Here is a 144179-nt window from a genome sequence, read left to right on the forward strand (position 1 = left end):
CTCATGTAAAGGAACATTACTGACTTCAAAAAATACTCTAAAAACTCCAGGTACAGAAAAGGCCAGTGGTGAAACTCAGCTAACAGCAGAGAGGTGATATTTTTGACTGGTTTACACCCTTCCTGCTGAGAAAGTAATAGCTGTGGAAGATGTAATTATAATGGAGTGGTGGGATCTGTTCTGTACAGCACAAGCCACAATATTGGAGAGTGCATTGTAGGTGAACCTGCCCACGCGTCCTGATGTTCTCATTCGACAGTGTTGCTTTCCTTACTGTTGATTGCTTCGTCTCAACATAATGCAGCTGTATTTATACTGCCTGAAATTGATGGCTCGGTGGTTAAGGTGTCAAACTTGAAACCTTTTTTCAACCCTGCTAGCTGCACTGCCATCGGATATTTACCTCTAATACTGATTGTCCATGTTGCAGAATATCACAGATAGGCTACAAGCTTGTTTTTTCTCCCAGGTAACAGATATGATCTCTTCATTGTCATGTGATAAACCTTTGTCTTTTCAGACTGCAACAAAAATATAAGATTTGCTCAAGTAAATGTGGTAAGGAAGGTAAACAAAAACAAAACAAAAACGGATCAGAAACAGCAGACATTTTATCGTTATCACTGTTTGTGAACTTTTCGAGGGAACGTCGGACTGACTTTATCTGACGTTGGCATTCAGACAGATGCCACAGCCGTTCTTTCAGCACAGAGAGCAGTCAAATAGGTAAGCACAGGGCAGACTCAGAGGTTTTGATAAGAAAATAGAGATGGGAATGAGATAGGGCGATCCCCCACCCTCCAAATACTGGTTCAGGTAGACTTCTACTGTGCATTGTGGCATAGTTACCAGGGAGATCCTCCTTCAACCGGAGTACCAACCCAAGCCTATAGGTCAACTATCATCCACTCTTTTTAAGTGTCCTTGAGCAAGACACTGAACCCCTACCAGGTCCAGGGTGCTGTTCTGTAGCTGACCCTGATCTCCATGTAGGGGGGGGGTGGACAAGACAGAATGTCACATTACCTAAGCTGCAACAGGCGAAATTTTCCGACCACTAGAGGGTGACAGAAACCGCAACACATTTGTAAATAACACACAGCAAAGCCGAGTACAGGCTGGGAAGTGAGTCTTGAAATCCAGAAATCTCAGCGCCTGGCAAAGTATAAAACTTCTGCAGGTTTATTATGGTGATTTTAGGGCAGTAAAAATCTTACGTATTGCCCCTTTAAGGCCATCTGAAATACTGTAGCCAGAGATACAGATATTATAGAGATCACACTTTTTACATTTACACATTTTTTTGTTTGATTTCCAAGCTGGTGAACACTGTGGCTCTGTCTGTGCCATTTTCCCTTCCTGTTCTGAAACAATAAATGCACCTGAATAATTTAAATATTGTAACTGCTTTGCTTTTGTCCAGGAAATGAACATTAACAAGCACAAACATCAGCAGTTTGTTCAAAATAAATTACTGATTGTGCTTTGCCCCATTACCCGCTATCATTGCAAACATCTGACCAATTCTATTTTTTATTTTTTTATTTTTTTAAATATAAAGGATTCATCATTTCCATTCAGTAGATGTGCCCCCCATCATCAAAATACTTTGGGAAATTATTCATCTTCACATAATGGCTTTGACAAAATAGCTCTGAATAGATAAGCATTAATTGTCTGGAAACATAATGTGCAGCCAGCTCAGGGAAAAAAAAAATCAAGTTCCTTGCTAGATGAATAATTTATAACACCTTAGATTTTTTTTTTTTTCAATTCACCTGCTAAATCCCTTGCCCACGTGTGCACACACAGACACATACACACACACACACAAACAGCTTGTTTAGACTCAACCTTTTGAAGTCGGCAGCGCACATCTGCTAAGAGAAAAACAGGAAAAAACGGATATTTGAACAAATTTCAGAGATTCTGTCATGTAGAAAAAAAACGCCAGCTTGTAATTGATTTCTGGTCTCTGGCGGTCTCTGTCTCTCTCTCCGGTGTCTCTCTCTCTTTCTTTTGCCATGGTAATGTGATTCACTTTGAAGACCGACTTGGACCATTTCAAAGTGCCCTTAAAACTACACATCCCAACAGATTTCCTTTGGTGAAACTGTGCGATGTCCGACAAGTTGAGAAGGGAATTCTTTCATTGTATTGTTCGAGTATGGATTAGCATCCTCTTATGTTTGACATATGGTAATTTATCCTGTCTGTCATCAAAACACAGTTGCATCCGCAAAAGCAGGCAGCTGAGATCAACACCGGAAATTAAACTTGGATAAACTTATGGTGAGAATTTGTTTTCCTCCACACTTCATTTCCCAGTATAATTTGCACGTCAAGACTGATTGGGAAGAAACATCATCACATCTCAAAATACTTGCTTCACTGCTGCTGCTACACTGCTGCTCCTCTAGAGGACTTATTTAGAAAACAGCAGGATCAGGTTCCATACAGGTCACCGCTGTACAAAAGTCCGATGCATGTAAATTCATTAAAGATGCCACATTCAAGTCACAAACTTATTTCCATAACTGCTTCCTTCACCAGACACCTTGTAATCTACAATGTGGCATCATCAATTTATGAGATGGGGACAGAAATATGCTTTCATATCATCTCCTGAAATGTTCCCTGATTAGATTTGACCATTAGCGCCGAATATATGTGTGTAGGTATGTATGCGTGAGTGTGTGTGTGTGTGTGTGTGTGTTGCGGCATTGGTAAGGGTAGATCAAAACCCCAGTGCAATCAGTTTTTAATTTCCCTGAAATCAAATTACATGCAAGGGCAATAACCAGAGCACTGGACTATGGGAAAGTCATCTTGGAGATTATAAATCGACCCCGAAGTGTGCGAGCGCGTGTGTCTGTGTGTGTCAATGTGCGTGTTCACATGCATATATATACCGTATGTGCGCATAATATACATCCTCGAATAAAATCGACCACATTAGAGCGGGCGGTCCTGCCTGTCCGTGACATGCCTGGCAGGTCGGAATGGGAAAACTAATGTCATAGATGGATGCTGAGCAAGAAATCAGCTCTAGCAATCTGCTGACTGCCTCCTGGAAACCCTCGGACTGCACTGTACCAATTTAATTAGGTCATTACAAAAAGAACTATTAGAACGCAGTGCCCCGCTCCATAATTTGTATCGATTTGCTGCGATGAGCTTATGCATGCTCTACTCAAAATTGCTTTTCCCACGGTGGTTCGCTCCAAATTGGAGGGGGGGGGGGGATTAAAATGGAGCGTATAGATATTGGATCCCTTACACTTTTAGTTAAGTTCGCTTCGCTGCTGTTGCTGTTGTTGTTGTTGTTTGCTCCTTCATCTGACATGTGTCCAACTGCTTGGAAATGGGGAAGCATTCATTAAAGAAAAAAAATTGTGTTTGTGAAAATGTAATGAGCAATAACGGGTAACTTTCACAAGATTAGAATGAATAATTTAAACTCAATTGCTCACGAAATGATTCGCTTGTTAGAAGTTGCGGCGCTTCCACCTGCCTGCCCACACACCTCCATGATGTTCCTCCACTTGAGCGTTTCCCCCGCGCGCTCTCCAGCTAACACGCTAAGATGTTGTTTAATGAGACTTCCATAGCCCTAATAGCCTGTTAGCGGTGTAGATCAAAGCCTTTAACCTGCCCACGTACCCTTGTCTCATGTTTGTTTTGATCACACTTTTTACCTGAAGTTGTCTTTTTTTTTGTCTCTCACCTCCGTCTGTCTTTGCTGGTCAAAGAATAAAACTTTAGCTAATGAGCTCCTATTCGAAGAAAAAAAAACAAACAGCTATTAACGCAGGGGTATGCGCTTTGGTTTCAAGTTTCTAAAGTTGATTTTAATGGCGCCTTGTACATCAAATGTAACCTTTACCAAGCATTAGGGAGAAGGATAACAACTGCTGACTACCTGGGCTGGATCACATTGTTAAGATAAATGTACAAGTGTAATGTGTGTCTGTGTGGCAGAGAGGGAGTCATTCCTATGTTCCCAGGGTCCTATGTTCTCAGGGTCCTATGTTCCCAAGGTCCTATGTTCCCAAGGTCCTATGTTACCAGGGTCCTATGTTACCAGGGTCCTGTGTTCCCCAGCTCTATATAGCACATAATAGGAACCTGAAAAAGATGTTCCCCAGCTCTGTATTCACTTAATATGGTTAGTTAGGGTTAGGGTTTAGGGTTTAGGGGTTAGGGTTAGGGTTAGGGTTAGGGTTAGGGTTAGGGTTAGGGTTAGGGTTAGGTTGGTTGTTTGTAGATGTTTACCCAGAGCCCTGACCACAACTGTTTCAACAGCTTTTTATCAGAGCTATCCAGGTTAGGCACAGACCATCCACTGTAATTTGACTGCACTTCTGCTCCTTTTGACTTAGGGTTAGGGTTAGGGTTAATCATAGGACCCTGGGAACATAGATACGCTCCCGCAGAGAGGGAAAGGAAGAAGAAGAAGAACAGGAGGAGGAAGGGATTTTGGTGCGGAGAAGCGGGCGGAGATCGGCTGCGAGAGATTTAAATCAATCAGCCCCCGCGCTCTTCTGGGAAATCAGAAGGGAACAAGTGACTCTGATGGATCGGGATCAAGAAATGTTCTGTCAACTCTCCCGGCCTCCTTTCAACTTCCCTGCTCACTGCAAGCTTCATCCGAGCAGTATGATATACTATCAGCTTAGGTTAACCCCTTGTTTTTAGGAGTCAGTGTGTATGTGCGTGTGTGTGTATATTCTCTCATACATTATGCACTCTCAACTCCGCATGCACATGTATGCACACACACACACATTCACACACGCACCAGAAGGATTTGGCAGAGCATTTGCAACGTTTGAGCTCAGGGAATTTTCATGCCATTGATCCTAAGCTCAGAGAAAAGCTTATGATAAAAAAAAAAGGAGTTTAATTGGCCTATCGGTTTCAGAGTTTAAGAAACCTATGGTGGGTCCAAACTCTTTCTTTTCCCACTACATAATGCTGCATGACGATGTAGAATTCCTCCATGCACACGTTTTCCTGGGAATCAAACCCTTGTCACACAAACTGAATCGTCACAGCATGCATGGAACATTCATCAGCATTCACTCCAAAGACTTCCCGTCTGGCCGTGGCTGATGTAATTCCCATAAATTTTAGGGACGGCGCTTGATAAGCCATTGTGTATCAAAGTCATTTTTCGTACTTTTATGCTTAACTGGGAGAGGCTTTTACCGCAATAAATCGCTGCAGCATGAGACCTGTCACACCTCGTCTTCTGTTTCCTTCCTCCCATCCGCCAAAATTAACATTTCTCAAGTCGCCTCTCTAAAAAAAAAAAAGAGGTACATTGTCATCTAAATGAACGCAATCAATCAGAAGTAGGATTACTGTTTAGTCGGCGCAACAGACATCTACATCATCTACATCTCTGTTTTGCTTTATTAAGTTATCTGTTCTTCCATCAAGGGGTAATTCCGTGAAAATCTGTCATCTAACATGTATTATTATCATCATAACACCTTGATGCCTGGCTGGCAATGATAAATCAATTCTTAATATACAGACCCTAATTAAAACAGATGCCAATTAAGGCCAGAGGCAGCTGGTATTTTCATTATTCCTCACAGAGCATGGAGCGCCGAATTAGAATGAGTTTTAGGCCCTCAGCATTGGAATGAGTGAGACGGTCAAGGGCAGCGATTCTTAAAGGGAGAGTCCAGGGTTTAATAAACCAAGCTTGTTTATTGTGAATTAGGACTCCTTTCGGTCCGTCAAGGAATGAAAACCACGAAAACCACGCGGGGAAATGGGAAACCGCTTGAAATGTGCTGCCTGTGGTATTTCTAGAGAAGGTTTTAGCCGAGTTTGCCGTGCGCCGCCCTTGTGAGCGAGTGCTGGCAACAAATCAAAAACCAAAACATTTCTAATAATTTAAACCAAATGCTTACCAGGAAAGCCCCAGTATGGCTACTGCAAAATGCCAACAGATGTCCCCTTTTCATGCCGGCGAGGTTTAATTACATCCAGATAACCAGGCAGAGAGACTGGTGATGGGCTTTAGAAAGGCTTTAGAAAAGCGTTCGTCGATCAAACAGAAAATAGGTGAGACTGCAAACATCAGTGCCTGGTTTGGGTCTTTTCATCTTCATCAATGTTTTTCTTTGCTAATGACATTTCTGTGCCTTGATACTGCAAGAACCTGCATTGAACAAATCACTCCTGGTTCTCAGCAGGATGGGACAGATACATAGAACGTTTTCTTGTCTTCAAAGTTCAAATCCAGCGTTCACACTGCAAGCAACATGATCAACAAGTCAGCAGGTCCATTTAGTTACTATAGAGCCACCAGGGAAACTTGGCTGATGATGGTAAGCAAATGGTAAGAATGAGAAAAGTTGTCCACAGCAGAACTTTTCAAAGTCATGGGCCATCAACAGCCAATGAGAGGCTTGTTTCCCTACCAGTGTGACAGATTTTATGGGTTACGTTGACATGCGAAAAACATACCTTTGCCCCCTAGTGGTCAAATATGGTAATACTCTCTCTGTCAGAGAGACCAGGTAGAATGGGGCGCTATGGAGAATTAGCATAAAAGTGTGACCTTCAATTGCAGATTGAATTTACTAGTAGTCAGGATATCTGCTCACCTTCAGAGTCTTCTCAGCGGGGGAAAAGAGTAGGACTGAATAGGAAGGAGAGACTCCATGCACACTGCCTTGCAATACACAGCACTTTACCACTGAGCTTTCTGCCTCAGGCCATCATCAGAGCAGACTGAGCAGTACACCAAACACACAGGATAAAAGAACCACTGCACAGGTGGATACAGTGGCTTCATTAGTCCATGCTGTGATTGGGTAATTGTACTAATGAACCCATTGTATCCACCGGTGTAGTGGGTCTTTTGTCCTCTGTGAAAGGCAGTGTGCATGGAGTCTCTGTTTCCTATTTTTGGATTGAAATTACTAACATGTATAATATGACTCCGGTAGTATTTCTTCTAGATGTAAAGCTTGATCATATGTTTTGCTTTTGATAAAAAGTGAGTTTTTGTCCATTACCTCATAAATAATTAATGTGCGTCTGATGACGTCAATCATCGACATGATTTCCAGCAGTAGCAAACATTTTTACAGCAGTAGTTTATTTAATCCTGGTTTGTCTTATTTCAGTACTTAACTGCAGCATGTTAAATAACAGGGGAAGTGGCAGTTGACAAGGTCATAAATGGGTCGTGTGGACATGGGAGCCAGCTACTCATTATTCATGAACCCTGTTAGCCAGTGAGCACTGATTAGCCACAATGCTTGTGTGGACATGTACAAGCATGGTTTCTGTTTTAGAAATCAAGAAGAAATCATCTGGCCATTTATAATTTTATATATATTTACATTAAAATGGTGTTATTACTTCAGACCATTTCCAGGCCAACAACTCTGTAATGATACAATAGCCCATATTAGCTTAGCCTCATTGACTTCCATGTGATACTGGTCTCTCTGCCCAGTGGGGGGCGCTCCAAACACTCCACTGCAGGTGTGCAATTGGAGCAAGTTGCTTAACTATAATGGCTATGATTTCATTTCATGAACAGTGCCACCTGCCAAGTACAAAATAGGCAGTTGATTACAGCTATTCAAACCTCCCCTGTTCTCTACAACCTTTATTTGAAAGACTACAAGAATAAATGTATCAAAACCGATGCTTGGAGAACAGTTGCATCCATCATTTGGAGTCGATGGTAAGCTATGAAGTCCTTTTATTGAGTGATGAAACGTTATAGAAAGACAATAACAATGCAGTGAAAAATACACAATTTGCCTGTTGAAAACTTTGTAGCTGCAGATGCAATCGGAGTCTCTGGCCCCGCCCACAATCGGTCAGAACAAAGTGACACATCAGTTGCTTTCAGTGTGAACACGGCATTAGCGTGCGCTCTTTGTGGAGAGACACAAGGTACTCATGTGGAATCCAATCACAGTAAATCACAGATCTTCTTTTTATCCCTCTGCTTCAGTTTCTGTAGAGACAATGAATTCTTCCTCAAAGTTTGACGAGCATAGCGTGCCGTTGTTTAGTCCTAGAGGCAGTTCTCTCCTCAACATACCAGCAGTAACCTGAGAAGGTGAGACTGGCAACCTGCTGGCAAAAGCAAGACGCACGGGTGAAGTTTCCAATTTGCTTCCCGTCTTCTGTGCCTCTACGTGTGTTTGTGCGTGGGCGTATAATATGTTAATTCTTTCATAGCAATAATACAGTCCCCGATGGAAACAACAAAACAGAAAACACAACAGCAACAACAACAACAGCAACCTGAGCGGATTTATGAAGCAACCTTGGCACGGCTTGAGTCTTGCATTAACATTAACATGGGTCCTGTGCCCAGATTTATTCCAGATACACCTGGCACCTGGCATTAATATGCATCGCCTCTATCCACCATGAAATCAGATGGCCCTTCCTCAATAAAATGCAAATATCCAGAGCCAGCGTGACAGACTTCCCTCACAGTGGATGGAAGATTTTTTATTCTCATCAGTCTTCCGGAAAGATCGTGCAATCAGTGGGGGAGATTGCACTGTAGGCAGCTTTCCTTAAACTTGCCTTCTCCCATTAGTATACAGCAGGTACTAAGCTGGACTCTCACAGCCAGATTTTTGCTTTTTTTTCATTGTAAAGATACTTCTTCAGTTTAACTTTAAACTCACTAATTCTGACCCAGACACTGAGTCTAACCCTGAATACTTAAAATGTACCGACAAACTCTACTCCTCAAAGATTTTCCTCACCTCTCTATCCCTAAACAGTCACTTGATCCTCACAAGGATAGACCTACACACACACACACACACACACACACACACACACTTCCCAGTGAGGCCGCTGGCTACTGTCATGCACGGTTCATTATCTTGAATGATCATCATTCCTCTGCTCTCCCTGTAGTTACTGTACAGGCTGCCACCCGCAATGTAAGTGTGTTTGTGTGTGTGTGTGTGTGTGTGTGTGTGTGCGTGCCCACATGTGAGAACCCAGTTTGTAATGTAAGTATGATTCATGTCGCCTCTCATTCAAACTCGCGCAGCCGGGGGAAAAATAACACGTCGCTCCTGAACGCCTCTTTTTTTCCTGGGAGCTCGGTCTCTTCAGGTGCTTTTGCTCCCACAGCAGCAGATGGACAGGCTCGCTCAGTGGGCTTACAGTGCGTACACAAAGGACATCACCGACTCTAAAGGCCGGCCCCGATCATTCAAGGCATACAATGCATTTCCACCGCATCAGCACTCTGTGATGCTATAAAAAATCACTTTGAATAGGCGGGGAGCGCAGAGGTAGTCATTCATAATGGATAATGTACTCTCCTATTTATCTCCCTTTCACTCTCCCCACTCCACTTTCTTTCTCTCTCTCTCTCTCTCTCTTTCTACCCCATCTCTCTTTTTTTCCCGTAATGGATAGAATACTGTTGGGATGAATATTTGCGGTGTTATCCTTGTTTTATTGAGCAGAAAGGGTGGAGAGGAGGGAGAGAATTCTGCTGCCTCAGCTGCGCGGCGTGCTGCGTAAATCAGAGCTTGCGGCGGGGAGGAGCTCATTAAGGTGGACGGAACAGGACAGATAGGCTACGCGAGGCCTGGGAGAGAGAGAGAGGGAGAGAGAGAGAGAGAGAGAGAGAGTGAGAGAGAGGGAGAGAGAGACTTGTTAGAGACTTCTTGTTAAAGCTGTAACTAGGCATGAAACAACACTTTAGTAAGCTGAAATGAAATAAAACACAATAGAAAGCCTGAATTCTTTTCGATTTTAGTGTTTTGGCCTTTCTGAGTGGACAGAGAATCCTCAAGTAGTGAAGGCTTCAACTATACATGCTACATTAATTATACTGTAGATCATATATGCTGTACTTATCCAAAGCTCATTTTCTCACAGCATATACACAATACAGGTACCTTTACTGAAGTAAAAGTAGTAGTAATATCATAATGGAAAAATACTCCAGTAAAAGTAAAAGTTCTGCATTCAAAAGTTTAATTATGTGAAAGTATAGAAGTATTAGCAGTAAAATGTACTTTAGTATGAAAAGTAAAAGTACTCATTCTTTCAGAGTGTTAAATCATTGAAGCATTAACCTGTAAGAAGTATTTTAATGTTGTCGATCTAACTGCTCCATATACTGTTGGGCAATTTAAACTCTAACAATGCAACATATTTTATGAGCTTGTCGTATGTTTTGCATGTAAAACTTTATTCTGCAGAGTAACTAGTAACTCCAGCCGGCAGATAAATGTAGTGGAGGAAAAAGTACAAGATTTCCCTCTGAAATGTAGTAAAGTAAAAGTATAAAGTCTCACAAAATTGAAATAGTCAAGTAAAGTGCCAGTACCTCAATATTGTACTTAAGTACAGTACTTGAGTAAATGGACTTTGTCACTTTCCACCTCTGCATGATAGTTACAAAATCAAACTGAATTAAAATGAAAGAGAAACTAAATGAAACAACCAAACTAGCAAAAACTGAATGAAAACAAACCACATTTAAACTGAATTGGACAATACATTACAAATAAATATCATAAAACGATACTAGACTTGATTTGTAGTGGCTTTTCTGAATAGCTGCAATGCACAGTATGTCTATAAAATGTGAATATTGTTACAAATAACATGTCAAAATACAGTTTGCAAGGATTTGCTTGATGATAACTATTTGATTAGGCTGTTTAGTGCCATGATCTATGAAATTTGGGGATGTTCTGATTTTCTTAAGGGATTTGAAGGGATTCTGGACATTAAAATGACAGTATGAGTCCTTACCATTATTTACAGAGAATTTTTTTGCAAAACATCTTGTAACTTTCTTAGGTATAACGTGGCAGAATCACAGAATGACCAGTTGCTCTGTTGCATGACTGGTTAAATTGGCTGTCATTAGCGCTGGACAGCAGGTAACTCATGGGTTTGCAACTCTGACTGAGAGTGATGGATGGTGATGGTAACCTGAACTGACCTCGGTTTCACACAGAAGTTTATAATGTCAGGGTCAAATAAACACAGCAGGGAGCTATTAAACCAAATGGAGAGGAGAGGAGAGGAGAGAAAAAAAAGGAATGAAAAGCAAAAGAATCGGAAAAAGAAAAGAAGTCCAGGCTGACACTTTTGCCTCCTTGGCCAGTTGACTTCATGTATTACTGGATGTGGAATTCCAGGCTCATCGCTGACTCCAGTTGCCAAGCGGCTAAATCACATCCCGGATCTACTTTTTTCATGCCTAGTTACTTCTCCCACATATTTTAAAGCCTAATTAGCATATTTCCATGGTCCTAGAGTTTTGACTTGACAGATCCTCTATACCGAGTGACCATCGGATGTCCCTCCAGCCATTTAACTCGCAGCATCTCGGCCCCGTAACCTAGCAACACCTCTCGGCGTGCGTGATTGAACGTCGTTTGGCGAGAATCGTGATGTATAAATTTTTGCCAACTGCCCATTAGAGTTTTTTGCGAGTGCGCACTTGGAGAGCTAAATGGGACAAAAACTGAGCAGTTGGGTGATGACTGACACGATCAGACAGTCAACAGACATTCAATCAAGTATTCGGCGGGGTCGAGTGAGCAAAACACATTTCCCACAAAGTCCTCCTTCGAGTCTTATGAGAACGACTGCAGGAGCCGACGCGGAATCTGATTTCCAAATGCAGGGCGAGGAAATAAATGGCTCTTTTTTTGCAACGAGGCAATAAAACACAGCCTCATCCTAACATAATTACGCTGGATTAACAAGCCCAGCCAAATTGCTTGCAGCTTGTATATTGTGTTTCGGCTGCGCAGTAAGAAGCATCATTAAAGAATGGCAAAAATAACATTGGATGGGAAGCACGTGTGCTGTGTTGGTCGGTCTTATTATTCTACTGAGAGACCACTGATTGGGGATTAGGTTGATGTTAGTTTCCTGACTCTGTGTGTGTGTGTGTGCGTGTGTGTGTGTGTTCATGGCTGTTTGATGAGAAACAAAAATAATTGCAGCTGTAATTGCTTTTTAATTTGGTTTACTTTGATATGAATACGAGGCCATTGTGGGTTAGGTATAAAACAATGACAAACAAGATATTTTATTTTTTCTCAACAATGACACCAAAGGTTTTCTTTTGTTTTTGTTTTTTTTGGCTTTTAATCAGTTATTTGGAATATTATACCAGCAAAGTTTTACAAAGAATTTTTTTTTTGTCTCTTTCACAGGATCAAATGCACTTGTGAAATAACTTTTTTGGTGTGTTTTTTTGTTTTGTTGTAGGTTTGAGTCTGGCTTGCACTCTTTATTGCATGTCACCCTCTTTTTCTCCCTCTCCCATTTATGCTGTCTCCCATTTTTTCTGGTGGAGCCGAAAAACCATGAATATACTTTGGAAATAATTGTAATTAGGATTGTCATGGAATTAATCTTTCAGAGTAAAGTATACGGTCTGAGCTCCAAGGCCGTCTTACAAGTAGACCGTCCTCTAGTGCGCGCGCACACACACACACACACACACACATACACACACACACACTCACACATTTCACCTTCCAATGTCAGGTGCTGAAGTTACAGAAACACCTTGTCACTGCGGAAACTTTTTTCCTCATTTGATACTGAGCTAATTGGAGTGACCCTGTTCGACTTCCACGCAGGTAGCTCGGACCATATGCCATTATTCACTTAGCGGACGACTACTGTACTAATTAAAAACATTCACTGTCAGATCATTGAGAGGAAAGGAAAATGGAAAAGATGACACAATGGGGCTGTATATCATCCTCCTTTTCGCTCTCTCTGCAATCTTGCTTTCTTTCATCTTCTCCTTTACCCTCCTTTCTCTGGCTCTGTCTCTCTCTCTATACAACACACTGAATGGTGGAATCCACTTCGGCGAGCATAGCGAACCTCTTGTCTACACCAGTAGCCCGACCTTCGAGAAAGTTGAAGCGACACAGATACTTTGTCTTTGTAATTATTGGCCTGCCTCTCAGCCTTTCTTTTTTGTCTGAATTTAACAAGGGAGGCTGCCGGCATGCAAAGCCTTGTTTTCCCTTCAGTTCCCTTAAGATCATTTTCCTTACAGCTATAATTAACAAGGCGATATATTTATTAATTTGTGGTAACACAATGTCTCCGCCCCCCACTCCTTCATACACCCACAAAATTTCCCCTGGTGTTATTGCATTTTGCTCCACAGATGTTTACAGACCGGAGACACAGGTATGGTCTCCACTTCATAAGTAGCATCCATCACTTTCACCTAAAAAACTCTGCCTCATGGTTACAGCACGCCTGCCTCAATATCTATCTCTTTCTTCCTTTGTTTCAGTGTTTTTTTTCCACCTGCTGTGTCTCTCTCTCTCTCTCTCTCTCTCTCTCAGGTAGATTTCAAACAGCACGCAGGGTGGAGCGTGGGAGTAAACGAGCTCAGTCAGATGTTAAAAATTTACAATGAGACCCTCTTGAGCTCCGCGGCTCCACTGCCCACTGTATGCTAATCGTCTTTTTCATAAACATGCAACGGTTGCAGAAAGAGTATTTCCCGATCCCGAGTTTCAAAATGTTTTCTATGCATTAACAAATGCAATGGCCGTAGTGATGACGAGGCGGTGCCACAATTCATCCTGCTGACTGTAAAAGACCATAAACGGGCCACAATGTGATTATAATGGAGCTTTTGAGGTTCTTCAACGTCCCTGGTCACATTTGCATACACCCATGCAAAAGTGGATACACATTAAACGCTGAATATGATCTGCCTCCCAGTACATTTTATAATCTCCAATAGGAAGTAGCATACATACGGTGCAGGCTCTGCAAGGTAAAACAATACACTTATGTAGATCTTTTGATCTACAAATTGCAAATCCCTTTCCAACCCCTTCTCTCTTTATCTCTCTTTCTGGGCACATGAGTCCATATGACATGAAATGATGTGATTAAAATAAAGACACAGCAATATTTTGATTTCTTTTCTCAGGGCCCTTTGTGAACTCGTGGGTCAGTGCCATGCATTTGTCACTCTACATGAGTTTGAGTCTATAATTCTTCTTGACCTGCAGTCATGTCTCTTTCTCTTTCCTTTTCTGCTAATCTCTATTGTGTGCTTTCAAAAGGTAGTAGGAAAGTAAAAAAAAAAAAAAAGCATCTAAAGTGTTTGTGTCACATGTTTTTTTATCACAGTTGATATGAGTCTAGGGCAACCAAGTGGGGTTGCTGAAAATTGTCTTCAAGGTTAAAAGGTTGCTGACAATCAAAGCAGAGTGAGTGGGCGAGAGAGTGGAGTATTGATCCTGCTTGAACCAACAGCTGAGAAGAGTGCGGCTCTGCAGGACATTCACAACCTATCAGTGTTGGGCATGTTACTCAAAAAAGTAATACATGACTCATTACTTGTTACTCATTTCCAAAGTAATGCAAGGCAATGGCAATCATGTCCTCCCGCACGAATGATACAGACCCCCTCTGGGCCAATCAGCAACAAATATGTCACCTTGTTTTGACCTGTAATTGTAGAAACATCGCATGTGACACATGGATCAACAAACAAATGATGTGGCGTCCCCCTTGGGCTAATCAATGTAGTTTTGAAAATGTCGCAATGCAGTGGTGAGATGCATCATTTCCCCAAAGTTTCATCAAAATCCGATCAGCAGTGTCTGAGATTTTGTGTGTGAGGGACGAACGAATGAACAAACAAACAGAAGGAGACCAATACATAGTCCTCTATCGCCATTATCAAAATAACACACAACCACTGATACATGAGTGTGTTGAGCATTCTTCTGGAGATCCAGTAGAACACACGAAAGGTTCATCAAGAAACAATAACATAAATTAATCTTTTGTCTAGAGATGGAGGGGAATAAAAGGCATATTAAAGGACATGCCCAGATCCTGTCCCAGCAAATAGTCACTCATCTGCTAAATCTGGGGCTTTTGAATTGGTGTAACAAACAACAGCTGTGCAGCAGGATATGAACCAATGTGTAAAGAAAAGGGCTATTTAAAAGAGATCATGAGGGAAATAACATTCCACTTAATGGTTACTCATAAAGAATCGCTAATCAAGCTGAATTAATTTCCTGCCTCTCTCTCTTTCTTTTTTTTTTTGCCTTTTTCCCTGTTTCCCTCTCTCTGCCTCTTTGTGTTGCATAAGAGTCACTAATTAAAAACAAACCATGTGGCAAGCAACTGATGCACTTAACACCAAAGGCCCCAAACTGTATTCCACACCTCTATAGGTGAAATTGATTGCTCTATAAGCTAAACCTTAATGTACATGTGGCACACTGCACTAATCATTGGGACATATGGCGCAGGGTCTGAGTTTCATTCTCAATGGCACATGAGTATGACTGTGAGTTTGATGCATCTTGTTGTATCCATGTGTGATGATGAGCAAGGCTGAGTCAAGTGTGTCAGTCAAAACGAGTCCAAGTAATCAGAACATGAAACTAAGTACAGAATGAGCCCAGGTGGTAATATGAATATGAGAGTCTTGGTATGAGAGCAGGTGGTAATCAGAACATGAGGTTACACATGAGGCCATGTAGTAATTAGAATGAGAGTCTAGGTGCAAGTACTAATCAGAATGTGTGACTGTAGGTATGAGTCCAGATAGTAATCACAGTGTCAGGCTTGTAATAAGAATATGAGACTACATATGAGCCGAGGTAGTAATCAGAATGAGACTCTCGGTATTAGTCCAGGTAGTAATCAGAATGAGAGTCCACAATAGGTATGAATCCAGGTAGTAATCAGAATATAAGACTACATAAGGGTCCAGGTGGTAAGTCAAGTATGTCAGTCTAGGTATGAGCTAAGGTAGTAATCAGAATGAGCCTTGCTATTATTCCATGGGGTAATCAGAATGAGAGTCTGCAATAGGTATGAGACCAGAACATGAGGCTACATACTGTATGAGTTCAGGTAGTAATCAGAATATGAGACTACATATGAGTTCAGGTAGTAATCAGATTATGAGACTACATATGAGTTCAAGTGGGAATCAGAATATGAAACTAGGTATGATTTGATTGATTGATTTTTATTTTATTTTGTGTCATGCACACAAAGTGCCCAACCCTCATGGGTTTACAAGACACCAAAGTTACCGTTGCAGCGGCCATACATTACCATTACCGCTTATTATACAGCTCGGTCCAGGTGGTAATCATATTATAAGACTACAGATGAGTTCAGGTGGTAATCAGAATATGAGAATAGGTATGAGTCCAAGCAGTAATCAGAATATCAGACTAAGTATAAATTCAGGTGGTAATCAGAATATGAGACTACATATGAGTTCAGGTAGTAATCAGAATATGGTCTACATACAGTATGAGTTCAGGTGGTAATCAGAATACAGGACTACATAAGAGTTAAGGTGATAATCAGAATATGAGGCTACATATGAGTTCAGGTGATAATCAGAATATGAGGCTACATATGAGTTCAGGTGATAATCAGAATATGAGATTAGGTATGAGTCCAAGCAGTAATCAGAATATCAGACAAAGTATAAATTCAGGTGGTAATCAGAATATGAGACTACAAATGAGTTCAAGTGGTAATCAGAATACGAGACTACATATGAGTTCAGGTAGTAATCAGAATATGGTCTATGTACAGTATGAGTTAAGGTGGTAAACAGAATACAAGACTACGAGTCCAAGCAGTAATCAGAATATGAGACTAAGTATAAATTCAAGTGGTAATCAGAATATGAGGCTACATATGAGTTCAGGTGATAATCAGAATATGAGGCTACATATGAGTTCAGGTAGTAATCAGAATATGAGGCTACATATGAGTTCAGGTGGTAATCAGAATATGAGATTAAGTATGAGTCCAAGCACTAATCAGATTATGAGACTACATATGAGTCCAAGCAGTAATCAGAATATCAGACTAAGTATACGTCAAAGTGAAGTGTGAATCCCATTATGAGAACAGTTGTGGTTTTAAGCACAAGAATGAGTCCAGGTGTGAGCAGAGGTAGAGAAATAACAAAGACAGACTGGGAGTGTGGGAGGGGCAGCAGGACAGAGCCAAAAGAAAACCCAGCTATTGAAAAGTGTCACATTATGCCTCACTTGGTGCGTGCACAGTAGTATATACAGTATGTATGTGTGAAATGACAAAGCCAAATATTTTTTCAAAGAGATAACAAAGGCGGAGGAAAACGGAGTTCGCTCCAGTAAAGTGTCACCAAAACTTTTTGCTTCAATGAATGATAGGATGACAATGTGCTTAGCCAGCATTATGCAGAATCTGCCTCTCACAATGTCAGGTGTCAGTCACACTGGAGATTATGCACACACACACACACACACACACACACACACACACACACACACACACACAAACACACAGTTACACAAACAGCCACACATTGCCTTGGGCTGTTAGCATGGACAAAGCCTGTTGTTGCAAATGCTGACTTGAGGAACGGGGCGCGTCTCTAAAAATGTCAGAATGGTGCGGAAGGAGAAACTTGTCTTGAAAGAGAGTCTGTTGGGACAGTAAGGTTCATTCAGAGCCCCTGGACTTTAAACTCCCCTGCTGCCTGGGGTATGTTTTGCTGAGGCAGCGATTCATTAACATACATATGAGAAAGTCTGCACACCAGAGAATTTAGAATGGTCGGGTTTAAAACTCTATAAGTAAGGCTGTAGTAAGTCTGTGTGTGTGTGCGTGCGTGTGTTTATGTGTGTGTGTGTGTGTGTGGATGTGCGTGTGTTCTTGGGGCCATACCGAATGTGTTAACGGAAATGAGACGAGGGGGTCCCTGTTTGTCCTTGATGCTTAATTTCCACAGAAAGTGGTCAATTAGCTCCAAAATTGTATCAGGCGGATTTAGAAGTATGATAATACATGCAGCAAAACGGATGAGTTTGCTTAGGGACGACACCAGGCAATTTAGGGCTGCATTGCTATTGTAACTGCTGTAAGCCTGTAAAGCCTTGGGCCCTTGGCAGAGATAATAAGGGACAGCCCTTACTGGGTACTCCTAGAATGATTTCAGCTACCTCACACACACACACGCACACACACACATACAGAAACACACACAGGTACCTGTCAGGATTTGAATAGGATCTTCAAGGACTTTAAGGCCTACCACATAACTCCCTAACAATGTTAGTATCTGATTGGACGGATACCTTGGGGTCTGGGAAATCATATCATAAATGGAGTTTTTTTTTTTTTATCTGGGACATTCCCGGGGTTTGCGGTAAGCTGGTGAATGGTGTAGCAAAAAAAACAAAAAACTGATAAGGGAACTGGGGGGAGGTGTTCTCTCAAGAGCTGCGCTAACACCTGACAAGTGTTGACAAGCATTGGGAAGCAAAATGAAAGATGAAGCTCAACGGGCAGATGATATCACATACATTCTTAAAGCGGAACTTCAGCCATTTTTGACCACCCATCTATCATCTATCCATCCATCCATCCATCCATCCATCCATCAGGGTCAGGGTCATGGTGGCAACAGGGCAAGCAGAGCAACCGATATGTCCTTTTCCCTCAGCTCTTCCTATGGATTCCCAAGGTGCTTCCAGGCATTCTGGGAGATGTAGTCCCTCCAGCGTGTCCTGGGTCTGTCTCCTCCCACTCTGACTTACCAGGTGCCTGAACCCCCTCAACTGGCTTCTCTCAATGTGGAGGAGCAGTGGCTTGAAACCAAGGTCTACAGAGTGAGACCAGCCACCCTGCAGAGGAACCTAATCTAGGCCGCTTGTATGCGCAATCTCATTCTGTCTTTACACAGAGCATTTCTACCAGGCTAATGGTGCAGCTATTTGATATGGTGGAGCAGGTGTGATTTCTGTTGTGACCCAGGAGAGGAGCGGGAGCAAAGCCAATGCATGCTAACCATCTGGTGCCACTGCAAGCGCTACATCACTTGAGGGCAAGTTCGGACTGTCAGTGGGAGTATGGCAAGCAATCAGTTGTCGTCTAATCAAGGTGAAGGACCGCTATAAAAAAACTGGAGCCAGCGGGGACAGTATAATAATATATATTGCCCACAATACTATGTGTGTAATAATATAATAATTAATAGCCTATTGAGACCGCAGTGGCCAGCAGCGAGAGGGGCAAGGACTGATGTGACAGCGAGACAAGGGAGTGATTAGAAACGAAAGAGAGAGAGAAAAAAAACAACAAGTTGATGGGACTCCGTGACAAACTCCCATCGCCATTACTGACCGGCCTTCAAAGGAATAAAAACAAGGTGATGACGAAATGTAATGCTTTAAAGAAAACCTATTTAAAAGACTGGCCAATACTGATAAGAAACACAGTCATTTCTCTATATAATCAGACAATAAGGAAACACAATATACTCCTCTTTAATCTATAGGGTTGTTAATTAAACATGTTGCTGAGTCAGTAGCCTTTCCTGCTCTTACTCGCTCTGTTTACATTTCATTCTGTCATGCTTTCCATTTGGTGATGCACACACACACACACACACACATGCATGCACACACAGCCCCCTACTTCAAAAATGGACATTGTATTAGTGTTTTAATTAATCAAGAAAATGCAATTTAATCATAATTGCGTGTTCCTTTGTTTTGCAAAATCTATATTGCCAGCTAGACAAAAAGGAGGGTTACAAAATTACATAGTGGAATGTAATAATAATAAAAAATAACAAGGAAAATGTAATCCCTAGGTAAAATGCCTGATTTTAATCTACTGGCAGTCAAATCCGGATCTGTTGGTAACTTCACCTTGAAACATCCGAGTGGAGTTAATGTCTCCCCAGTGGGACTGGCAGGGGCATTATACTACTTTTTCTGCTCTTGGCATGCCTCCTTACATAGTCATTAGGGTTTAATCAATATGGATTTTTGAAGGCAACAAGACAAGCAAGGATTTTTCAGAATTTAATCCTTGTCAGGGTGGAAACGCCTCTGAAACAGTATTTAGACCATCATGGGACACAAAACTCTCCACAGAGTTTGATGACTAGATATTGTTCTTTATGTCTCTCACAAAAGTTATGGGGCATGCAACATGCTACCACAACTTCACACAGAAGCCCAGTGCCAGTGTTGTGTTGAAGAAGATGTCTCCACACTCCCTTCAAACAGCCAAAAGCATTTTCCACTTGGCAGAACTCAACCCAGTACTGAACCTCCTCTCCTCGTCTGTCAGGGCTCCACTGTTAAGATACAGCAGCATCCCAGTATTATTCACATAGTGCGAGTGCTGCAAAACGCAAAGTGTTAAATCAAATTCTTAATGCTCTGAATGTGTCATTTTCAAGAACTCAAGTGCAGATGAATGTATGGAAATGACTCTATTTGGAAACTTTTTTGGTGAGAGCCATTAAAAATATATTTTTTTAAGAGATTGGAAAAGCATCAATTTTGATCGCGTTTTGCAAATTTGAAGATGTCCAAATTGGATCATGTGATCTCCCTGACCAGCCCATTAGTGAAAGTTAGAGAAAGATAAAGTACAACTGAAAGGACGGTGCACTCTGATCAAGGCAAGAATGGCAAAGGCTTTATATTCATATGTACCAAAATTTGTGATCTACAAGTTAGTATCAACTCTTACGGTTATGACTGTCTCTCAGATGGAGCGATGGTAGGAATGTGCATCCCAGCATCTGCACTCACACACAGCAGCATTCCTCTCCTTCAAAATCCACAAAGTGTGTCTTCATGTTTGGCCCCCTGAGGCATTCCTCTACATCTCCCATATAGTGATTTTTGAATTGAAAGACAGATTTCTATTATAACTTGACAAAGCACTGACTCCTCAATGCCAAATAACATTGCTATTGTCGTATAAGATGCAAAAGACCTTGAAAGGTGTTCACTCTAAACTTTAAAGCCTGTCACACAAGCATCAGATCTTCGGGTGTATTTTTCACACAACTAATTTACAAAACATGCAAAATGTGGTATAGAATGGTATAGAATGCAAACCGATAAGACGTATACGCATAATATTAAATAGTGTGTCACAATAGTGTGCCTAAATATGGATCTTACTGAATAGGCCTATTTATGTTGTCTGCATCTTAGAATTTAGTCTATTTTGTGGATGGGGAAACTATTGATTCTTTTATCCTACTTCTACTCAGAGTGGCAAGCCACCACAAAGAAGCTGCCTCTTATTGCCTGTTTCCAGTTTGTGTGTGTGTGTGTGTGTGTGTGTGTGGTTTTTTTTTTCACAGGGTGAAGGAGAAGAGCCAACTTCAAGAAAGTTCCCTCTCTCATATTGCTGACCCACTCCTTTTTCAGAGTCATTTTCAAGCATCACCCTCCAGAATCCGTCCCCCTGGGGACCACGCTGCTGCAGGTTTGTGTGTTGTAACACCTCCAAAGAGTTGCTATCATCAGTTTCCCTTTTCTCATACGTTCCCTCAAACTCCTCGCTTTGTTGAATTTCAGTCTCAATATTAAAAAACGAACCGCATCTCCAACAGCTTTCGCTTCGGACTCGAGCAGTTTGGCGAGCGATTCAAGCAATATGAATGGAAACATCTTGAATCGCTCAGACATGCAGCCTCATTCTGGAGATATCGCACAACGGTCCGCCACGAGATAAGCGATGTTTATTGTTCCGTGAGATACAGATACACTGATTCCCATGGATTCCCCTCTGCAGTGTAAATGGGATCATATTGGGTCAAAGGCAGATAAAGAATGCCTGTGGAAATTGATCATGATTAATGCACGGCGGTGTAGAGAGGGCTTTAGAGAGATGACTCTAGTACTTGAAACATCTGTTTACAAACTGTGAGAAATAGAATCACATTTTAATGCCAATTGATTATTGTCCTCCATATGTCATTGTGTACCTCTGAGGATGGATGGCGCCTGTGGTGACGCCTACACTATTTATGATGATGTCTGTTTGACAGTGCAGTGTGAGCCAAAATCAAACCCAGTTTCAGCACAGAATACAGTACAGAGAACCACAGCATATCTGCCATGCGTTTTTAAGACAAACCCCCCAAAAAATGTTTCCTGCTCTGTTTCTGCTTCTGTGTATTATAAACTTTTTTTTTTTTTTTTTTGCAAGGGACGACTTTTCCCTCAGGCTCCATTCATCATGCAACGACCCCAGCCAGGTTGAAGAAATCTTTGCTATTACTGCAACAATGGATCGGGAACCTTTTTTACTGAACTGCGACAAAAATTACCTCAAATCCCATAAACCAATTATATGCTGTTGGCAGCAAAATCTTTACATGCATTCTTGCAGGAAATATAGATTATAAAATCATGACTTGGCAGAAATGTATGCAACTTGGCATTCAATTTTTAGGTGGGAACCAGGACAGAAAAATGTAAATCAGAGTCTAAATGTGTGTGTGTGTGTGACAGTGTGCACCAAATGTGTATGTGTGTAGAGTCCAAATGTGTGTGTCCATATGTCCACTTTTCCGAGTGTGTCTCAGTATTTGCGGGTGTGTGTTGGCTATAGTTCTGCTGATGAAGTATGTGGCAATTTTATGGACTTGGGCAATGGTGTCATGAACTTTTCTATTTTTATATTCGAGTAGATTCCCCCTGCGTGAACTCAGCAGCACTGAAGTCCTTTGCTACATAGACAAACCCCCAGCAGAAAGAACTCCAGAGAAGCTGCCTCACCTGGTGAACATCTTTACATTTTACTCATAACCATTTAAATCGCTTATGCTGCTTTACATTTTTGCTGCAGCATCTCTCAAATTGGCACAAAAATCACCAAAACCCCATCCAACATGCGGCAATAGATTCATTTTAATGTGAACAGTTTTTTTTTTCTGTCTCCTTTTCACCTTTGGACTCAATTAAAGGAATAGTTCAGCCAAAAATTCACCCTCATGTCAACACTGGTGAAATTTGTACAGTATGTCAATATAACACACAGCGAGTTAGCTAGGCTAGCTCAGTAAGCCTTCTCCAAAACAACTAACAGAGTGATTGGAGACTAGCTTTTTTTAGAGCGAAAGGGAAAAAGCAAAAACTGATTATAAGATTACCAGACGCTAATTACAGTAATGCTAGCCTGTAGCCCAGAGTGATCTGGGGCCCTTGATTGGGCAGAGAAAAAGCTTTAATTTATTTTAAACAGGCATATGGGCCCCCATTGGCCCATAAAAACATTTGATAATTTGTGAGTTGATGATTGGTTAGATACAGAGGTTTCAAAATCTTTATTTATTTTGGTGGATGTTACGTCACTGTGTCACTTTGTGTGTAGGCTAGCATTAAAAATAGAGAATGTGAGAAAGAGAGAAAGAGAAAATATAATAGCAGGGCCCGAAAACAAAAACCACAACTATTAATAGGCGCTGCATCTTTTGTCTTTTGGATTCTGACGATTTTTAGGCTATAGTTTCTGCGATGTGAAACAACTTACCCCGCTTGAGTGGCATAATGTGATGAAGAGTGCAGCTTTAGACCCCATTATGTTCAATACTGGAAAAAAAACACAGGGGCCTCATTTATAAAACATTTTGTGCGCATAAAACCAGCCTGAAGAGTGTTTACGGCACTTTTCATGCAAATTACCTTACCTTGTTTACCTTGATTACCTTACCTTGTTTTTGGAGACAGTGAGAAATAGCGACTTCGATGGCAAAGTAGTGAAATATGTCAAAAATGCCTTTACACTCAGTTCAATTCCAGTCCTACTGAACATCACATTAGAAAGCCCTCTAATAATAACATACTGTGTCATCAAAACGTCTGCAACTAAATAGTGTCTTTGTGGCTTTAGTTTGAAAGCCTATCTGACATTAGGCTCTTATGGTGTGAATTAGTCTCAATTTAGTGCATCACAGTCTTTTAACAGAGACCCAATTTGTCCCACATAATTGTGACAAATGCAAAGTGTTAAAGTCTTACCATTACAGCTCACACAGATCTCTGGACTTGGTTCGTACATTCAAAAGTTTGTTCATTAAAAATTTTGCAAGTGACATTTCAAAAATAAGTTCTTACTTAAATAAGAACCAGATTACTCATCTCACTATTTCTATATCTTTCTATATGGTCAATATGTTGATTCCATTTGAAGTAAATGGGATATGTATTCAGAAGCTCCACTTCCGTTGATACTGTAACAAAAACCTAATAAATTACATCTTTTTCCATATTTTGTGGAACAGTATTACAGTGACTAATAGTTTCATTTTTGACAGTGGGGAAAAAATCTTTATGGTGTTCAGATGCATTGTAAAGGAAACGTTTCTTTATTACATTTTAACTGCGTTCCGTTTTTATTGATGGCACAACAACAGAATACACCTTCATATTTAACACATCTCTGACTTCTAAATGTGTTAAATCTTTACGAACATGTAGTAAAGAAGCGTGTTACTAATAATTCATCTAAACACCATTTTGTCATTGTCTGTGGAGTGGAATTGATAGAGTTTTTTTGCTGTGATAAGCAGTTTAATGTATGTATGTATGTATGTATGTATACATATACTATATATTTGTTATTCACCTCTATCTCAAGATGTTTTGTTTTCTTTTGCAGCAAGGTCTGACACTGCTGATGCTATTTTGCACATTGCTGTTAATGCTGGAATCCATACTTTTTGCACATTTTTATTCACACATTTCTACTTCATATGTTTGAATGTTGATATTGCGTATGTTTATATAGACCCCATTTGCTCTATTGTTCTTTATATCCTATTTTTCTTTGATGTATCCTATTACTTGCTGCAGGTCTAAAACTATTGATCTGTTTAATTTGAACTGAGATCTTGCAAAACTAAAATGTATAGATTAGCGATCATTTGGCTTCTGATCATCAATTTAATTGTCTTTGGCTTAAACATTACACCTCTAAGTAAAGTAGAAGTGAATATACTCTCGTGTGAAAACATATAATATTGACAACAATGCAACTGAATACATTTTTTGAGTGAATGGGTTTATTTTTAAAGGGAGAATTCATCCATTCATTCATTTTCCTTTACATTTATTCCTTTTCAGAGTTAAAGGACTATGCTGGCTTTTTAGGAGTTTGGCCCATGGGTCACCTGAGCCAATATGTGACCAGAGGATTGGCTGTAAAATAATCCTGTAGGCCTTTCCCAGCATTTACATCTATTGGAAATTTAGAGTCTCCAATCAACCTAGTCTACATGTCTTTGGGACTGTGGGAGGAAACCGGAGTACCCGGGGGAAACCCACGCGAACACGGGGAGAACATGCAAACTCCACACAGAAAGGACCGGGGATGGGAATGGAAGTGGTGTCCTTGCTGTGAGGCGACAGTGCTAACCACTGAGCCTCCGTGCTGCCCAGAGATCTACGAAGGTTTTTCTCCGCACGACTCCTGAGAACTTGCATGATGGATTTGACACTCAGAAAATATTCACACTTTTTGTCTCACAAGTATGCTGTCGTGCTTTTTTTCAACTTGGTGATACTTAAGCTATTTTCATCAAATGAGCTAAAGTCTTAAGACCGTCGTCGCCCATGGCAGTTAGCTAATATTAGCTTAAAATTCTACATGTCTTGTAGCGTAGCCAAGCTCAGCAAGTGTCAAACAGAAAGGCATAGCTTCACAGTTGCAAAGCTAAACATCTGTAGCTCTAACGTTAACTTTGTTAAGGACCTAAGCAAAATTACAGTGAGACAAAACAATCACAGCCAAAAACATAAGACATTGCTAAGGTAAGGCAGCAATGTCTTTTATTATGTTTTTGTCTGAGACTGTTTTGTCAAACTATAATTTTGCTTAGGGCCTTACAAAAATAGAGCTTAGGAAATAGTGGTGCATGTTCACAACTGTCCTGGGGCACAGGAATAACGTGTGTGAATTCTTAACATTTGTGCCATATTTCTTTGGCATTTTGTCTACATTCGACAGTCTATAGCGAAGAGAGACACCCTGTGCAGATATTTTCTGAGTGTAAAATCCGTCATGCAAGTTCTCAGGTGCGCAGCTAGAAAAACCTTCATAGAACAGTTCACTCCACATCTTCGACCTTGGAAGCACAGCGGCGGCGAAGGGCCTTCATCATCCTGGAGAAGAAGCCTCGGATTCCCTTCTTCTTCTTCTTCTTCTTCTTGGGCTCGCTGGCCTCTGAAAATCAAAAGAGCAAAGTCAATGCCTCAACCGACCTTGATGTGATTAACTTCACTGTGGAAGGACTGGACAATTCAGACAAGTTGAGGTGAATGTCTCCTACCAGATGTGGTGTAAGTGGAATCGGTGTTGTCCAGGTGGTCCATCTGGTTCAGAGGAACCGATGCGGTGTCCACAGAGTCAGAGTCAGAGTCCACAGCTGGAACAGCTGCATCTCCGGCCTGAGAGGGAGTTGTTAGTATTAATAATAATCCCATTCATTATTGGTTGAGTCCATTGTTCTACTGTACAATTTGCTAATATATAAATCACGCTCAGCAAGCGGTGAATCCTACCTCTGTGGCGTTCAGTGAGGGAGTCGCCTCAGTCATGGCAGTGGCCAAGACAGTTTTACTGAGAGACATGGCAGCAGCCATGTCAGTGTCACTGACAGACTCAAACATGAGACTGTCCATGCTCTCTGGACAGCTGGAGGTCTTGTTCCGAACAGCCTGGGGGCTAAACACACACACACACACACACACACACACACACAGTCACTGTTGGTCCATACAAGCTTTAAGGAGCAGCACTTTACAGAGTAGAGGGAAAATGATCTCATCTTTTAGGAGTAGCTTGTTGTTAGTGGACATGCTTGCTCTGATAGTGGCGAACAAACAATTGCACTGTTAGCATACTATTCCTTCAAATGTTATTTGTCACAACGCCTTATAACAATCATGCAAATTTCCCACACAAGTGCACATACTCCCTGATCTGCTCACATTAGGGCCTAAGTTGACCATTTCCCTCCTCTTCCACTCTTATCTGAGTGATGAGTGGCGTGACCAGAGGAAATAATCGTACCTAATTTGGTGGTTATCGCTCTGCTGTTCAGTAGCCCCATCCTCCAGCATGCTGTTCACGGAGGACATAGGCTGAACCAAGAGGACACGATGCTGTGGTGTCAAATTTCCCCAACTGCTGATCACTGACGACACATCCAGTAGTCCAGGCTGAGACTGGTTTTCATCCACATTCGTCTCACCATCTCTGTGCATGGCGGTGGCATCGGGCAGAGGTTATACTCAGGAAACAGGACTTAGCACTGAATAAATGTCTGATAACCTATAACCAAAGCAGAAATGTAAGGACTCGCAGGCATGCCACACGCATAGAAACACACACTTACTGAGAGCTGTGGCAGGAGCTGTTGATAATGAAGGGATGGGCGAGGACTTCACTGGGGGTAATCCTCTTGCTGGCATCCACTTGAAGCATTGCCTTCAATAAATCGACAAACTCCGTGCTATCATCAGCCTCAGCCCTGTTCTCCTCACCCAGGCTCTCCTATATGTGGAAACAATAAGCAAATTCCAACTGAAAATCAGACAAATCATCTCCCTGAAAAGGGAATCAATGAAAGCCATGAATTCAGCCAATGCTACGTCTTCACTTTTCAGCATCTACCACCTACTTGACCACCTACCTTCTTCAGTTCATCCAGAGAGCAGAGTTTGTTGTACCTGGTGTCTTTGAGTCGTGTCCATGTTTTTCTGAAATACTCCCATGCAGTCTAAATGAACATTTAAAAGTCTATTTGAGATACCTCTTAATCACTTTACTGTTTTATATAAAGAAGAAACTGTTCAAGAGAAAATGAGAGCCAAAGAAAGGGTGTTGTGGTACCAGGAGCCTCCAGTGTTGGTCCTTTTTTTTGAAAAACTTCTCTGTATACAGCCCAGCATCCAGAAGATGGTCTGCAGGCTGACCCAGGGTGTAGACGATGTATCGCATCTGGAAACAAAACACAGCATCATCTTTCTAGACTATCAAGACTCCATATGCTTTTGGTGACTCTTATAATAGCTACAGTGATCAGTAATGAACATCTTCATCCTTTACATAGTGAACTAAGCCTGGCCTTTCAGGAAGAGTATATGTGGATGCAGCAGTACTAGATGTATTAGGAATAGTGTCCAGCTATAGCAAGGTACTGACCACGTCATATTCATGTTTCCCAGGGAAGAGGTGATCACCAAGATACAAGTGGGCCATCACACAGCCCAGAGACCACATGTCGATGGCCTCAGAAAACGGCAGACCCAACAGGACTTCTGGAGACCTGAGTGTGGAAGAACAGCAATGCACAACATGAGAAACATTGTCATGTTCTGAGGAAGGAGAATACAACATGGGACATGGCAGAAATCCCTCACAAACAACAATGCACAGCATCAGTACAAGGTTGTCACAGCAGCTGAGAATTATGGAGCCCCGAATTCATCATTTGTCCTAACAAGTATGGAGAGGAAACACACACTCTGCTACTTATTTACAGTAGAACTGAGAAACTGCAAGCACACCCCAGTAGAGAAGTGATCCATGTTTCTATAGACCTCACCTCCAGAAAAGGGGCTGAACAAGATAGCCAGTCAGAGTATCGATATGATCTGTCTCAAGGGCCAAGCCGAAGTCGATCAGCTTCACTTTCAAGGGTTTTTTCCGATGATCCACCAGCATGATGTTGTCCGGCTTCACATCTGTGTGGATCACCCCGACGCTCTTCAGGGCGTCGAGCGCTGTGGCCAGCTGCAAGTACAATGCCGGTCATAAAATATACAGCATGTGCCACAGCTGAACATTTGAATTTGGCTTTCTATCTGATAGTATCTGTACCTGCTGGGTGATGGAGCTGATGTCATTTAAAGGCAGAGGGACAAATCTTCTGAACTCCATGTAGTCATGCAGGCTGATGTCCAACGCCTCGAACACCAGACTAGTGCCACAGCTTGTATGGAAGGCCTCGTGAAATCTCACAATGTGACACTTGTCTGGGTCCAAACCTCTGAGCCTTTGCAGCATGGCCAACTGGGAACACACGACAAGTTTGACATGCTCATGTAATCAAAAGATAGTTCACGTGTTACATAGCAAACCTTTTAAACGGCTAAGGCAGAATCTGACCAACTAATCAAATGCAACACAAACGTCAAAAGCAATAAATTAGCCCACCTCTATTTTGCCGATGATGCGATGGTCTTTGGATTTTATGGTCTTTACAGCCACAATCTCGCCGGTGCCATGTTTCACACATCGGTCCACTGTTCCAAAGATCCCCTTTCCCAGATGCCTCACTACCAAATACTTGCTGGAGCTGCCACTGGAGTCCAGGAGGGTAGGAGAGGTCAGGGGGTGACCCGGAGCTGAACTGTCTTTCACGTCTTCCATTGATTATTATTATTATTGATTATTTTTGCACAGAAACTGAGAGGAAATGGGGAGAAAAAAGAGAAAAGAGGTACAGTTAATAGTTCAAATACAACAACAGTTTTAAGTTTTTTCCTCCCTATTAGAGCATTTTCATTGTGTTTTAGAAGCATTTTCAGCGACTGGAATAATTTAGTTAGTGTCTTGGATGTCTGGAGTGTAGTTTTAAGTTTAGGAGGCACTTGTCTAAACATAGCCTATTAGGCTACATTTTCATTGTTGTAGGCTACACTGTATTTTCTGCAGTTAATCTCCAAATTGACTTTGGTCACTCCTAAATCTCATTATCTCTGTCTCTGTCTTTCTTTATCTAAACACCCACCTACCTACCTAGCTAGCTATCTATCTACCCACCAAGTTCTCTCTCTTTCCACCTCTGGTTCTGAGTTACAGCATCACTGGACCCTAGATACTTTGCTATTTTAAAGAAGAAAACCATTGACTTACCTCTATTAGCTGCAACAGTAAGAGGAGAAAAATCCACATCTTTCACACTTGACGCATTAGTTCCATAACAGCTTTATGATGCAATAATGTACAAATTCTCAGCTTTTGACTGAGCAATTAAAATTGGTTCCAACCAGTAGGCTAAGACAGTATCTTCACACCAAGATCATGTAATCCAATAATAATGTATTAAATCATGTACTGTCAGATAAATTGAGTACTAAATAACTTTTCATTCTGATAGAATTGAGAAAAATGCACAAAGTGTGTAGGGCTGGGCGTGAATAATTTTTCTTGCCATTATACTTGATGGATGAGATGATGGATGTGTTGCAAAACATCCAACTCCTTAAAGGTCCCATATTTTACACTTTCCAGTGTTATATTGTAGGTTTTGAGGTCCATTAAAAGCTGTGTGTGTGGTGTCATGCACCAAAAACACTTTCAATCCAGTTTTACATTTTCCAGCATCTCTCTGAGCCTTACCAAGAACAGGCTATTTCTGTCGCTGTGTCTTTAAGGCTAATTAATATTAACGTCCCAATATAAACAGCAACCACTTAACGTCAATTGATCAAATGTAATTTGATCTGCAAATACTGGTTGATCAATGGGTCCTGTAAGGTATAAATTGTCATATAACAGTAGGGTGACCACCTCTTAATTGTTCCGTTGCAGGACAGCAGACATGATTTTGCGGGACAATGCGGGACACGTGGGAGAGAGAGAAATGTCTATTATCAGGCTATGTAAATATTGATTAATATTAATAATAGACGGAATGTCTATTAATAATAGATGGAATATTAGACAGAATGCCTATTTGCAGTGGCATTGGATATTAACCTGCTTTAAATCATCGGTAGGCTTTATGAAATTTTTATTTTAACGACACTAGGACCTATTCAATCCAATAAATATAATGAATTAAATATAATAGGCTAATAGTTTGGTTGAAAATCACATGTTATGCAAGAATAGGAGGGATAAACAGACCAGTTTCCTTAAGTAGCGACTAGAAAATGCACGGTTAAATATATAAGTATGTTTGTTTACTAAAAAAAAATAAAAAATAGGCCTAATCATTGAAATGTGGGACACTGCTTATGACTTGTGGGACGTGGGACAAACATTCCAATTTCGGGACTATATAACAGTTAGCTACAGAACATACAGGGGGTGCACAGAATAATTTAAACACTTGGATAAATTATATGGGTTGCCTTGTCCTTGTATTGTTGGGGTAGTCACATCTGCTTATAAGGCATAGGCAGTGCTAACCACTACATAATTATCTTTAATGACTTCTTCCCTGCTGTCCAAGACCCCTGATGCCCCATATTTCCACTGCTATATAAACAGTATTGTCTAAAAGGCATTTTCAGTGTATATTTGGGCATGAGTTAATTAACTCTCATGAGGTGGAATGGTGTTGCATGATCCCTCCTACATACAGTCATGTCAGATGCTGTTAGTATTTATGGAACAGTACATAAGCTGCTTTGGTCATGTGGGGACCCAACATCTTTGCTTTGCAACCTTTTTCATCATGTCAAAAAAGTGACAACGGCAAAAATATGATGTTAATAATTATAAATATGATGTTAATAATTATGATGGCCATAATGAATATGCTGGCCAAAAACAACTACTAATAGAAACTACAACTTCTTCATACTGGACACACTGCACGGTTCAGACAAAGCCAACATGATGCTATAACATGGAGCTTCTGAATATATATCCCTTTTACTTAAAATGGAATCAACATATTGACCATATAGAAATAGTGAGATGAGTAATCTAACCAAAGTAATCTAAACAAAGACTTATTTGGTTATTTGGAATGGTAAGATTCTTGGAGGTGGTATACTTGGAAGTGCTGGGCGTCTCCATCCTCTTCAGCCTCATCTTCACCACCAGTTGCACCCGCTGCCTGATCCCCCCCGAGTCAGAAAATGAGAATAAAACACTTGTTTAGTCTTTTCTTAAAGCTACACTAAGCGATTTTCCGACCACTACAGGAGGGTGACAGAAGCCGCAACACATTTTGTAAACACACACAGCAACAATCGCTTACTGAAATCGCTTATTGCAGGTTTAAGTGTGTCATGCATTTGTTTTAGTCCGATAAATCAAATGAATGTGAAATGTTGAATGCGTGGTGAGGTTCACTCGCTCCAAAAATAAAAGGCACATTTAGGATATCTGGGACTTCCGCAGCAGTCTCATCTTCCTCTGTCATGTTGGTGTCACCCTGTTTTTCTAACACAATGCCACTAAGTAGGGTTTCCAAATCAAAGTGTTATCAAAGTGAGACGTCTGTCCAGAGGAGAGAGCTCCGGTGTCTTCTCGCCCCGCCGGTGGCTCTGACGCTCGGTCGCTGCGCAGCAATGCGCTTCTGCCCACAGTTTTATAAATGAGGCCCCATGTCTTGGCTTTGTTTGTTTTGTTCAAAAAAATGTAGTGATCAGAATCACGCGTGATGAATCTTTTTTTTTAATTTTTTTTTTATGTGTGGTCATTTAGCCCAAATGAAGCAAAATAGATGACTTATTTATATTACATATATCAGTTGTTTTTGTTGTTTTTTGAGTTCCATACCTTCACATACCTTGCTATGATTTCATTTTCACTATGATACTACTGATACCGATAGTACTGTACATAGACCTAAATCATAAAGTTGCAAGTGCATTTTTTTTCAATATATATTTTCAGCAATTCCTGTGACTAAATTAATCACTGGATTAGCCTTATTAAAAACACATTAGAGAGCTTAGAATTGCAGACAACAGTTAAAAAAAAACATAACACCAAACCTAGATACTGTACTCCCATCACTTGTCGGAATTTAGATTCTGCCCCCCACTTTAATCTAAAGTTAGGCGCCAGTGACTGAACCCATGCCCCTCTAACCTAATACATTACCATATAACCATCTTTAATACTCTGTCAAACAGTCAAACTATTGTTTTGTTATTGTGCGCTGCTGCTATTGGCTGCAATGGACAGGGCTCTAATGTCTCCAATGTCTCTAATGTCACTGCTGTTGCTGTTGCATATCAGTCTCAAAGCAAGTGTGTACATGATTTAATCTCAGCTTGCAGATTGGCTGTGAATCTTATTCATTGGTTGTATTGCTGTTTACATTACAGCTATAGTAGGCTAGTGTGTGTCTGTGCTCCCAGTGTAGTGTGTGTGTTCCCTGTGTGTATTCCCTCATATTCCGTTTTGCCTTGGCAGCAACAGGCTCTTGCTCCAAATGTGTCACTTAAGTATTTATTATTTATTTATTTATGATTATATTCATTTTTATTATACAGCCTATTTATTATTATTTTTCTTGTAATGGTAGGTGGGCCTACACAAAGTGTAGCCTATAGGGGCGTCTGATCACCTTAATCAGACTGAAGATTACTCCAAACAGCATAATCCAGGTGTTCTGGAGCCAAACGATTGCACTGCGGATCCAAATGTCCAATATAATATGCAACTTTGCACACTGGCGGCCCCAAGTGGCAGCGGGAGATAACAGATTTTTTAAGGGTTTGAAGGACTTCATTACCCAGAAATCATAAAATGTGATGTCAGTAAACTGCACTCTCCTCATAGCTGAGGTTCTTCTTCGCTTTTATATTTTGCTCTTAAATTTAGATTGATTACCTCCTGTGCACAAGATTTCCCACCAGTGACCGTACCAGACACTTGAAATGAATTTCATTTGGGCAAATTCAGTGAATGTGTGTCTCTCAATTAGAGAGACACACTCTTCTCCAGTTTGTGATTTAGGCTGATAAAACAATTAAAAAATATGGGAAAAGTGTACGTTAGGCCAAGGGAAATTAGCTAACACGGTGAAAAGGTCATTTTTCACTTTTGTCCTTAAAGAAGGGTGAGAAACGGGAGAAAGGAAAGGGCAGGGAAAGATGAGAGGAGGAAAGGGAGGAAGATGAGAAGGAAGAATAAGTGGATAAGGAAGAAAGAGAGGATCAAAGGGAGCCAAAGAACTTTTCCAGGGGCTCGCTGACTGATCCGGCTGACTCTCTGTTATGATGTAAAGCCGCTGAATAAAAGAGTCAATGCGATGTTCCAGACACGGCCGCTGTGTATTCAGAGTTCAGCGGCACTACTTTTCGAGGCCAGGCGATACACAATCCTGAAGAAACCGACGCTGGCGGTGACGGCGTTCGCAGACGGTCGTCAGATGATGCAACTTTTTTGCAGAACGACAGCGCCAGTCAGTCCGGGAAGGCTCACCACCTCCTGGCGTAAGGCGATATCGGCGCTCACGAGGCCTTAGGCATGCAGGTCTTGCCTGTGCCGAAGAGGAGTCATGGTGTAAGGTGTTAATAGGGCGGAATGACTCGTAGAGAAGCTGCCAATACCTGGGGTAACTTCTCCAAAAATGTCATCTCAGCTATCATTATACGCGCTGAGATGAGCTCTACGTGATTTCACATCCGGAACTCGTCTTTTCCCTAAATTGTCCCTACCTGGTGTGCTTTGGGGTCTCTTACTCACTCAATGGGGAAAAAACAAGGGTAAGGAAGAAATGAAAAAAGGTAAAGGAAGACGAGGGAGTGGGAGAATGCGGAACTGAGAAGACAAAAAGGATCAAAGGGAGCCGGAATGCTTTAGATTGGTTCTGGGTGAAAGGTACAGCAGACACAACAGTGAAGCTGTATCGTTGTCAAACTCCTTCTCCAAATGTCAGCTCAATTATTCCATCCGGCGCTGAGCGACACGTGGACCGATGAGTGCCTCTAGCTTTGATGAAGGTCTATCCACATTTCGAGAACTTCTCATTAGGATCGAGAGCTGCACGTTTTTTTTTTTGTTTTTTTTTTCTCCCACCTCCACTTACCACCTCATTCAAACGCTATAAAAAAAAAAAAACAGAGTTCACAATTGTGTTGCGTTTTGCATCTCATCTGCCCCTTGCGTGACGGTCCTTCACCGGTAATGGGAAGCGGGCTAAGAGAGAGAGAGAGAGAGAGACGGACAACACAAAGTGGAACCTTTGGTCCCATCAGCGCTCTTTGGCCATTATATACGGTTCTCCACCTGCATTTACTTTAATTCACTTCTCTGTCACTCCTCCGCTCTCCCCACCTCTGGATCTCTTCACTTCCACTCTTTTCCCTCTCTCTCTCTCTCTCCCTCTCTCTCTCTCTCTCTTCCTGAGGGTTTGCCACTAACAGAGCCCCCTCCTCCTCCTCCTCCTCCTCCACCCTGCCCCACCGCCTTCGCCCCCCCCCCCCCCCATCTCCAGCTTGTTAAATTTGATTGACAGGACTAGATATTTGTGGTGAGTGTCGGGGCAGTGTGGGCTCGGAAATGGAACAGAGATCTCCATCGCATTGGGGACTGCATGAAAGTAATATCAATATACTTGCTTTCGGCTTTTGCGAAGGACTGTTGGACCTTCGCCCGTTTGTCACGAATGATACAATTTAGAGAGATGCGAGTGCGTAGGACTTATGCTTCGTACTCTCGATTTGACTCTTCAGAAACAAATTCAATATTTCAGTGATTTCACGCAACTTAAGATGCACGCATTTGAGTGGTGCTTTGAAACAGATGTTCAGTCCCTGTAATTTATTACCAGGCACGCTGCTGAATGGTGATCAGGCATTTCAAGGTGGTGATTTCCATCCAGCGAGAAGACACCAGCCAACACAACAGAAATTGCCTCTAATGTGGGAGTATGTGCGTTGATGTGTGTGTGAGTGGGTGTCAGTGTGTCTGCACGCATTGCATCCATGTGTGTTCATGTGCGTGTCTTTGGCGTGACATCTCATCTTTTCGGTGGGATGGTGGGACACAACAGTTTGTCATGAGATATCTTCTTCCACGATTCCACAAGAATTTCAGGAATTCCATCTTGTACAGTTTCACAAGCAGCCAGCTCCAAATCATTTCCATCTCATTTTCCTTCCCGTCATATTTATGAAATCTATCACTCAGAACTCCACAGCACAGTTCCTACAGCCCACAGTATGTCGCCGGGTGAAATCCTCATGTCTCCAAAATGTCAACTTTTCAGGGACCAAGAAGCCCTGTTTTCAGCTTTACCACCATGCATTTTCCAGTTTATCTAATTGGTTTGAAAAGGTTTCATAAACCCAAAGGTCATAGAATTTTCTCAACCGATAGAGGAGCATGTAATCCGTCAGTTGAAGTTAAAACATGAAAATCACCAAAACTGGAATTACAAGCACACTTAGTGTACAGTAGGCTATATCAGTACAGTATATGCACAGGCACATGCAGATGATGCATTCACACACATGCATGCACACACACACGCTACATGCGCACACACCAACACACACTGTTGTAATTATGTTAGATGTGCAGGATTGATAGGCACCTGTCTGATGTCCTCTTATCTATGCTGTGATACGATCAGCGATCTTCGCCAATGTGTGTATGTGTGTGTGTGTGGTCGCCTAGTGTGTGTGTGCGTGCGTGTGTGCGTGCGTGCGTGAGCACATCAGTGTGATGTCCTTAACAAAGACATGATGACAGGACTGATGGATATCACCTCGATAGAACAGAGATAACAGAGTTTGCTGTGAGGTCTTGAGGCCAAAGGGGTACAAATTACATTTCAACTAACTTTATACAAGAGAGCCAATATACTTGCACCTTCCTCAACTTTGATTTTTTCCCCCACTTAATTCATCTTTGGCCATGATTTAAGCAATTTGCTTTCAGTATTAGATACAGTAGATTTCATCAAGTGCTTTAATTTGATATATAGATCTCATTTGTCTCTGATGGCCATCTGGCTGCAAGCCCTCCGCTGTTAACTGGATAAGGTGGAAAACCTATATCTTATATTACAGTGGGGAAAGTCATTATGAAACTGAAGTTCAAATAGTTCCCCCCTGCCCACAGTGCTTGAAAAGCTACCTGCTGTGATGAAGACTAAGCAAGAAAGTCATTAATTTATTTGACTACTCTCAATACTGTATCTGGGTATCTACTTTATGTACTTTTCGTTCTATCTGAGCATTTTTTAAGTATTTACTCCTGGTTTTACTTGAGTTGAAAGTTTTATTTTTAGACATAAGAGTCATATAAGCACACAAGATCTGGCCCAGTCACCTTACCCAATATGTGATGAGAGGATTGGCACCGAAACCATCTGTCTCTGGTAGACAGTTCTGTCCGGTGTGCATGCTAACACTTAAGCATACAGTATGTTAAGTAATCGTAGGCGACTCGCATGAAGATTGACCTTTTAGTAATCCAAAGTTGGTATTGGTTTCCATTCTATGTACGGCCTGTAGATTCATAACTTCTGAAAACAAAATCTCAATCTTCATCATTACTGAAGTCCTTTATGAATCAACAGCACAAAAAAAACGTTAGCTGTCTGGCTAACTTTGCTCACTTGCTGTGTAAACAAAACAAATTACGCTCAAAGATTGAGGGAAGAGAGATCCTCTACCATTGAAAGTGCTTTCTTTTTGTCAGATTTTACGTCTGTTTTACCAATCTCCTTATGAACTGTCATTAAAATAACTAACCATCCAACCTTAGAGCTGCGGCAAGTTCTCATTTTCTCACTTTTAGGATAATGCTACTTACAGATGAGTTTTCAGCCACTAGTAGCGCTAGTGAGCAAAGTTTGTTCCCATACAACAACAAAAGCACGTATCATGTGGTTTTCAAGCAGGCACACGAGAATGTACGAGGACGCCACGAGCACGGAGGTGACATAGTACACAGTACTGTGTGGAGAGGGAGCCGATCCAGGTTGTTTTTCCTCTCTGCTCACTCAGTAACCAAGTCGGCCGAAGAAAGAGACACAACTGAGTTTGGGAGAGCAAAGAAACGAAAACCTGATCATAATGTTGAGTAATAGTTGAGAATACTGCAGAAGCTCTTGATTGGTGGAGAAAAGTGAACTTAGAGAAAGCAATATAGGATCGTGTTACAATCCTATATTGGGTTACAATCCTATATTGAGCTGGAAATTCTAGTAAATGATGCGCCAATGGGTGAAGTAGATGGTATGGTTACCTAGCTGAAACGCCTGCAACTTAGGCCGTCAATCAATTGAAGGGGCGGAGCTTCCTTTCCAAGCCGCTGTACTGAGATCCGGATGTAAAAATGGTAGCCTTGTAAACATTAAAAAGACTGAAGGTAATACATTTATTCAGCATAGTCATTGGGGTCTAACAACATACAGTACACATGTCTATACATGTGAAATCAGGAATGTAAACAAATCCACATTGTTTACATGGAAAACTCCATTGTTCATCTTTAACATACTGTATGCTAAAGCTAAAGCTAATGCACTGGCATTACCTACCAGAGACACAGAGATGATTTTGGTGCCAATCCTATTGCCATATACTGGGTAAGATGCCCAATGGGTCAAACTCCCAAAAAGTCAGAGTAGTCCTTTAATGCTTTTTGGATGTAACTGAGCTCTTAAGTATTTTTTAGACAGGCACTCTTACTCTGACTAGCAGTACTCCTCTCTCTGTAGGCCTACTCCTTCTACCTCTATGAGAATACAAGACAAAATGTATACTATGTTCTTTCAACAATGAGCACTTATACAAAGTCCATTCAATCCATCCATATTACTTGAGATGGAAACAAGGACCTAGATGTCTTCTATGATCGGATAAAGCTTTGTACAATGATTAGAAATTGTACTAGACACTTGAGCACAATCTTTGAGGGCTTTTTTAAAACCCTTATAGTCCATTAGAGGAAATGACATCCACACTCTAAGATTAGGGCAATTTTCATATTGAGTACACCCTTTTGGCCTCTGCTCCCTGCATCAGAGCCTTATTACCCTCGTAAAAGCCTTATTTAACCAGGCGAGCTCACTGAAGACGAACAGTCTGGCTAAGGACTTGGGGAAAAAGATGGGGATTTTCTGCAGAGAGAATAGAGATGTAATGTTGTATAATAATAAACTGATATTGGGATCCAGAAGAAAGAGCTATTTCACACTGGGACTCTGCTGATTTCTTGTAACTTAAAAAAATTATTAAAGTAAATATTGCATAAGAAAGAACTAACCTTGGCCAGTAAGCCAACCAAAGAGTAAACTACCTTAGGCCATTTCACAGTGCGTTTCAGAAGGCAGACTAGATTATTTCACATTGAGACTCTGCTGATTTCTTCTAACTCCAAAAAAATGGTGTTTTGATTCAGGAATGTTGCTGGCCGGTGCGTTAACAGGTTGTTTTCATTCTCAAAGGTCAGCGGGTTGTTTTGATTCCACATCTAGGTCAAGGGTACGTTCTAGACGTAAGCAATCCGTCAGACAGTTTATAGTGCCGAGTCACTCCAGATGGGATCCATCACACAGAGACATCAAGGCTGATGCTGTTTAGTTTAACCATCTCCAGCTTTGGGAACTGTTTTCAGTTAGGTAATACGGCCCAGGTTTAAACACACACACACACACACGCATGGAGGCACACGCTCATATGGCGTGCGGTCACGCAGACACGCATGCGAAAGCAAATCAGTTCAAATCGTTTGGATTCGGTTCATCTCCATGAGGGCAAATGATTTTCACACAAAATGTGTTCCACCCACGCACTCACACATACACACACACACACACACACACACACACGCACACACACACACACACACACACACACACACACTCCCTTGGGACTTCAAAAATGGATATTGCTCGCCCGGTTTGTTGTACTGTTTTAATTAAAAGTTTGTCCAACTTATTCATGCTTCCTTGTTATGTGAAATCCGACCGCACAAAAAGGAGGGTTACAAAACGACACAGGGTAAAATAAATGAAAGAAGCTTAACATGAAAAATGCAACAAAAATATCTCCCATCTTCAACTTATTGCTTTACCCCAAACTACACATTCGACTTGGGCCGTAAAGGCTGCATTTCCATAATCCCTTATATTTTTCTGTGCACGGTAAGGATGGAGAGTGGAGGATGGGAGAGTGAAGGGGGGGGTGCCAGTGATGAAGAGAGTGACACATTTACTAAGTGGACCCCCCCTCCCAACCCCACCCCAACCTCTCCACCCCACGTGCTAGGTGCAAAGATACTCTTGCGCCACCTGCTGGCCGAGAGCTATTGTCCCAATCCTGTGTAGGTGCATGTCCAGCTCTTCAGTGTTTTGAGGGAAGCAAGGAGGATGTTTCACTCTCACACACACACTCACACACACACACACACACTGCACCGGCTGTTTATACGCACATGCCGCATCTTCTCATTCCCACCGTGTCCCACTTCACTTGCCCCTATAACTGTTTTTAATCGCTCGAATATGATTTGACAACGGCACGGAGTCATCAATCAGCCTTCTGAAGTTCATTGCAGCCTTTATTAAGAGGGGCAGGCGGCGGCGTCATTAGGCTACACAGCGGCTACCTGGCCAAGCCATCTCATTAATCAACAAGGTGTCCTTCGACGGTGTCTTTATGAAAAGCCCGTAAAAGCGCACCTGCCCGTTGGATTGCTCGATCCCCGTCATTAGAAAGCGTAAAACATTTGCCGGTGGTTGTCGTGAAGAGCTGCAAAGTGATATTAAATGATGTAATGTGTTCGTTTTAAAGGCAAACATCCTCATAACGCCTGTTTTTGTAAAAATAAAGAAATAAAGAAATAAAAAAAAGAAAGAAAGAAATGAGCTCCCATAGCCATAATGGAGCAGAAAATGCGTAAAATGCGCACAGGAGGCGAGGAGCAATAAAAACCATATTGCCATAATATTGACTTATAGTGTGTCTCTGCTGCGCACTAGTAAGTTTATAATGACCTTATCTTACTTTATGGTATGTTTCATCTCCATCATATCATTAAAATATATACGGATTTTTTTGTTCTCATTCCAAAGAGGCAGGATATATAATTGACTTGTGAGATCCACTATCTGTCAGACAGACAGATATCCTCCTGTATGTGTAGGCCTATGTGGGGTGGGGATGGGAGGGGAGGGGAGGGGGGTCTGGGTTTTGTTAAAAGTGCGGAGCTCCAGTTTGGCCCTTCCCTCGCCTCAAGTCAAGGAGACAGCGGCGTGCAACCGCACTCGGTTATTTCCCGGCCCCCCCGCTGGTACCAGGCTCTCTATCAACACACCGCTGACAGATCCGGGGAACAGCTCTCTCTCTCTCTCTCTCGCTCTCTCTCTCTCTCTCTCTCTCTCTCACTCGCTCTCTCTCTCCGTTCATCGCCGCTGTACCGTGGTGCGCCCCAGACGCGCTCCCCAGTTCAGGATGGACTCGTCTCCGTCTCCTTCTCCTCACCTTTCCCACTGAGTGTCAATGACGCTGCGCAGCCTGCTGTAGTTCTGGTCGGGGCTCTCTGAGTTTTAGCTGCGCTGATCCTCTGTCCGCTGTTTCGCCTTTCCAGGTTTTTTTTTTTTTTGGGATTGAATTACCACTGTCGACTCCTCCGAAGGGCGCTTGCTCCGAACATGGGAATGTATATGCATGTGCTGCTTTTGCAGTATTTCGTCTCGAGTTTTGTGTGCAACGCCGTCGCTTTCGTGGAGGAGCCCGCCGCCGGCAGGTCGGACGGGTACTGCGGGCGGATCCTCCGGGCGCAGACCCAGGGGACCCGGAGGGACGGGTACCATGAGTTCAGACTCCGAGTGGAGGGGGACCCGGAGAGCTACCGGCCCGGCAACACCTACAGAGGTAGGCCGGAGAGTTTGTTGTTGTTAAAAGTCGGTTGGCGCATTCGGTGCGTAAACTTGCGCCAAATTAAACAAGTGGGCCGCTTGTCAAGTTGGAAAATGTACAGGGCGCTGCACATGTATCCGTGCTACTGCATTACACTGTTTTCTCCATAAAACTTGAACATGAGACATGTAACATAGGCTTGCACACTATTACGCATTTCATTTTACTTAATACATAGTCATACATATTGTTATACATAGCAAAATGTAGAAATTGCAGCTGGGGACAGTTTCTAAGCCATATATCACCAATTAATCTCTCTCTCTGTGTGTGTGTGTGTGTGTGTGTGTGTGTGTGTATCTCACTGTGTGTGTGTGTGTGTGTGTGTGTGTGTGTGTGTGTGTGTGTGTGTGTGTGTGTGTGTGTGTCTCTATCTCTATCTCTCAGTCTCCTACAGGGAGAGATTGGGCTTGATAGGGCTACTTAGAGTTATAATGTCTGACCTATATTCTCTTTACTTCCTCTCCTCTTCCTGTCAGCAAGTGGACACACACACACACACACACACACACACTGAGAGATCTGGCGCCAATTAAGCTGACCTGTACAATTTATCCCAAATGCATTTGGCCATATAAATCTATGGTCTACTCACATAGATTCTCAATGAGTTAAACCTGAGAACTAAGCTGTTTTCAACTCAACCCGCCGTCACTCAAAAAGCAGCTCGGTTTTACTTTTGCTGTTTTGTCCTTGAGTCAGAAAGCTCAGGCAGTCACTTTGAGAGTGGAAAAAAAATAACCTATTGAATCAATCACTGAAACAAATCCAGTACTGGGGTGCATAGGGTTTTAATAGGAGCTGATATGCTATAACGGTTTCATACTGGGGCATCAAAAACAAGGATGGAAATCAAATGTCACCTTGTCTCCGAGCCTTCCCGCCGAGATCATCCTCCAGATCATGTAAATTTGGCTGTGTGACGGTGCATTTATCAATCTGGAGGCAAATCCTAATCGGCTATCAGGGACCTGTGAAGGACGGCCGGGGCGAGGGAAAAGCAAGAAAAAAAAAAGAGAAGTTATTCCCCAAGAAGCCGCCGCCGCCGCTTTTAAGTAGCAAATAACTCGTTAAATATTTGGATAAGATTGAAAATATTGACATCTTTCATCTCGGTGCCAAGAGCTAGTTTTAAGATAAATGGAAATGCAGGGTGCAGGGTGCAGAAGGGTGAGCCCTAATACTGAATAAAATTCCACCCACATCTCATTACGACTCCCTTTCCTGGCCCTGTTCCCCATACAAAACTCCCCTGCATGAGATTTATAGGCTCTCTCACTCTCTCTCTCTCTCTCTCTCTCTCTCTCTCTCTCTCTCTGTATTTACAACCCTCACTCTTTCACATCCCATTGATGCTCACAAACAGAGTAATGCTCCTTTTGTATGTGCCTCTTAATGCGTTTTCCCCTTGCATCATACGGAGTGACCCATGGCCCTGACCCTAACGTGTCACCGGGAAAACCTCCTTTATGCACGGTGACTTTGTGGAATAACGCAATGCCATGAAACTCACTCTCTCTCTCTCTCTCTCTCTCTCCCTCTCTCTTCTGCATACAGTGATCCTCGTGGCGACCAGCCCCGCTTACTTCCGCGGGTTCACCCTCATCGCGCTAAAGGAGGGCAGGGAGGGCACCACCGACGAACACTACGCCGGCCAGTTCCAGGTAAGAACGGTGAAGAACAAAAAAGAAAAGAGGGGGGGGGGAATCGCTGCATAAACCGGCAAGTTCGCGAGGAAAAAAGATGAGCTCATTTGCATCGCTTTAAATCTCCCCCCATCCCCCCCCCAGTCTTCTGATAAGGAGGTATTGCTGACAGATGCAACACAGCTCTCCCCTTGGATGAAGCTCGACAAGCGAAGGGGAGAAAAAAAAAGGGGGGTGGGGGGGTGGGGGGGGGGGGTCTAGTTGGCTCTTTTGTGGAGTTTCTGCTCCGGGTGAGGCAGACATGGCACGCTTCCCGCCGAGCAGCAGATATCTCCTCCAGCGAAAGGAGAGAGAGAATGTGAGAAGGAGAGAGAAAGACAGAGAGAGAGAGAGAGAGATGTGAGATGTTTTTGTTCAGTAGTAACACAGCTCCCACTGAGCAGGAGAGAGAGCTCCTGAGGAGAGAGACAGACTTCCTCAATTACCTCCCGCTCAGTGTAAACAGGAACACACATCTCTGGCTGTGTTTCCTCACACACAGCTGATCCTAACCACACTCTTACCCAGACAGGCCAGGGGGCTGCTGCTGTTATGTGGCCAACGACTGGAGGAGAGGGACGAGGAGATGCATTCTGCACTCGATTCGACCGGTCCCATCTTTGGACCACATCATCATTCAGCAATGCTCATCTCAATAACATGCAGAGTGATGCAAATTATTACTAACTCCCTTATCTTATAGTGGTAATCCTCAAGATCCTCATTTTTATTGTTTTGTTGTTTTTTTTTTACTTTGTTGCTTAGCGCTCATTGCTGTGGTGTTTCTGCACTGCTCTTCCCACAGATCACCTGTCAATCAAACAGTGTGGGCGGGACTGTCTCGTCTTTCTCCTTGGATTTTCTGTTGATGCGGTTTGAGTTTCTCTTCTCTTTGTCTGTTCAGCCATGGTGGCTATCACTGCTCATGCTAACTACCCAGTTCTTCTTCTTCTGTTTATTCCAAACAAACCGGAAACGCTTTTCCCAGGAAAGAGCTACCAGACACCAGGTGTTTAGAACACACAATGGAAAAGCTTTATGAACTGGATATAGGTTGAATCACTTTTGTGTTGTAGCAATTGGTGATAGAGAGCAGCAAACCAGACATTTATTTATATGAAAATGTAACCGATGACTGCTTTTCTTTCTGCCCTCTGCCTCAGAGTGGCGACTTCTGCTCAAACAGAAACAGAACTTGAACCCGAAACAGGAGCAGACATTTCAACCCTTACTTTCAGGAAAAACAAATGGTGTGGGACTGTACATTTTGCCACTGCAGGCCGTACAGTGACAAAACGGTCCACCTTGAGAGTCCACCTTCACCCATTCTTTTGTTTTTTGTGCATTCGTTCACTTCGTTTAACACTTTGCTCCACTTTCTGTGGTATTTTAGCCTGCGCTGTATTGTAAAGTCTCAATGCTTGACTGTAGTTCAACCTCTGCATGTCAAACTAGCACAGCTGCTTGGTCTACTTTCCAACTGTACCACTGAATTATAATAAACTTTATTTGGATTATACAGCACTTTTTTTTAACCTAGCCTGACCTTAACCCTTACAAATGATAAAAGTCATAAAACAAATAATAAAAACGTGACACATTAATTAAAAACCGGGTTAGAGAAGAATAAACAACAAGAATAAAACAGATAGAGAAACAAATGATGCAAATATCTGTCAGTAAAAATGTGTTTTTATGGTTTAAAATATAAGACTGATTTTGCCAGCCTAAGCTCCTCAGGCTCCTCAGTTAAATAAAGTGGAGGTGTGTATGGACTGCTGGTTTTTACTCTGGTCTTTGGGGCGTAGACTAGACTCCAGCACGGTCAGGGAGGCCTGTCAGGATAGATCAAGCCTTAGATACAAGCTTGATGTATGGAGTTAATACACTACATTCAAAGCTAACACCATGGACCTCAGCTTTGTCTCATGTTTGAAATTTTTTGGAACATCCATCCTGGAAATCAGAGGAAATCACTCGGACCGTTTCAGACTCAAACATCTCAGCTCGCTCCGTTTCGCTCTGTTTCGATTTCCTCTCTCTGCACAAAGCACACTGTTCTCACGGTCCCAGCGGAGGACCCATTGAGACTGAGACCGAGAGTAGGCAGTGAGCAGAAACTGGAACAGTGTGGGTTGCGTTTGAGCAAAATTAAAGTTGTCAATCTGGCTTTGCAATCTATTTAAGACATATTGGCACAATCCATCAGAAACCCAGCCAGGTTTTTGTGCTGTAATTGACAGCTGACACAGTCTCCCACATGCGGGATGTGACTAATGCCTTTAGGAACAAGCCAAGCCACTGCTAAACCATTGTAAAATGTTAAATATATATATTTGGGTGCCTCTTTGGAGATATGAGGTTTTCCTGCGTAACACTTGTTTACTTTATGCCTATGAATGTTTTTGAAGCACTGAGTAATAGATATCAGTTTTAGAATGAAACTCATTTCATCTATTAAATAATGCAGTCCTTTGTATCCCGGTCTTTATTAGCGGGTCGATAAGAGCAGCTGCTGTTACTGTGCGCGCTACAGTATGAAAGTGAGCGCCGGGTTTTTATCTAAATGACCTCAATCCATCAAACCCGACTTCTTTTTTATCAGCGCCGTTTACATAACAATACTTATGTAAAATGAAGTTTATACGGCGATACATTTTCTTGACGGGGTATTTTCCTAAAACTTAATCAAGCAGCCAGTTTTGCTATGTCATGATTGTTATTGTGCGCTGGAAGAGCGGCCAAATGAACACAGTTGTGGTTCCCCGTGCAGCTGTTCCCTCCTCTCTCTCCCTCTCTCTCTCTCTCTCTCTCTCCTCCCTCTCTCTCTCGCTTTCTGGTACAACGTTGTTTCTGGCATCCATCCTGGAATGCGCCCGCCTGCTGTTTCGCTAAAACACCACACACACAAAAAAAACAAAAACTTTTCGCACATCGGTTTTTACAGCCACCGAGAGTTGCTGCCTATTGTTTTTTTTTTTCATCCTTAAGCAGTAATCCGCTCTTTGTCCTCATCACACTGAGCCATTGCAGGATGTCTGTCTTAAAGCTTCAGACCTTGGAGAGCGTGCCTATGTGTGTGTGTGTATGTGTGCATGTATGCCGATGAGCGTGCGTTTAACGTCTGCTTCCGGTTGGCATGTGGGTATGTGCATATGTCTCTGTGTGAGTGTGTGCGTGTTTCCGTGCATGTGTATTCCTGGATGTGTGTGTGTGTGTGAGAGCTTGTGTGTGTGTGTGTGTGTGTGTGTTTGTGTGTGTTTTTCCCAGCCTCCGTCTCCCTCCTTGCGTCGGTGTGGGACGTGGGTCATATTTATCTAGGCCAGCGACGTGTTATTGCTCAGGGAGACAAACGGAGCTTGTTTGGATAAGGGGAGAGATGAGCAGACATGAGATATTATCTTCTTTTTGCACAGATTATCTAGGGTTCTGAGTTTAGCTGGGGATAAACAAACCCAATCAGTTTAAAGTGCCACGGCTAAGTCATAGGTTTCAGATATAGCCCATTACATAAGCCAAAGCAGTGCCAATGCTTAGGGGGCGTTTAAAGAGAAAGACTGTAAACTCTGTGTGTGCAGAGTTGACATGATGGTGACCTGATATGTAGCATAGTCACACTAAAATGTGATTTTAAGGTAATTATCGGCTCTCGAATTCACTAAAGACTTAGCCCCAATCATGTTTTCTGATTGGAGTAGGCTGGCAAGTGCAGCAACTTTGTGCTTGTTTACTTCGAGGAACTTCTGAGGAATTTTCTGGAATGAATGGTTTACTCAATTTTTCTTTATTATGGTTAGTAGGCTGGTTGAGTCAGAGCTGGGTGTTAGGATTTGAGAACATCCGGGGAAACATTTTGAAATTGAAACATCAAAATGCATCAATCTGGTGCAGTTTGACATGAACATGGGTGTGAATGAAGCAGCATAGTAAACACTTTACAGGCCTACAGTGATACAGTATATTGTAGTGTGCTGTCTGTCTCTTCCTCTGTCTCAGGTTGTCTTCAGGTTGTGCAAAAGATAAACAGAGACACAGTTATCGATGAATATATAACACTTAAAATATATAGTATATGATTTTCAGTATGCACTCGTCACGCCTCATCTTCTCTTTACTTTAAAAAATCCAATCCTAGTCCAATGAGTTAATCAAATCAAAGAATCAATCATGTTTCTATATATTTCACTAACTTGAACTGGAAACTTAACTTTAAGGATAACTTATTTTGAGAGGCAAATGATTTTTACCTGTGATTTCCTTCTGTTAGGAAGCTGATATATTTTCAATGTCACATCATCATACTGTAGTAACAAAGATCATCATGAAGAGCCTAATCTATTGTAAATGGATGGAGGAGTCTAGGCTACTATGCATTAGTAAAATATACAGAGGCACAAATTCCTTTTTTTTTTTTAACATTTTCTCATGTTTAAGGGAAACAATGTCTGAAGTAGAAGATAATACATAATCACATTTCATGTGAATAGGCATTTAATGTTTTAGCAGCCTACATAAATAGAGCTGAATGAGAGGATGAACCTGACAAGACAGGACTGCAGTAAGTAACTGACTAACCAGCTGGCAGACTGGAGAGAAATTGTGACATTTTGTTTACAGTGATCCAATATTATATTGACTCTAGCAAAGCTAAAAAAAAACATCTGAAAAGAACATTTTGCGTTTGGAAAAATTAAGTTTTTAGCTGTAGCTTAGTCATCTAACCATGAAGCTATCAGCCAAGTCAAGTGTCAGTCCAAGCTAGCATCAAGAGTCCATCTGGCCGCTACGCTAGTTAGCTCGCCACCACACAGCCTGTCTTTTTCAGATATGGATCATCAATCACTTGTTTAACCAAACCTATCACATACCTTTCTTCCTCTTTTGAAAACGTGAAGAAGATCTATGTATCCTGCCTTGTCTTTTCCTGACAGTGAAGAAAGACCCTGGCAATGCCACTGGTTCAGAGTCTTGAGGTTTGCATAAACAACGTTGTACTCTACACTGATGCAAATGGAGTGATTTGCGGTATTTTGTTTGATTGAATCCAGGCCAGGGTTCATAAGAATAGATCCAAGATTACTGGGCAGGTCAAGAGACCATGGGAGCTTCACTGTTGTAAAACTGTCTGAGATCCAATCCTGTTCCATGATTCTCTACAGATTCGGTTTTGGCTCTTCAAATGCCTGAGAACATTTGTTCTCAGCCTGCAGGTGGGAGCTCACAGGGAGTTGCAAGATGATGTAAGGAACGTGAACATAATAGATTTTCAAAGTCTTTTTTTTTTTCTTAAATAAATGTCTGTTTCGCTGCTCTCTATTGCCGATTGCTATAACACAATAGTGATTCAACCTACATCCAGTTCATGAAAGCTTTTACATTTGCTGTTCTAAACTCTCGGTGTCTGGTATCTCTTTCCTCTGATTCACGTTTCCAGTTTGTTTGGAATCAACAGAAGAAGAACTGGGTAGTTATCATGAGCAGTGAGAGCCACCATGGCTGAACAGATGAAGAAAAGAGAAACTCAAACTGCATCAACAGAAAATCCAAGGAGAAAGACGTCACAGTGCTGGACACACAGTTTGATTGACAGCTGATCTCTGGGAAGAGCAGAGCAGAAACACCACAGCAACGAGCGCTGAGCAACAACGATGGAGACAAATTCGACAAAGAAGAATTTTGAGTATTTCCACCCCTATATACAAACATCACCATGTATATAGTCACTGGGATAAATGTTTTGTTTTATTTTGTGAAATTATGAATATGTGCAATGCAATGCAACAATCAGTCAAGCGAATTGGCTCGAAAAGCGAAACTAAATACCATTGTTTGGTGTCACGGAGAAAGAAAGCGCTTGGTTTTTTAGTGTTTGCAAGCCAAAAAAAGATTGAGACTGACTGCTGTATGCTCAACAGCTCTGTGACTCAGCCTTGGTCTGACCAGGAGCCTGTCCAGTTTATTCATGCTGCCCCTACTGACAATAGCCTAAACAAACTGAGTGGACAAAGGCGGCCTGGAAAACACACACACACACACACACACACACACACATGCAAACGCAAGCAGGCACGCATACACACACACACACACACATATGGAGAGGTACGCACAAATGCAGGCACACACACAATGGCTATGTTTACATGCACAGAATAGTATTGGCCACACTCGGGTTAAGGTATTCACATGAACCTATGATATCCCCTGTTGCCATGAATATAGAAGTTAACAGAACTCCCACCTCCCTATTTGAGTGAGCAATAGTGGGTTACAATGGATTTTGGGGGTCTAAGAGAAGGCCAACATCCATCACTAAAACTATTTCCTTGCATGATTTTGAAAATCTTACAACACTGGTTTGTACAGAAATTCAGTCTAGGAAAAGTAATCGGGTTACATTTTGAAAGCTATAGATATTTCAGTTCTAAAACTCAAAGAGAATATCCATTAATTGACCATGGCTTGGCCTTTCTTGTGTAACAGAGGGGAAAGAAATGATGATCCCAATAAGAAGTTCTGTTGATTTCAAAATGTACCCATAATGCTGTGCAGGTATGAGACGGCAAAAACCAAAAGTGAAAGCAGTAAGATTTTTCAATTTCAATGTTTAATATCAGAGTAAGCCAGGCATCTTAACCAGGTTTCTCATAATCAGAGTATGAGCTTAACCATGTTATTCTAACCCAGTTATGATGTTTACATGCGTCGACCCAAAACTGGGTTAGGCCTACTTGAGTAACCTGAACCGGAACAGAGTTTTTTCAGCGCCGCATACAAAAGCAAAGTGTGTTTCCTCACCGTAATGCCATTTAAGTCTGTTCTCGGAGTGCGCTCTTTAGCCAAGGTGGCAGACGAGCCTCTTCTTGCCGCGGCTTTTCACACCGAGCCCATCATAATGTCAGAGCTTTCTGAGAGAAATCACAGAGACGGGGGAAAAGGGACGTGACAGAATTGAGAGCTGCAGAGTTTTACCATTCTTTACGAACAAGGAAAGAGAGTGGAGCCAGTCCTTTTATCCATTTATCTCTGCGTGAACACACACAGACACAAACAGACACACACACACACACACACACTTCTTGGTTTGAGGACGATGCCAGTAAAACAGCTTGCAGGACTTCTAAAATGTAAACCTAAATGTACATTTCTCTCAAATTCACCTGTACGAAGCTTTAAAACATTCTCTACTCTCGGAAAAGTGGATTTTAAAAATAGCTTGGAAGATTGCATGCAACTCCACCAATTAATAATCCTCTGCCTCTTTTCCCCACACTGCTGTTTTGTTGTAATCGAATGCCAAAAAGCCACAATATTGCCTTATATTTACTAGGATATAGACCTGCACACACACACACAGAGTCAATTTCTTTGGAAATCTGACACTGTTGTCTCGGCTGGGTGGATCAGACACAAAGATGTAATATGATGCAATATTGGTGATAGCCCCAAGATCTCGGCGGTATTCTGCGGTAATAGTACGGCTTTGATTGATAGAAGGCTCAAGGCAAAATGTCGGCGCCTCCGAGGTCTTCATCGAGACAAGAGAAAACTCTGTTACTTTTGTGAAATGAGCTCGTCTTCAAGTGTCGACGTGACATTTCAATCTCTCCGGTCTGTCTGCCACTGTTTTCCCCCCCGAAAAGTTTCATCCGCACACTCCAGTCCCGGAGGTTTTAACTGTATTCACGGCTTTGTAACTGCTTTGCATTTAATTACGAACCTGCAATGCGCACACACACACACACACACACACACACACACACACACACACACACACACACACACACACACACACACACACACGCACGCACCACCGAACTAATATCATTCTCATTGTCAATTTTCTCCAGGGATCCTGGATGTCTGTTCAAGCCTGGGTTTGCCTTGTCTGTCTCCCTCTCGCTCGTCTCTTTGTGTGTGTGTGTGTGTGTGTGTGTGTGTGTGTGTGTGTGTGTGTGTGTGTTTGAACAGGGCTCTGCATTTGCTTGTGCAGGCACTCTGAAGCATCTGTGTTTACCGTCTCGACAGAGAGGGAGAGATTGAGAGAGAGAGCGATTGAGATAGACGAACCCTGGACACACACAGACATGCCAGCCGTTGCAGTGAAAACAAACGCTCCTTTGCCAGCACCCCCCAACCAACCCACCCCCCCCCCACCCACCCACCCACCGCTCCCTCTCTTTCCCTCTCTCTTTCTCTCTCTTTCTCTGTCTCTTTGTCTATCTCCCTTTCTCTGTCTGTCTCTGTCTCTCCCTCTGTCTGTGTGTCTCGCTCTCCTCTCCTGACGGGACAATAGGGCCTGAAACTTTGGCCTGATAATATGCACTGACCCCAGTTACTAGTTTCATTATTTTAATCATTGGGATGGAAGTGTATCCCACGTATCTCACGATACAATTTGATATGCGATACGGGGTTCACGATACGATATGACCGCGATACGATGTAATAAATAAAAATTCAATGACAACAAAGTCTGACTGTGCAGAATTCTGTTTATTTCTCAGACATCTTTCTAGCAATGGCATTGGCTTGCTATGAATATAAAAATGTCATTACAAAGTGAAAATAATATAATTCTGATGGAGAGCTTGTGAAACTGTGATGGTCAAAGTGTCTCATTTGTGATTACTACAGCAGAATAAAATGGAGCTAATATCACGATTCATTTTCCTGCCCCATGATAGGTGCTGTCACATTTTTGTATCGCGATATATTGAATTTCGATATATCGTCCCATCCCTATTTAATAATGATAATAATGCAAATCATAGTAATGTGTTAACTAATAATGCCAACAACAACAACAATAAGAAGAAGAAGTGGAAGAAGAATCACATTATTATATTACACAGTATATATAATACTTTAATTTATAAATATATAGATTTACTCCTACTTCTACTGCTACTGCTGCTACTACTACCACGTCTACTACTACTACTACTACTACAGTAGTACTGCTACTACTACTATTACTACTACTGCTACTACTACTACTATTACTATTGCTACTGCTGCTACCACTTCTACTACTACTACTTCTAGCCTACTACTAGTACTACTACTCAGTGGTGGAAAGTAACTAAGTACATTTACATTTACAAGTACTGTACTTAAGTACAATTTTGAGGTACTTGTACTTTACTTGAGTATTTCCATTTTATGCTACTTTGCACTACATTTTAGAGGGAAATATTGTACTTTTTACTCCATTACATTTATTTCACAGCTATAGTTACTAGTTACTTTTCAGATCAATATTTTATATTTAAAACATTTGATCATCTTTATAAAATAACTATAAAATAGCATTGTTATAGGTTAGACTACCCAAAAGTATAGCTAAATTGTTAAGATTAACTTTAAAATGCTGCTTACATGTACATGTATGTCAATAAATCAGTATTAATATTCCAATAATTTATGAAAAATATAACTCTCTAAATGGGGACAGTTTGCATAAAGAGTATGTTTACTTTGATACTCTAAGTACATTTTGCTGCCAATACTTATGTACTTTTACTTAAGTAAGATTTTGAATGCAGGACTTTTACTTGTAATGGAGTATCTTTACATTGTTGTATTGCTACTTTTACTTAAGTAAAATATCTCAGTACTTCTTCCACCACTGCTACTCCTACTACTTCTACTTCTACTACTAGTACTGCTACTACTTTAATGATAAAATACACCTGTTCTATCTGTCTGTCTATCTGAATGATTATCACATCGGTCCAGACAACTATATGATACTTGTCATTTTGACTCCTGGTTGGAAGGGAAACAGTCTGTCCTGGCCAGATGATAAATCCGGTGTCTGAGTGAAGACAGTGATGGACACTCCTCCTGCTCCCACTCTATCTCTGTTGCGTTCTTGCTGTTGCTGATAAGTGAGTACATATACATCCCTGCCGACAGCGCCGTTACAGAAACACAGCCGTATTTTTTCCCGTGTCTAGACAGCAGCTCTTTATTTAAGTTATATCCTGGTGCACTTTTCCTGTCAATTTGTCATCTGTTTACTCTAATCTATCTCCATCACCCCCCCCCACACACACACACACACACACACCTAACTCTCTCCATCTGTCGCTTATTTAAGTCGAAGTCTTTCTCTCCCTCTCTTTTATCTCTCTTTCTCTCTCTCTCTCTCTCTCTCCCTCTCTCTCTCTCGTTCTCCCCCTTACCCCGTTCTGCCAGTTGTTTGTGTCTGGTTTTGACTCACAGAACTTCAGTCTTGGCGACACAAAGTAAACCACACTGTGAATAATGAAGCATGGGGAAGTCAATACAGAGATACAGGGAAATGTGTGTGTGTGTGTGTCTATGTGTGTATATGCGTGTGCATTTGCAGGTCTGTGTGTGTGTGTGTGTGTGAGCGAGCGTGTGAAGTGAGGGGGGCCTTTTGAGTCACATAAACCGTAAAAAGAGTCTTCAGATGGCGCAAAGAGACAGAGAAAGATAGAGCCTAAGAAACAAAGAAAGAGAAAAAAGAAGAGCGAGATAGGGAGAGAGAGAGAACCGTTTGTGACTTTCTTCACCCTCTTAGTGTCCGTCTCAGGAGACCGGAGCTGGGTGTTAGGTCAGTGTTATTGTTGAGCCGAGGCAGCTGGAGAACACTAGCTACATCGGGTCATAGAGGTCATAGGTCGTGTGTGTGTGTGTGTGTGTGTGTGTGTGTGTGTTCGTTCACGGCTAGTCTAGACAGAGCCTGAAGACCGAAGGGACTGGGCTAGACTCATCTTGAATACACAAGACTGTTATTATCCAAAGGCCCCACTTAGGGACTTGGAGAATTGTCCTTTCCTGCTCAACTTTGCTTTAGGCTCAAGGCGGACTGTGATCCAGTGAGGAGAAAACAACCATTAGCAGTGTCATCAAAGCAGAAGCAAACATGGCTCGTCTGCAGATCGCGGATAAAGACGTTCACCAGTTGATTAAAAGTGGATGTGAACAGCGCATACATCTCTCCCACCCTAGTGGGCCACCACCACATAAAACCTATAACTTCTCCCTCTCTCTGCCCGGACACCAATGATCATGAGACACTGTTCACTCTGTGCACTCATGACACATCTAGGCCTCTATTTTTGCCTCCAAACTGTGGCTATTGGTGGAAAACTGGGGTTTCTTGTATTCCTTTATTCACTTCCCCCTAACAATGAATAAACCTGTAGGCTAATGACTGCTTGGTCAAGTGGCTAGTACAGCTAGGGTTCCTACGCAAGTCTGGAAAGTCTGGAAAAGTATTAAAAATGAATTTGATCATTTCCAGGTCTTGAATAGTTTGGGAATTTGAAAAAATGTCTAGAACAATATGGAAAATGAACATAGGGTCTGGGAAAAATAGTGAATTTTAAAATGGAAACCGTGTAGGAACTCTGCCAGTTATCTCACATATTCTGATATTTGTCGCTGTGAAGAACAATCTTCATCTATACAGTGATATGACCTAGTTAGCAGGGGCAAGATGTCTATCTGCGTAAATCATATTGAACACCAGACAAAATCTTCAAAACAAATCAAGGTCTGGAAAAAGTATGGAATTTTTTTATTGAAAATGTGTAGGAACCCTGCTAGTAGGATAACGTACAAGTAGACTGCTTATGCTTATATAAAATGCTGTAAACTAAGTCAGAATTGGTACAGTTGTCACAACTGATTAAATATTAAAGATGCTACTTGTAGCATTTTTAAATATCAATATATCATTGTCAAATAAACTGTGATTCCTTGGTATAATTACTGTAAACAAATGAGACCATGGTCAAGATGATATCATGGCAGTGGTGTTGTTAGTGTTAGTGTTTCACAAAAGTAAGACCACATTTCCCATAAACCCTGTTGCTTTCTGTTGCAACCCCCTCCACCCATCCAAGTGTGTTTTCTCTGTCACGTTACTGAAGAGGATAAACATGTTGGAAGTGATTTTTCCATCGGCCAGAGAATCTGAAAGCTTTAGCTCTGTTACACTGGAAGAACAGCACCCTCTTCCTTTTTTGTGCAGTACAGCGATTTCCCTTTGTGCCATAAAGCAATCCAGCAGATTTCCCGCCAAATCCTGTTTGCAAACAGTGTAAACTGCAGTGTAGCCAGAGGCTTCCAATCTTCTTGGTAATGATCTTGTTTGTATGGTAATTATACTAATGTCTCAAAATGAATGTGGTAATGATCTATTGATGTTAAAATGCTACATGTGGCATTTTAGCATCATTTTTTAGAGCATTAGATTGCATTATTATAATGAGTAAAGTTTTACAAACGCTCAAAAGTTTTTAGATAATCATTTTCAGGACAAAAATATAGGAAAAAGACACATGAAAAGAGCAACACTTTTCAGGACACGTCAAGCATTTCTGGCATTCGCTTCAATATGCTAGGAAGCGGTGTCACTCCTCTTCTTTAATACGAAGTCCTTCCCTTCTTCGTCTCTAGATCATTGATGAGGATGACACCCAGTTCATGACCAACTGCCCCCCTGCGGTGACGGAGAGCACCCCACGCAGACGCACCCGGATACAGGTGATGTGGACAGCGCCACCTACTGGCAGCGGCTGCATCATACTGAAGTGGGTATCATTTCATGCTTCTATCCCCCTGATATAAGCTTATGTTTGTTTTTTCTAGATGCTTTAATATGGTGTCGCTGTGTCTGGGAGGGCAATTTCAGTGCATAATTTGATTAAAAAAACAATATTGTATTGGCGCACATCCACTTAACATTGAAAGAGGACACATGTGTCTTCTATGAGTATCAGTCTTGGTATAAGAACTAGTTTCTTTGCTTTTAAATGTTTGTTTAAATGGTGTAAAAGTAAAAAGCCCAGACACAGATCTGGCCTGCTACCCTACCAGTGAATGTTATCCCCCTGCATGATCACTGTTGTTTTTATAGACAGTCATTATTGGTTATAGGCAAGACATTAAGCAAGCTAATGCCAGGTGTTTCAACAGAAAGCACGACACATTGCGGCCGGTGTAAAAAGCAACAAAGAGACAGACGATTATTACAGGGGCAATTTGTGGTTTGAAGCAGGTGTGACTCTAAACCTGTGCTGTGTCATTTCGAGAGCGGTGTGTGTGTGTGTGTGTGTGTGTGGGTGACCTTTGTTTTATGTGACTATTTGAAATGACTGAAACAACTCTGCATTCCGGAAAAAAGTCCACTATAGATGAAAGGGTTTCTCTCTTCTCATCTGGGCATTAGAGGAGCTATTAAGTGCTTGGTGTTGAGTCTCTCTTAGTCCTTACAGCATCTTTGCTCAGCATCGTCTCTTCCCTGAATGAGATTACAAGACAAGACTGATGACTCTAGTTAATGCTCCGCTTTATCCTCAGCGGCCCTCTCTCTCGCTCGCAGACTCACACTTAAACTTTTAAAAACTTGAACATCCCCAGAGCGGCAATTTATGTTGCCTCACGTCACATAAAACAGAAAAACAAACAAAACATTAAAAATTGAATCTTAACAAGTTTTTTTTTCACACAAAGGCAGCTTTCAGAACAATCCATAATGATCATTTATTTGCGCCGTCGCACCCCCGGTACGCTTGCTGATTATTGCAGTTAGCTGGGACTGCGTTCGTATTTGCATATTTCCATTCACCCTTTGCATTATCGCCTCACGTATGGCGAAAAATGAGTCTTTGTTTGAATTTGATTGGAACACAGTGGAATGCAGCGAACTCGTTGTTTAGCCCCTGGACTACAATACTTTGTCATGCCGCGATGAACGCATTAATTCTTAATGTTGCTCTTACAAAGAGGGCCGCGGGCTATTGTGGAATTAAAAGGAAATCGTTAGGTAGGAGGCAAACGAGAGAGAGAGAGAGAGAGAACGCGGAGAGACTGAGCGAGAAAGAGAGAGGGAGAGAGGAATAAGAGATTAAATTACACACAGCTGCCAGTGCTTGTAAAAGATAGATTTTTATACGTGATGACTATGATTTATGGTTCTACAAGCATAATATTGTCTGATAGCAATTAGCTGCTGCTTTACAATTGCCTGGTTTCATTAATGCTTTATGAAGTGTAAATGTTATTCAGGCCACCTCAATGAGCAGACACAAATCTTAGGTGGGCTGGAATTGGCATAGCGATGCCGTTCTCTCAATCTGTAGCCGCCAGCCACTTTTTGACAAACACAGAATACAAATGATAAACAACAAGATAACTTGTGAGTGAGTCTGCCTCGGGAAAATGTTTCTCCCTCTGTCTCCCTCCCTCTCTGTTTTTTTTTCTCCCGCGCTCTCTCTCTCTCTCTCCGTCTCCTCGTTTGACTTCCCGGAGGGAGTAACCTCCCTGACATGCATCTTTTCCTCCTCGGCGCTCGATGCTATAACTTGCCCTTACCTCCGCGGTGTACTCACAGCTGTTACTTTTAATTTATCTGCTGCCGCTGTATGACAGATGGCGTACAGCCATCCCAGTGTTTGTGAGTCCAATAAATCCAGCCCTTCATAGGGGAACATCTGCTATGCAAATTCGGCTCGTATCGCTGTCACTTCTGTCTGTCAGCGTGCGGATAGAGATTTAGCGTCGGCTCGCAGAACCTGTGCGCCTTTCTACCGATTTCCGTCTCGCTCTTTCTTCTTCTCGTCTCTCTGTTGTTCTAACTTGCTTGTCACTTATTGTTTCTTGAAACCCTTTTCTCCTTTTTTCCCACGGATTCATGGCAGCCAGGGATGAGACACTTCTCTATATTTGGGTTCTGTAAAGCTTCATTCTGATGTGCAACGCTAGAGAAAATAATTTCCTCTTTCTTATAGAGCGGTATCTAATTAAAAAGAAAGTGAAAAGTTGTATTATTGTGGCAATCTGACTTCAGCCATGAATCTTCACACCCAAGCTGCAAATTTTCACACATCTCTCACAATCCTCCTCCCGGCGTTGGGGAAGAATCGACCCAAATGCGCCGCGGGACTGAACGGAATCCGCACTTGTTCTTCCCCTCTCTTTCTCTCGCTCATTCTGCCTCTCTCCTCTCTTCTCCTCATCGCTCTGGTAGACCATGCTGCCTGTGCGGGACGTCAAACATATGTCTCTCAGCTCAGTCCAAGAGGCATCAAATGAAACTCTAGTTACAGTTGGGAGCGCTCCAGTCCTTTTCTCTCACTGTTGCAATCTCAATCGCTGGGTGGTGCGAGGCTGAAACACCTGGCGCTTCAAAATCGATGCAAATTGGGTTTTTTGGGTGACAAAGCTGTTAGTGACAGCTGTAGTGCATAACTAGAGGGAGGCATTTTTTTATTGCCAGATCAGCTACGGATTTGCATTTAAATTTAAGAAATGCGGAGGCAAAAAGCCAGATCTACCCAACTCGATCGTCCAGTCGGCTTTTCAATCATGGGTGGTCTTGGCTAAGAGTGTAGGAGTTGGAGAGGGTCGACACTGTAGCAATGCTACAGTATAGACCCTTCTTTCAAGAGTCAGCTGTTGAAAATGTTCATCAGTGTGTTAGTGAGCAAGAGTTGCATGTTACTGTTTGTCTCACACGTTGTTGGCACTGGACCGAGCAGTAACTTGAAGATACAATATGCAGCTCTTCTCCTTAAGGCAGGGAGTGTATTTTTAGTCCCGCCCTCCTCCCCCGCAGTTGGTCAAGTTCCTGACCCAACACAGTACCAACACCTGTCACTCATCTTGATGAGCTGTCATCTAGTCTTGAGGCTGAGGTAACCGGCGTCCGTAAAGCCTCCACAGGCGATAAAGGAGACGTGAATGCAGAGAAAGACAATTTCAGGCAAACAAGGATGTAGGCATGAACACACAGGATCACAGACACAGACTGATAGTGTATAATACTGTATATATCCTATGTATTGATTGATATATCCTATGTATTGATTGATATATCCTATGTATTGATTGAAAAAACCTGAGAGTGCCTGTCAGTGTGTGTGTGTGTGTGTGTGTGTGTGTGTGTGTGTGTGTGTGTGGATGCACTTACATGTCTATTCCCTCTGCACTAACGTTCACATTTGTGTGTATGTGTATCCCTGCTGTCTGCAACAGCCATGATACTGAAATAACTGAAACAGAAATAATCATGTTCTTTCCATTATACAACATGGTATATACCAGTAATGCTATGCTTGCTTCTGAATGCTTTCACAATATCTCAGGTCATACCATACATCATAAGGAATCACTACTTTGTATATTAATAGTACTTAAAAGCAAAGTTATTTAGTTGCAAAACCTGATGTGTTCTTGTACCCGCATTATTTCACGGGGAAAAAAACTCATTTTTTCCCCACATTTTTTAATCATCTTGCAGCCCAAGGTTTGAGAACCTCTGTGGATGATAACCGTCGACACAGAAAAGTTTTGTTCATGGCTTGAAATTGTATTTAAAGTAGAAAAGAGGACTTGATTACGTTGCTGTTTTGCGGTGAAACTTCCAAATCACTTTAGATTACTTTAATAACGCGCCCACACAGTCTCCCTCATTTCTTCATCTTCAAAGTATCATCATGCTATGAGGATAATTCTCAGCAGAAAGGTTTGTATATTTCTGCCTTGTTTTGACTTTTATCTTGCGTGAACGTGACGTGCCTCTATATGCGAGCTCCCCAGGGCGTGTGAGTGTGTGTGTATGTACATACGGATGTTCATGCATTTGTTTGTGTGTGTGAGTGTGTGGGTGTGTGTTTTTCCACCCCAGGTCACCTTGGTCCTTCTGATAGCTCTGATGAGCTCAGCCCAAATCTGATCCTTCATCTCCAGAAACTCCTGAAAAGTCTCTCAGTGTCTGGAAATGTTTCCTCCCAGAGCTAAAAGAGAAAGAGTGAGAGAGAGAGGGAGAGATAGTGGGTGGCGGGGATGTAGAAGGATGAGAGAAAGGCGAGTGAGGAGGAATACAGAGAGGGCGAGATGGAGTGACAGAGAGCAAAGCAAAGTCAGTATTGTCCAAAAAGTGTTGCTGTGCTGTCCTGTTATCAGTTCTCTATCGCTATATAAAGTTTATACTTAAATTCCTTCCCTTGCTCCATCCCCTGCCCTCCATCCCCCTATTAGATAGACAGATAAAACCTTTATTTAACCTGGGAAGGCCAGTTGAAAGCAAAGCCTCCTTCCAAAGGCTTTTCCAATAGCGCCCTAGGATACAAAATACACAAGACATAGAAGAATGGTAAAATGATACAAATGATAAAAGGGCAGTAAAAAAGTATGGTAAATGTTATGACAGGACAACAAGCGGGCACAGTTTCAAACAGACATACAGTGTAACAGGACAAACGTACAAGACCATATATACAAATACCGGACAGACAAATGCATTACGAAAAGCAGGAGTGTTTTTCCAACAACACATCATTTCAGAGAAACATATAATCATTAATCTAGATTTATGAATTTGTCCAATTTGAGAATGTCCTGGAGCTTATTCCAATTATATGGTGCAATAAGAGGTAAATTCTGTCTTTCCTAGTTCCTAGTAATTCATACATGGTATAACTAAAAAAAATAATATCCCTGTGAGCAAATTCTAAATCTTAAAAGAGTTAAGTTAAGAGGCTTAACTTATGTCTATGATCTTTATTATGTAAAGGACGCATTTACAGGAATTATCTGGTCTAAAATAATCAAAAGTGGCATTGTTCTATGGTTTATACATTTACTCAAGTACTGTACTTACGTAAAATTTTGAGATACTTGTACTTTACTTGAGTATTTCCATTTGATACTACTTTATACTTCCACTCCACTACATTTCAGAGGAAAATATTGTACTTTCTACTCCACTACATTTATTTGACAGCTTTAGTTACTTTTCAGATGGAGATTTGACACAATGGATAATATAACAAGCTTTTAAAATACAACACATTGTTAAAGATTAAACCAGTGGTTTCCAACCTTTTTGGCTTTTGACGTCTTACAAAAAGCAGTGTGTAGTCGGGGTCACATTTCAGATGTCTATGAGTTGTTAACAGCTCCACCAAATAGTGATTTTTCCCTCTAAACCTCACATGGTTTCATATCAATAAATGTTCAAATTATCCAATATTTCAAAAAAATCAAAGATTAGAGAAAAAGTCCAAAAACTGAAAACAGATTTGTGTATCAGAACTTTGTTTTTTCTTCTTTCCTCTCCCATTAATCATCTCACGACCCCTCAGATTTATCAGGTGACCCTTTGGAGGATCATGCAGGACTTACTTGTAATGGAGTATTTTTACATTGCTGTATTGGTACTTTTACTTAAGTAAAGGATCAGAGTACTTCTTCCACCACTGAATAGGGCACCATCATAGAGGTATCTGCTAGAAACTCTGCTGCCAAGCATTCATATCAGAAGGCATTGGGGGCATCTAGCCACAGCGGTTCCTTGGGCCTGCTACTTGACAAAAGCATCCCACCATCACTCTTGTGGTTGAGGTTTCGGGCAGGGCGGCCCGTCTTCCCTGTGGTTAGATGACATTGTCAGCGAGGCCATCTCAAGAGAGAAGCTGGAGGAGATGTGCTTACCCACTGTGAGAGAGTACATCTCGAGGGAGAAGCCCGGGCTGAATCCCATTATCAGGGAGTATGCAGCAAAGGATAAAGCTGTGATTAAATCTCACTGTTAGAGGGGAAGTCCAGGGGAAAAGCTGTAGGTAGATCCTGCTCTCTGTAAAGGTGAAGAAGTTGGCTACACTCACTCCTCTGTGAATGTGCTTTTACAATAACCCAAGTGACAGTGTGGCCGTCAGCATCATATGGACAAACACAGGACTTGGGGGTATAAGACTGAAGAGGTTATTATGCTTATAAGCATAAATGAGTCTGGCAACAAGAGCATACCTCAAGACTGAAGAAGCAACGCAGTCTTCTGTGAAATGAGCACAAACTGTGAAATGCAGATTACGCAGATGTGTGGACATGAATAATGCGAAGATTGCGTTCCTCCGCCATGAAAGGATTATGTGACAGTATCGCGAATTGGATCGTGTTACAATAGTACGCTACTTTCAGCTGCCCCTTTATTGTCCCTCTAAACTTTTCCAGTCTGGAACCAAAATGAGAGATTTAGTCTCATACTGTGGAACTCTTATCATGTGAAGACCTACCATAAAGAGCCCACACACCTATTTATACCCTAAGAAACAGGGGGCAGGCGATACACTATAGGTGTGGCTATAGGTATGTAGCATTCTCACTGAAAGAGAACACAATGAGAGACACTGGTAAAGGAACCAGATTGATTGATGGATTGATTGATTGAATAAATTGATTGACAATTCCAAACGTAAGGACATTCCACCCAACCACTTCACCACTAGCATCGCTCAAATAATCATAGAATTTGCCTAAAACCCATCAAGGACGACCCAATAATAGTCTGTATATTTCACTTGTGTTTTTCAATTTCATGCCCAAGCAGTCAACCTATGTTGCAGAGTATACTGCGCCATTCAGTCTGTGTAAGATTTATAGGTGCAATATAACCGATAACTCCTACTTAATGTCGCCAGTCCCTCCTCTGTCTCCAGAGTTAGTGTTGTTCTGTTCACTTTCATATCCCAGTTTTATGTCCCTCTTCTGTATAAGGTGCAGGGACGCTCAAGACCATGCAGCAAGCACCATGCACGCACGGTCTGATTTCTAATAATAAGAAGAAGAAGAATAAAGTTAATTAAACTTTCTATAGCACACAATTTTTTCCAAAATTTCGATCACCTTTAGTCTTTATCCTGGCGTTCTGTCTGCGGACGTAAGACAACGCTTATGCACATAATGAGATAGCAGCTCTGAAATATTGCTTTGAAATAATCAATAGAATTTTTAAAAACAATCCTGAAATGAAGTGGACACCAGTGTAAGGTGTCTAAAATGGGAGTAATATGATCTCTTCGTTTAGCTCTAGTTGAAAGCCTGGCAGCAGTGCTCTGAACAAGCTGCAGATGAAATGAAGCTTTCTGGTTGAAGCAAGAATACAAGGAGTTATAGTAGTCAATGTGAGATGAGATGATGGCATGGATGACTTTCTCCAGGTCATTAGTGGAAAGACACAATCTAATTTGAGAGATATTTCTCAATTGACAGAAGCAAGACTGAACAAGTGTTTTGATTTGCTTCTCAAATTCCGAGAAAAATGACCTGATATCTAGCAGCTGCTTTATTATTAGTTGCTCGGTTTCCAAGATTTTCTTGCATTATAAATGATCCATGTGAAGGGCTAAAAATTACAACTTTAGACTTCTCATTGTTAAGTTGCAGAAAATGTATCAAGGCTACTGCTATCATTAGGATCTACCACCAAGTATAGCTGTGTATCGTCAGCATAGCAATGAAAGGAAATGTTATGTCTCTGAATTAAATGACCAAGAGGAAGATGTAGATAGAGAACAGAATAGGAGGATGGATGGAATGCCCAAGATGGAGCCTTGAGGTACTCCCAGCTCAATTTTGCTGACTCCTACATAGTCTCTTACATGATCAATTAGGATGTTGTCATCAGTGGTATAAAAAGCAGCACTAAGGTCAAGTACTATAGAACTAGTATAAAACGTTCATCAGCATCTGCTGCTAAAAGATCATTTGTGGCTCTTAGTAATGCAGTCTCCATACTGTGTTTCAAATGGAAACCACACTGGAATTTTTCATATAAATTGTTGGTGCAGCAAGTGTGCCTTTGTCGCTCCTCCAAAAGAGACATACTTCAGTACAGAGTGGAGGAAAACTCTAGCTATTAAAGGTCCCATCTGGTCCCATCCTGTAAAACAGGATTCCCCTTGCCTCTGTGATTATAAAGGAGTTGGATGGTCTATTTAAACATGGTGAAAGTATCAAAACGCACGGTCGCCAACTAAATCCAAACAATCCATATTAGAAAAGCGAGCCTCTAAACGAGCCGTTTGGACTTCCATAACTTTGTGGCGTCACAAAGGTTCGCTCATTATCATTTTTGTAAGAAATAATAGACTAACAAAGTGTTTTTTCAAAGCGGTTGAGCGGTTGTCATTGTTTATTACCGGAGAGTTTTCCCTACCTGTAGCTACCGGGCCGTGGTGTCTCACGTTTCACTCTTGAAACGGTTAGCCAATCAGAACAGAAGGGTCGTTAATATTAATGAGCCTTAAAGACACAGCGACAGAAACAGCCTGTTCTTGGTAAGGCTCAGAGAGCTGCTGGAAAATGAACTTGTAAAATTGGATTGTGAGTGTTTTTGGTACATGACACCACACACACAGCTTTGAATGGACCTTAAGACAGAAAATAAAACACTGGAAAATGGAGAATATGGGACCTTTAAATAGATATTTTTGAGTACCGTATATTAGCCTTATAGGTCTATGTAGGTTGCCATATATTAACACAGCCTTACTTCTGGTTTTATTCTAGCTATCTCTAGCTTGACTTGGATGACCCGGAACAAAACAACACAATGTGCTTCTCAAAAGTAGGCTAAGGGAAATGGATTTTGCAAGGTTTCGCAATAACTATGACGAGGGCATACAAAACTATTGCAAGGGAATGTAAAAGTATTGCGAGGCTATGCAAAACTATTGCCAGGGAACGCAAAATTATTGCAAAGGAACGTAAAAGTATATTGTGAGGCTACGGCAAAACTATTGTCAGGGAACATAGAAGTATTGCAAGGCCGGGCAAAAGCCACTCCAATTTTTTTTTTTTTCTCCTGACAGTGTTTCACCTCGGGGGCTTCCATAGGAGAAGGCATCACACGGTTTTGAAGATTTATCTGTATAATATGAGAAGTGTATAGCATTTTTACTCAATAAGAACCCTGCTGGTGTTGGTAAAACAACCCAATTTTCATTCGGACAGTTTCATTCTCGAGCAATGTTAAGTCATAAATTCCAATTTGGCCCTATCCGGAGTCTGTGAAAAGATCTATATTCCTGCCTCCTACCTCATTTCGCCAGTCTGTCCTCTCTCTCCTTCTTCTGTCCAAGGGCATGATTGTTCAGTTACATTTCATATCGCTGCAGTGTGATTGTGTCATGAGGTTCAGAGAACACAACGCAGGGTCTGTGAAAAGATGTGTACTCCGTGTCCATTATGAAACCTCTGGGAACCCATTACCTTCCCCTCTCGCTGAGAAATACATGGTTCTGGTATTGAACAAAAACACTGTAGTATTATCCCTCTAATACCACCTCTGCTCCCCTCTCCCCATCCCACGTTCTCTCCCTACCTCTCCCTTTCCCTTTTGCTCTGTCTCTCCATCTCTCTTTTCCTCCCCCCCACCCCCCCCTCTCTTTTCTCTCTCCAGGGCCAGCATTGTCCAGAAGCGAATCATCTATTTCCAGGATGAGGGCTCTCTCACCATCCGACTCTGTGAGAAAGGTAATGACAGCTGCCCGTCATCTTTCCTCCCTCCTCGTCCGCTCCTCTTTTCATCCTTGACTGCTCATCATCGCTCCATTATCCCCCCGTTCTATCTGACTTTTTTTTTTTTCCCTTTCATAACGGAACAGCTCCCAGTCTTTCATATCATGCTCCACAAAAATAAAGCCAATAGAGGCACCAGCAAAACGAGGACGAGCCACGGATCTCTCGGGAGTCCGCGTGGAACTTAAATATTCTTTTGTATTCCGCCACAGAGCCGCACCAAAGCTTTTATGTTACCTGTGATTTTACAGCAGAGAAAAACACCTCGACAGAATTGGAAAGCTGTAGCCTCACCAAATAAACACTTGTAAAACAGAGAGGCAGCAGGACTCTCTTAGCTCTGATGCACACATTTATTGTACAATAAAAACCAGCGCCTGGACAAGTGGTTTTCAAACTTTATCTCAGGCGACTTCACTTACAAAGTAACTTCTTCTCCTGACCCAAATCTAATTTTGCAGCCTATTATGCAAGCTAATCAAGCTAAATTTACCCTGCTTAAGGTTACTGGCATACTTCCCTTCAATGTTTCACTCATCCTGCTATAACTTAGATTCCAAGTGAGGATTCCAATTTCTTCAGAATAATTTGGCGACTCATAAATATTCAAATATTCCCCTTGACCCGTCTTTGCAAAACATTGTTCGAGGGCAAAATTTGAATATTTATGAGCCTGCGTCTGGGTTAATGTGTGATGCAAATACTGGTTTATTCTAGGAGTGTTATTTTGTGACATTCTAGCTGGGTTACAAATTGCAGTCAGTCACCTGGTATTCATTTGTGTTCAAGCTCGCACACGTGCAGTTGTGCATGACCGCATCTCTATTTGTGTTGAGTGAGTCTATTAGCGGCTGAACTCTGCTTCATGTATTTTATTAGGTTTATGTATGCTGCTTACCCTCCAACCTCATATGTATGTGTGTGTGTGTGTGTGTGTGTGTGTGTGTGTGTGTGTGTGTTGTCATGTGCATGTTCTCCCCCTGTAGAGCCTGTGTATGGTGAAGCTACAGATAGCCCTGCCTTGGAGTGCTGTGCCTGTGGAACAGCCAAGTACAGACTCACCTTCTATGGCAACTGGTCGGAGAAAGTACATCCGAAAGACTACCCAAGTGAGTTCAAAGCATGGGCACACACACACACACACACGCACACACACACACATGTAAATGCACAATGAACATTCTCTATGGAAGTACAAACACATCTGTAGATAAGTAGATATTCATGAATGCAAAAAATGCACATACACACATGCACACATACACCACATCCACCACAATGAGAGTTACAGCTAAATCAGAGTTTACTTTCTCAGAAAATAAGAAAGCAAGTTCATTGCAAAATAGTATCACAGTGATGCGCTTAAGCGGATTAGCTGTGCATGTGTGTGTGTGTGTGTGTGTGCGTTTTCCTTCCAAAGATCTACAGTAGATATATATAATCTGTCCCAGAGGGAGGGGATTCAACGATAATGTTGAGTGACCAACTGAAAAAAAACAGTTTATCATCCATATTGGAAATACATTTAGCTGTAATCAAGGAGGCGGACAGCCAGCAAGCTCGCCATTCATATAGTCAGTTAGTAATTACCTCCATTCCTTACTGACTCATTCCTCAAAACTGAAAACAGCCCAAAGCAATTCATTTTACTCCAGCTTATTCAGAATTGACACTGCTGAAGCCCACATTTCTCTGTGTGTCTGCCTTCTCTCTCCTCCAGGACGAGCCAACCACTGGTCGGCTCTGATTGGCGCGTCCCACTCCAGGAGCTACGTGCTGTGGGAGTATGGAGGCTACGCCAGCGAGGGGGTCCGCCAGGTCGCTGAACTCGGCTCCCCTATCAAAATGGAAGAGGAGATTCGACAGAAGGTAAGGTTAACGCCAGATGTAGAGAGATGGGGGTGGAGGGGGGGGTCAAGACAGGCTGGAGACCTGAAAGACGTCCCGCTGCGCTGTAAGAGATGGAGTCGGAAAACAAACTTTGGATGCCGTATTTGCTCTAAAAGTTGGTCTGTACCCTTGTTTGGCACAATTAGCCTGTATTTCTGTATTTCTTTCTGTATTGGGTGACAAATTTGGATGAACTTCATGAACAAACCTCTTGTGCTTAGGACCAGAGATTGTATGTTGAGACTGACCAATTCTTAATCTAGCACTCTCTCTTTTTATTCACTAGGAGTAGTCTAAATATCAATGGGATGTGAATGCAATCACATTTGCATCTCAATTTGCATGTCTTAAATGTTAGGAACAGTGGAAGCACCTTAATATTCATAGTATTCCCATGATGTCACATGCATTTGCTACCAATATGGTGCTTTACCATATACACAGCTCATTGGCTATGGCTGTCATTTGATTATAATCACCTGTTAATTTATTACAATCACCTGTTATTTTCCTACCAAGATGGCCGTTTGGTGATGTAACAGAATACTATGAACTGGGTCACCTGTCAATGGTTGAAAACCAGTAAACTTGTGGGAATAAAGATTGTACTTCAAAATAGGTGAGAAAGAATTAGATGTGCACCCACAAATGAAAGCAAGCGCTCACACTGCACTCACACTGCAGCCCTCATCAGTGCATATAGTGTGTATTCATGATCATCACACCCATACCGCCCTTACTGTTGTGCCTATCGACACCATTACAACACACAGTATGAAGTTAATGAGAGGGCTGAGGCAATGGGAAATGGAAATTATATGAAATGTAAAATACATGAGACACACACACACACGCACTGACTAATTTTGCTGTCAAAATGGCAGTGGGTGAATTTGCAGTGGGGTGAAATTCCCATTTCCACTAACAGTATGGGGCAAGGCATTTACATGCCGACACAGGGCATTCTCATACTTTTACCCTTTCATTATCCTTCTCATTAAACCAGACGCATATTTTGACCGCGCGTGGCGCATAATTCAGTGGCGTATTACTGATACTCCAAAGCCTGGACTCAGCTTGAAATTGAGATTTCTTTTTTTTTTTTTTTTTTTTCGAAAACATCAACAAACTGCTTTTGAGTGAACTGTGCCTTTAGGGGATCAGATGTTTTTTGGAAAGGCATCCACTGGATTCCACCCTGAGAGGACGGGACTGCTAGCTGAGCTCTTCGACTGTGTGTGTGTGTGTGTGTGCATACATTGGTGTGTATGTAAAGAAATTGAAACATGAAAGAGTGTGTGACGGGACTTGTGTGCTGGTCGGAGTGTGGCGTGGACGCCTGTCTCTGCGGCTCTTCTTTGTGCCGCTCTCTCTCTCTCTCTCTCTCTCTCTCTCTCTCTCTCTTTCGGGCGCTGAAAGGTGTGTCCCGGCCGTTCGCTTGGGGGGGGCGGGGAACAATAGTGTTTTCTTAGCGTGCTGTCAGTTTGCTGTGTGCCTGTCAGTTTGGGTTTAGGTTGTTGTGTGGAGACATTAGAGGCTGAAGGACAGCCCTAACTCCTCTCTTGGCTGGCCCTGTCTGTCTCTGGCACTAAACACCGCCCGGGCAACAATGGAGACTTCAGGCTGTTTGGTAGCGGAATGGGACGGCCCGATTGTGTACTGTAGACTGGAATGTCGGCTATTGAGCTGTAGAATGACACGGCTCGACTGTGTACTGTATGTTGGAATGCCGCCTATTGAGTTGTCGGATTTTGAAGTAAGGGGTCTTACACTTTTTTCCTACCCACCACTCAAAGTTTTGAGTCTAGCCCTATGGCCCATGCTCATGACAACATACAAATCCCACAACCTATTTAAAGTCGCTTTGCAGCCTGGTTCTAAAGAGATTATTTGTTATCTTGCCACAAAGATGGAAATAAAATATTTGCATATTCATCAGCTTCCAAGAATGACTGGCAATATTTTCTTTTATTTTAAACCAGTTTTGGTGTGTCTGTGTCTGTGCCTGCTCAAACACTGCAGCTATAAAAGCCTTCTTTGGTCGCCAAAAAAGATATTAGAGTCACCTTTTCAAGGTTTTCGACACAAACATACACACAGGCACACACACACACACACACCCGCTCCTTGTCAGCTCTCTGTGGTTTCTCGGTTCAGACAGGGTGAACATCGGAGAGGCTGCTGTAAAGGTGGGAAGCCGACATGGGTCAGTAATCCCTGTCTTAGCCGAGAATCCCAACCATCCAGCGGAGCAATCAGCTGTGGTGATGTGTGGACAAAGCCTTAAGACCGACCTCTCTAGCGCGAGGCCCAACCTCTGCTCTCCTAACTAACACGGCCCTAAGCCCTGACACAAGACAGGCAGACTGGCAGGCAGACAGACAGACAGACAGTCAGACAGACAGACGGGGAGGGAGGGAGGGAGGGAAGAGGAGACCTGGGAGCTCTCGCTGCGATGATGTGCGAGATTGCTGTCGAAAAAAAAGGGTGGTTGTCCAATTTTTGAGCGCTGCGGCACATCGCGGTAAGACATCACAGGATCCAGAAATCCCCGACACAGCGTTTATGGACTGCTTTGAAGCATCACACAGGCTTTAGTCCTGTAAATAAGAGGGGGGTAGCAACCCAGCAATCATTTTGACGTTGAGTACATTTTGACGTTGAATAAATTCTGATATGATCCTGCACTGTTGAAATTGAAAACCTGGATAAAAACAGTGCCAAAATCAAAGTTGAGACAACACCTATAGTCGTCCATAGCTGCTACCTGCATCAGAAGCTAAATATCTTTCTGATATCAGTTCTAAAAGCTGTTTAAATATGAAGCTTTATCGTGCCATAATGTCATGCTGTGAAAATGGTGTGCTTGTTTGGGTTGACGTTGAACTCGGCCTCCTCTGGCGCACCGCCGTCCATCAAACGCTTGCCGGGAAGCGAGTACAAATGTGAGCACAAAGACCCACCGGACAGGGCCCGACATGCATAAGCCTGTGGAAAATATGTGTGATAAAGCTCATTTGAAAAGCTCCGGGCGCACCTCGGCTCACACACGGCAGCGCACAGAGTGTATCGCTGCACACCAGTCGAATACTACCAGAGAATGGATCTCTCTAAACGCTGGCAACCATTGACTATGCAGGACTCAGCGCAGGTTTTAACATGCCAAGGGCCCAAACTGCTTTTGTCGGTTCACTGCCAGGATAAGGTGCAATATCAACAAATAGAGCTGGTGAGGCCTGCAGTCATTTCAAATGTCAGATACGATATGGGAAGGACTGTATGAGTCTGTCGCAGAAATGCTTCAGAAATGCTTTTCTGACGCATGAAGTGTTAACTGATGCGTTTCTATTTCAAAAATATAAAAACATTATATAAAATTGTTAGAAAGTTTTATTTTTATACCAGCAATCACTTTTCCTTTCAGTTAGGTGTTAGCATTCAGAATGGACGATCTTTTATTTTGGAACACATACATATACTGTATATATAGAGAGATTTTTTAACCTTTATTTCTCCACTGGCTCATTTTACATTGAACCTACTAGTGTCTCGAGGTTAAGAAAAGACAGATTTGTGTCTCAAGAGGACCTATAAAGAAATGAGATCCAAGAACAGGAAGCATTTTCCCACCTTTTTAATGTCACCACTCACTTGCGCAAGAAACAAAATTACACGGCACACCTGATTATTGATTGCTTGGAAATGTCACATAAAGCCTAGAGTATACGATGATCACACAAGTGGCGCCAGTAAAATGTGAAGAGCTGCTGGCCAAGGAGTAAATTCCCAACCTTTTTAATGCCACAGCGCACTGACACAGGTCAAAAACAATCTGTAGCACACCTAATTATGACTTGCTCTGAAATGCCACGGACTCTCGGGCAGGTGTGATCACACCTAGATCAGACAGCAAAATGTCAAGAGCTGCTGCCCAAGGAGCCATTTGTACCAACTTGGTAGGGGAGAAGTGCGATTACAGGCTGAATCAATTACATTTTAATGACATTTTTTTTCGTGTGTGGCATTTTCGCCTCTACCTGGCAGTTCAGAGTAGAGACAGACAGGAAAGATTGCGAGAGAGAGAGAGGGGGGATGACATGTGACATAGGTCCCGAACCAGATTAGAAGCCATGCCGCGTTTACATGGTACGTACCTTAGACCGCTGAACCGCCCGGATGCTGCATTTTAATGAAGTTAATGTACTCTGCATTGATTTTCTCAACCAAAGCCTCAAGGTGTACCAGCACTCTCGCTTACCTCTAAAAGCATTTGCCCATCCAGTTCGGCTTCTTTCACATGCATCGCTCAGCACACGCTTTGAGGGGAAAAGGCTGATCATGGCTACCGCTCTTGTTGTGTGACTGTTGGAAACAGCTGTTGTGTTTCGCCTTTGTGCGAAAAGCTTAAAGAGTAACTAAACCCCAAACCCAAATCTGTGGTGAAGCCTGAAACCTAATGGTAGCCAATAGCAGATGGCCAGTTCAGCACCCTACCACCTTTACGCCATTAGGTATCAGGCTTCACCTTTACACCATTAGGTATCAGGCTTCACCACAGATTTGGGTTTGGGGTTTAGTTACTCTTTAAGGTGATTTTGAACTTTGGTAGTACCTTGGCCATGATATAAGGCCAAAATCATCAATTCTCTGTTATCTGTTGCTCCGTTACTCCGGTAGAGACGATTGGAGAATTGTCTTCTTTTTCTTTCTGCCATTAGTTTCTGCGAAACAGGTCTCAAAATCACACTTCTAGCAAATAATCGCTTTCCTTATGATATTAAACCAACAAGTGTAACATCGAAATACTGCCGGGAGAATTTCAGTGTTACACTTGTTCCAACTGAAAGGTTTAATAACATAAGGAAAGCGATTCACTTGAAAAAAATTCAGCAGAATGAATTTTTTTTTATATATATATTGTCAGAATCTGCTTTGTTCGCATTCGTTTATGTGCTAGAAGTGTGATTTGTAGACCTGCTTCATCGTACAATGGCAGTGAATGGAGAGAGAAAAGAAGCACCGGAGCAACAGCTAACACAGAAAACAACCTAGGGTACTACCTGAGTTCAACAGCACTTTAACATGCTTTTAACTTTCAGCCCCAGCTCTGCTTTTTAGCACTGTAGGGAGCGCTCCAACAGCACACACCTCTCCTTTTCAAATACTTAGTCAAAGAAGCCGGCGCTTTCAAGACAGGTGGATATCCGGCCGCAGCCTTTCCCATCAAACGTTGCCCTGAGCCATAGATCCTGGCCGTATACAGCGTAGCCCAGGGCCAGAGTCTATCAGGCCTCCCGGGGGAACGCCGCGGGTGGTGTTCTCTCCGTCGAAATTCAAGTTGGAGCTTTGTGTAGAAGTGACACTTTCTCCATTACAGATTCATGGGTTGAAGAAATGTGTAGGAAATGTGAAACGTGTCACTGTGACCTTGGCCGGGCCTGGAGAGAGAGCGGTCGAGGAGAGAGTGGTTTCTGCTGAGGGTTTTAGGTAAAGTCTCTGCTTCACTTCCACAGTTGTCAATGTAACTGTTAAAAAACACACTATTTGGATACTGTCCTTTCTATTTCCCATGCTTCCCTCCTTCTTTCATTCCTCCCCTTCTTACCTCCATTCCTCCTCCTTTCCCTTGTTCTTTCCTACCTTCATTCCCACCTTCTCTTCCTTCCCCCTCCCTCCTTCCTTCCTTCCCCCTCCCTTGCTTCTGTTCTTCCCTCCTTCATTCCTTCCTTCCCTTCTTCCTTCCATTACTCCTTCCTGCCCTCCTTCTTTCCTACCTTCCTTCCCACCTTCTTTCCATCCTTCCTTCCATTTCTCCTTCCTTCCTTCCATTTAGCCTTCCCGCATTCCTCCCTTCCTTCTCTCGCTCCTTCCTTCCTTCCGTCCTTCCCTCCTTCCTTCCTTCCGTCCTTCCTTCCTTCCTTCCTTCTCTTTCATTCCATTCCCCCTTCCTTCCTTTAATTTCTCCTTACTTCCATTCCTCCTACTTTTCTCCTTCCTTTTGTTTCTCCTAACTTCCCATTCCTCCTACCTTTCTCCTTGCTTTCATCCCTCTGTCCTTCCCTCCTTCCTCCCATTTTGCCTTCCCCCATTCCGCTCTTCCTTCCCTCCATTCCTCCCTCATTCCTTCCGTCCTTCCTTTCATTCCTCTCTCCCTCCCTCATTCCTTCCTTCCATCTGTCCTTCCATCCTTCCATCCGTCCTGCCTTCCCTCCTTCCTTCCATTTTGCTGTCCCCATCCCTCTCTTACTTCCATCCCTCTTTCCTCCCTTCCTTCCCCTCCTTCCTCCTCCATCCATCTTTTCACTCCAGACTTCACTGCCTCACTGATTGACATCCCTTCTGTCACACCAAAACTCTCTTCTTTTCTCATCCTCTCACGAGCAAATCAGTTTTCTTCTCTTCTTTCTTCCCATCTGTCTCGTCTTTCTGCCTCTCCTTCCCTCTCTCCCTCTCTCTCTCCGTCTACCCCCCCCCCTTATCATTTTTTTCCCTTTATTGTCTATCTGTTTTGAAAGACCTTATTTCAGGCGGAGAAGGGGTTGAGGGGATGGAGGGGCTGAGATGAAGGAGAGAAGGGAGGGCGGGAAGGAGAGGGAGCGAGGGAAAAAAACTATCCTTCACTTTCATCTCTGCACTCAAAACACTTCACAGGAAATTGCTGCAGACCTCCCTCAGACAGACAGAAAGGCGGACGGGCAAACACACACACACACACACACACACACACACACTCCCTACATCTTTATTGCTTCTCGTATAGGGCCGGATCTCGCCGATGAATGCAGAAAGAAAACGCGAGGCAGCGCTCCAAAGCCTTCCCTCCCAGTCCTTTCTCATCGCTGACACCTGTCAGATTAAGAGAGAAGGAAGTAGTGCTAAGTGATGTACTCTCTCTCTCTCTCTCTCTCTCTCTCTCTCTCTGTCCCCCTCTCTCTTTCTCCGCGTGTCTCTGCTTTCGGAGGTGTTTTGTCAAGCCGTCACAGTGTCAACATTCTTCTGAGAGAGATGTTTTTTTGCGGCGCGCTGCTCGAAAAACGTCTCGGCCAGGGGGGAAATTTGTCTCTCTCTCTCTCCGTCGGTGCTCGGTCGTTAGCCAGAGCCGCCGCTCGACTCTGCGGGCTCCAGACTCCGGAGCTCCTTCTCTCTCTCTCTCTCTCTCTTTCTCTCTATCTGCACTTCACACTCCGTCTCTTGCTTTTAAAACCCAGAGTGAAAGCCCTCCTTTGGAGTATGCGGCAGTACGCTCTCTCTCACCTGCCGTCTCGGAGCTCTTTTTACGCTTCACAGTTTTCCCCTTTTGCCGTATAAAACGTCTTTGGATGCTTTGAAAGTTGCCAAAAATCTGGTTAATTGTCACTGTTGTGTGTGGAATTTAGTTCAGTTATAATCAGGAATGTATTTCAGCTGAGTATATGATGATGATGATGATATACTTTATTGTCAGATCCAGTCTGGAATTTTTCTTGCATCACAGCAGCTCCATTTGGGACTTTTCTGCGATAACAGAAAAGACAAAAATTAAGACAGGACACAAAAATACATACATTCAACATATCATTACAATCACAGAAGTCAATATTCATTATTATATATAGAGTGATGTACATTTTTTAGACTCAAACATTTCACACTATCATGCTGAATTGTGCTACACACACACACACACACACCTTGCTACTACCATCTCTCTGCTGGTAATATTGTTCAAAGGGTATAGAGAGAAATAGAGATCAGGGAGTGGTTGGGTGTCACACCGCAGTGATAATGTAATGTAATTTTTGGCTATCATTTTTAATCTCCATCGAGAAGACACCGACTGCTCGAAGCATTTGAAACGGCTTCTTGTGAATACATGTTTATGTCATAGCATGTCGGCCCTATGGGGAAACAGGAGGAGATAAGGTGCGGCTTTCACGCCTCTATAAATAATGAGATACCGATGCCGGCGCCGATTCCTTGATTGAAACCTCCGGAATAATTCCATTCTCGTTCGGCGGATGTTATTCATCATGAGATGACTCCCCGTCTTGATATCGGCTGGCTTGAAAGTGTCTTGATGCGTTCGCGCTGCCTCTGTACATGAACCTGATGCCTTGCGCTTCCCTCCGCCTGAAGGCATCTTTTTTTAATCAGGTACATATACATATCATCTCTGATAAAAAATGGAATAGAATATATTACCCTTTTAACCCCAATTCTGCAGTTCCAACAGAAGATGATGGTTGGCTTGTTTATTTACACATTCCGCACATTTTAAGCGTTTTAAGCGACACACACACACACACACACACACATTTCAGTTCTGTGCTTTACGCTTTATTTAGCCTCGGGGTGATTAGGCAGTGTTCGTCAAGCTGGTCCATCAGCAGGCTCCTGTCATCCAAGCTATATTTGGACTTTACTTCACTTGTCTCTTAGAGCAAGGGGTGGGTGGAAAATGAGAGACAGCTCTGTCCAGCACTCATTTTGGTGTGTGTGTGTGTGTGTGTGTGTGTGTGTGTGTGGTGTGTGTGTGTGTGTGTGTGTGTGTGTGTGCGTGTCTTTCCCCCTCCGAGTGTGTATCTGTGTGATTTGTGCACACGTGGGAGTAGTATACTGTAGGGCTATGTTGAGTTCTCGCTGTGAAAGACTGAGAGGTAGTTAAGTCAGGGAGCAGCTGATGACATTGGGACATGCACGCACACACACACACTCTCTCTCTCACACACACACACACACACACACATACACACTCGCAGAGTCGCTCCTGGGGGATTTCGAGAAAGCTTTTCTGACAGACGGACAGCGTCTCACGGCTGACTCTAATTGGCTGAGAGGTTCAGCCGTGGCAAAATGGAGGGAGACGACCGGACGAATGGAGCTGAGGATGAAGGCGGCGGCAGCCAGGATGTATTCTGTCTTGTTTTAAAGATTATTTTATGGCATTTCTGCTTTTGCACCGCGGGCCTCCAGTGCCACTCAGTGACAGCAGCTCTGGTACTGTATCCACTAATCACCCCCTGCCCCACCATACGGTTTGTATTATCCCCAGTCTGTTGACAATTTAATTCAGATGAGATTAATACATCGAGGAGGTGGGAAGGGCTGTCAAATATAATGAACCAAAGTGTCTTGATTTTTGTTCCAAAACTAGACTATGGGCCAGAAAGTGAGCTTTGACAGCCAGAAATCTCATCACCTGGTAAATCAATCATTGAATCCTATTTTTGATCAACAAGCCTATCAACCCCCACAGGTATATTATGTTCTGTTTGTGCTATGGGGCAGTAAAAGCCTTACTTATTGCCTCTTTAATGGTTTCACTCTTGCATCAGCTGGGAGCGACAGTGGCACCAACTTCAATAATGCATGTAAACCTAACAACTGCTGTAGCAAAGTCTATTTATGATTGTTTTTCAGCTAATATCTCAATGAAGCGTCTATATTTACTGTACATACTGAGTATGGGAATGATTTCTGGGAGATCTTTGAATGAAAATATGGATCCCATCAGGAACAGTGAACTAGGATCCCGTGGATTCACCTCCAGCTTCTATCCATCTTCCTCCCCGTGAATAAACTTCGGGCACCTAAGAAATTCTAGCATACCCCTGTGCTTTTGAAGATTAATAATGAGGAAAAGGAGTTTTAAAGGTATCACGTCAATAGTTTTTTATGAGTTCTGTTGCAATTAAAGCATATTTTATCACTTGCTTGGTTGAAAAAGATAAGGGCAAAGATGCCAACACTTCCTAGGAAGGCACAAAAGCGAATGCGAAGCGCAAAGTGAGGGGGCGAAGTGGGAAGGCTGCCTGCTGCGCAATCAAAAGGGTGAGAAATTTGAATTACAGATTTATAAGCCCATCCTAATGAATGATAGTTATAAGCAGTGGGCTGGCCAAGTGTGAGAAAACAGCCACCAGACAACAACTTCTTGCTTTTCAAGAGTAAAGGAAGTTTTGTTTTGCTTAGGCAACTAATGCAGATCTAGCCATATTTCGCTTCAAGCTGTCTCTACTAAAAATACACCTGTCTTAGCCTAATTCACGAAGTGGGGCTGCAGCAGATAAGAGTGTCCCATCCACATTAGGTTCGTCCTGTTTGCCCAAATGAAATTCTGTCGTAGGGTACGTACACTTCTCTGCTCCGTCCAGAGAAAGCTGGACTCACAACGATCTTTTCCTCTCTCATCTCTTTGGTATCTTTGGGATAAAGCATCACAGACCGGCCGGGTTGGCAAGCATGCAGTTTACAATCTCCGAACCCATCGTCTATCGGTCTGACGACGATTAGACTCTGGGGGCGATGGGCAATATTTCGGGGTTTCCGGTGTAGCCAGCGGACATCCGGGCCAAGACTTCCTCTTCCGTTCAGTCCGATTAGCAACTTGAGACGCGAGAGTCGAACGTTTTTCTCCACACAATACACAAACATCGATACTTTTTGTAGGTGTTTTAGGTCCAGACGACATTTCGGCCAACTCCATTCTTGCGTCTCAAGTTGCTAATCGGACTGTAAACAATGACCGGCGCACGGAAGAGGAAGTCTTGGCCCGGATGTCCGATGGTCCGCTAGTCTAATCGTCGTCAGACCGATAGACGATGGGTTCCGAGATTGTGCGGTTTACTGACGTCACATTACAGGATTTCTAGGTAATGACAATCCAATTTTCCAAACAGTTACCTCTCGCTGCCACTTGGAGCCGCCAACGTGCGAAGTTGCCTAGTGCGGATTTAGAATGCGCTCGATGCAGGATTCCAGGACTGCCTGAGACGAACACGCTTATATTCTTAGGAACTGATTGCTAATCCTGAACGTTGCAAGTTAGTGGGGAAAAGACTTTTAAAGCGAGTTATTGGTGACATAGTTAGGTCTATACCAGCTTCGCCTACATCTGAATTAAATTCTGCTGTTGTGTGACAGAGTGACAACATCTCTCATACAGTAGCACATCTCTCTCTCTCTCTCTCTATCCCCTCATGCCTCTCCCTCTCTCTCTCTTTCATCCGATGTTGAAAGGCTTTGACGGTTCACTTTGTAGTGGGATTTCGCTTTAGGTCAAGGCTGAGATGCACTGAGGGACTTTTTGGCTCTCAATAGTCATCGTTGTATCACATCCTCTTTTGACAGGAGGCTCAAACGTCCCCTTTATTCCTTAATCGACACTCGCTGCTTTTCAACTTTCTATTGAAATACCTGTTAGCATCTGTCATATCTATTTTATTTTTAGACCATAATCGGAACGCCCAGGCTATTATGTATGTTTTTTTCCCCCCCGCTGGCAACAATGAAAGTCTGTCTGGCAATGAGTTTGGGGGCGGCCAAAGGAGTAAACCTGTTATGTTTAAGTGATGAATTAGATTAATAGAATTGTGCTGGTAATAACTCTTGCCCGGTCATAAATGTTTAACAAGGTATTTCGGAATGCGCGGCGCTGACAGAGAGCGCTGTCCAGAATGGATCGTTTTTACTTGAGGCTAAAGATCCCCTGTCAGCAAATCAATAGAAGAGATTGAGGCTGTAGTGAGACAGTTTGTTAGGCTGGCTGGCACCAGGGGGGCTGTCTTGTCCTTGGCACGTCTTTCTTTGTTTTATTTTGTTTGGTCATTCTACTTCTCTGTCAGGATTTTCTCTTTTTTGGATGGCGGGGGGGAGAGATTGTGCTTAAAGCCTGACTGGAAAGGAAAAAAGGGAAAGAAAAGTTGAGAGAGGAAAGAAGGACAGCGGGATTTCAGTTTCAGCTCCCAATTTAATGATGAAGTGGCCACGATTCTGCTCGACTGGTGCGTAAAGCAAAAACTTTTCTCCCCGCGCCCAAAGGACACCAGAATCCGATGTGCTGTTCTACGGAGGGGAGACAGCAGCCGCATTATTACGGCACCTTATTATATATTATATATGATACGCTTTTGCGGAAAGGTGGAGAAAAAAAAACGACGCCTTACCTCCACTCCCTCCTTGTTAATTCGAGGGAAAAAAAAATCACCCAGGGTTTTCTATTCCGCAGGGAGCACTACTGCACTCCGCTAGCTGCCACTTTCTGTGTGTGTGTGTGTGCGTGCCTGCATTGGCTCTTAATTGGGAATTTGTATTCATTAAAAAGCCTCCACGAACACTAAGATGCGAGTCCACACCTGTTGTTTGTGTCGACGGCAGCTTTGTTGGAGGCGGCTCAGGATTAACGGCGGACCTGGCTCCCCCCCCCCCCCCCTCCCTCTCATCGATAATCGCGATCGCATCGTGAATCCCCAATTATCTCCCGAGCCGCTGGCCTCGGGCTCGGCGCCGAGTCCGGCTACCCGGTTTCTGGAAAAATAATGAAAAGAAGTTATTTTTGCAGTTCTCGCTATAGATAGATTTCCATCCTAATTATTGGTTTGCATGGCATCTCATTAGCATGGAAAGGCGAGATTAAGTTTGGATCAAATGGGATGTGTGTAGGTGAGAGAGACGGTGAGAATGGTTCTGACGGAAATAAACAGAGGGAAAAACAACAAATGGGGGATGTAGCTTATTATCTTCCAGGTAACAATATGTGGGCAGCTGCATAATGAGGAGGCAGCTTTCATGTGGACTGCAGCTTTTATCCTCCACACATCAGCCACACGACACAGGCCTAATGTTACCCTCCTCTGTCACCTTTCCTTCCTATCTCCTGTTTTTCTGCTCCCGCTGTGCTGGATCCCTCTGCTCCTGGGTTCCTGTCTTCTGCCCTTCCTTCCTTCCTTTCTTCCTTCCTTCCTCCCTCATTCCCTCTTTTCTGCATTCCTACCTTGCTTTCCTGCCGTCTTCCTTTCCTTCCTTCCTTCCTTCCTTCCTCGTTCCCTCCTTTCTGCATTTCTACCATACATCTTTCCTGCCTTCTTTCCTTCCTTCCTTCCTCCTTCCTCGTTCCCTCCTTTCTGCATTTCTACCATACATCTTTCCTGCCTTCTTTCTTTCCTTCCTTCCTTCCTTCCTTCCTCGTTCCCTCCTTCCTTCCTTCCTTCCTTCCTCCTTCCTCGTTCCCTCCTTTCTGCATTTCTACCATACATCTTTCCTGCCTTCTTTCTTTCCTTCCTTCCTTCCTTCCTTCCTTCCTTCCTTCCTTCCTTCCTTCCTTCCTTCCTCCCTTCCTTCCTCATTCTCTCTTTTCTGCATTCCTACCTGACTTTCCTGCCTTCTTTCTTTCCTGCCATCTTTCTTTCCTTCCTTCCTTCCTTCCTTCCATCCTTTCTGCATTTCTACATCTTTCCTGCCTTCTTTCTTTCCTTCCTTCCTCAGTCCCTCCTTTCTGCATTTCTACGTTACCTCTTTCCTAACTTCTTTCTTTCCCTCCTTACTTCCTCGTTCCCTCCTTTCTGCACTTCTACCTTACATCTGTCCTGCCTTGTTTCTTTCTTTCCTCCCTTCCACCCGTCCGTCCTTCCTTCTGTCCTTGCTCCCATCCTTCCTCATTCACTTCTTCCTTTCTTCCTTGTTCCCTTCCTTCCTTCCTTCCTTCCTTCCTTCCTTCCCTTCTTCCTTTCTTCATTCATTCCTTCCTTCCTCATTCCCTCCTTTCTGGATTTCTACCTTAAATCTTTCATCTTTCCTCCCTTCTTTCCTTCCCTCCTTTCTAGATTTCTACCTTACATCTTTCCTCCCTTCTTTCCTTCCTTCCTTGTTCTCTTCCTCCTTTCCTCGTTCACCTCCTTTCTTGCTTGTCCTCCCTTCCTTCCTTTCTTCGTCCCCCCCCTCCCTTCCTACACCTTTCTCATGTTCTCGCCCTGCCACTCTTGATTATTGTCCTTCCTCTCTCCTTCCATCTCGCCACCTCTGCTCGGCGTTATCCTTGACACTTTGCCTTCGATTAACACTTAGTGGGCGGATATTGAATGATGAGGTGCACTGAAGGGCCTCAGTCTCAACCTCAGTGCCTTTGTCAGGGCTGATGTGGGCTGGCATTTACCACGTGACAGCGGCCTGACAGGAGTTCACAACCCTCTTTGTTAGAGCCGCCGGAGCCGCTTATATTTCGCGCCAATCAGCCTCAACGTAATCAGTTGCGTTCAACATACCGATCCAGCCCCATGACAAGATAATTACAGCCGGGCCCCGGGGGGACGTGAAGTGGGCAGGAGCGCCGAACTCAACACCAAGTTGTATCTGGAGTTACATACCTTACAGTATACTCCATTCGTTTAGTCCAGGCTTTCTGTGGCTGCTTTTAGAACGGCGTAGGTGGAAATGGCGTCACTGGAGGTTATGGTGCATTCCATTGGAGGTCGATAGTTCTGAGTTGCAATTACTTCCGATCTAAATGCGTACCAGTGCATCTTCTCAGGAAAACATGCAACGCAACAGCCTTTACCCATTAACGTTATACTCTAGTAATACTAGCAAAGACTTCTATCTACTAACGAAGCACAAATCAACTGAATTACGTTACAAATGGAAACTACACACAGAAAAATAAAGGTGCCGAAAATGGTTCTTGGGAGTGATGCCATAGAAGAACCATTTCTGGCTCCACAAAGAACCTTTCAGACCAAGGTTCTTTAAAGAACCATTTCTGCACTAGACTCCTGCATTGTGTTTTTATCTGTCCTTCTATAGCCTCATTTGCAATTGCACAATATTGAGGGGTTTGGTTATTTTCCACATTTACACCATCGCTCACCATCCAATAGCCTAACTAAGAATTAAGAATTTTTTAATAGCCTATTCCAAAGAACCTTATATGGTTCATTGGAACTATATATTTCTTAAAAGGTTCTTGAAAGGTTCTTTATGGAACCAGAAATGGTTCTTCTGTGGCATCACTCCGAAGAACTTTTCGGTTCCAGTTCGCACTTTTATTTTTCTGTGTGTACAAAGTTGTTACAACACGTTTTCCCAACACAAAAACTACATATCAAGTAAAACCGAGTTTTATTAAGTACGAATTGATGCTGTGACGTCAGCTGTGTTTATGTCGGAGAACTCGGGCGGAATGAATCTTGCCTGAATTTCCGACTGGGGATTCCGACTTGAACCGCCGTTGTGTTGCACTTTTCCGTGTTGGAAGTCGCTTTTCTTCGAGTTCCGAGTGCAGTGGAACGCACCATAAGAGCAGAGATCGAGGAGTGCTTAACGAGTGTTCAGAAGCCCAACATAATGAAAATGTCAAAACGCATTCCGAGGCTTTATGTGCGGAAAACATACAAAACGACGTGACGTGCTATGATTTTTTTTTTTTTTTTTTTTTTGGCCGGAGCCTCAAAACAAGCTCTTCCATAAAAGAGCACTAGAGCGTTCTCAGGTCCGTAAGAGACGATTTTTTTTCCACACTTGGTTGCAAGCCATTTCAGAATATGACATATTTTCCTGTAGCTGGTAAAAAAAAAAAGTTGTATAACCGGTTTAATGAGTAGGGAAAACCTGCGAATGTGTTCTTTATTGGAAAACTCTGCATAGGGAAAGAGTACAAAGAGAATTCGAGTGCTTGTCTGCAGTAAGTCCAGTGTCTTTTTCAGTGTTCAAGTCTATCAGTGGACATAAACAGCTTCGCTCTAACAGGTCAAAGGTTGTGGAACCCATTTGTCCCAACTGTGTTACATTTCTACCTCTCTTTCTCTCTCTCGCGCGCTTTTAAGCATCCCCTTTTCCATTTAAACACTTTCCCTGGCCCAGCTTGTCTCCTGTCTGTCTCTCTCCTTCCTCCTTTTTTTAAATTCTTTCCAGTGGTCATAAACAGAAAATCCCCATGAGCGGTGTAACTTTATTCCCCGGACGGGGGCCGAGGGCATGGAATTCATCACCGAAGCCCCGACTGAGTTACACCTCGGCTTGGCTCAAGGTCAAAGCAATTACTGGACTTTTCGCTCCCGCCCTGACCTCCCTCTCCTCTCCTTTTTCTCCACTCCGCTCTCCACACCGCTCTGCTCCCCCTGTTCCCCCCCCCCGCCTCCCTGACCCCCACTTCCCTCCGCCTCGTCACTCCGCGCCTTCCTTCTCTCTGACACCCGGTTACTTCTGCTTGTTTTCTTTTCTTTTTCTTTTCTTTTCCATCTCTCCTTTCTGACCCCCCACTTCCCTCTCTCTGTCATCGCTCCGTGCGTTCTTTCTCTTTGACACCTGGCTGCTTACTTCTGCTTTTTTTTCCTCTTCTCTTCTCTTCTCTTCTCTTCTTTTGAGATAGCTTTAGATTATTTTATGTCTTGTGTAATGTATTTTTACTAGTATACACTGCAATAGAGCAGTGGTTTTCTGTCCTACCAGCTAATTAATTGCAGTTAATTGAATTCACCTGGTATCCCAGGTGTAACTCAGTCCCTGATTAGATGGCTAGAATGAAAACCAGTAGGGCTCTCGGTCCTGATGACAATAGAGAACATTCAGGTAATGTACTGTATGTAACACATCCTCTGGCGGCCATATTGGAGGTCCTTAGCTCTTGGGCAACAGCTATGAGCAGCTGATAATGTTTCTAAACATATGACTTCACCACTGATGAATCTGGTTGATTTTGTGTTTACATAATGCCAGCTTGTGAGTTAGCAAATCATAGTATGTAGACAGTGGTCTGACCACAGAAATTGAATGGATAGAACGGTCCTTCCACTGTTTGCTATGGTAATTTGGCTAGTACAGCATAAAATGGCGACAATGAAATTTTAGGGTTGGTTGCTATGGTAACGCAAGTCTGGGCATTAAGGCCATAAAGTCTGTCACACTTGCTTGAGAACTGGACAGATGTGTCAGTTAGCAAACTGTTAAAACTCAACTGAAAGCTAACGTTAGCGACAAGGTTAACGTAGCTTTATCAAAGATTGTACTTCTCTCGCTCTTCTCATCAAAATCTACATATCAGCAAACCTTGCTGGTAAGCATCATCAAGCAGATACCTTTAACTTAATATAACACCTTAAATGTTATAAGCTAACATAACTTAGCCTACCTTTAGTGAAGAAGAAAGGTCAGTGTTCGCTAACTTCAAACACCTAACGGACATCAGCTGAAACAAATTAAGTATAACCACTTCCATTAACTGTGCACATTATGTCAAAACTTTTGAGTTACTTAAAAAGACAGCAGCAGCTTGTAAAAGCGCTCCACCTTGTGGTGTCATGACAATTTAATTCAGCTGCAACGCTAGTTTTCTACTGCTTTGGTCCTTGCTGCAAAACCTCTCGCTTCAGCAACTTGCCGTAAGTCGGTTTATACGGAAGCTAGCCCAACGGTGCACATAAAAATGACCGCCGTAACTTTGACTTGAAAGGGAATGGCCACATGCAAACCACATGCAATTTTGATCTAGTATCTGTATCGTAAAGGCTACATTTACAAACTTGGAAAAATGTCTCAAGTTTTTTCCCCCAAATGTAAATAATGGTGTGAAGCCCAATAAAAGTTTGCCTGACCTAAGTGATATAACCAAAGATATGACTGACAAGACAATAGCCACAAATTACCCAACTACTGTCTCTTCTCTTCACTTCACTTCTCTTCTCCTCTCTCCCTCGCCCATAACTCTCACACCCTCAGGAAGACGTAGACGATAATTATGTTTCAAAATTACACCCAAAAACGCACAGCCCAAAAGCCTTTGAGGTGTTTTGGATGAGTGGCTTGCAGTCCGCTGAATAGCAGTCTTTAAAAGGCGGCGAGCGTCATCTCCATTTTCAAATCCACTTCAAACGCAAATTCAAAAGACATTTTGGGGGGAAGCGTCCGCATTTCTTCTACAGTAAACTCCACTTTTCAAAAGGCTCTTTCATGCCGATTGATTTAGTTTCATTGTAATTCCTTATCTCGACTTGAAAGTGTTTTTTTTTTTTTCCCGCTCATGTTTTTTCCCATCTGTTGAAACATGTTTTTATATAATTTTTTTTTCTTTTCCATTACATTTACTGATGAAAATTACTTGTTTGCTCACTCAATGGAGCCACCCATTTCCCGAACTAATTCGAAGATAAATGGCTTGGTGAACACACAAACAGAATCAGCAATTTAGAGGTGTATTGACATTTTTAGAAACAGGGTGTAACAAAGTGAAGATCTGTGGGAAGTGTCTTTAAAAGGGGCAATTATGCTCTAAATTATATTTTTTTTCCTCTCAACTAGAAAGAGATGTATATGCATGCATGTGTGTGGATTGCACGCATGTGTGTGGGGTACTGTAGTGTAAAGTATGCAGGAAGAAAAAGCCTCATATCTCATTCTCATTCTTCTTCCGTGCTGTTATTAATCGCAGCTGTTTGATGCTTTGTAACAAAACAGTGAAGGTTGACAAGAGGAAGCACAGTCAGTGATCCATGCTGACTAATGTGACAATGTTTCCTCAGGTGAATGTGTCACATATTACACCTGACACCGCTGTGATGGATTTCCAAGCCCTCGGGTTATAATATCTTGGAGGAAACACACACACAGGTGCACACACAGTCATTTTGGCGCACGCACAAAAAAGCGAATGGGAAAAAAATATGAGTTATGCACACAAGGCACACACACACTGTCATAATACACAGAGCTACACAGAGGTACAGCATAAGGAACGTGCGTGCAGGCATGTCAGCACATGCACAACACCCACACACACACATACACACACTTGACAAATGATCCTTCAGCAAGGAACTGCATTATAAACAGTGGGTGTGGTTTTTGCTATAGCAGCAGCTATAATATCTAATATACTAGCATCAGGTCATTATTTTTCTACACGACTGTTACTAGCTGTAACATTTGAAACAGTCTCGAAAGTCACATTAAAGTCATGTTATAATGTGGATTGCGCTGCTGCAGTATCATTATGTTTTCTACATTGGAGCTTTGAGCGTGTGTTTAATGTTAAGTAAAATCCAACACTAATTTAATTGTAATTGCTGGTATGTGAGTTATTATAAGTCGCTCTAAAGGGAGTGAGCACACACTCTCCATGCTGTATCTCCAATGGCCAAAGCATAGCATTACCAAGCTATTGCGAGAATGGAAAACAGCGTTACAACAGCCGCGCTCCTCAGCGTCAGAGTTAATCAGGAGAAGTTAAAATGACAAATACCGGCGATTAAATGTTAAATTATTAAATATCAGATTTTGTTTTGCAGTTACCTCGTCTTCAGGGGGAATTGGATATCGGTCTCGTTCCGTTCAAATCTGCTCTTATGATTCAGCGGTAGGAGAACACAGGTTGTTATTTTGTACAGTACAATTACAGCAAGTAGCCTGAGGGACAAGTAAATTACAACGTAATTGGACAGATGATATGCCACGGCTCTTGGCTTCATAACCGTGTCACAGGTGGTTGATAAATGACTTGCCGAGCAGAACTTGGAGTGTGTGTGTGTGTGTGTGTGTGTGTGTGTGTGTGTGTGTGTGTGTGTGTGTGTGTGACTGTATGCGTGCAAGTGTGTCTTTGTGAAGTTAGGTTTTACATATGATCAAAAATATCTTGGTAGATGAGGTGAATTTCAACATTTTTCCACAAGGGCAGATTGTTTCATCATGTAATCTCCTTTACATAAAATCATATGTGTTTCTATGTGGGTGAATGAGTGTATGTATATATGTGAGTGAGTGCTTGTGTGTAAGAGTGTGTGTGTGTGTGTGTGTGTGTGTGTGGGTGTCCGTTCCCTTACTTTGACCTAAGCTGCGAGTTTTATCTGTCTGACTTACAACATAGTGGCCCAGCCATCCGTCTGCTCCATAGCCCCTATGCAATTGTAATTGCATTAGTGCAGTGTTGATTTTTTATTAGACACCTTCTCCCAAAGTCCCCAGGCTCATTTTCCTTTATTAGACTGGGCCTGGGAAGACAATACAGTGCCTCACACTGCCTGCGCACCGGGTCCCCGCAGGCAAAACTTCATTCCAAAGTGAGCGAGTGATAAGTGGGCAGAACCGAGACCACTGTGGGAATTTGGGACGGGTTGGCGGAGGCTCTCTTTGTGTCTGTCTCTCTCTCTCTCTCTCTCTATGTCTCCTTCCAACTGTCTAGCGGAATTTTACGCAAAGTTTTGAAAGATCGCAAAAAGGCACGTTTCCATAAGTTGGGCTGAAGCGAATATATCGGCTTCCAGAATTCATATTTGGCGAGTTGCTATTGCTCTTTAGTGCCAGCTAATCGGTCAAATTTCATGCTTTTATCTGAAGATGAAAACAAAGAAATGCACTTGGCAAATATCCTAATGCATCAACTTAGCGATAGGGTGTTTGAGATTTCTATTAACATTTCACAACCTCCAAAGCCACTTTTTGCATTTGTGTGCATTGAAACTGAACCATTCCTCGGGGCCCATCACGCCAAGCCCTATGCCGTTATTTATTCGACAAATGCATTGCCATCACTATTTATCACATCATTTCTTTATTGACGGAAAACATTTTCCGCTTGAAGCGAGAGAAAAATGTTGTTTTGCGATATGGCGTTATCGAAGTGTTATCGAATTTTGCCGTTTCTACTCGGCTTTTCTAATTTGATGCATCATAATTTGCGAAAAACTAGTTGGATTGGAAACCCCCGAGTGTCTGTCGCTGGCTTTCTCTCTCTCTCTCTCTCTCTCTCTCTCTCTCTCTCTCTCTCTCTCTCTCTCTCACTATACAGAATATGAGATAATTCCCTTCACTCTTTGACCCCTTGCCTTCACCATCATAACACTAAGCCTAGTGTACCAGAGCGCCGGGTGTTGACTGTCAGATCGTCTGTGTTATTTCTTTATAATAAAAAAAAAAGAAAAAAATTGAAAAACAGTGTCCCGGGCTTCGGTTTTCCCCTGCTCATTTCCTCCACTGCGGTGCCTGCTGCTGCCCACGCCGGGGCCCCGCAGAAAACGAATGGCAGCCGAGCGCTAACAGAGAAAGAGTCACTCCAGCATGAGGGAGTATCACCTTAGTGGAATCCAATTACTGTAGCGAGAGCTCAAACACAAGTCAGGGGGAGAGGTGTGTGTGTGTGTGTGGGCTTATTTTTCTATCCTTGAGGGGAACAGTGTAAGGTGCAGACCTTCAGAGTGAGGACATTTTTGCGAAGTAAGGGTATTTTGGTTTGTCCTCCTTCTTCAATGGGCTAATTTAAGATTAGGATTTGGAATTAGGGTTAACAATTAGGATTAGGTTTATGGTTAGGGTGAGGGTTAAGGTTCATTTAGGGGATGGAAGGAAAGAAGGAAGGTAGGGAGGAAGGAAGGAGGGAAAGAATGAGGGAGGGAGGGAAGGAAAGAGGGGGGAATATGGGAAGGAAGGAAGGAGGAAATGAAGGAAAGAAGGGGTGAATGGGAGGAAGGAGGAATAGAATGGAAGGAAGGAAGGCGAGAAATAGGGAGGAATATGGGAAGGAAGGAGGGAATGAAGGAAGGAAGGAGGAAATGAAGGAAAGAAAGGGGTGAATGGAAGGAAGGAGGAATAGAATGGAAGGAAGGAAGGTGGGAAAGAGGGAGGAATATGGGAAGGAAGGAGGAAATGAAGGAAAGAAAGGGGTGAATGGAAGGAAGGAGGAATAGAATGGAAGGAAGGAAGGTGGGAAAGGGAGGAATATGGGAAGGAAGGAGGGAATGAAGGAAGGAAGGAAGGAGGAAATGAAGGAAAGAAAGGGGTGAATGGAAGGAAGGAGGAATAGAATGGAAGGAAGGAAGGTGGGAAAGAGGGAGGAATATGGGAAGGAAGGAGGGAATGACACCTTTCAGGGGTTAAGGTTCATTTAGGGGATGGAAGGAAAGAAGGAAGGTAGGGAGGAAGGAAGCTGGGAAAGAATGAGGGAGGAATGGGATGAAAGGAAGGAAGGAAAGATGCAGGAAGGGAGGAAGGAGGGAAAGAAGGGAGAAAGGAGGAATGGATTGAAAGTGGAATGGAAGGACGGAAGGAAGGGGGGAGGAATGAATAAAGGAGGGATGGAAGGAAGGAGGAATAGAATGGAAGGAAGGAAGGTGGGAAAGATGGAGGGAGGGAAGGAAATAGGGGGGAATATGGGAAGGAAGTAAGGAAGGAAGGAGGGAATGAAGGAAGAAATGAAGGAAAGAAAGGGATGAATGGAAGGAGGAAGGAAAGAGGAATAGAATGGAGGGAAGGTGGGAGGGAAGGAGGGGGGAAAGAAGGAGGGAGGGAAGGAAGGAAAGAGGGAGGAGTATGAGGAGGAAGGAAGAAAGGGAGGAGGGAAGGAGGGAGGGAAGGAAGGTGGGAAAGACGGAGGGAGGGAAGGAAAGATGGGGGAAGGAAGGAAGGAAGGAAGGAGGGAATGAAGGAAGAAATGAAGGAAAGAAAGAGGGATGAATGGAAGGAGGAATAGAATGGAAGGAAGGTGGGAAAGAGGGAGGAATATGGGAAGGAAGGAGGGAATGAAGGACGGAATGAGGGAAAGAAAGAGGGAGGGAAGGAAGCAGTGAGTGTTAGGGAATATGGAATGAATGTACTTAATGAAAGGTCAGCATAACTGTAGGTGTGTGTGTGTGTGTGTGTGTGTGTGTGTGTGTTTTCCTCCGCTTCTCCCCCTCTCCTTCCACTGTCTCTCTCTTTTTCTGTCCCCCTCTCTCCCTCGCTCCCGCCTCGACCCACCTCAGTCACCGTTCTGATTTCCCCTCCTATTCTATTCTCCTCTCTCATCCTCCTCCTCCTCCACACGCCTTGTGATCCCTCCATCCTCAGTGTCCCTGCTCTTCCTCCGTCTGCATTTAACCTCTTCACTCCTTCCATCCCTCCTCTGCTTTTTTATCATGTCCTCCCTCTTTTCAGCCACTTCACTTTTCCTCTCCCACCATCTCTTTTGCTGTTTGCTGTCTCTCTGCCTACCACTCTGTCTGGATATCTGTCTGTCTTTCTTCTGTCTCTCTGCCCGGTTGTGTATATGTGTGTGTGTGTGTGTGTCTCTCTCTCTCTCTCTCTCTCTCTCTCTCTCTCTGTCTGTGCTCATATACCTCTCACTCTGTCTGTATCTGTCCATCAGTGTGTGCTTGCGAGAGGACGAAGTGCGGTCTGAGTCCAGAGAGGCCGCAGAGCCCTGGGCTGCTCCGAGGAGGAGATGGACATTGACTTGTAAACTTGTTTTCATCCACACACACACACACACACACACACACCCACCCGCCCGCACACACACACACACACACACACACACACACACACACACTCACGGACACACTTGTTTTCTTCACACCGCCCCAGGGAAGAGAGGAGGCTTTCAAGGCGACTGTGGAACCTTCAGTCAACCAGAAAAAAGGATTTTTTTTATTTTTTTTTTTGTCAGACTTATGGGCATATCCCAAACTGAAGCTGCTGCTGTGTGTATTTGTATGTGGGTGTATAGCGAGAGAGAGAGAGAGGGGAAAAAAGACGAAGAAGGAGAGCTAGAGAAAACACAATAAGGCACTTATTAAATCACAAAGGGCACATTCGGACTGTCCAATTCAATTCTAATCAACCCCTGAATCCGTCATTTACCATCCGGCTTCGGCCGAATAATTGCATCCTTTTGCATTATGATGGATAATGGGGTGCGCGGTCCATAAAGTGGCCATAATGCCACGGAGAGACTATGGAGCGCGTGCGGCGGGGCGCTGTGCAGGCAGCGCAGAGCGAGGCTGTCTTTTAGAGAGACAGACGGCCATTATAAAGCAGCACAGAGCCATTTTGTTCCTGATAAGAGATACACTTTGTCCGGGGCTCTTAAGCTTCTGGAGAGCGGAATACACTTCGCTGTCCTTGGATGAGAGTACTCACCCTTAGTCATGTCAATTTGTCAATTTTGGCCTTTTTCTCTGTCAATGTTTCCTCCCCCCCCCCTTTATGGTCATCCATTTGGTGACAAATTGCTTCTTTTATCTCTGTCTCTCTCTCTCTCTCCCTCTCTCTCTCTCTCTCTCTCTCTCTCCTCAGGGAGATGAAGTACTGACTGTCATTAAAACTAAGGCTCAGTGGCCGGCGTGGCAGCCACTCAACTTGTGAGTATCGCTCAATGTCAATTTTTAGAAGGGCACTTCTGTGAGATATCAGGTTGTTTATCAAAAAATGTGGAAAAATATCAGAAAATTGCCCACATCAGATCCTTTTTTTGACAATGTATTTATTGGATTGTAAAGTATGCGGTCCACCCAACAGTTTGCACTCATACAGTCTATCAATAAAAAAAACACACATACAAAATAAATGCAGGACATGAAAATATAATAAGAAAATATTTCAGATATTAGTGTATGTATTGATTATCATTTCATAGTGTCTTCAGAGGGATTGTCCCTCATGAAGTCCATTCATTGCTGTCAGGTGAAAACCTCCTCCCGTTTTGCTGATTTTCATGTTTTAACTTCAATTGAAGGATTATTCTATGACCCTTGGGTTTATGAAACCTTTTCAAAACCAATTGGATAAAAAAAATGCATGGTGAGCAAGCTAAAAATTCGCCTGTTTTTCTTTGTTTCTGAAAAGGTGACATTTTGGAGATATAAGGTTTTCACCCAACAACAGTGATACGCTGGTTTTTCCATAGATATGAGATGCATCTATTGGCTGATAGTTCCAAAGCATAGCGTAGTATGTTTGGCTTGAAGTAAACAGAGATACACCAAATATTTGGTAGTTGCTAAATTACAGTTTATAGGAAAAATACAAAGTTTACATAGTTTAGGACATACTGGACGATCAACAAAAACTATATGAGACACATTTTCTTTGATAACAGGACATTGCTATGAACAATGATGTAATCTGCCTTTATCTTCAGTATCTGTGGCATCAAATTCTTAATCAGCAGGATAGGGACTGTTTGCATTATGACAGACGCTATAAATTGTAAACAATAAGTTGCATTCTGTCAAATTGTTTTACTTTATGTTGCTGTTCTTAAAACCTTGGGCGACTTGTCTGAACGCTCACACCCACTGACATCCCATGCCCTCTTCGGAAGTAGTTCGAGAGCAATTAGAAACGTATCAATTCTAGCCCTCAGCCTCGGGCGTACACACACACACACACACAAACACCAACATATCTTTCACCAAACATCTGTTTAATTACCCCTCCCAGCGTTGTCTGTCGCCTGCGATATATTGTACCACTATTATTTTTACTAATGAGAACATGCACACACACACGCACACACACACACACACACACACACTGGGTCTGAAATACGAACCCATTTTGTACGATTTTATACGCAGTTGTCAAGTTGCTCCGAAAGGATTGTGTTTATATTTACACGTCGGCTAAGAAGTGATAATTACGATGTCTCCAAAGACAGCTTTTTTAGAGGCACTTCAAATGATCTTATTATTTACACCGTGTCCTCTGTTTTATGTGTTAAAAGAGGCGTTAAAAGAGAATATCTCATTAAGAGCTGTGTAATTTTCTGTCGCTAATTAGATGCTTCATAGCTTCAAACACTGAAACCGCCTGCAATCAGCCAAGTGCAACAGCTAGGGTCAAAGGTCATGGCATCAGCACTGAGCATTGTATGAGTAATTAACCATATAGTGTTGAGAACTGAGTAATTAACCAGCAGTTGTGTAAGCAGGGATGTGGGATATATGAGAATGCGTTTGTGTTTCTCTTGAATATCTTTCTGAAATGGGTTCAGCAGTATTAAAGCAGCCAAAGCAGTATTAATATTTGCCTTCTGTTTCTTTATATCCCTCCATTCCCCCACCGCTATCACCAGGCGCGCGGCTCCGTCGGCAGAGTTTTCAGTGGACCGGACCCGCCACCTGATGTCCTTCCTCACCATGCTGGGGCCCAGCCCGGACTGGAACGTTGGGCTGTCGGGAGAGGACCTCTGCACCAAGGAGTGCGGCTGGGTCCAGAGGCTGGAGACAGACCTCATACCCTGGGACGCAGGCACCGACAACGGCGTCACATATGAGGTGTTGTATCCTGGTTTTAGCCTGGTTCATTCAAATACGTCGGCAGTGGTAGGGACCTGTATGCCGAAGAGTGTAATTACAGTAAGTAATTTACAGTAGAAAGGCTTTGCGGTGTCACAAATCTCCTAGCAACCACAGCAGGCTCCATGGACGTCCAGTGAAGAATCATGTGCAAACAATAGCTAAATATAGGCCCATAACAACTAGACAAGAAAGAGAGATACCTGAAAATGATTGTTGTGTTGTGGCTGTGGCTCAATTCAGTAATAAGTAAAAGTGAACAGTCTGATAAAGTAGATTTGTTTCCAGGTTTGGGTTCCTGTGACTAAACTGTCTTCTATTCAGCCCTATAGTCTCTACTCCAAAACACTTCTCAAGAGTCAGCTCAGTTAACCTGAAAATAGGCGGTTAGCTTCGTTAGCTAGATAACTAGCTAACTAATTTAAAGCAACTGATGTTAACATGCAAGTACTAGCCGCTACTAACGCTAGCTGCTACTAGATACGTTAGCAAGTGTGCAATTCAGATAGTGATGGTTAGCTGACCAGATACTATGGTTAGCTAGCTAACAAGCTGACATTATCTAAACGGGGTCATCCCTATATTCCCTCAGCCCTATGTTCCCTCAGCATCAGAGGGTTAGGGTTAGGGGTTAGGGTTAGGGTTAGGGTTATGGGGCGAAAACATTACCTCATTGGTTATGGGACTGATCTGAGGGAACATAGGGCTGAGGGAACATAGGGTTGAGGGAACACAGGGTTGAGGGAACACAGGGCTGAGGGAACATAGGGTTGAGGGAACACAGGGTTGAGGGAACACAGGGTTGAGGGAACATAGACATGGAGCGTGTCTATGTTCCCATCATCTAAACAATGTCTAACCACAGCTGTCCAATTGTTGAGAAGTTTAGAAACGCAATATCACAGCCACTGTTGCTGGAGACCTCCAATATGGCCGCCAGAGGGTGTTAGCCTACATCACCTGGAAGCCCTCTATAGCATACAGTGTATGGAGACAGTTATGTTACATGCTTTTGTCCTTGATTTAAGGCGCACTGGTCTAGTCTAATGGCATGAGATAAATCTGTTGCTCCAGAATAGGCGCTGGCAGTTGTCATACTCTAATAAATTACGTTATATAGGCCTATTTTGTATAGGCTATTAGGATTAAGTTCCTTGCTCACAAGCTAAGGAGCATTTTCATCCAACCTTCACATCACAGCATGCTCGATTCCACCTGCCTGTCACAAACTTCATCTTTATTTTTTCCCTCTCCTTGGAGTGAAAGTTGCTCATCCACATTCCCCCGCACTGTGTTGTGGCTACAGCTCTTTATTTATAGTTTACAACCTCATGAATAAGCAAAGAGCTTATCCTGCTGAGAGGAGGTAGTAAATACCTTTCAAAAGCCTCGCCAACATAAAACCAGCCCTCTTTCAATGCGGCTGCTGTCATTTTATGAAGGTGGATGTGTTTCCTTGCTCCTCTGGTTGCCTCGCTGCCTATGTATACTCAAGATAGCCTTGAGTATCAAACAAACTCTTTCTGTGGTCCCCTTTGTCCTCAGACCCACACCGGCACTCACTGTATTTGTATTCTGTACAGTATGTGCAGTATGTTACAAAATGTCAGGACAATGAAACTAATGCTCATGCTCAATCAGAATTGCATCTTATTGAGCATATAGAAAAGGATTGAGGTGGAATACACTTGCGCTGCACCTTACATGTAAATAGATTTTTCTTGGATATGAGCAATGTTTGAAATAAAATGTGGAATGTAACACAGCTGTATTGCATTCCTGGTCCTGAGAAGTCAATGAAACTCCCCATTGCAATATTAACTAGTGCTTCCGCTCCTCTTACTCTGCAAAGAGTTTTCTTATCCTGGAAGAATAGAACTATTTAAACCAGTTTTGCCACCAGAAAGTCTTTGCGTCTGAGGACTGTCCACCAGACATTGAATGATTGCCACCTACAGGCGGAGACATGCAAGTACGTCTGCTTTCTCAACAGTGGAGACCTTCTGCTTTTTGTTCTTTTTCTATCAATAGCAAAACCTTCATAGCTATTGTATATTTGCAATTCAAACACAGTACAAGTACAGCTGTAGTTTCTAATCATCTCCAACAACTGATGGATGTCTTCTTTTTTTTGTCTTATTCAGCACTACAAAACATTTTCAAATTCAAAAGTCAGAAAAGAAACTTTAAGTGAACCTGTAACTACAAAGAGAATAGTTTACATTGTTGTTCCAGCACAATGGATGAGGATGCAGCTTCGTATCCCCCTCCAATAATCTCTTTGTAGATGTCTTCCTTTTGTCTTATTCATCACTTCTGAATGTATTAAATCAAAAGTTGAAGTTTCAAGCGTGCAACAACAAAGTTGGGCGAGCTCGAAACAACAAAGGGAATGATTAACGTTTGTCATTTGTTTTTATCTCTCCCCTGTAGAGTTGGGGTTTTTTTTTTTTTTTTTTTTAAAGCTGTAGCAGTACATGGACACACATGCAAGCACACGCATGCTCTCACACACACCTGGAAACAATGCCATGGATGTGTTATTGAAGGGATATTCGGCGGGTTGATAAATGATGCATAGTGAGATCAAACAGACAGGAGGCCCTGGACCAGATGGCTGATGGGAGAAACAGCTAGGTGACTCAGTCGCTCTCTCAGGCCTTTGCTTCTGCTTTTACTGTGTCACAAACATACCTCAACTGAGCATTTTTGGGCAGGATGGAGTATAATATAGATGTAGCCCATGTCGAGGTATTTGTTTTTATTGATTATATTGTGTATCAGAAGGGATACACAAGAGAAATTGTCTGGAAGTTCTGGTCTCCTTTCAATTTGGCATTGTTGCACTGTGCGAGCCACCCATATGCTGCTATCAGATTAGTATTCTTGTCCTACAAGTAATTCCCGTGCCCTAAATTTTGGCTGTTTAATTTTGATGACTCTAACCATTCCTCAATGGAAGACTCCGACTCTCTTCCCTTCGGCATATTCGATGCCCAGTACCGGAGCAGATGTTCTCCTCCAGGACACCCGAGTGCATGATTTGTACCAAGCTAATGTGGGAGGAAGGGAATAACTCTCCCCTTCAAATCATGACCCGATCTTCAGCTAAAGAATCTTATTTGCCCGCCTCCGTATTCCCCCCCTGTCGGTCTCCGTCCCGCAGAACCTTGAAAAGCCGAGCAAATCCTCAGGAAGGGATCTGATCATTGGACCGCCTGGCCGTCAAGAGGCAGTTCTCCTTTATACCTCATTCATATCGCAAACTCACAGCCGTCTACCTGGAGAGATGCTGGTGAAATAGTAAAAGTAAGGGTAAGGGTAAGGGTAATGGATTCATGTCCACCCGGTAGGCAGAGCTTTGACTTATTTCGCTTTAAAGGGTCATTTATTTTCAGGAAGGCGACCGAAGGCTTGAAATGTTCCAAGAGGTGGCAACTCTTTTACATAGGGATGGGACGATCTCACAATATGATTCGATACGCGATATGTGGTTCACGATTTAATACAAAGACGATACAATGTAATAAATAAAAGTTCAATGGCATCAAAGTCTGACTGTGCAGAATTCTGTTTATTTCTGAGGAACGCATCTTTCTAGCGATGGCATTGGCTTGCTAGAATGTAACAATTTAAAAATGTCATTACAAAATGCAAGTAATATAATTTGGATGGATGCATTTTCTGCTCCACATGTATTGTGGTATATTGAATATCGTCCCATCCCTACTTATACATTACTTAACTTTTGCATATACTTTTTTATCTGATTTGCTTACCGACCCCTCTCTTCCTTTCGGCCTCTTCTAGTCTCCCAACAAGCCCACTCTCCCGCAAGAGAAGATCCGGCCGCTGACCAGTTTGGACCACCCACAGAGCCCCTTCTACGACCCCGAGGGAGGGGCAATAACCCCTGTGGCCAAGGTGCTGGTGGAACGCATCGCCAGGAAGGTACCGCGTAGTGTGTGTGTGTGTGTGTGTGTGCACACGTGTGTGTATGTTAGAGGGAATGGAAAAGTGCAAAACAGAGGAACTATAACATACAGGTTAGGTGTGTAGTGTAGTGACTATTCAGTAGGCATGTCTGTGCATTCACCTATTGTTTCACCACCAAGCTTTCGATAAAATTGTGTGTTTGTGCATAAGTGAATTGAAAGAGCGCATGTGTATGTGTGTATTCGTGTGTTTTAAGTGTGTGTGTGTGTGTGTGTGTGACCCCTCTTTTCCCTGTGTTCAAAGGGAGAGCAATGTAACGTGGTGCCGGACACAGTGGATGACATCGTCGCTGACATTGGACAGGAGGAGAAGGAGGAAGGTATGATACACACACATGCACACACACACACACACACACACACAAACAAACCCCAAACAAGATAGATTAACTTAAAGATAAAGGCCGTCTAACTAACCCACCACACCCTGTCATTACAAGATATTGCATTCCTTTACATTCTTTGAACTTGGCCATTTTCCCATCTCTGTCTCTGTTGGCTAAACATTCTCTCTTACCTCTTAGTGATCTAGCTTACAGAGTGAGCATGGCCGCTGACAGGCACGCACCGGCTTTTAACAGGGGTCAAACCTGTGACCTTACACTCACGGGACAATTCCCCTGACCACCAGACCACCCCGCCACCAGCAGACGGACTAATCAGGACGGACCGGTGCATGACAGCGCCTGTATTCTGCTCTGTGCCTATTATTAAGAATCCCGGGGTAGGGTGCGAAGAATTTTGCCCATGCAGCAAAATTCTTAACAAGGATCTCATGCCTCCTAATAAATGTCCTCCTCAGTCAGTCATGAACCATTTGCTTCTTTCCCTCTTCTGGTCCTCTACCCGTCTTCTCTCTCTTTCTCTCTCTCTCTCTGTCTCGTTTCCCCTCATCTCTCTGTGAGATGACACCATGGAGACGAGTATCTATTCAGGCTGCTCCCCTTGGTCTGCCTGGAGCTGCATACAGCCTTTCCTCTCTTTTTTCCCTCCGTCTCCTCTCTCTCTCTCTCTTTGTCACCCCAGAGAGATGGATCCACTCATCCCTGGGGTCTGACGGTAGTTCATTCCCTCTCTCTCTGCCTCTCTCAACCCCAGAGTGAGCCGTTATTAATTGAAGCCGGTCCCCCTGGACGTCTTGTAGCTCTGCCACCACTGATAATTGGACAAGACACTCACAACATCGAACTCCTCTCTTTCTCTCCGACTCCATCCCTCCGGTTCATCCCTCTCTTTCTCACACGTCAGCCGCTGGCCTCCTGTGGCCCGCGACCCGCGGCGATCGCCGTTGGAGAAGATGAATAATCAATGTCATAGCCCTACTTTCACATCCTCCATCCATCTTTGGATTCAGTTCATTTCAATTCAATTGTAAGCTGCTTTATTGGGATGAAATACGGCAACCATGCCAATGATGATGATGAATGGTTCAATAACAGCATACCAATCGATCCCTAAATCAATCGATAAATTTATCAAAGGGATATGTGACATGCATCTTTTTTCTTCTCTCTCTCTCTCTCTCTCTCTCTCTCTCTCTCTCTCTCTCTCCCTCCCTCTCTCAGACGACACGCCGGAGACGTGCATCTACTCGGGCTGGTCCCCCTGGTCGGCGTGCAGCAGCGCCACCTGTGACAAAGGCCGCCGGATGAGGCAGAGGATGCTGAAGGCCCAGCTGGACCTCAGCGTGCCGTGCCCCCACACCCAGGACTTCCAGCCCTGCATGGGCCCGGGGTGCAGCATGGAGGGTCAGCGCACATATACAGTGTGATATATAGTGATTAAAGTGTGGAGACAGTGGTTGCTAGAGGTTAGAGAAGCAGGCTTGAGATCGCTGGACCTACTAGTATCACTCTCCCCTCCTTCAACAACTAGAGTTGCCTTTGAGCAAGACACTGAACCCCCACCTGTTCCAGTGGAGCTGTTCAGTGTCCACCAGTAGACTGTGGTTGTACTGGGCAGCTCCCAGTGTGAATGTGTGCAACTGCATGACAGTTAAAATAGAATATATATTGTAGATGCCAGCTCTTCCAGTACTTCAGCCAAAGAGGGAGCGCAGATAAGTCTTTATTTCCTTCATTAGATTGTACGAAAGTGTTCTTTAATACAGCTGAACGGGGCCAAGCGGGGGGGGGGGGGCTTATCTCACCGAACAGCATGACAACCTATATCATGTAATTCACAACAAGTAGCTCTTAAGTATTAGTATAACAATTACCAAAATGAACAAACTGCCAGGAGTGCTTAATTATCTGTCAACAGCAGCGGAAATTACTCAATTTGAAACACTGCAAAGCATGCTGGGAACCCACATAATGCTAAAATAGTTCGCTTACAGAGGATACACACACACACACACACATCTGCACATTTGCACACATTCTCCATACAATGCTCACAGACAAATATAATAATGCATAAACAAATTCTAGTTCCATCAATCCAAGTCTGACCTTGGTTTCACAGTGTATACTTTCTAAGCCCATTGCGCTCCTTCATTAGGAGATGTGCTATACAGCTTTCAGTGCTCAAACTGAAGTCTTTTAAACTCCAAAGCGGTTTGAAACTGTTATCTATCTCAGGATGAGTATAAACACGCTGCTGTGCTCAGCTACTGAAAGCAGTCCCTTAACATAAAGAAGCCTCAACAGAGATTGTGTTTCTTGTGTTCTAACCCTTTCAGCATCATCGGCGTAATTACATTCATTTCCTATCAACAAGAGAGGCAATCAATGAACCCAGAAAAAAAACCCCGATAAGCAGATTAGAGCCGAGGCGTTTATCTCGTCCTGACAAATGGACTGATTATGACAAGGGGGGGCGGCTCAGTTCGGTGGAGGAGGCCGATGGGATCTGTCGCGAAAAAAAAACACAAAGCCACCGCCCCTGAAATGATTTGATGTAGAAAATGTAATTTCGCGCCCATTTGATGACAGCCGGGGCGATTGCCAAGGAGCGAAAACAGGTGAAACGGAGAGAAAGAAAGCGCCCTGCGAAAGCCGATGTCCGTTCCTGTCAAAAGTGTCCGTTTGAGCAAGACGCAGTGAAGTCTATCAGGGGGGAATATGTATAACGAAATAAATCCCTAATTATTCCTCAGCACACATTGGTGATCGGAGGCTGTTAATTACCTCAAATTCACTGAAACAAAAAAAGAGGATTAGCCGGTAAGGCAGACCGGCCTCCTGCATCCGAGACGCTTAAACCCGGGGGATTTGACCGTGTTTACCTTTGACTCGAAGGAATCGACGCACTCCGGTTCCATCGTTGTCTCAAAGATAACAGAAGTATTATAAATGCGATATATGATATGAAGACACAAGCATATTTAACAAAGCGGGCTGAGTTCACAGTAATCTAAGTACCAGCTGATGGCAGATGCGCTTTTACCGAATTAGCATCATCTTTCTCTCCCCAGTCTGTCTCTGCCTGCTTCCTCTCTCCCTCTCTCTCTTCTCCCTCTCTCCTGACTCTCCTGTCCAATTTCCGTCAAAGCTGTCACTTTCTGTCTCTTTTTGTACTTCAAGCAAAACATCTCCCGCGCCCCCCCCCCCCCGAAAACAAACACGCACGAGCGCAAAAAAAACAACAAAAAAACCAGCGGGAGCTCGCTTTTGTCCGATCTCCATTGAAGCTGTCAGGTCGGAACAAATGCGGGAGAGGCGGCGCAGTCGGCAGTCTCGTCTTCTCCTCCTCCTCCCTCGCTCTTCTTCCCTCGCTCCCGGGGCGTCTACCGGTCGTCAAATGAGCGGAGAGCGTTCGAGGCTGCGGGAGCACACACACACACACACACACATAGAGGTCCACATGCCCACCCTCCACTGGCCCTCTTATCGATTATCAGCCAGCAACATGGATAGCTTTTTGTTCCTGAGCTCCCTTCTCCTTTGTTTTCATTTAGCGCTCCGGTAGCGTGCGGCGGAGAGATTGATAATTGCGGGGTTGGGGGGGCCGGGGCCGGACGCGGAGGTTGATTAATATTCCTGGGGAAACACTCGGGCCTCTCCGGGGGCCTCATCTGGGGGGGTGCGAGAAGATACCTGTAACTTTTATTAATGATTCACTTAGTTCTGCTTTATTAGGCTACAGCCGGTAAGCGATGTGGCTTTCAATTTGTTGTAAGCGAGGGAGAACCGAATGTGTTGAGAGAAGGAAAAAATCCATGCTAGGTTGCTCAAAGTTCATCCATCCTTAGTACCTCCCAAAAAAAAAAAAAAGAAAAAATCGATTTGCAAGGTCCGCTCTCACATAATAGTCTTCTTCTTTGTGACGGACTGCCGCTTTTCCACTTTTAATATACTTTCTGCACCGTTGAGAAGAAGTGTTTGGAAAAAGGCTGCGGCACCACTGTGGCGTGGATGCGTGACTGGAAGTGAGGGATGAGGGGGATCTTGAGGTGCCATGCTGGCTAATAGTGATAGAATGGACTACTGTGGAGCCTGGAGTCCACTTCTCATCCAGCCAGGGTCGTACATACTGACTCTCACTCCCCTAGGGCCCGTGCTGTCCCTCGGTCAACTTGCCTCATTAAAGAAGAGTTGAAACATTAGCTTTCAACACGATCAGTATGACTCTGATTGGTGCTTTTATCCCCCAATGAAGACCAAAAGCCAAAAACCGGTTGGGAGTTTGTGGAGTTTCTATCTAGTCGGCCGGTCGCTTTCGTCATTTCTCGTCCTCTGAAGAAGTTTTTGCTCCTTTTTTTTGGACAATCTTGGCTTCATCATCATTGTAAACATAAGAGGAGAAGCAGACGTGTCTTCCCAGGAGACTAATCAAGCGTAGATCCAAAGACGTGAACAGTCGCGTCTCGGCCGATTTGGCGTCAGCTCCCTCTCTTTCTTCTTCTTCATCTGTCTGGTTCCGTCTGTCTGTCCACCCGACGGTCTCTCTCCCTTTGTCTCTTTCTCTTTCTCTCTATACATCCAGTCCTTATTTAACCAGGCACGTTGACTGTAGAAGAACACATTCTTTTTCTATGACAACAGCCATCTGTTCGTCCTGAAATCCGCAGGGAATACTGCGATGTTTTGAATCCTGGTTTGTTATTTTATTTCACAAGGCACCTGTCAAGGCGGCGGAGAAAAAGTTTCTGCACTGGCAGCCGTATTTCGTCAAGCAAAAAACAGCTTGTTGCTATTGCTCATTGAAATCAATGGGTAACTCCAGCAGTACTTCCCGGGTGCAATGAGGAATAGCAACGAGGCAAGTGTACCTGCAAATCATAACAATGGAACAAGCCATTTTTACGGCAGCTCAAGGACAAATGTAGAATTTTTTTCCAATAATGTGTGTCTGGCAAAGAGAAACAACAGGCTGAAATTAAAAAAAATGTCGATATATTCTTATAATAACTGCGGTGAATATAAATGTGGCTGTATTTTTTCCTCCTCCTGGCGGTCAGAGCCGTCAACCTGCATGATGTCGGAGTGGATCAGCTGGTCGGCCTGCAGCGTGTCCTGCGGGATGGGGATGAGGTCCAGGGAGCGCTACGTCAAACAGTATCCTGAGGACGGCTCCCTTTGCCAGCTCCACACTGAGGAGACAGAGAAGTGTGTTGTCAACGACGAATGCTGTGAGTCCATGTGGATGCTGTGTTGCTGTGTGTGTGTGTGTGTGTGTGTGTGTCAGTCCCTCCAGGAATTTGCTATTTGCAAATTTAACCGATCAGTGGAATATTTGCAAGAACCTGCACTGTTTGCAAAATTGCCACAAATCAACAGCACTCGATTACTTGCACTTGATAGTTTCCCTTTTACCTGACTCTTTGCTTTGCATATTGTTCATCAGAAGGACACAAAGTCTACCTTAAACATAGATGGCACTTTTTAAATGAAACTATAAATATTAATGTGCATGAAACATATTCAAATGAACTGATTTGGTGCTTACTCTGCCGATGCTGAGTCGACGGTATGGAGTATTTTCCTTTATTCTAACTTTGAGCCCATGTTTTTTGTGTTCAGAAAATAAAAAGGATGAGCGGTAAAATGTTTCCAGTAGTTTCTGTCATATGCATCGTGTTAATTATCACAGGAATGATTGTATATTACTCTTTCATAATAAGAGGTATGCCATTTTTTGATGCTTTAGTGTCATTTTAGACCAAACTCTGTCTGTCAATGGTTGCTGTCAAACTCATAATTTGAGACTTGACTTGGTAGAGAGGAAAATGTCTTGGGGCATGACGGACTACTTCAAGCCTGTGATTTCTAAAATAATGACTTCAAAAAAATGTAACCATCTGTTCAGCTATACTATTTATTGCAAATATCCCTTTGATATCAATACTTTTTTTCTAACTGAAACAAGAAAGAAGGTAAGATAAAAGAAAAAGATAGAAAAGAGGTATGTATGACGTTTTAAGCAACTGATTTGACTTAACACATCTTGACAGTCGAGCTGAAACTGGACACTTTTGACCTGGAATTTGACAGTTTTGCTCTTGACACCATGACATGATACACACTGACGCTTCTGAGTCCCTCCAGACTGATCTGCCCTCTGACAGGAGTTCAGTTAATACCATTTTTTAAAAAGTGTTATTTCATCCTTCCCACAGTGCCCAGTAGCTGTGTGGTGACCGAGTGGGGCGAGTGGGATCCCTGCAGCGTCACCTGTGGGCTCGGCATGAGGAGACGCGAGCGCATGGTGAAGATGCCTCCTATAGACGGATCTATGTGTAAAGCCGAGGTGGCTGAAGTGGAGAAATGCATGATGCCAGACTGCCGTGAGTAGGAATTATTTTCTAACTGAAGTATCTTAGGTGGAGAAATGCAAGATGCCAGTCTACCAGTATGAGTATGAACTATATCTCTACTATAGCATTAATTAATTCAATATACAGTAAGTTCAATTCAGTTCACTTGTGAAATTAACTAACTGATCAACTAAGTCAGTGGTTCTCAACATGGGGTCCGGGGACCACCAGGGGTCCTTGAAGGGGTTTGAGGGGGTCCCCAGCAAACTGATGAATTGTTAACACAATTAGAGAATGTAGAAGAATGACTATTTTGATCATCGTTTCACTGTTAATCTCTACCTGTAATACAGACAGTTATGGAGTTCGGGACAAAATCATATCTAACAATAACAATATTCTCAGATTTGGGTCCGAGAGACAAAATCTCATCGAATGGGGGTCCGTGGCCCTAATGTGGCATAAATTAGGGGTCCTTGATATAAAAAAGGTTGAGAATCACTGAACTAAGTGACCAAAAGTAAATAATGCTGTATGAGTATGTCCTTTTCCTTTATCTGTTTGTGTGTGTGTGTGTGTGTGTGTGTGTGTGTGGTGTGTGTGTTTGCAGATACCATACCGTGCATGCTGTCACCGTGGTCCGACTGGAGCGAGTGCAGCGTGACATGCGGGAGGGGCGCGCGAACACGCCAGAGGATGCTGAAGTCCGATCCTGCAGAATGCACCGAGGAAGTGGAGCAGACGGAGAAGTGCATGCTGCCTGAATGTCGTAAGTGACTAATAAAGTACAGTGTCTTTTGGTTTGTCTTGATTTCTTAGCTTTCACAGGGAGGTAAAGCACAGAAGTTAAAGCCACTTATGGAATCACAGCAATAACCATGTAAGTGCAGAGCTTAGTATAGCAGAACAATGACTAACTAAATAAAGTTCAAACATGAGGATATACTTACAATCACACTATGTAGGTCAGATTTTAAACTACAGAAATACCAGATTTGATTTTGCATTTTGCATCCCTTCTATTAAGTGCACATTATTATTCTCTGAGTGTTGACTGGAAGGCTGGAAGGCTGGAAGGCTGCCTCCTCCAAGGCTGCCAACAATGGGTTACTCTTCACTTAGCCAACCACAAACCATGTGGCACTGTGCCTTGCTCATCTCTTCAGCCAATAATTGAGCCTTGTTCTCCCCACTTGATGAAACCGTTGTAAATCTTGTCATTCTTTAAATGTTAGTGAGTGAATTACCTTGGGAACATCATATCAACTTGATAAATCAAGCTAAAATGTGGCGTATTTAGCTGCTAGCTGTTAGCTAGGTGGTGGCTAATGGCTTTCTGAGCAGCTAAATGTTTGGAAAAAGTCAACCGCTTTTATTTGTGCAATGGAAATCTCTAGCATTACATGTAACTTTACCTGACCTGGGTCTCCCAAATCACAGCATGATCCACATGATCTACAAGAAGTGTATCAGCCAAAAGTAAGAAGTGTGCCCACAATGAAGATTCAAACCATCCAAGATGTTTCCCCTATCCTTACACTTGTTACCTCTGCCAAGGAGGTTATGTTTTCGGTGCCGTTTGTTTGTCTGTTTGCCTGTTAGCAGGATTACAGAAAAACTACTGGCCCAATTTTCATGAAACTTGGTGGAAGGGTGTAGCATGGGCCAAGGAAGAACCCATTAAATTTTGGAGCGGATCCGGATCCAACTCACGAACAAGCAATAATAGCACGAACCTTGGCGGAGGTCTGCGCTCTCCGAGTGCCCTTCTAGTTTTTTCATGTGTTGCCAATTTTCTCCCTCTCCTTCGCTGGTCCTCCCTTCCCCCCTCTCTCTCTTTCTCACCTCCTATCGCCTCCCCTTCCTCCTTCCTTCTCTCCCTTCCTCCAGCCATCGACTGCATGGTGTCTGAGTGGTCGGAGTGGTCGGAGTGCAACAAGTCGTGCGGTAAAGGACACACCATTCGGACCCGCATGGTCAAGCTAGAGCCGCAGTTCGGTGGCGGCCCGTGTCCCGAGACCGTCCAGAGGAAGAAGTGCAAGATCAGGAAGTGCCGGACGAAAACAAAGGAGGAGAGAGGAGGAGGAGGAGGAGGAGCCGGGAAGAGGAGGAGAAGGGGTAAACAGGGGAGAGATGCAGCGGTGGAAGAACAGCCAGGTGTGTGGTGATAATCTATTATAATCAGATTATTATTAAAGGTGCTACGTGTAGCACGATATATCATTGCCAAATTAATTGTGATACCTTGGTATAATTACCGTAAACAAATGAGATCATCGTCGAGATGACAGGTAGCCTCTATCTCACACCAGTGGTATTATTAGTGCTAATGTACATTAAAATTACGACTACATTTCCCATAAACCCTGTTAAAGTATGTTGCTTTCGTCAATAAAAGGTTTCCTTTTTGGCTTTACTGAAGAGGATAAACATGTTGGAAGTGATTTCTTCATCGGCCTTTCACTCCACCATCTGTCACTGTGACAAACTGAAAGCATTAGCTCTGTTTGCTAGAAGAACAGTGCCCTCTTCCTGTTTTGTGCCGTAAAGCATTCCATCAGATTTTCCGCCAAATTCAATCTGGTGGTACACAAAGTGTAAGACAGTAGAGTCTGCCAATCTTGTTGGTGATGGTGTCATTTGTTTATGGTAATTAGACTAATTAATTATTTATTGATGTTCAAATGTTACATGGAGCATCTTTAATTAATACTGTGTCATACATACATCATTTTATATTGCTGGTTGTACAGTATATGCATTAGTGGAGGAACAGTGAATTTGGTCAATATATATTTTGATGTCATTTTTCCTATCACAATCCTAATCTTCATAGTTAACACTCTTTTAAGCTCTATTAATATTATGTGCTGTAATACACTGTGGTGTTTGTAATACATCCATAGGATAATCATAAATGGCTATTAACAGATTTTTTAAGACAAAGAGAAAAATATAAGCTGCAAGTACTTAGTGTGTCTGCTGATCCTGGTGGTCATCCTGGTGGTCCACTGTCTAACCTTCGCTCCAACAGGTTGCAGGATGCAGCCGTGGACCAGCTGGACGGACTGCACCAAGCACTGCGGAGGGGGGATCCAGGAGCGCTTCATGCTGGTGAAGAAACGAGCCAAGAGCGCCGCCATGGCCAGCTGCAAGGACAGGAAGGAGATCCGTGCATGCAACGTTCATCCCTGCTAGGGGGCACTACTGAGCCGGGAGGGAGGGGTGGGGGGATGGAGCGGTTATATATGTGATTAGGAGTCAAGGATTGGGATTAGGATTTGAACAGGGGGAGGAGAAAGTGAGTCACTTAAGAAGAAGAGAAAGGAGAAGAAATGGGGGAGGAGGAGGGAGGATAGGCGTTAAAGAGGTGAGAGAGAATAGAGTAGCAGAGGGAGAAGAAGACAGGAGATAATGAAGAGGAAACCTGGACGAAATAAATGGAGAAGAGGAGGAGGAGAGGATGATGATGCTGTTTAGTGAAGCCATTGTAGACATTTAGTAGTTGACCGGGGCTGACAGAGCCAACTATGGACCAGAGTGGCAACATTAGAGTAGCGTCTGTGTCCTGCAAAAACGTCGGCTTTTCAAGAGTTCAAGAAAAACGACATAATATTCCCATTGGCACACATGCATTTTTAACATTTTACAGTGGATTTTCAGTCCCAGCAGTGTCAGCTGTCACTAATCAAAATTTTGACTAAACTGAAGATGTAGGATTTCTCTTTTTTTCTTTCTTTTTTTGCAAGACACAGACGATAATACAGGAAGTTAGCAGTCTTAAAAGACCTATGGATGTATAACTACTATCTAACCAACACTTATAAATGACACTACTATGTAAGTACTAAAAACCACTTTCCCAAATACATAGATACATATAAATGGAGATGTTTTATACTGTTATAAATTTAGTCTTTATATACTGTACTGCTGTTTAACTGTCGTTTCAGCTGATGTAGCACTAATCTTACGATAGCTCTCTCACTCTGTCAGAAGATCTTATTTCACCATGTGTAAAGATGGATCGTTTTTCGTTCGCCATTATGCTTTATCTGTCGTAGATATTGTATTTCAACAGATAGACTGCGTCTGCCTTTGTCGGCTCCTGGAAACACATACAGGTGGAGCCGTAGAAGTCCTAGGTTTTACACACGTGTCGTGCTGCGCTGTTGCACTGTAGTTCCACTTGCAAAAGAAATTGTTTGGAAAATCCTGCAAGTAGCCTACTAATACAGGAGAGAAGCAAAGTGAGACTGGGGGTAGAGACCTCGACAATGGCTACAAAATGGGACCACCTGTCGAAAAACAATGTACAGAATACTGTTATTGAGGATTGAGGCCTTGGCTACAATAGACCTTACAACCATGGTGGCCCTTTAAAACTTCTGTCACACTCAGGGTGGGAAGCTCTTTCTGGAACAGCAAGTTCAGCCTGGCTATTCGCTGCTGTCCGACTGTTATGTACCAAGATACACATCATACAAACATACACACAAACATTTATCATTTCACAGATATCCCACTGAAAAATGTATTAGAAACAAATTAATCTCAAGAAGGACATAGGTTCATATTTTATTTGGCCCACTACAACTAGCTACCAGAATCTATCATATATAGCAAGCTAGCAGCTAACAAGCTAGTAAACGAGCTAGCATCACTGCTAAATTCAAGCAGACGTTGTAGTCATTGTTCCTAAGATTGCTAGCTAATTTGATAACTTTTAGGTCTATCTGAAGTCCTCACTTGTGTGTTGAAGTAACGCTATAGTTTTGTGTATATGCCAGGTAGACATTCCCACCCCAAGTGTTCAAAATGGCCGCCGTGGGTGAAAGGTAAAGGCGGGAATTTGTTACAAGGGAACAGCAACAAAAAGGCCTTTACTATGTGCCATTGTATCTACTACAAATGCTTCACACCTCCCCACAGTAACTCTACACAAATGAGCACTGTTACTGTATGTCAGAGTACTGTCTTTATTTGAGGTAACTGTAATAAAATGATGTGAATTAAATTTTTCCAACCCAATTAACAGTAGTGCTTTACTAACCTGGTTTGGTAGAGAAATATGCCCATAAAACAGTGGTGAAGCACTCCAAGCATTATTATAATTATCAAGGCAAAATGTGTCGTTTTTATTGCATTGTCATGATGAAAGTGATTTGTAGACATTGACTTTTTTTTTTTTTTTTTTTGCTAAATTAGGTAGCCAATTATGTTGTAATGTTTTTTCTGTATTTTGATAAGAATGTCACTACCAAAGTCCTATTTAGATGTTCTCTCTGACTTTCTTTCCCTCACTCTTTCCTTTTTGTTTTAGGCCTATCTCTCTCTTTTATGTCTTTGCCTCTGTATCACGTGACTATTTTGTAATAAACCACCTTTACAATAAAAACGTAAATGTGAAAATCAACTTTCTGTTTTCATTTCGATGGCACCATGAATCTAAGAGAAGTAAAAGGGCTGTTAATGCAGATGTTGGTGTGGAACAACTGTGGCATTTCCACTTTGTGGAAAAAAGAAATTACTAAATCAATTGCAGAGCCGTGCACAGCCCAAGTCTCATCTGTTTCTTTAGGCCTGCCAGTTAGTTTTTATACAGTGTAATTACAGTTTGGGTCCACTAGATGGAGAAAGAAGAGTGGGGAAAAAATATTACTTATGGGGAAGCACTGGTTGAGATGACATTGGCAATAGGATAGGAGCCAATCAGACTTCAGAGTGTGTACAAATTGCTTAATAATCACAATAATATTGTATAACTCGATTTTTTCTTCTTTCTTTTTTTTTTGAGATGTCAAGGAAATTAAATCTTGGACATTTTCAAATAATCTTACACACACATTATTACTTTTTGATCTCTTAAGTTGTTCAGAGGATTCCCTGTGTGAGAAGACATAATATTTGATAAGATGCCAGTCAACATTGAGCCTATCAGCTATGGCCAAACTGTATGTTTGAGTAGTCTCATACTTTTCAGTCCCTGTCTGAGCTCTTAAACCAGTTCTGAGAGATTTAGTACCTCCACAACTGATGTTCAACACAGCATGCCTATTTAATTCACTCTGAGACATAATGACAGTTTGAAAAACATTATGAAGTTGAGTTCTCATATCATGAGTACCATCATGAATAATGAATGCACGACAAAGTAGAATAGCTTTTTATCTACTAATGATCAATATTGAATGATGTTTTGCAGCAGTTGGGCTGTGGGTATGGCATTTCAACTCCTACAATAATAGTAACAATCAGACATGCTTTCAACTTTAAACTGAGCATCAGGCGGAAGCACTTTGCGACAGCTCCAGCTTCCCATGATAATGAGTGCTGTCCGTATGACTAAAAACCTACAAGACTGAAAAGTTTATCTCAGGACAAAGAAAGTGTGTCCTGAAGTGGCGGAGGACTTGTTATAAACCTTCTCTTCCTCTCTCTGTCCTCACTGTCACTCTTCAACTTACTTTCTTCTCTCTCTGCCTCTACTCCATACACACTGCTCATGATAAATTAAGATGGTGTATAGTCACCAGAAGGTTGATATTAGGGTTAGGAATTGTTGAAAAGTGATACTGATACAGATATTTTTGCATTGAAGCTGCCAATAGCTGATATTTTGTGCCGATGTTCATTATCTTTTCTTAAGAACATTTTTGCCTTTATTAAATATTTCACAGTAGAGAGAGACTCCGTGATGACATGCAACAAATGTCTTGGGTCGGACTTGAACCCAGGTTGCCACAGTTACGCAACTTAGCCAACTGAGCTATCCGGAGGCTCCAATTTGAATATATTTTAATTTGACCATTTTTTTGCCAGACAAGTTGAAAGTATTCAGTGTTTCCGCCTGAATTTTATTCTTATCAGGTTGGAAAAACAGCATTTTGAACACCATGTGACACTAAAACTCTCCATTGAAGCCCAAACTAATGAAATTCTTTCAGGGTTAGCTGCTTTTTAAGGCAGAGTGACCCACCGCACCTATTCAATAGAAGAGGAAACTATGGGATACACATTACTGCCTCTAACTGAAAAGTTAATTCATGAAAAGTAATGTAACTGAACAATAAAGGCAAAAAACAAAAAGTAATTTCAGGTTTTACAGAGTATTTTTATGAAGCTGTAGTCAGGGAGTTAACCCTATTATATCAGAGGTGGAAGCCAAATATCGGCCTGATATACAGTATATGAACAAACCAATATATTGGTCTAACCCTAGCTGGTATACACTATTCTGATCCCCTGTCTTTCCATAAATCAATGGTAAAAATGTTCATAATTAGGTGGATTTTATATACAGTATTATACCCTGGTAAAGAGGTGATTTGAGGTGATTCGACTACTGCCCCTCCTCTCTCTTAGTCCTCTACTGTATCTGTCCTACGTCCACACCTATCTCTCTGTCCTCTATTACCATAATTCCCTCACATCCCTACGGTCCTGGGTTTGATTCATTGCTGCCTCTGCACACCAAACTGTATTACCAGGACCTTCCCGGGGAATACAAAGGACAGTGTCAAAGAAAATGACCCTTGGGATGAGAGCCCCTCCTGAGAGGTGAGGGGCGCTTTGAGATGGCGAGAGTGAACAAGTGTGTGTGCAAGAATGTTATCTATGAGAGACAGGAGGATAGAGTCAGAACATACAGGCCAAAGGTCTGTGTAAACACTCCACCGCTATCAGAGATGAGCACAAAGAGAAAGATTGGTGGAACAAGCAAGAGAGAGAGAGATGGATAGAGCAATAAATCCCCTCCTGTAACTGCAACTTTGACTTTATAACGTGTGAAGCATTTCTCAGCTCAGGAAATTCCTGTGTACGATGTCTTGCCAGCTTCTATACTGTACTATACTGTACTCACAGTATAGCTGTCAGTATGAAATAGAAATTATTTCATCCAGAAGATATTCTATAGTCCCATCTGGACACCATGGATGAGGCCAATATCCTACTGGCATAGATGGATAGATGAAAGGATGAAGGGATTGACAGAGGAAGGGAGGGAGCCAGAGAGGCATGGATGAATGGATGGATAGATAGAGGGCAGACTCTGAGAAAACGGTGTCACAGCAATGTAATGATAACTCACATTAGTTACTGATGCTGCCTCTGCATCTATTCGGTTGCGTATCAGTGTGCCTGCTTAGTGCCTCCTTTTTTTACCTCATAAGATGAAGCTTATGAAATTGCAGCATCAAAAGTAATAGGATACAGAAAAGATTGAATAAAATCTAAACATAAAAATAGAATGCTGCTGACAATTTTAACACGTTACGTAGCCTGTAAAAAGTATAGATTACCATCATGTATGGATTTACTTACAGTTGTTACACAGCTAACTTACAGTATTGATGTCTTGCTTAAGTATGGGCTATTATATAACAATATGAAAATATCAATATGTGTACAGTATGAAAGTATGAAGTTTCAGTATATATGCAGCATGTAACAATGAAAGCGATATAGGAACTGAAGGAAGCAGATATGTGATTTTACAGAAATGTACATCATGCTTTGTTCCCAATAAAGCCTGTAGATACAGTATACAACTTAAATTGTACAACTTATATTTGGGGTGGATGAAAATCAAGGCCTTACCCATAGGAAGCGTGAGACTCCTTGTTTAAAGCTGCACTAGACAACTTTGCACTTTGGCGACCCCAAGTGGCAGTGAGAGAAAACTGCTTGAATTTTTGGGAAATTTGAAGGACTTCATTACCCAGAAATCATGTACCGCGACTCCATTAAACTGTCTTCTTCTTAGTCTGTGGTGGGGTAGAGGTGGGCCATCAGCCATCATTAGTGAAATTAATTTGGGCAAACAAGGCAAACAAGGCAAACAAGGCCGAGTTCAAACAGCCTGTCTGCACACACGCACATACATGTAAATATGCAACTCTCAACACTCTGGGGTGTTTTCTTCCGAGAATTTCTGGAGCTCCCTCTTTGATTCAGGGGGTTACTTCCCAGCATGCCCTCATGTCAGTCAGCCGCTCCCCACGGGGTTCAGCCTTGGCTAGTTCAGCTGCCAGCCTTGGTGGACTGAAAAGTCTACAGTAGCTCTCTGATTTGATAGCAGATGAGATGTGAAATATTCATGAGCTCATCTGCATAAGTCGATCTAACTCCTTTTACGGGAAATTCTAAAAATATGCGTTCGCCTCTATGCTTTTTAGGTAGCTACTGATGAATGAATGATTGAGTAAGCGAGTTAACCAAAGTGACCGGAATATTGATTTAAGGTCAGTCGAGTGATGGATGTAGAAATGTTCCACTGGATAAATCAGTGTTTGTCTCTGTAATTTGTCATGGTGGAGCGGAAAGGAAAACCATTTGGAGGATGTGACTGACTCTCCTCATTAAAGCCAATAGAAAGAAATAGACATTGAATTCTATCGGTTGAGGGCGGTCCAACATGTCTATTCAATAGTAGAGGAAACATTCGACTAGATACTCTAGATAACTCAATAGTGTCTTGTCCATGGTCACACTCAAGGGTGTGTTTTTGAAGATAGGGGGGATTTAATAATCAGTCAGGCTTAAAGAGTAAAAAAAATCAAAGGACTTGCCACTGTCTTTGCATTACTTTTTAATGTACAATGAATGTATAAAAAATATGAGGGCACTTACTGTCTTCATGAAGCACAATGATGAGGTGAATCCAGGTAAAAGCCATCATCCCTTATTGATTCCCTTATTAAATCTCAACCAATCACAAAGGAGCAGATGTAGATAAAGAGAAGCAGACGCATTACAGAAGGATTTTGAAGCTTTGAGACAACTGAGATGTGGATTGTGCAAAAGGGGCTGCAACTCAATATCAGGAAGACGACCCTAATATTTGTACATTCAGTGTAGGTGATATAAAGTTTGGACTATTCAACTGCTTGTTTAAAAGGTGCCATATTAGTCAGTTCTCATGATCAAGCTTGCCTGATTGGAAGATATTTAGCAATAGTTTAGTGAAAGGAGCCAATCAAGGCCAAGTCAAGACTTTTCCCACTTGGGAATTTCACATGAACGCCATTCAAAGTCAGAAAGTATGGGAAAATTTTGCTACCCAAGTTTCTGAGTTATGACCCAATGATAACCTTTAACCTTCTCAACATGGTGGAAAAATCAAGTTTTATGTCAGTCACGAGTAAGAAAACATTTGTATACACATGCACTTTTATTACACATTTGTAGGTAGTCAGAATAATCATGATAACTAACATTTGTGCAAATGAAGCTCATTAAATTAGGTTGTTACGCTGCGGGACATGCATGTTTGTTTCTGACAAAGCAACGCTGTTTAGCAGCCGACTCGGAAGTCCCAGATGTCGGACTTTCCCCCCAGGCACCTTACCAATGTCTTCATGAAACATCTTTGATCATATATGTATATAAATACAGCCAAATTAGAATTCTTATTATAGAGCAGCTTTAAGCTTTTTCATAAGTGATATTTGTTCTCAGTGCTGCAAGTGCTGCTCGAATTTCCTCTTCCGCAGCTTTAAGCATTTAAAAGCATTACCTCATTCATTTCCCCACGTGATGCTACCGACATGTTCACATTATCTTGACGAACATCCTCTGTCATCTTGCGTGCGTTCGGTGTATTTTCAGTAACAACACAACATTTGTTATTTTAGTACGTCTCGCTCATGTTTATGCATTTTTCCACCCCTCCGGATCACAAACAAGTCGATAACTCACCGCTCAATGACAGGAAGAGGAAGTTACAGCTACGTAGCAGTACCATTAGCATGCTGCAATACAGCCAGAGCAATTATCTGTGTGTGTGTGTGTGTGTGAGAGAGAGTGCGTATTGGGTGTGTAGCTCAATTGATGCTTGTTGGAATCCCCCTGGCCATTGATGTGGTTGCAGACTAAGTGACCTCGTTTGCCACTCTTTCAACTAAGTGCTTCTTGCTAGTGGGATGATCCCAATACCCCCCCACCCCCCATTTTCCCTGACTTTCTCCTTGTTCTGCCTAAGATCACTCACACACACTCACTCTCACACACACACACACACACACACGCACACAGGGGGAATAGTCTCTCCATTTAGATGAGATGGTGAAAGTGGGGCAGTGCTTCCTCTCTCCTCTGGTAATGAGCTCCCAAACAGAACAAACAAATGAATGGACGGATGAATGAATGAATGAATTGATGGATGGATGGATCGATGGATGGATGGATGGATGGATGAATGAATGGATTGAATGAATGAATGGATGAATGAATGGATGAATGAATGAATGGATGAATGAATGGATGGATGAATGAATGAATGAATGGATGGATGGATGGATGGATGGATGAACGAATGGAGACCTGATTCCAGCCGCTCCCTCATCCCTCCTGTCCTTTGCTTTTCGTTAATTCATTTTTTATTTGCTTTGTTTGTTTGCTCATTAGTTTCTACCCTCTAAATTCCCCCCCCCCCCGCGGCATCATGTGGAAAACAAATTACCCTTCTGCTTTCACCGCTGCTTGAGGCCTTGAGGTTTGTTTTAACCCTTGTTTAAACCCGGCGACGAGTTGACCATGAACGCGTTCTGACCTAGAGCGTTACCCTGGGAGGAGTAGTCGGGACGAAGGAAAGGGTCACGCTTGAGACGATCGACCAGAAAATCCATCCATTGAAAAGCAATAATTACTCTCGGTCCCTTTTGCACTTGCGTCCAATAGCGTCCTTCGAGGCAAAGGCCATAAAAAGGGCGGATATGCTCGAGCTTGTTGCCGCATTCGCACGTTTCGCTTCTGCCCTACGGTAAAATGTGCAACTGCATGAATTAGAGCGTTTGTGGTCTCCTTAGTGATCTGATAGCACGGGCACGGGGAGATATACGGGCGCAAAGCAACAGTGTGTGGGAGTGTATTCAAATTAGCCCATAGCTGCCCACCTACACGTCTGCATAAGCGGAATTAACAACACGCCTAATTGTAACTGACGGCGTTTATGATGACGGCATTCAGATGCTCCTACTGTTGTTTTCTCTCCCTCTCTCTCACAATCAAACGCACGCATACCCGCTATGAATAGAGGTAGATTTGTAGCGTATACGTTAGATACGAGATCAGGTCTTAGGTGTCCACTGCGTCACCGGTAAGTGGGAAGTCTATGGCGCTGTTACAGTGGCAGAACTCTCACGAACGAGCATGAAAACATGAGGAAGACGGCAGATAACCGAACGTACGGAGTCTTCGCACAACGCAAAACGACTCTTGAGAGCGGCACAGGCAGCGTTCGTCTTTGAAGGGAAATTTTTTTTTTAAGCTCTCGAAATGTGTCATCCTGTGCTTTTTTTTTTTTTTTACAGTGAACTTTGCTCCTTCAGGTTGATGCGAGTCTGTTTTTTGTTCCCACAGCTAGAGGTTCGTCTTCTCGCGTGGGCGCTCGTCTGTGCACGCTCTCTCTCGCTCTCCAAGTGCGTGGTGAGGCTTTCTTTCTTTCCCCTGCGTGTCTGGGCTCTTGCTCTTGAGTTTTGGGTGGCATGCAATGACACCATAATAGTCCAATGGCGACTGTACAAGTGCAGCAGGGTTTCCCAATGGGGGGAAGCACGCGCAATAATGCCAGAGTAATGTTCAAATTAGTTCATTGGGCAACACAAAGAAACTCAAAGAGGTGGATAGGCTATCGTGCCGACTTGAATTAAATTAGCTAATCTGGCTGTGTGTGCTTTCCCATTGAGAATATGTATTGCAACTGTTGGGAATGCACTGTGACCATTGACAGTTTCAGTAGCGTGCAGCAAGCTTTTCCTAACTGTTCTCCAGTCAGTTCAGTGTTGGCTGGCGACCATACCATCAGCACTCTTGAGATTCTCCATCCTGTTAACTCTTTCTCCCGCTGTGCTCCTGGCATGTCATTACTTCTCTTATTCTCATTTAACTTTAGTAAGAGTCTTTGCACTGGTCCATGTCATTATGCTCTTTTATTGCATCGCATGGTCGTTCCACATCGTCTTCACATGCTCCATCTAAAGGAGCAATAAGGTGTATGAAAATGTGTAGAAAATATTTGCATGCATTTATTATAGAGGTGGAATGTAAAAGTACATTTACTCAAGTATTGTACTCAAATACAATTTTGAGATACTGCCGCTTTACTTGAGTATTTCCATTTTGTGAGACTTTAGACTTATATAAATATTACTTAAATATTGCACTTCACTAGATTTATCTGACAGCTGTAACTTACTAGTTACTTTGCAGAATAAGGTTTCACATGCAAAAATAATGATGCATTGTTAGAGTTTAAACTCCCCAACAGTATATGGAGCAGATAGACCTACAACATTAAAATACTTCTACAGGTTAATGCTTCAATAATTTAACACTCTGAAAGAATGAGTACTTTTACTTTTGATACTTCAGTACATTTTACTGCTAAAACTTCTGTACTTTTGCTTATGCTTATGTGAATGCAGGACTTTTACTTTTACTGAAGTATTTTTCCATTATGGTATTGCTACTTTTACTTAAGCAAAGGATTTGAGTACTTTTTTCCACCATTTGGAAAAGCTCCTTTACTGTATATTAGAAGCTGTATGGTTTTACAGCATAGAGGATGAGGAGAGCATTGTGCTGCCAAACCAATTCGGGGTCTCCTGCTGCTCCAGTGAGAAAAACTTCTAGGGGAAACCCTGGTGTGCAGCCTGTGTGGTGAACAAAGTGAGAGACTGATAATCATTGCCTCTACCGTGTGCTTGAAATTTCCATCCGCAATTATTTTCCCCATGTGCTCCTTCAGTCTGGGACATCTCACAAACTTCAGGAGCAACTTTGCCCACACGATGCTGCACATACACGCAAACACACTCCCACATTAGCACCACACACACACACACACACACACACACTCCTCACACGGAGCACAGATGAGCCGCAGCTGATGTCCGTGTCCTCTAATATATTCCCTCCTTTGATCCGGCCTCCTCCGCCCCCCTTGCTATACGCTGACCTAGATGGCTCCTGACCTGAACTTTTTACCTCTTTCAAGTCTCCCACATGCCGTGCACAGACTGCACACGCACCATAGAAGAGAAAAGCATCGTCCGCACACGATATAATGCAAATAATACAATGAAATATACAGTGTGTGAGGCGAAATGTTGTTTCTTTGTTTGGCGTGTGGGGAAAAAGCACAGGAGTTTGAATTAAATAGTGTGCAAACAATCTTTTTCTATTCTATTTGTGTTTGTCTGACTCATCCACGCATTATTCCACTGAGTTATGCACAATACATACACCATAACTTTACTGTGGCAATTACTTGTATGGAGGAAGCGTGTCATTTTTCTATATTTTTACTATTTTCCACATTTTACAATAACAGTAAAGACATCAAAACTAGGAAATAACACAAATGGAATAAAAGTGTTAAACAAATCAAAACTATCTTCTATTTTAGATTCTTTAAAGCAGCCGCCCTTTGCCTTGATGGAAAGGCAAAAGGCTTTGGAAAGAAATTCATACATAGGATCAACTTCACTATTTATATTTGTCTAAGAAACACATTTCAAGCATTTAAGCAGAAGCCTTTAGATCAAAATGGCTTTAAGAGAATGAGTAGTGTATGTATCTTTATTCTATCTACTGCAGCTGATCCCTCCTCAAACGTGTTAAAGTGGCGCTGAACCGGTATATTGCGGCACAAAACTCATATCTCTCCAGTGATTCCTTTACCATCTTGATGCACCTTGCAGCGGTGTAGAGAAGAACAAAACTCAAACTTACAAAACATAACCCGTGGCAAAGGCTGCTCCGCCTATCTTGGGACACCGTGTGATTCTTAGATGCTTTTTATGAGTTTTGGCTCACTATAAGCGCCCAGAGCAGCCATCACTAGAACTGTGCAAAATATCCACGGAGCAATACACACCTCTCTGAAAGTGCTTGCAGCAGCGTTTTTGTGTTTTTTTTTTCGCAAATTGCATTCAAAAGCTCAAGAGGGAGAAATTAGGTGGGAGAAGTTTGCACCATACGCAGCCTGAAGGTGTCTCACTTTATTTTCCGGCTGATATCTGAGATCGTTTCAGTACCTCTCAATGAGTGAATTACACAGAAGACGCACTTTGTCTTCTTCACTAATGCGCCTTCATTTTTAAACAGCCGCAGATTCCCTCAGTGATCTCTGCGCCGCGGAACTGGGAATCCAAACGACTGATGATGTCGTCAGGGCCGACATAAAAAGATAAAACGCCGTGTCAGCGCTCTCCGGTTTGGCACGTCTGCGGCGGCCTCATCATAAAAGCACTTTCCCGTTCCCCCCCCCGCCCCCCGGTGCGTTTGGTTTGTTCCCGAAATTGAAGTGTCACGCGTCGGGAAAGCTTCAGACGGGACGCTATCCCCGTGCCCCCCTCATGTTGCCGTCCTCCATGCGCTGCGGCACTTGAAATCTCGTTGCGTTGCGTAATATGTTTCTTCGGAATATTACGCTTCACTGGTGCTCTATAGCGGTGATTCTCAACCTTTTTCATATCAAGGACCCCTAATTTAGTCCACATTAGGGCCACGGACCCCCATTTAGACAGTCTACCATTGAGATTTTGTCTCTCGGTCCCAAATCTGAGAATATATTTATTGTCAGATACGATTTTGTCCAGAATTCCATGACTATCTGTATTGTAGGTAGAGAGATAACAGTGAAACTATGATCAAAACAGTCATTCTTCTACATTCTCTAACTGTGTTAACTTCTTGTAAATGAAATAATGCTGAAGTTTAACAAGTCATCAGTTTGCTGGGGACCCCCGTCAAGGACCCCTGGTGGTCCCCGGACCCCACGTTGAGAACCACTGCCCTATAGGATCCAGAATAACAGAAGGAAATTTGAAGTTTCCACAGATGAGACAGCAGATGATTCACACCACCGAAAAAGGCCGATACGTGAGACATGAGCATCAGTTGCAGCAGTGTGTGAGTCTGTGTGACTCTTCACTGTGCCTCTCTGTTTGCACCATGGTCACAGCCTTGTCCTCTGCAATCCGAGATATGCCGTGCAACATAGAGCCATTTCGGTTGCTGCCTTTCTTCCTTTCTTATCATACTCGATAAATTAGAGAAAGTACTCACTGATATTCTCTTCATTCCTTTCTTTGCCACAGAAGAACACCTTGCTCTGTATGGGAGATATGTGGAGCAGCGATGCAAATAGCTGAACAGAATACGTTGTGTTTATAAAGACGTCAGTGTCAGAGCTGAAAGAATGACTTTGCCTTCACTTTCCCCAAGCGTGCATGCGGATCATAATTTGACAGCAGCTCGATATTGCGCCTCAAATATTACCAGCATGGACGCTTTTATGGATTCGGTGCGTTATCCAGATCTATCTTATCTAGATCTATGCTTTTCCATGTGTACAGTCTGCCTGGGCCTCATGTGTCTCATGCTTTGGCCATTTATAATAAAGTCTATGCCATTCAACATTAAACGACAAGTGTTTAATGTTGAATGTTGTTTAATGTTGAAGCATGGAGGAGGGCCTTTATTATCTTATGTGAGAATAATAACTGACATGAGATAAAACATGTAAGCGCCTCGTCTCTTTTTAACTTTCCCCATCTCGACATCTCGTGTGAATATTGTATATGATAAGGACCTGCTTCTGAATCATTGAGTCTGTGTGCGATTGGTTCGGTCTGTCTCTATAGTGACCGGTTTCCAGACGCATGACATTTTATTTTCCCTGGGTTGCAGTCAAACAAATGCTGATTTCCCCTCAGTTTCATCTCTCTTTCAGTCTGACAACAATACTCTCAAAATCGCATACGAGCCGTTTTGAATAATCATTGTACTGCTTATCATAACAGGTATGGATTTATACGGCTTGCATGCTATTTTGAGAGTAATGGTTTGGTACCCTGCAGATGCACCGGCAAACGCTGACAAATGCCGGCGGCAGACTGGAGCCGGTTCCCGCGGAAACGGAGAGCCTGGTGTGAAAACATTTGGACGGTGCAGGGGCCGATCGATAGAACAGGCTTCTGAAAAATCCCCTTTGAATTAGAAAAATGTTCATAAAACTTGTCACAAATGCTTTTCGGTTCCTGCAGTAATTAATCGAACAAAACAGCCTGAGGGGGGGGAAAGGTAAAAAAAAAAAAAAATCATTATTTGACCGGTTGAGTTTCCACATTGCAGGGAAGTTTGAAGTTGAGGATCCAGAAAGTTGAGAAGAAACTCTGGGAGATTGTTGTGTTGTTTGTGTGTTTTTTTTCCTCCTCTCTGTTAATCAGTGATGTCAGTGAAAGATCAGGGACACACACACACACATACACACACATCATTGGTGTCATTGGAGGTGTGCAGGTATGTGTGTGTGTGTGTGTGTGTGTGTGTTCCTTTGCTGTTGTCGGAGCCTCTTCATAGGTCTTTCAATCACAGAAGCGGAGAGTTCACACAGCACAGGTGTGAGGTGAAGAAAGCCTTGAGGGGAGAGATGTTGGTGTTTATATCGGCCTGTCTGGTTCATTCAATCCGTCTCTCGCTCTCTCTCTCTCTCTCTCTCTCTCTCTCTCTTTCTCTGGCTATATTCAAAACATTTTCAATCTATATCGAAGTATATTTTGTGTGCCTTTGTCCCTCTCTTTCTCTCTCTCTCTCTCTCTCTCTCTCTCTCTCTCTCTCTCTCTCTCTCTCTCTCTCTTTCTCTGGCTATATTCAAAACATTTTCAATCTATATCGAAGTATATTTTGTGTGCCTTTGTCCCTCTCTTTCTCTCTCTCTCTCTCTCTCTCTCTCTCGCTCTCTCTTTCTCTCTCTCTCTTTCTCTGGCTATATTCAAAACATTTTCAATCTATATCGAAGTATATTTTGTGTGCCTTTGTCCCCCTCTCTCTCTCTCTCTCTCTCTCTCTCTCTCTCTCTCTCGCTCTCTCTTTCTCTCTCTCTCTCTGGGTATATTCAAAACATTTTCAATCTATATCGAAGTATATTTTGTGTGCCTTTGTCCCTCTCTTTCTCTCTCTCTCTCTCTCTCTCTCTCTCTCTCCCTCTTTCTCTCTCTCTCTTTCTCTGGCTATATTCAAAACATTTTCAATCTATATCAAAGTATATCTTGTGTGCCTTTGTCCCTCTCTCTCTCTCTCTCTCTCTCTCTCTCTCTCTCCCTCTCTCTCTCTCTCTGGCTATATTCAAAACATTTTCAATCTATATCGAAGTATATTTTGTGTGCCTTTGTCCCTCTCTCTCTCCCTCTCTCTCTCTCTCTCTCTCTCTCCCTCTCTCTCTGGCTATATTCAAAACATTTTCAATCTATATCGAAGTATATTTTGTATGCCTTTGCCCCCCCCCCCCCCCCCCCCCCCCCCCTCTCTCTCTCTCTCTCTCTGGCTATATTCAAAACATTTTCAATCTATATCGAAGTATATTTTGTGTGCCTTTGTCCCTCTCTTTCTCTCTCTCTCTCTCTCTCTCTCTCTCTCTCCCTCTTTCTCTCTCTCTCTTTCTCTGGCTATATTCAAAACATTTTCAATCTATATCAAAGTATATCTTGTGTGCCTTTGTCCCTCTCTCTCTCTCTCTCTCTCTCTCTCTCTCTCTCCCTCTCTCTCTCTCTCTGGCTATATTCAAAACATTTTCAATCTATATCGAAGTATATTTTGTGTGCCTTTGTCCCTCTCTCTCTCCCCCCCCCCCCCCCCCCCTCTCTCTCTCTCTCTCTCTGGCTATATTCAAAACATTTTCAATCTATATCGAAGTATATTTTGTGTGCCTTTGTCCCTCTCTCCCTCTCTCTCTCTCTCTCTCTCTCTCTCTCTCCCCCTCTCATCTCACACTCCCCATAAATCAACCCATGCTATATATAGAAATATTTATTAATAACATCTGAATGGACAATTTACACAGTCTGCCTTAGTTCCATAATACATTTTGTGTTTTACGATATGATTAGTATCTCACGACAAAGGAAAGATTTAAAAATGGACAATATCGCACAAAAAAAAAAAGAAAAAAAAATGATGCATGCATTGTACCTAAAAATACAGAACAAATTAGCAGTTATTTGTAACACGGTCCAATACAAAGACATAAACAATACTGGTATTAATTCAAAACACAAACTCCTCCTCCCCCCCCCCCCCCCCTTTAAAACAATTACAGGGCATGGGCCGAATGAAAGGAAAAGTTCCACCACAGTTTTGGAGTGTGTTTTTCTAGCATGGAAGCCATCCCAAAACCATTAGCTGTCATTGATAAGACATTAGCATTGATGTCGCCCTGTAGGAAATCAGCGGATCGACCCTGATGCCAGAAACACACACCAAACCATTTCAGTCAATTATTCTGCCGTTTCCTTTATTTTGTCCCTGCCCTGTTGTTACAAAGTATGACAAGTTGACATGCAGTAAATAAAAACACTTTCTGTCTCTCTCGGCCGCTTTCCACTCTACATCCTTGGGAAGTCAGCGAGAGCCTCGGGCCATAGAAATAAAACATATAGAACGGGTCTGTCGTCAGGGATTATGGTATAGGCTTCTTTGTATTTATCTAATCTGGCTGTCGCAGCGTTTTGACGATGTGCAGCCAATGCGTGAGACTCAAAAGGTTTGAAAGTACCATTGTTGATTCGAATGGGAATGTCCATTCTGTCCCTTCTAATTCTGTACCCTCGCCTCTCTGTCTAATATCTATGGCTCGCACAAATCCAACACACACATTCACCTAAAAAAATGAACATTTTGGTCCACAGACTGCAAATCGGCTGAACCTGTTAGTTAATCTCATCTGGTTCGAACGTGTTAATACTGTTGAAATGTGGATGAATGCATGTACACTGTGTTAGTTCACCTGGAATGTAGTTAAGTGGTTTTTGGTTGTGAAGACACAAGAGGAGCGGGGGAGTGGACATTAGTCTTTGCAGTGGTCTTAGCCTACTAAAGCCTACTTCAATCTAATGAAACATCCATTTGAGTAATGGCTTATAAGTAGCTGCTGTTACTACAGTAGTGTTAGTCAGACCTTCTGTCATGTCGGTAGGATTATCCGCAGGTCCGCCGTCCGTTGAGTCCCACCCTGAGGCTCGGTGTTGGTGTGTGTGTGTGTGTGTGTGCGTGTGTGTGTGTGTGTGTGGGAGATCATGGTGAGGGCGGCGTCTTCAGAGAGTTGGTGGATCCTCCTTGGCTTCCGCTCCCAGTGGTTCCCTGTCCGACCCACTGGACCACAGCGGAAAGACAGGAGACAGGGACAGAGAGAGAGAGAGAGAGAGAGAGATGGAGAGGGAGAGAGGGGAGAGAAGCGGGGGATGGGATTCAGTGAGTCACAGATAACGGTGAGAAAATGTAAAGTGACTCATGCGAGCAGTCATTTGAACTCCGATTTAACCCGGCTCAGACCTACAAATGCGTTTAAATCCGGGGCTGAATATGCATGAGTGGCTCACTGCTGCTAAAGGTGGGCGAGTCTGTCAGAGCAATTACACACGCGGCCCAGGTGTCAGGGCTTTGCTCTAAATAGATCACTGTCAGAACAACTGTGATGGCAGCCATGTTCAGCAGACCTGATGTAAAGGCTAATAACATCACCAGAGGACTCGGACTCAACTTAAAGGGGCAATAAGTCATATTTTTACTGCCCCATAGCAGAAAATGACCATAATATATCTGCAGGGTTGATAGTGGGTTTTTTTTATCAATGACTCAATGATTATTTGGCCATGGGGGTATTTCACCAAGTTAGCCAGTTGTGAAATATCTTCTGAAATCTTGTTTTTGTTTTGTTTGTATTCTTAGCATGACTCATATTCCTAAACCTAATATTCAAGTTTTGCTTTACACATTCAAATCACCAGGATAAAAAGTATGACCTTTTTCACAGCTATCTGGCTAACTTTGTAATTCTGCTTTGTAATATATATAAGGCTCCAGAGTCCCACACACCATCTACTTGCAAATCACAATTTAATGTGTGTCATTAAATTGTGATTTGCAAGTAGATGGTGTGCGGGAGCCTCATATATATTACATGTTGCTTTTTCTACCCAGCACCCATGATTGAATTTGTCAGGTGTGCAAACTCTAGCCCTATTACAGTATTCTGCTTTGTGAAATACCCAGCCAGCTGCTGAGATTTCTGGCTTAAAAAAAACAGAACTCACTCTCTGGCCCGTACTCTGTTTTGGAACAAAAACCTCCCCGCTCGTGGCAGTTTCAACTGTTCCAACATGGAGGAGGAGGAGGGTGTTACGAGCGAGCGACGAAGAAGAAGAAGCCTTGTTCTCAAGCCAAAAAAGCAGATGACAAAGCAGTATTATTATTCCAGTTTTTATGGTGATATAATAACTTTTCACTAGGAGCTTCTCTTGGAGCTCTGCTCTAATTAGCCGGCTTACTCGTTTACAGTAGACTAACAGGCCACTGTAGGGGAAAGGAGGGGTGGGGGGAGGGGAGGAGAGTTGTATTGATGTTGTTGTAATTCCTACTGGTCACTAATAGAGGTCAAGGAAGGTCTTGGATTACTTAATGCACCTTTAAGCTATAGACTCAACACTAGTTTCTTAACTCTTTTTAGTCCATGTGACAGCAGCAATAAAAACCTTTTTATGAAACTGAGTCCCAGGACAAAAGGAAAAATGGCTGTACATTTATGAATTCTGACCTTAACCTGGTGAAATGTAATGTAAATATCATAACTGGGTTAGAACAATCTGGTTAAGATCATACTTTGATTATTGGGTTATGAAAAACCTGGTTAAGATGCCTGGCTTACTCCCATATCACAGTAAACGGGTTACTGTGGCATGGAAACATCTTACTGCTTTCACTTTTGGCTTTTGCTGTCTGCTCAAACTCAGGCCCTGCACTGCATTATGGGTCCATTTTGATGTCAACAAAATATGACGGCAAGCACTACTATCACTATGAGGTGTCATCATTTCTTTCTGAATTCCTTCTTTCCCACTATTCAGCTCAGTCAGGGGAGAACTAGCGGCCGAACCTTTTCACACGTTTATGAAAACTGTTTTATCTGCAGACAGGAATATTCTGTTAGTGGCATTATTCATGGCAGCAGGGAGACTCAATCTCGGGGTGTCAAAGGTTCATGTAAACAGCTTAACCTGAGTAAGACCTGACCTGGAGTCTGGACAGTAGCCAGGTTACTCTGAGCATGTAAATGTAGCCAGTGATTCATTTCAATACTAGGCTGAAATAGATTAATTTGAGGATTGAAGCATTGTTTGGTGTATCAAAATAACAAGCTTAGATCAGATGAATAATTTTGCATTGCTTGTGAACATCAGAGCTTAATGGAGCTGTCTTGTGAGTTATAGTGCAGTCAGGGAGTCTGTCAGTTGCTAAGAGATTGCTTTCCATCAGTAGGTGTTACATGTAAATACCCATAACAGGTTGACAAATCTGGCATGGAGTTTTAAGAACCCCGGGTCTAAACCAGTCTCCATTCAATTAACTACGCTGATGAAACTCCATTGATTTGAAGTGTTAAGTCCAAGCAGGGGTAGCGGTGTGTTTTTTAGACCAGCATGCCTCTCTGTTCTTCAACCCGCTCATTCATGTGGCGAGGCGGAGGCAACCGGGTTTTTTTTTTTTTTTACGCTTTCTTCATTTCCTTTGCTTTCCGCTCAATAGCATCAAAACTGGCTTGAAATGCCTCCAGGGAATTCAAGAGCGTTTTGTTGTCGTGTGTGTGTGTGTGTGTGTGTGTGTGTAAATGTGTGTGTGTGTGTGCGCGCGTGTGTGTGTGTGTTTACAGCCCTGGCTGAAGAGATCAAGCCGGTGAATTATTGATGCTCTCAGTCTGTGGTCAGAGGGTCAGTGACGCTCACTCCGACACTTCAGAAATGCTTTAAAAGCCTAGAGTGGAGAAGAATATGTGTGTGTGTGTGTGTGTATGTGTGTGTGAGTGAGAGAGAGAGCGAGAGAGAGAGAGTGTGTTGTATGAGTGTGTGTATATGAAATAATATGCATGGGTGTGCATGTTACTCTATTTCTGTTTTTATATATGTGCATATTGTATATGACTGTATGCACAATGGATTCTGTGTGTGTGTGTGTGTGTGTGTGTGTGTGTGTGTGTGTGTGTTGATTGTATCCAGTGAGCCGAGTCCCCTCAGGAGCCATGTGTGGATCTTTTGAAGTAACACAAATAAGCCATTAGCCTGGATCCCAAGGCCCGCTGCTGTAGACCAGTGCTGCTGGTGATGACTACTAGCAGCTTGCTAATGGCCTTAGATAAGACACTGCTACTGGAAGAGTGTCTGACAGTGTGTGTGTGTGTGTGTGTGTGTCCTCATACTATACTAATAGCCCTAGAGACAGCCAGAGAGCTCCTTTACCTTCACACAGCGAGGTCAGTGACCCGCCACCGGTACAGCAAGCCGTCCGGTAAACACAGCGTGACAGCGGCTCGTTTGCTTCCGCGGCTTGGAGCAAACACGGGGATAATACAGGGAGCGGCTAATTGGGAAGAAGCGGGAAGCGTCCTGGTGGGCCGGTGAGTCTGTGGGAAGGCTGGAGGCGTCGGGATGAAATGATTTTATTTTATAAACGCGCTTCACTCGGCGGTGTGAAGCGACCGCTAACCTGCCCGCTCTCTCGCTTTTCTCCGGGTGTCAGACTGGCAGTAGCGCGCGCGTGGACACACACACACACACACACACACACACACACACAGAGCTCCTGATGCGCTCCTTCACATACACACACTGCTACTGACACGCCCCCCCTCCTAAAACACAACTAAATCCACTTTGAAGCTGATGGCATACTGCATTGCTATTACAATACAAAAACACATATTTTAATACAACTATTACTACTGCTATTAGTACTAGCACCACCAGTACTATGGATTTTATTATTGTTGAACAGACTCAAACTGCAAAAAAAAGAAAAAATAAGACAACATTAAGGGAGGTTAGGGTTAGGCCTGAGAAAGGGCAATTAGCTCACATTTGAAAATTAAATGGTCACAAAAAGAAGCTGGATAGTTTTAATTTGTCAAAATATCCCTAAACTACCCACGAGGAATCCTCTCAAATATTAAATAAAACGAATACGATTCATACCTCAATTATCTAACTGCAGTGAAAGAATAGTTCAGTTCAGTTTTTAACATAATTTGAGTGCAGTGAGTAGGCTGCGCATGCCTTTTGAATGATTTGCTGAAAATGGATTATGAATTTTACATGTGATTATTCATTTGAAGCTATACGTTTGAGACTGAGGAAAATTGACTTGAGTCTACACACTGGTAGAAAAAAAAAAAAAAAATGTCATGGGTGGGCAGTGGGCTGGTCTGCTTTGAATTTTTTGTCAATTTTTTTTTAACCCAGGCATTTGTCATTGTGTGAGTTAAAACCAATGTATGTACTAACTGTGGTACTCTGGGCAGCATTAGTATTACCTGGGGAGATCAACAATTTGATTTTGCCCATGCACATCGGTAATTTCAGTCCATCATCTGGACGGTGAAATCATTTGAACAAATAACTGTTATTTAATCCAGGAACACGCCGGTGGGAACATGTTACACAACAGCACCAGATGTTGATCCTGACGGGATTAAACTACCCTAGGATGTCAGAGTGAACTCAAAATACAGGTAGGCTGATTTCAGACGGAGAGACACTGACATGTTTGTTAGAGACGGGATAAAGTTCCTGGGGTCCTGAGATTATAATTACCACTCAGCAGACCTCTGCTGATATCTGGAGACGTCTGGAGTCAGCACTGAGACGGCTGTTAGCGCTTAACAAGCTAGCTTGTGGCTAACCACTGCCCATTACTTTCAATAAAGAATGCTAAAAATGCTAACACGTCTCTCAGCAATGCCACAGTATAACTTAAAGGATAAATTTGGCAATTTTGGACCTACATATAATTTGTCTCTTACATACCTATAGCACTTGCTGTGGGTTGAAACGGCAAGCTCTACTAACAATGAGTCCAAATGGGGTTTTTTACTCCACAGGGGAGTTGAGAGTAAACATGACACAGTTCCGCGATTACTTTCACTAATCAGTAAAGAACTATTTTTCTTAGCCGCAGCACAGACTGCTGTGGGGTGAAAGCGCATTACTGGCGGCGTGATCTAGTTTTATGGACGTCAGGTGAGATTGTAAACAGTTGTACATGGAGCCAGGTAGAGTTTGTAGAAGACTATCCACTGAGTGGAAATGGTCGGAGTCATTTCTATGTTCCCAGGGTCCTATGTTCCCAGGATCCTATGTTCCCAGGATCCTACGTTCCCAGGGTCCTATGTTCCCCAGATTTATATGACACATAATGAGAACATGACAAAGGGTCCTATGTTCCCAGGGTCCTATGTTCCCAGGGTCCTATGTTACCAGGGTTCTATGTTCCCCAGCTCTATATAGCACATAATGGGAACCTGAAAAAGATGTTCCCCAGCTCTGTATTCGCTTAATATGGTTAGTTAGGGTTAGGGTTAGGTTGGTGGTTTGTAGATGTTTACCCAGAGCCCTGACCACAACTGTTAGGGTTAGGGTTAAACATAGGACCCTGGGAGAGCACATATGTAGAACTGGGGAACATAGGACCCTGGGAACATAGGACCATTTGTCATGTTCCCATTATGTGCCATATAAATCTGGGGAATATAGGACCCTGGGAACATAGATGCGCTCTCAAATGGTCCGGTGCTGCTGCTTTCCGGGTGGTGAATATAAATATGTCGGTTGGTCGTCATATCATTTTCACAGACTGTCTTTTTGGAGATATTTTGATCAATCCCATTTGTACTCACTGTTAGCATCAAGAGACCTAACATCAGAGCTTGCCGTTCCAACCAACAGCTGACTCAGGAGTCAATATTCTCTGCAGATCCAAGTACTACAGGTATGTAAGAGACAAATTAAACAGTATATATTTAACAGTATAACCAGACACCGACTGAATCTTTAAATTCTGAAAAAAATAAAATAAACATGAGCCACCAGATGCTAATGCGTGTCATCGTCAATGCAAGGCATTACATTTACCCGGACAGCATGTTTTAACTTCCGTTTTTGAAGCGTTTTATCTTCTGACCCCATGAGCTGCATATCAATAGATTTAGTGTTGACAACTCAACATGAATTTACATGAATCAGTCCAGCATCTGTTTCAGCATGCTATGTTTGTCTTTTAATGAGTGTGGGCTGGGAATTCAAAAATAGAAACAGCTCTGTGAATGGAGCCACTTCTTTCTCTCTCCCTGTCTGTCTCTGTGTAGGCTAGGTGTCTTTGTTGTGCCAATCACAGAAAAACAAGTCTAGTATACATGAGGATTATGCAATATTGTTATGTAATTGTTTCATCTACTTTTTTTTTTACTCTACCTCAAAATTAAATACACAACATGGACCTGGAACGTGAAAACTTCTTTAGCTTCACCTCACAATATGTATGTATTATATGTACTTTATGTATTTCTGAAGTTATTTCTGTTTTAAATTTTGGTATGAACAAGCTCTTGTACACTGAATGGGTGAATGTACTTCATTAAAACTGCTCATTGAGTAGCTTTTTGTAATTGTACTTTGAATATTTTTCAAATAAGTAATTCTATTTTTAGTATTGTTGTTGTTAGTATGTTTTCCACTTTGCTACATTTTAAATCACATCCATTAGAGAGAACAAATGTTCTAGGCTGTCCATAAACATTGCTTCAGAAGCTGGCAGCAGTTACTAACACACATTGTGATACAACACTGGACAAATGTGCATTACTGAATATGTGGTGAGTGAGCTCCATTTCATCAGCACTGGGCAAACTTAATAAATTCCAAACCTGATGTGCCAGAAACTGCTTTGCTAGCTCAATCGTTAGTTTAGTTGTAAGTAAAATACTTGCCAGCAAAGGGCGAGTCTCTTTGTGACAGCTTTCATGAAATACTACCACTAAGGGGCTCAAGGGGTTGCCAAAGTCAACAAGTTTCAAAATCAGTAACAATGGCAGTAACGTTTTTTTTTCCCAATTGAAAGAATCTGGCTTTAACTCGGTCCTCTCGTCCTTTTAAAATTGCATGGAAAAGATCATCATGTAACAATATTCTCTTTTGTAAAAAAAAAAATGACTTTAACTCAGTATAAGCCAAGTAACAGTTCAGTACACACACACCAACATACACACAAAGGGGCCCCGTACCTCTACGAGTGGGTGCCAGTGTGCGATGGGTTTGCGTGGGTATGTCAGCATCTCACTCCAGTGGTCTCGACCCAGACTCTCGGCCTCATTGCCCACCCTGCACACCCCGATCACTTCATTATGTCCTACCCTGTGGGACGGCACGGAAAAACACACATGGTTATCTAGCCAGTCAGTAGATCGCAGTCCTCTTCGCTAATTGAGTGTACGACAGCTGCAGATTTGAATTTAAAGAGTGATAAACCCCAGACCCATATCTGTGATAAAGCCTGACACCTAATGATGAAAAGAAGATGGACAGTTCAGTACCCTACTTTTCACCATCAGATGTCAGGCTTCACCACAGATTTGGGTTTGGGGTTTAGCTACTCTTTTAAGTTTTACTTGAATAATCTGTTTGTTGTCCAAATGTATCAGTGAATGTAGATTTAGATAGATATATAGATAGATAGATGCTGTAGGTAGGTAGGTAACTAACCGATCGTAGTCCATGACAGCTATAAGCAGGCTGATCTGGTCGATGTTTTCAGGTGGAACATCAAACACTATGGCTTCATTGTACACTGGGTTCAGAGTATTACGCTTGGTTGATGTCTTCCGCTTCTTCAGCCTCCGGCCATCACACATCAGGGACACTTTCACATATGGATCTGGAGAAGATTATCATGTGATACGTTCATGTAAAGACTTGGGGAAAGCTTGAACCAAGATGCCAAATGTTACTGACACGGAGAACCCTGAGACAAAATGTTACAAGGACTAAAAATATGGATGTACTTGGACTTCATGATCAGTGTTATTGATTTCTACTGATGTCTACATCTGACGGCACGATCTCTCATTGCATTCACAGTCAGTACCCACCCGAAGCTCCAGTGATGTCCATGGCTTTGAGATTTCTGGCTTTGATCATGGTGATGGTGAGTCTGCCAGCCGTGGGGAGATAGCACAATGAGAACATCAGCTCTCCCAGGTCCACATTGTCCTGTAAAACAATATATTACATTGTTATATTGGTATTATTCCTTGTATTGTCAAAGCAACACATTACAGATTAACTGTAATTCAGAGCTAAATCCTGATTTATCATAAATCCAATTCCTGGGAGATGAGTGAAATCCCCATGCAAATTATCAGAAAGAAAGACATGAACATCAGATGGGGGAGTATTGAATCCCAAAATGTTACATCTTGCTGAAAAACGCAGCAGAGTAACATATTGGCTTGTATTGGGCTCTATCTTCAGATTTATGTAGGCTCAGGCTTGGCTTGTCTCACTATGCTGAGCAGATTTAGGATAGAGTGCTGATGCAACACAGTGACAACATCCGTCTCCCCCAAAGCTGTGTGAAAAAAACCTCACACATATACTGGATATGACGAGCTTAACTCTGGCACTTGACCAGTGCCACTTCTTTCACTCCCCCAGGCCTTTCCTTTAACTTTCTACTGTACTATTGTATTTAATGAAACAAAATTGCTTCCCATGTCCGTAGGTGGTTTAAAGAACAGCAATACAGCACACTGCAAATCAGGAATTAAGACATCCATGACCCTAACAATCTATATATCAGCATTTCAAAAGGAGTTAAAGAGTTTAACTTAAAGGGAAAGTTAAAGGGACAATAAGAAATGTCTATTACATTACTTTTAGATGTGATACCTCTATATGTGATATTCACCTAGTGTAAACAACTATGCATCAGGCACATCCAGGATCTTTTTGGGTCCTATGTTACCAGGGTCCTATGTTCCCCAGCTCTATATAGCACATAATGGGAACCTGAAAAAGATGTTCCCCAGCTCTGTATTCACTTAATATGGTTATGGTATAGGGTTAGGGTTAGCGTTAGCGTTAGGGTTAAACATAGGACCCTGGGAACATAGGACCCTGGGAGAGCACATATGTAGAACTGGGGAGCATAGGACCCTGGGAACATAGGACCCTTTGTCAAGTTCCCATCATGTGCCATATAAATATGGGGAACATAGGACCCTGGGAACATAGATACGCTACTTAGCTAATGTTAGCTACAATTCACGTTAGCTACCATGTTGCAACCTCATCTAATTTATAGTATAGTTGACTAAATTTATAAATATTTAGCCATCCATCTAGATTAGATTAAGTGGAATTCAGCTTGCTAATTTAACACTGATAAAATGGCTAAAGCAGGTAACATACTATCAGTGTAGCTAAGGCAGAATCCCATTGCATTTCCCTACAACAACATTGACAGTTCTCTGGCCAGTGTTGCCAACACTTTTCCAAGGAAAGCTATTGGCTGCTCAAAAAGTCAGCAGAAGTCGCCAGATGACATCATACACTAATTTGCATATCAATATATTAGCTTCAGCTCCCACTCTCAACGGAGGGAGGGGGGCTACGATGTGTGTGGGAAGTGCTGTGATCATCAAAGGTCTTTGGATTAGACAAACACAAATCGGCATCAACCGTACAGATTTTTCACCAAATGCTTTGGTAGCAACACATTACACATTTTCCCCCACGGTCAGACAAAGCAGCTAGCAGTTGTTTCCAGAATGAGCACGGGCCATAAGTGAGATTTGAAAGCCGGAAAGCAGCTGGTGAAGTAATCGTTGAGTCATTGGTACTGATCAACAACCCTACCAAACCCCCGCAGCTATATTATGCTCTTTTTTGTGCTATATGAAACTGAAAATCATACCCAATGCACCTTCAAGGATCAGAGGGTATTTTCAACAGAAGGCATATTTTATTATGTCAAACAAATGGCACAAGTCCCTGCACCTCAGAGAGCACTTTGCCAATCGTTGATGGGTCATGCTTTGACACCTCCCATAGAAAACAGCTTGGAAACCTGTCTAACCACATCTACAGCATGCAGCAATGGCGTGATTCATCATCAATCAGCATACTGCCTTTTACAGGAACGGGGATTTGTGTCATGCCTTGAGCGCTTCAAATGATTTGCGACTGGCTCTGGTTATTTGTTGTAGCTCTATATCGGTAACTGCTTGAACTTTGTTGGGGAATCTGTCATGTTTAGCACCACAACACTGCGGTTTTCCTATGAAAGTGCCCCCGCTTTTACAGCTTATCGAGATCAACTCACACGCCAGCCTCTCCTCCCAATTAACACCTCTGAAAATAACGTGCGAGGGTGTGAGAGCGAGCGGTGTGTTTATTAGACACACCGGCAGCCGCAAGGTTTCTTACGTGGGAAATTCTAGTTCCTGGTTTCCAGGAACTAGAATCCACCTGAGACACGAGCCTCCCGCACACGTTCGGCTGACACAGCACTCTCTGTCACTAAGTCTGCAATATGGAGTGAGGAGAGCAAGGTAAAACCCCTACTCGGTGCACTTTTGGGTACTTTTCTGATTATTAAAACTTCCAAATTATAATAATAAGGGCTTTCAAAGGAAAATGGCAAGTTATGACTAATGTGCCTCCACTTGTCTGAACATCTGTGAATACTATGGACTCATTAAACGAAATTACAGCTCTTCTTCCATAACAAAAATACATTTCGCAGGTGACACATCTCACGGCTCATAAGGTGCACAAAAGGTGCATATGTCTTATCATGCTATTTTCAGAGATGCGTCTTTGTTCATCACTACTTTGTGCATTCTGTCCATTTAGTGATTAATACACAGGATGCTAGTAATTGTATATTTGGTAGTTTCTCTGTCAGGACTAAGTTGGAAAACATAGGTAAAAGTCGGATGTAATTGTAACACCAGAAAATCAGTGTTTCCACTTAGCCATCGATAAGTGTTCTGTCCTCCCTCATGCTGATAAAGATGAATGGGTCTGAATCTACAGTATGTAAGAGTATCTCTCTCTCACACACACACACACACACACACACACACACACACACACACACACACAGGATGCTACTGCTGTGGGTGTCCTATTTCTGCCCAAAATCAATGAGAATTGAATTTAAAGAAATGAGTTGATTCATCACAGATGTCAACCTCACACACATACACACTCCCCCCCCCACACACACACACACACAATGGCAATTTGACACGTGTGATGAGTTGATTCATTATGCCTGTTGCTAAGGCAGAAGAATCCACCTCTGATTCTGCATCATCATCGATACGTTGCGTCTCGAGCGATAATGACGTAAAGGCATGACAAACGTTGGCAGGAGCACAGGAGGGCACAAGGCACACACACACACACACACACACACACAGAAACACACAGAAAGACACGTACACAGACGGTTGGTTGGTACAACAGCCAAGCTACCCTTTGGCTCTCCCGGCCATGGATAATCTAATATCCCTCCTCCATCAGACATACACACACACACACACACACTTAAGTTTTCAGACTATAGAGTGCCAGTCACCGCTCTTATGAGCACTCAAATCAAGTCTGCGGTCAGGATTATGGTCACTTGTGCTCAGCCAATGAAATTAGACCACTGCTCTAAAGGGCCCCAATAATGCAGAGAGAGAGTGTGGACAGTCCATCTTCTCCAATTATAATGCTAGCACCTTCCCTCCCTCAGGAACAGCCAGGCTTTATCTATGGGCCGCTTTCTTGCTGTGCTTCTAATAATCACTGGCTCAGGCTGACTCCCTCTCTTCCTCTCTCTCTCCCATCCTTTCTGTCTTTTCACCCCTGTCTCTCTTTCTCACACTCCCCTCTCTCACTCTCTTCCTCCCTCTCTGTAACTCCATATCTGTGTGCCTGTGCAGGGCATCTTAAAGGTGCTCTGTGTAGCTTCTTTTTTTTTAACATCAATATATCATTGTCAAATTAATTGTGATGCCTTGGTATAATTGCATTAAATAAATGAGATGCTGCTTGTCCCCCCTCCCCCTCCCCCTCCCTGGAGTCGCTCCAGCTGCGTTTGTTTTTTTCTTTTTCTTCACTGAAGAGGATAAACATGTTGGAAGTGATTTTTCCAACGGCCTTTCACTCCTTCCACCGTCTGCCATTGGCTGGAAGAACAGCGCCCTCTTCCTGGTTTGTGCCATAAAGTAATCTACCTTGGTGCCGTAAAGCAGTGCAGCGGATTTCTTGTGAAATTCGACTCAGTGGCACACAATGTAAAATGCAGTGTAGAGGCTGGTAGAGGCTGCCAATTTTCTCAGCAAAGGTCTCGTGTATTTACAGTAATTATACTGTCTCGGACGAATGACGTAACGTTTTATTGATGTTCAAATGCTAAACGTAGTATCTTTAAATATGCAGGGCATGCAACTGTACATATACTGTACCCAATCTCCATTCCAAATCCCTTAGCTCATATGCATCACTTCATTCAGACTTGTTCCAAATGAACTGAGCTTATATAAACACCTCAGCTTGACTAGAGTAGCCTAACTGGCCCTATAATGCATTTAAAGCGTCTAAATGGTGGTGACTTTCTCACATATATCGCTTTCTAATGCAGTCTGACAAGTACGTTTCACAAGAGATGGGCAGATAATCCAGCTAGGCTACATGCAAGTCATGAACACTGTTGAGACATGGAAACACACACACACTCACTCACACACAGGTGCATGTGCAAATGCATGCACAGATACAAGGCATTTTTATTGTCTAAAATAAAACGGTTGATCATTTTTATGCTTATGGCAATATTGTTTTTTCAACTTCAATCATGCACTTTGAATAGAAATGAAGAGAAGAACTGAAATGAGTTCAGTCAATGCTAGGGGGAGAAATGGTAAGCGTGAGCGTTTGTGCGGCTCACTTAAACATTGGAGATCCTGTTACATCATGGCGAAGCAACAGTCTATCTGCATGGCTGAACATGGTGGAAGTAAATAAATCGCTTCCCAGGCTGAACTGTTGCTGTGTAGCTAAATACACCCTGGCAGAATCAGGCTAGGCTAAAGGATTGTTCTGAACTCCCCACCGGTGCAGTATAGAAAGCAAGTTATGCATGAGGCTGTGTGGTAAAGTATCTTGGTAAAGTCTGGTAAACATAGGTAAATGATTGAAATATGCTGCTGCTTTCAAGGAATATGGTTTGTGGGTTCCAAATTTTAAAGTTCTCATCGATCCAAGTGTCTCTCCCATTTTTCCTACATACATGAAATTTGCATCACAGTAGTTGAGGGAGGAGTGTAGCATATTAAATGCTGCTCTCTACTGAATATGCCCACTGACCCTTAAAGGTGTTACATGTAGCATTTTAGCATCAATAAGTCATTACCACACTCATCTTGAAATGTTGGTGTAATTACCATAAAGAAACGACACCATCAAAGTCAAATTTTCATCAGTTGCTTTACGGCACAAAACAGGAGCTTTCAGAGTGTCTTGCAATGACAGACAGTGGAAGGAGTGAAAGGCCGATGGAAAAATCACTTCCAACATATGAAAACAAACACATGGAGCAAAATGCTCTTTGTGACAGGAACCGATGGGGTTTATGGGAAATGTGGTCTTAATTCTGAGAAATCTTATACAATATATATTGATGTTTAAAAATGGTACACATTGCATTGTTACAATTTAGGAAACTAGGTCCTTTGCACACCTATATCAGGAGACAGGTGCGTAGGAGAGGATTTGAAGGCCTACAGAACATGTGGGAGTCTCTTTGCATGTATCTTACATTTTACAAATTATATAAGCTTTATTGAGACCCTTTAGTGGAATAATTGGGTTTTTGTTTAGTCCCCCAGTCATGAAGGCTGTTGTAAGGACTCTTTCTGATGCGAGGTCCCATTCTCTGGCAATGAGGCTAACTGAGGCTGTTGCAACTGTTGAGCGCATTCATGGGTGTTTTTTAAAGCTATATGACAAACAATTCAATGTATAAATAATGTGTAAGTACATTTTGAGAAAACAACCTAAGTATATTTTTATGTCATGCAGTCACATTCTCCAAACAAGCAAATTAGAGAGCCATAAATATATACATGGGAATCTTGTGGTTATTTGAGTTTAATATAACCTCTCATCTTTACATGTATGGGCATTTCTTTTTTTTCTTTTTTTTTAATCTCTAGGCTAGTTACTTTTTAAACAGTCAGTAGCACCAAGTGATTTAGAAAGGAAGAAGCACTTCTTCCTTTGCTATTTTACCTTTTTTCCTCAGGTAATACACAGAGAACATAAAGAGTGAAGAGAGAAAAGAGAGAGAGAGAGGGAGAGAGAGAGAGTGTCAGTGTAGCATTCTTTTACTGTTCTTACAGTTGTTATTGCTTTTATTTACTGTCATTTTATTACCACTGTACCTTCTTGTTGATGTTATGCTGGTCTGTAAAGCACTTTGTAAATTGTTTTTAGAAAAGTGCTATATATGTAAAGTTATTATTAGTTATTATTATTATTATGAACAGTAGGGCTTCTTTCCCATCCAGTCAAGGTTTCCATGGAAAGCAAATTCCATTCATGAACACCCAGTGTTACAGCCTTGTAGTCTATGTTGTATCTCACTGTTGTACTAATTCTGATCGTACTTGACCCTCAATAAGCGAACATTTCAGGAATTAACAAAAGAAGACTGAATTACACACCATCTTTTGAATGGGTTTCATGAGTCAACAACTCAACTCAATAGAGGAATTTGTAAAGTTGGAGGAAGAAATGGAATAACACCACAACTGGAGTTACCAAACTTGTCATGTTACATGTTGTCTTATTTATATTTGTGTATCAGTTCCACATATCTTTGCTCCTGTAATATCTTCTGGATCTCCACTGACTCAATTGACCATCAGCATCTAGACACTCATATTTCTCACTTAGTCAATGAGGCCAAATGGGAGGACAGGTACTTGTTATATGGTAGCATTTGTCGTTGTTAAGGAAGGGGAACCTCCTTTACTAGATTAACCACACACACACTCACACACACACACACACACACACACTCCGCATGCACACGCTGACCCCATTCATCAAGGTCCTAATAACAACCCAACCAGACTGCGGTCGATAGTATTGACCGGCCTTTGAGGAGCCGCAGGTTACAGTGATTCTGAGCTCTTTATTGTCTTTGTGTCCAAAAATCCTCAGCTGAGGAGAAAGAGGGCCTGGCTATAACAATATGACGAAGATGCTTTCCAATATAGATGCACGTTAATTGTATGGACAAGTGCCCAGACAAACCGGACCATCTCTTGATGCTGCAAAATAATTGCTAGATTATCATGAAATATGTTCTGTTGTGCCGAACAGCAGAACAAATGGCGGAACCATCCATTGACAAATATCCAATATACAAACTGAACATTCCAGGAAACAACACAATAATTGGTTGCTTATGACAGACTAAATTGACTCAGAGTAATGAATGGATGAGGCATAAGTCCATAACAAGATGAGTATTGAACAGTGAAGAGGTTTGTCTCATCTAGCTGTCTTTCCATTCAGCCCTAATAGACCAGCAGCCATTGACCCTCTATAGCCGCAATGTAGTCCAATTTCATTAAAACAGGGCGACAATAAACACGTCAACTCCCCATGAATGATGAAGTCCCCGTCTGGGCCAGTCAGTAACAAATATGTCACCTTCTTTTGAGCTGTAATTGCAGTTCCCACTTGGGCCAATCAGTGTAATTATGCTGGAAAGCAGCGGTGAGATGCATCATTTCCCCGAGTTCTGTCAAAACAGGTCCAGTGATGTCTAAGATATTGAGCTTAACACATGGATGAGCAAGCAAATGATGCAGTGCCCCACACCCGATGCCCCACTCTCCACCCCCACAATCCCCAGAAGATCAGTGCCATTTTGAAAATGTAAGAACGCAATGGGGAGATGCATCATTCCCACGTGTTTCGGCAAATTCTAACAAGTAAAAAAACGTTGTAGCGCCCCCCTTAGGCCAATCAGCGCAATTTAAAAAATGTTCCCCTCAGTTTTGAGATATTGTATCCGCAATCCCTCCCCTGATTTCATTGTGGGGGACAAAAACCTGTAAAGTGGGCAGTGTTCTCTCCTACATATTTTAACCACAAGGACACTTCAATTTTCTATACCTCTCTTGAGAGTGGGCGCCTGAGCACCTGAGATCATCATTTCCTTCACATCGTGTCTGTTCCTTATTGAGCAGTATCTGATTAATAAAAGAGTGTAAAAGTTGCATTATTGTGAAAATTCAACTTTAACACACACCTGAGCTGCAAATTTTCACACGACTCCCGCAATCCTCTTCTCCTTATGAGATGAAATTCACGACTTCTGGGTTTTCCGTCTATTCGTTTGCATGGGTTGCTGTGCTACAGTGATGCTGATACATTCAGTACAGCTAAATTGTAAGACACATACTTTTGATTATAAAGCGCTCTTCCCCGTAGAAGAGATGAAGGCACTGCGATCACATTCAAATAAACCGATCATTAATTAGGTCTGTGCATCATTGCCACGAATGCGTCATGGGACCGTACGGCAAAGGACGAGCGCATGGCAGTGGCAGAGTCTATCAGGATCCATTCCTAAGCCAGCAGAGGTCCAAGTGGTTTCCAGAGGAGAGGTTTTAATTACCGTTTCATCTCTCTGCGCACTGTAGCTTCATCACTAATCCACACACATAACTAAAGGAGTCCTGAGTGCACTCTCAACAGGGAAGTGTCATTTGCAGGACTGTAAACACAGATGCGCGTCTTAACCTTGTTCCAACGTGTGCGCCACAGATGAGTATACGACCACACATTTAGGCACTAAAGATGTTAGGGATGTGTCACAGCACCTTTCACTGATGTTCCACTGTACAAGCTAAAGGCAGAATCTCATTTATTCTGCCATAAGCATGCAGCTCCGAGATGTGTGTATATTACAGTCCGGTGCATATGGCCAGCGATGGCTAGGGGCTCAGTCTGTGCCTGGGGCTATGATTAATGCACACGGACTAGAGGTTGGACCAGCGCAGGGGTCCCTTCCTACTCTGGCGTCCCGAGGGAGGTAACCCAGTTCTGCTGGGGACAGGAGAGCGAGAGAGAGAGAGAGAGAGAGAGAGAGAGAGAGAGAGAGAGAGAGTTTCTGTGAACTTCCTGGCCATCTGAAAAACTCCAGGTTTCTTTCAACCTCCCTTGTAGATGCAAATCCTGGGACACAAACACAAACAGATGACACACATACACGCACACGCACACACACACACACACACACACACACACACACACCACATGCATTTATGGACTCTGAAGACAGGCTTTGACTCATCCAGGTCCCTAGTTGTGTTAGCTGATGTCAAAGGACTGGGAGGAACAACCTCTGAGCCGATGTCTGACCAACACCGACAGCAGTGTGTGTGTGTGTGTGTGTGTGTGTGTGTGTGTGTGTGTGTGTGTGTGTTTTTCCTCCCCTGACAGTAGAGAGGAGAAATCAGAGCTTCTCCCCAGAGCCACAGTGGGATAAGGATCAGATAGCGACAGCTATGGCAGGCTAACTAGCAGGACTGGGAGGTAACAAGTTACATGGAACGGGATCACAGCAGCCTACATACAAAAATGCTGGTTACTACATATTTGAAGAACTAATAAGCATTTGAAATTATGATATTATAACAGTTTTTGTGAAGCTTGTAATTATGGCCTAGCACGGTTGTAGATGGTGATGATATTGTGATTTAAATTGTAGTTATGAATTGGGGATAACAGCATATTCCATGGCTTTTGGAGAAAAGATGTCCCATAAATCACTGAAGGTAATCAGATTACATTATTGATTTGGAATAATCCAATAGTTTACATTGCTGATTACTGTTTGTATTGGGGAAATGGATAAAATTTAAAGGGCTATATTTTGAAAGTAACCTCCCCAGACTTGGACATAGGGGACAGGACAGCTATAGATCACAAGTTGCGTGCCTCAGAGGAGATTCTAACCTATTTATACTGACCTTATTTAGTGTGGAATGCTAATAGACTCCGGAAGGTGTTAATACAATATTTGTGAATAAACAGGATGAGTGTGTGTATGTGTGTGTGTGTGTGTGTGTGTTGGGGGGGAGACCCCGTTGGGTCTTAGTGTTACCGTAGTTAGCGACGCACAAACAGGTCAGGACTGGTCTACTGCTGAACCAGCCGTATAATGTTCATTTTCATTCCTCGAACGTTAATTGCTTTATGAGGAGCTTTTCCATCAAACTTTTAAAGTGTCTACTAAAAGTGGAATAGTGGCCAGTTCCAGACACCAGATAATAATTTTCTGTCTTTTGGTGTGATTTTTTTCCAATAAATTCCCTAACAAAAGGGAAATTGCGTGAAATCATATATTTGAGAAGCTAAATAAAAGACAATCAGTTATGGACTTAGACACAAACAAGAAGGGCAAAGCCTCCGATTGCATTTTGGGCGATGGTGTCTTTGTGTTGAGGATCGTTAATGGTAATTAATCTGTGAACAGTGTTTCTAGAGATCTAGTGGTGGCGATATTGGATGATAAATGGAAAAATAAGAGACTTGAGTGCTTAGTCTACAATTCCTACAGCTATCTGTAATATTGTGAAAGTACAAGAAGGGTTAATATCGAAGCTGACATGAACTGTCCAGAATTGGATAAGCCTTTTGCATCTCAAAATGATGGGCGCTATCATCTATTTACAGGGACTGGAAGATAAAGAATTACAAGTTAACGTAAAAGTGCCATTCGACTCAGATTCATTAACGATTGATTTAACGTTCAGTGAAAACAGTACAAGTTGAATTATAGTCATTAGTGATTGGGAAAACGCTTTCCAGACTTAGCCACACTGATGTTTAAAGCGACTCACTCCTTACTCCTCCCTGAAGGGCCAGACATGATGATTGATGAGTATTTTTAATTACATACATAGCTGCAGTGTTAGTGTTCAGTGCAATTTCCAAGGCAACACTTTGATTATGGTAGACATTTCTAGGAGAGAGAAAAGAGCTTCATGTGGTAATAGCTTGAATCTCTGATGGAGATAGGACGGATCCTTTGAGAGGCAAAGCAGAACCCTTACCTTTCCTTACTGCACCTACAGTAATTGCATAATCAAACGTCTCATGCAGGGATAGATTTCTATAGGGAGCAGAGGCAAAAGGCTGACTTAAACCATCTGAAACACAGTTCAGGTCTACAGAGGCTGTGGAAGTGTAGATGCTGCCTGTAGATTGAAATGCACATTCAATTAGCATATATTTGTATTAGATTGTGAGTAGACAGGCATACGTTTACTTTTTCATTTTAAAGGCAGAGTCCCCAAATGAAAACTTTCAGCTGTTATTTATTACAAAGAAGAGAGGCAAGAAAATGGGTAAATGGGAGATACAACAACAATCCTGGCAATCTTGAATACAGGTATGAGCTACACGCAACTAAAAATCTGCCTAGGAATAATACAGGTTCAGCAAGGATATAGTCTATAAAAAGAGTAATGTCAATATGACAGCAGAACTATTAAGTTTCCTTAACAACAATGCAGAAAACTTGGCAACTATAGAGCCAGCATTGGCACCAGAGTTCTTTTCTGTAGGACAAATATAGCTGTTTTCATTCATACGTCAAAGTAGTAGAACAGAGAGAAAGCATAACACACATCGATTAAATTAGCAAATTTAGAGTGCCAGCCTCATTTCTTCTTCGTTTACAGCCAAATTTCACTAAACCTTGTATCCTGAGGCTTGGTTCAGTTCTCTACCTGAACTGAACATCTGTACCTTCAAAGGCATATCTTATTAAGTACAGTACAAATACAAGCGAATTTTCAAGGTTGAATATGAAACACTTGTGGAGAAAGCAGTCTAGTGGGACTATTACACTACAAGGAGATGGTAGAGTGGAGAGACCATTCTTTTACAGCACATACAGCGCAGACACACACACACACACACACACACACAAATTCACAGATATGTCCGCTAATTTAAAACTGGCAGGATTTAATTAAGATTAAAGGTGCTATGTGTAGTGTTTTTAAACATCAATATATCATGGTCAAATTAATTTTGATACCTTGGTATAATTACCAAAAACAAATGAGACCATGGTCAAGACGATTGGCGCACTGTATCTCATGGCAGTGGCATTGTTAGTGCTAGTGTTTCTCAAAATTGGAACCACATTGCCCATAAACCTTCTTGGTGATGGTCTTGTTTGTTGATGTTATTATTACTTGTGTCTCAACATTAATGTGGTCATGATTTATTGAAGTTAAAATGCTGCATATAGCACCTAAAGGATGAAATCCTATAACATTTATCAATCCTTACTCCACAAAACTGATTGTGTCTCAT

At 42.6% G+C, this 144179-nt stretch overlaps 2 protein-coding genes across 2 annotated transcripts in view; one reads left to right on the plus strand and one right to left on the minus strand.

Moving 5' to 3' along the window:
- Nucleotides 1–40931: 40931 nt before the first annotated feature.
- LOC139665926 (spondin-1-like) lies at nucleotides 40932–107085 on the plus strand. Its single transcript, XM_071544980.1, has 16 exons — nucleotides 40932–41438; nucleotides 43041–43147; nucleotides 55607–55740; nucleotides 65394–65467; nucleotides 66499–66621; nucleotides 67233–67381; nucleotides 91190–91254; nucleotides 92970–93171; nucleotides 97003–97143; nucleotides 97432–97507; nucleotides 98753–98935; nucleotides 102592–102762; nucleotides 103750–103917; nucleotides 104498–104656; nucleotides 105778–106044; nucleotides 106922–107085. Exons 1-16 carry the CDS (start codon nucleotides 41216–41218, stop codon nucleotides 107083–107085), a joined length of 2406 nt encoding a protein of 801 aa, XP_071401081.1. The 5' UTR covers nucleotides 40932–41215.
- A 16881-nt stretch (nucleotides 107086–123966) lies between these two features.
- LOC139665927 (synaptotagmin-9-like) overlaps nucleotides 123967–144179 on the minus strand; it is a gene marked incomplete at its 5' end in the record, with an annotated part of 23036 nt that continues 2823 nt past the window's right edge. The window contains 4 exons of the mRNA XM_071544981.1: nucleotides 123967–124044; nucleotides 130997–131126; nucleotides 131475–131646; nucleotides 131861–131981. Of these exons, the coding sequence (XP_071401082.1) occupies nucleotides 123967–124044; nucleotides 130997–131126; nucleotides 131475–131646; nucleotides 131861–131981 (501 nt within the window). The remainder of the gene's footprint in view (nucleotides 124045–130996; nucleotides 131127–131474; nucleotides 131647–131860; nucleotides 131982–144179) is intronic.

Source organism: Centroberyx affinis, unplaced genomic scaffold (genome assembly GCF_046629955.1).
Source record: "Centroberyx affinis isolate AG114_WGS23_722 - 3 ecotype Tasmania unplaced genomic scaffold, CSIRO-AGI_Caff_v1 ptg004742l_1, whole genome shotgun sequence".
NCBI lineage: Eukaryota > Metazoa > Chordata > Actinopteri > Beryciformes > Berycidae > Centroberyx > Centroberyx affinis.

Coding starts and splice junctions, on each gene's coding strand:
- LOC139665926 (XM_071544980.1), top strand. CDS start 41,216: ATGGGAATGTATATGCATGTGCTGCTTTTGCAGTATTTCGTCTCGAGT. Junction 55,741..65,393: donor AGCGGCTGCATCATACTGAA/GTGGGTATCATT, acceptor TTCTCTCTCCAG/GGCCAGCATTGTCCAGAAGC. Junction 102,763..103,749: donor TGTTGTCAACGACGAATGCT/GTGAGTCCATGT, acceptor TCCTTCCCACAG/TGCCCAGTAGCTGTGTGGTG.